Genomic DNA, 134426 nt, shown 5'->3' with positions numbered 1-134426 from the left:
CGCGGCGGTCTCTCTCTCGACCCCATAAACATAATCTATTCCCCCGCCTCTCGCGCCGATTCCAGAGTCGCCCCGCACACGGAGTTTAATATCGCCTGCTCTCAACAGCACAGGGAAGTGATTAAATAAGAAATAAATTTGGCTGTCACTGCATTTAAAATCAAATCAAGGGCCATTTGTTACCCCAAATGAACCGGCTCCCCTTCCTGGCCCGTAAGTAGGCTGCTGTTTGCCGAACCATTTAGAAATGTATATACAGTCTGCTCGGCACATAATGGCTTGTACCATAATATCGTCTTTATGGGGCTGCCGCGCAGAGCTGCCGGGGGATGCCATAAACACGCGTAGCTTTTTAATTTAAAGTTACAGGCGTGAGACTGCACAGCCCTGTCTCAGCTCCATCGGGGTCTTGTTGGCGGAGGCCACAGCAAGATATGGGGGTCACTGTGCTGCTCGCCCTGCGCCCTCCCCACCAGCCCTCGGAGGGAGGCAGGGCTGCACAGGTGTGGAAGGAGCCTGGGACCCTGAGCCTGGTCTGCTGGGCAGGAGAGGCCTGGACGCCAAGGAAGCAGGCTACGGAGGGGGGAGGGCACACCCTCATGTGGGGCGGCAGGCTGACCTCCAGGCTGAAGGGGCAGAGACAGGACAGGCAAAGGCCCACCTAGTCCTGTGTGACTTCCTCACCTTCGGTCAGCGTCTCTAGGCTCTGGTGCCCACCCCAAGCCTGGCGCTGGCTGAGAAGCAGAGGGGCGGCTGGAGGAGACAGACAGAGGGATAGAGGAGCCTGGAGCTCAGGCCTGCCCTGGCCTGTGATGACCGGTCCATAGCTGCGTCCGGGAGGCTCAGGGGGCCCTCCTGAGAAGGCAGGGCATCAAAGTTCCCAACAAAAATGGTTTAACAGGGTCACGTTTTAGGAAAGGCCTAATCCAAACTCTGGCCCTCCAACACAGGGCCGGGCGCGAGAGGGGTCACCAGAGCGTCACTGACCGCTCACATCTGCAGGGGCGCCCCTGTCTCCCAGGCGCAGAGAAGTTGTCCAAAGCCCGACAGGGACAGCCCTGTCCCCTCACCCTCACTGCATGAGCCCTGGGCTGTCCTCTTTGTCCTCGCATCCCTTGGGCCTGTGTCTGACTCCTCAGCTCCTCCAAGCCTGTGTCCCTGTAGGTGGCAGGATCTGAGGTGCCACCAGCATCCGGTGTGTCTGCCTTGTGCCCCCGTGTGGCTGCCCAGAGGCTGCTCTGAAAGCCAGCCAAGAGATGCTCACTCATGCCCCGTCTCCTCCGCCACCCCAGGCCCCAGCTCCCAGAGGGAACTCTGGGGACAGCAAGAGGTGTCCAGGACTGGGGAGGTCTTGCGTGGCCCTACTTCCAGCCTCCAAGGCCCTCTGAGCTGTGGTTGGACCACTGTCTCCTGCCTGAGTGGGTGCCAGAAGCAGGACAGGGCAGGAGGAGACCGGAGAGACACCTGACCCAAGTGGGGAGACTGAGGCTCAGGGGAGGCGGGAGTGTTGGCTTCAGGGTCAGACTGGACCGGAGCAAATGCTGGCCCCTCCCGCCGTGTCCCTGAGCCCAGCCGAGGTCCCGGACTTCCAAGGCCTCCCCTGCAAAGTGGGGCTGCTGGGAGGAAGAACTCAAGCCACTGCCTGGGGCCCATGGGGAGCACACAACAGAAGTTAGCTGAGCAGGGTCCTTGGGTGGAGCTGGGCAAAGGTGCCCCCAGGACAGCCATCAGCCCCGTCACCCAGCACATCTCGTGCCAGCTGCTGGGGTAGCAACACGCCCAGAGCCCCAGTCACCAACCAGGCCTTGACAGAGGCCAGCCCCACCTCTGACCTTCAACCCGGGCCCCAGGCAGCCCTGACCTCTGCCCCACCCCAGACTGACCTCACATTCCACTGGGCTCTCCCCTGCGTTCACTGAGCTGCTGAACACACGGTCACAGGAGGGTCTGTGCAGCCCACACCTCCTCCGTCTCTCCCCAGGGTGACACCGCCCACCGGCCAGAGCTCCGGCACCCGCCTGGACGCCTGGACGCCTGGACGCCAGGGAGCCCCTGTGCTGGCGAGTGTCCATGGCTGCGGCTGTGCTCGCTCACTACATCAAGGTCAATGGTCCCCTCGTTAACGGCTCGCCGTGCTAGCGTGTGCACGTGAACTTGGACATCAATTACCTCACCTTCGGAAGTGTCTCTAACTGCCCCTGAAAGGAAATATGGCTAATAACCGTAATTTTAAAGTCGATTCTTAGTAGAAGATTATGTTTGACCAGACTCCTTTGGTTAGCTCATTATTTCCCATTTCTCCTCCCTCACAAAAACCTCTGCTAGGCACGTTTTAGCCCCAATTTTTTAAATGCTCGAAGGAAAATGGCCTGTCCTCTGCCCAGGGCTCTATCTGTGGGCATGGGATGGGACCTCGGGGACACGACCCACCACCTGGAACAGTTCCCACCCAGCATGGTGCCTGGTGACCTTGGCCCCAGCGGGCCCAGGCCCCTGCCGGACTCAGGCAGCACCATCCTCTGTTCCACCCACCACTGGGCTCTGCTCCCCCCAGGAGACAGGAAAGGGGGCAGGTCATCACCCCCTTTTTGTGGGTGGAGAAACTGAGGCCCCCTGGGTTCCTATCGGAAGAACCAAGACTGAATCGGGCCCAAGACCCCCAGCTAAGTCTCCTCCCCAACCCTGGAGAACGGCTGTGGGGTCTGATGTTCACGTGTGTACTCGTGTGTGGGGGGCATAGCACCTGAGAACCATCCACATTCTCTCACCGAGCCCTGAGCCAGAGGCCAGCCCAGGGTCCAGGCTGCCCCCCACCCTGGCTGGCAGCCCCCAAATGCAGATAGGAAGTTCCAGGGCCACCTCCCAGCCCACAGGGGGTCTGAAAAGAAAGCTAGGATGGAGGGTCTCCCGGCCCCAACAGGGGAGGGTGGAGGGTCTCGCAGCCCCAGCAGGGAGCTGGGCACCTTAGCCCCCAGGCTCAGGCGGAGAGCAGAGGACACTGAGCGGCTCTCAGGCCCCCGCCTGAAGCAGGTTGGTTTTTTATTGCCGGAGAACAAATCATTCTCTGACAATAATCGGGATGAAGAGACACTTAATTATGAGGCCACGAGACGGCACAATTGTTCATTTTAAATTGTGCAACCCAGTCTGGAAAGCCGAGCCTTGGAGTAGCTCGAAGGCTAGAGTTCCAGGTACCAGGACTGGGGGCTCCTGGTGGGGTTTGTGGGCTAAACTTCTTCCTCTGGCCGGCCGAAGGCCCAGGGAGAGTGGGGAGAGAGGGCCTGGCATGGTCCAGGTTGCAGGGGAGCAAATGGAGCTCTGTCTCCCTGGGGCTGCCCTGCCCCATGCCCCAGGGTCAGGTGTGACCGAGCCAGGGCCTCACACCCACAGGGGCCTGTCCAGTGGTGCTGGCACCCTTCCTGAAGGGACTTGTGACCCTGAAGAGCCCCCAGGGCTAGGGCCCGAGGGCTGACCAGGACTGAGTGGACTGTCTCAGGCACTGGCACAGTGCTGACCTCAAGAGGGGACCGGTCCCCAAAGCTCTGTGCACGGCTCCCTCCTAGAGCTCCTCAACGCTCCCAGACGCACCAGCTCCCCCGAGTTCTGTGAGTCCCCCAAAAGTGTCTGCGAGCCGCTGTGGGGTCCCTGGGGGCCTTTGGGGCTGCCAAGGCCACCGAGGGGAGAAGGCTGGGACCTGTTGGGGCTTCGAGACCTGGGGCTCTTGGGGACAGCCCTCCCAGCCGGCTCCGAGGGAGGCCCGGAGGAGCCCTGTGCCAGGCCCGGCAGCTTGTGCGAGGCCTGCGAGCCAAGCTGGTGGCGGCACTTGGCAGGCGGCGGCAGAGCGGGAAGTGATGTTTGCAGACTGCTGGCGACAGCTTCCCAGGGAAGCCCGCCGTTAACAGACACGAGCAGCCAGCCCACGGGGCGCAGCAGCGGAGAGGGGGCGATCTCCCCCCTCCCCTCCCTCCTGGTCTGGGGCACCCTCCTCTCCCATCTCTGGGGATGCTGAGCACCACGGGCCCTGGGACAGATCAAGGGTCATCCTCAGACCCCTCAAGTAGTGGTCCTTGTTCTCCTGTCCTCCCAGGGGGCTGCCGGGCCGGGCCGGGCCAGGCATCCTCACCTGTGAAGGAACTTGGGCAAACCCTTCTTGGCCTTGTGTCTGCCAGGCACTGCTGTCTAAGGAAGCCCCTGCCATGCAGCCAGAGTGGGCTGGCTCTGGGGCGGGGTAGGGGATGGGTTGGGCAAGGGAGGGGAGGGAAAGATAGGGAGGGGGCCTGTCCTGCGCAGGGCCTCCTGGAGCTGAGCGCAGCTCCGCAGAACTTTCAGGGGCTGCGTCTCCCTAGCTGACTCATCCCTGCCCCGGGGCCTTCAGACAGGCCAGGGCTGGGGGGACTGAACCCCCACAGTTCAGAGACTCCGGGGAGCTCTTACCTTAGGGGGAAGTGCAGAGCTTGGGGTGGTGGCCTCTTGGGAGGGCAGAGGATTCTGGGGGTGAGGGCGCCCCTGCAGAGAGGCGCTCTGGGTCCCTGGGAGGCCTTGTGGGTTATGCACCCGCTCCCCTCCGGGCACTGCTGTTGTTAGTGGTCATTACTACTATTATTATTATTGAAGATTTTATCTATTTATTTTAGGGGGGGGAGGGAAGGAGAAAGAGAGGAAGAGAAACATCGATTGGTTGCCTCTCATGCACCCCCTACTGGGGACCTGGCCTGCAACCCAGGCATGTGCCCTGACTGGGAATCGAACCTGCGACCCCTTTGGTTCACAGGCCGGCACTCAGTCCACTGAGCCACACCAGTCAGGGCTATTTTTTTTTGTTTTAATTTAAGAAAAATAGTCAAGTTTTAGTCATGAGGAGTTGCTCTGTGGAGTAGATCAGCCTTGGCCTTGGAAGGCGGCAGAGAAGAGTCCGAAGCGCTCAGTGCTGTGGCCCCTCTGGAGCAGTAGGCAGCTCCCCACGCTGTCCTCCACCCTCCCACCCCACCCCACCCCACCCCACCTTAATGTCAGATCTTCAGGGGCCCCTGCCCTGCGTGATCCTCCCAACAACCCGGAGGTGTGTGCTGACCCCTGCCCTCCTCCCGTTTGGGGGGCCCCCCTATGTGCATCTAGCTGGAGTCAGGACCCCCCACCACTGGAGGCCCCCGAGGCCCTGCCAGCTTTCCCAGGCTCCCTGCACTTGTACTGGGGTGGGGGTAGGGGCTGGGGGGGTGTGGGGTACTCTAGCTGAGCCTGTGCAGGCCCCCTGTTCCCACTGGGCTCTCCTGGGTGCCCCCTCCTGTCTCCCCCATGAGTCTGTGGGTCGCCACTGTCCCCTGAGAAAAGCGGGTGAGGTGGCTTCTGCTGCTGTCACTGAGTAGGCGCTGCCTCCCCGTTACAAACGAGGAAACAGAGGCCAGTCCGTGGCCTGGTCCATGGCCACGGGGGGCAGGGTGCCCTCTGGCCCGGTGCTATGCCCAGCCCAGGGCTGGACAGGGCAGACGAGTTAAGCTCACGGCCAGCAGAAGACATGGACCTTAGCACAAGTTCAGGTGAAACCTGCCGTGAGCCATCAGGAAGGGATGCTGTGGACACCTGGGGATGTGACCACCGCCCTCCCTGTCTGAGGGCTGCCCCAGGGACTGACCCCGAGCCTGGCCTGGGGTCCTGTTTGGTAGACACCCGCCCTCAGGCTCTCTGCCTCCCTCACCCCAGGTCCTTTCCTGGAGGTGACAAACAGGGAGAGAGGCAAGGTCCCATGCAGAGCAGTGACTTGCACAGAGCAAACAGGTGCCAACCCTTGTCCCTGGAGGCCTGGCTCCAGTATCAGGCAGCTAGCCCCTGGCCAGGCTGCTGCCCCCAGTGGACCCAGGGCCCTAGCCCCCCACCCCGCCTTGCTGAGCACCTGCAGGAGGGTGGCTGGGGCGCAGACCCCACCAGGCCAGGCTGCCCACAGAGCCCACTGGGCTCGCGTGAAGCAGGTGACGATGTCCGCTTTTTGGGTCAAACAGACCCATTGTTGACAGCACAGCTGCCAGTTACAGGCACTGAGCAGGGGGCCTAATCTGCTGGGGGAGGTGGGAGCTCGGCTCCTCCAGTCTAGAGACCCAGGGCCCCTCCTTCCGTCTCGGGGGCGACAAGGTGACCAGAGTCACTGTGGCCACAAGAGATCACCCCTCACTGAGCAGCTCCCAGCCCCTGGCTTGAGGGGAAGTGGGGGCGTGGCGCTGGGGCTGAGGTGGGCTGGCTGGCCTGGGTAGGGGGCAGGCCTGCTTCCAGAATCCGGGCGGGTCTGTGGGGGTGGAGGGGCCTGGAAAGGTGGGGCTGAGGCCCAGAAATGCTCCCCGTCTGCCCCCCCCCCCCAACAATTACTCTTGCTGAGCAAATCTGCCATCACTGGACACGAATCTTGTGTCCAGGGGCATCTCCCCCTTCTCCCCGCACCGAGCAGGCTCCCCTCCCAGGCCCGGCCTCCTCCCTGCCTACGTCCCCAACCCTCCCATCAGCCATCTCTCCCTGCCACCACCCAGCTGCAGTGCTGCAGGCCCTTCCCCTCCCTGAGACTCAGTCTCCTTTCCTGCCAAATGGGCAGAGTGGCTCCTGGAGGGCGCTGTGCCATTGGCCAGGGTGGCCCCGGGCCGTGGGGGCTCCACTGGGAGCAGGCCGCCTCCGGGGCTGAGCTGGGGGAGCCAGCTCCCCACTACCCCCAGAGTACTCACACACAATTCTCGAGATTAATGCGGAAAGGGGTGGGACCTTCGCGCTTGAAGAGTAATCGATGGGTCCCTGATTTCCACACAGTAACTGTCTTATTAAATCTAAATTTAATGTGCTTTTGGAATCCTTAATTTGAAGTGCCGCCGCACCCACCATCTGCTCCACTCTCTAAACACCGATGCGGGGAGCACATGCCTCAGAGCAGCGCAGGAAACCGGGGACCTGGGGTGACAGGCCCAGGCCCAGAGCGAGCCGTGGAGTCCCCCAGGAGCAAGGGGCCCGCAGGCAGGCCTGCCCCTGCCCCCGCTCCAGGCACAGGGACTCTCGTCTTGCCAGGCCTGAGCCCCACTCCGGCGGCGCCCAGCGCTGCTGGCCCTGGGTGCCCGGTCTTTGTCCAGGTCGTGCTTCTGTCCGGACACCCGTCAGAGCGCGCTCTGGGCACCTCCAGCAGGAAGTCCTTCCTTGACCCCTGACCATGCCCACAGCGCCCACGGACCACCTGCCACCTCTTACTCGACAGGGTGGGGCATCCCACGAACTCATTGTGGTGCCAGTGGGCCCCACGACACTCCCACCCTGGACCCCCAAGCAGAGCCCTGGGGCAAGGACTTGGGTTCTCCTCCAACTGCCAGACCCCCCAGGGAGCCCCGCCCCCACCCCAGGGCCCGGCCCAAGCTCTGCTGGAGGGAGAGGGCAGCACAGAACCGGGCCAACCTCCCTGTGAGGATGGGAAGGCTGAGGGTCCAGCCTCCCCACATGCCTGTCTCAGCAGAGGAGGGGCCGGAGGGGAGGCTGCTGCTAACCAAGCTGGCTCCCTCTAGGTGCCTGAGGCCTGTGGGATTATCCTTCCTCCCCCCCACGGCTTCCAGGTGTAGAAGAGGAGACCGAGGTTCTCCGTGGCCAGGCCAAGGGACACAGGCTAGATGGAAGCGCAGGGTCCTCGCCTCCGCAGGGCTTGTCTCCACCCGCCCCCCCTTAGCTTTCGGGTAATTGGCTGCAGCTGCAGGACCCAGCCTTCCCTGGATTCTCGGTGCTCTAGAGCCACCTGCTGAGCTTTGCCCCAGCAGAGCCAACCTGGCCCATTCACTGACCGCTGAGCACACACCAGCACAGCTTTGTAAGCACGGCCCCTTCCAGGCCCCAAACCCCATCAGCACCACCCCATCTATGAAGGAGAAAACAGAGGTCAAGAGGAGCTGAGCACGTGCCAAGGCCACACAGGGTCCCCTCCACACCTCCCACCCTCAGGCACTCTGTGGGCGGCCCGGCCCCCTCCCTCCTTGAGCCCCCACCTTCGCAGGGCCCCTTCCCAGCAGGCATTTCGTCAGAAAGTTTCCCGGTGTTTTGCGGAGCTGGCTTCTGCGCGATCCACCCGGTCCTGGCGGTAATTGACTGCTCTCTAATCAAATTGATTTCCATTCCAGAGAGTCCTGCGGCCGCCTCAGTTCCAGGAACCTATTTTGAGCACCAATGGATAATCAAAGGGCCAGGAGCAGAGGGCACTGCGGGCCTCTCCGCCAATCGCATAAAGCTAGGCGGCTGAGCTCTGGTCTGTCACTTCTGTGTCCCGTGGGGCGGGCCTCCAGCAGGGCTGCTTGTGCCTTTGGGCCAGGGACCTGGTGATGTAATCTGCCTGCCCCCTCCACCCCCCAACAGCAGGGCAGCCTGGCAGCCCATTTGCTCTGCTCCGCTCCGGGAGAGGCTCTGGCTTGGAGGCGCCACGGTGGGCCCGGTGCAGGGCAGTCCGCTTCCCTGGGGTGGGAGCTGAAGCCAAGGCATTGAGTCAGCTTCTGGGTCTGCAGAAGCCCTGGCCTGGGGGGCTCTCTGTAGGTTCTCCAGGGGGGATGGGGCCCTGCAGCCGTTTGAGGGCCCAGGGCCTGTACAGGGAGACAGACCCAGCACCTTGGCTCCCTTCCTCTGCAGCCCCCAGGACACTGCAGCCCAGCCCTGAGCCCAGAGGGACACTTCTCAGAACCCCCCCCCACCGTAGTACCTCCTGTTGGGGCATCCGACTTCACGTGCCTCCTTTGCCCTCCACCTCCTGTCTCCCCATCCTGCCGGGCCCCATGGCCCTCAGGGTAGGGAGCCAGGTCGTTTTCTGCTGGGTGGGGCAGGAGGGGGCAGCTGTTAGGAGCCTGCGCTGGAGCCCACCCTGGCAGAGGCCATCCCTCCCGCCCAGCTGCCCACCCTGTGCTCTGGCCTGGTGGGGAGGGTGCCCTCGGTGCTTCAACAGGGACAGGATGGGGGTCAAGGGCTGACGCACCAAGGGAGGGGCCTCTTGGAGCTCAGGACTGACCTCCTGGAGCTGATGGGAGCTCTGAGAGGCTGAGTGGCTGGGGTCTCCGGTCCCTCCTGCTGCGGCCCCTCCAGAGAAAGCTCCCAGGGTCCCCATATTTTTGTACCGGATGCCGTGTGGCCCTCAAAGTGTCACTGCTCGCCGGTCCCCACCGCTGACACTCGGCCGAGGCCCCAGGCCCCTCTCGGGTTCTGGGTTCCGCTCTCACAGCTCAAGCTTTGGTCCCAGAGATGGGGCAGGCCTGGTGCCCCACAGCGTGGGAGGTGGGAGGGGCCTCTGACTCAAGGCCCTCAGCCCCACGCTGCTGGTCTCGCTGGCCCATCCTGGGGTGTGCAGACGGCTCATGCCCCCCTCGGTGACTCAGCCTGTGGTGACACTAACGTGAGTCCCGGAACAGCTGTCCTGCGGCCACAGGTCAGGCCTCAGCCCCGCTTCAGCCCCAGTCATGCTGCTGCCCACGATCAGCACCCCGTGGGGACACTTCCCAAGGAGGGCCCCGGGGGCCTGGCCCTCCTCTCCCCAAAGGGACCCCCAGCTCAGCAGACTGGGGAGGCCAGAGCTGAGTCCATGAGGACACCGCATAGGCCCGGGTCCATCCTCCGGGGCGGGAGGACCACCAGGGAGTGGATGTGAAAACTCAAACTGTGTGGGAGATGCACATGCCGGGCGCCAGCAGGCCTCTACTCAGAGGGGGTCCCTGCCATCAGAGGTCAGAGGTCAGAGAGCGGCAAGGACTTGCCGGACGCTTCACTCACTGAGCAGGAAAGTCAACCAGCGGGAGATTTTATGAGGTGGATCAGAGAGTGGTTTTTGGCCTAATTCGGTGAAAGCGGAGCCATCCCGCACCCCAGGGTTGGTGAGAGGGGCGGACACCCCGTGCCGAGCTCCTGGGAGCCCAGCTAACAGGAGCCTGGCAAAGTGGACAAAACGGTGTGGCCACAGCCAGTCTGAGCAAGCCCCCCCAACCGCGGGGGCTCATTACGCAGGCACGGGAGTGCGGGTGGCCGAGGGGACTGGCCCACAAGGCATGTGGGCTGGTGGACTCGCACAGAGCTGTCCACGCCATGTGGATGTGGCGCATGGCATCTGAGTGCCGTCACCTGCGTGCTCTGTGCGCACAGGTCTGCACCGGGTGGCGAGAGTCCCAGTCCACCCGCGAGATGTGGCCGAGGCCTCAGGTCCTCAGCACGTGGGGCACCAGGCCCACCTGGACCCAGAGCCAGAGGCACTTAAGGACCAGTGGGACTCATAAGAGTCCATCCCCTTGCTGCACATGTGGGGAAACCAAAGCGCAGAAAGGCAGCGTCAGACAGGTGTTCCAGAGTTCAGCTTGGGGTGCCTCCCCCTGCACTGGGTTGTCTCACAGAGGATGCGGGTATTTTAAGGGAGCAGAGCTGCAGTGTGGGGGATGTTAGGGGAGGAGGCACCAGGGAGGCCTGGGGTGGGGGAAGGGGCAGGGCCCCAGAGAGCTGACCAGGCAGGCTGGCCTGTGGGCCCCCCTGGGAAAACGCCAGGGCCTCCAGGGTGTCGGGAAGCCGCTCTGGGTGGGGCCCAGGGGTCCACCCTCTCTCCAAACCCACCCACCAGGGCTGCCTACAAGGGGGCAAGGCCCAGAGGATGACAGAAAGGGAGGGGCTCGGGGCTTCCCTCAGCCACAGTCTACAGCAGGCAAGCTCCTGAGGGCTCGGGCACCTGCCCACCATTCCTGGGTGTGCCAGGCCCGCTCCCCACAAATCTCGGTCTGGCTTCTACAGCCTTGTGCAAGGCTGGCTGACTTGGCTGGTTTGGGCAGATGCCCTCGCTCCCACCCTGTGAGGGCTGAGTCTCTCTGTGGAGCCAGCCTGCCGAGGCCTCTCCACGCAGCCCCTGCACATGGGTGTCCACATGGACTAGTCCAGAACCGCCGTGGGTACCAGGGCGCGAACACCTGCCTCCCCCAGCGGATTCTGGCAAGAAAACTCCACCTGACCCGTGGGAACGGGCTCGTATAGACGAATGACACAGCGCTGGGATGTACTGGCCAGATCCTCCCACCCCCCTGCCCCTGCTCACCCAGGCCCTCACCTCAGCCAGCGTCCTCTCCCTGAGGGGACAGCGGCTAAGGACCCACCCCTACCCCCAGGAGCTCCCACCTTTTGTGCAAAAGGACAGAGGGCTCTGGACAGAGCCTCTGGGCCCTGCTAACTGGGCACCCTCCTCCCACGGTGGGACAAAGGAAGGGGTGGTGGTGGGGCAGCCTGGGTGCCAAGCAAAGTTCTGACGCCTCAGCCAGTTTCCATGGAAGCATTGAGGGTGGGCGGCCATGGGAGGGCACAAAACACAGGCTGGCAGGTGCCCACTCTCCTTCTGGACCCCCACCAGCAGAGGGGGCTGGGCAGCCATCCCAGAGGAACTCCGCAGGATGCCTGGGTCCCTGCCAAGACCGTCCTCACCCCCCTTCGACCTCCACAGACCATGGGCCTCAGAGGTCCCTCAGCTCAGAGGGCTCAGGCCTGCCTGCTGGGGGCCCTTGAAGACTGGTGCAGGGGCTTTGGGGCCTTCCAGATGGAGAGGAGGGGCCATGGCCCAGAGGCTGGGTGTCTCCACCGGCCCAGGTGGGTGACCTGGGAACCCACCCTGCCCAGCGGCTTTGAGGCCTGAGAGGAAGGGGCTTTCAGTGGCTGAGTGGACTCTGAGGAGCTGGGCGAGGGCAGCAGAAGCAAGACCCAGAGCAGGAAGCTGAGGCCAGGTATGTGCCCGCTGCCTGGATCTGGGCTGGGCAGGGGGTGGGGACAGTGTCATGTGGCCCCTGCAGGAGGGGAGGGCTCGGGCGGCCTCAGACCAGCATGCTCACTGCTGCAGGGGTCCCCCGTGCCGAGGGCCCTTTGGAAACCGCGTCCATCCATTCTAGACTTTGCGCCTGCTGTGTGCTGACCATGGCTCCCAGGTCACCCCCCTCTGGGGACCGCTGCCCGGTACACGAGCGAGCAAGGAGATCCTGGCTCGAGCAGAACCAGTGCCATGAACGAAGCCCGAAGAAGGGGAGAGACCAGGGTGCTTTTATAAGGTCAGAGGTGGCTGCTGTGGATGAGACCCTCACAGGACAAAAGTGAGGACCCCACCTGTCGGTGTCCACACATGGGAAGCAAGCTCGAGCGCCAGCAACCCCCCCCCCCCCCCCACTGACGCACAGCCTCGCCTGCCTGGGGGCCCGGGGAAAGCTTGGAAAGGTCCTTGGGGCTCTGGCAGGTGAGGAAGGGCAGAGACGGCTGCCAGGCTGGAATCCAAGAACCCCAAGCTCTGCTGGCCTTGGAGGGACACCTCCAGGGGCAGTTGGGAGATGGGTCTACTGCCTGGCAAGGGGCTGGCAGCAGGCCGGGCAACCTGCTCCACCCACTTGCAATTCCCCCTCCATCCACTGGGGGGGGGGGCGGAAGGCTTCTGCACACCTGGTGGGGGGCAGGCACGTGAGCCAGATGAGGCGGCTTTCCCAGTTTGCAGACAATAATAAAAAAAGGAGAAGGTCTCACCCTGGCCCAGGACCCCCAGGACATCCTACCCAGCAGCCCCCTTCCCTTGTACGAACAGTGTGGGAGAGAGGGTAAGTGGCCCAGGTGTGGACAGTGGGCAGAGAGTCTGCAGGTGGCCCCTTCCCTAGCTGGTCACCTTACCCGTGACAGCCCAACCTGCCCCTGCCCCACCCTGGCTTCTCGGCGTCTGTCCCCCAACCTACTGTTCAAGCAAAGCACAGGCCACTTGAGTTTGAACTGACTTTATTATTCTGTAAATGTAAATTTTACAAAGCGCTATACAATGAACAATCATGTCCTTTTGTCTGTCTGTAACGGATTCCCACCTTACAAAGCAGCTCTGCACACGCCAGGAGCCCTATTCCGCGGTCGCTGGCGGACGTTTTTGTAGGTTGAGTTATTAACACAGCGTCCGCCGTGGCCAAGAAGCAACAGCCTTGGCCATGCTGCGAAGCAGCCCGGAGACTGAGACGCAGCGAGAACAAAGGTTTCCTCTTCCTTAAAAAAAAAAAAGAAGAAGAAGAAGAAAAAAGAAAAGAAAAGCTAGCATCTTCTGTGGCTGAAATCAAACACAGCGGCATGTGAAACCAACCTTTATACAGCACAGGAGCGGTTTATGTATTTTATTTATTTAACAGTCATGAGTTACAGTAGTACCTACCCCTTCATCCAACTTCACAACGACCGTCTCCTTTGAAAAGTCCTTTTCCCAAACACCCCGTCCAGAGGACGGATGGTCTGTTTGCACCCAGTGTCGACCAAATGTTCAAGTCAAAAATATTTATACATTTTTATATTTAGTTCTTTTTTGTGTCTGCTAAAAATAGTATTGCAAGTTTTGGCTTCTGTTGACATAAAAATTACAGTCATGTGCAAAACGCTAACAACGAAGCGATCGATCAGAATTCAAGCAGGTTGTCCAATCTGAAAGCGTTAGATTTCTGCATAATTTTCCTTTTCATTTTTTTTCAAAGAAACACAACAAACAAACAAAACGACCAACATGTTGTTGCCATGTTAGAAACACCTTGCACCAAGCCCTGCCGGTCCCGGGTCTCCGGCAGGGACGCGCATGGAGCCGGCTCTGACACAGCAGTGAAAGCCCAAGGCAGCTCCCGAGAGCCCGGCGTTCCGAGGGTGGGTCACTGCCGGCAGAGGCAAACAGGCTTTCTCGGAGTTTTCAGTTGGTTAATGGCTCACTGGCCTTTTTCTACTGCAGCAAGATGCTTCCACAAAAATAACCCGCCTAGAGGGAGATCTGAGCAGGAACCAGCTGGGGGTGGACGCCCTGGGCCACGCACACCCGAGTCCCCGCATAGTCTCCCGCCTCCCGCTGCTGCCCTCCTCCCGGCTCTGAACACAAACACAGAACGGATGATCCTGGAGGAGAACTAGGCGGGGCGGGGCTCCCACCCACATCGGGAAATGGGGAAGGGGCTGCAGGCTCCCGCCTGTGGCCTCTCCCCCTTGCCTCTTGTCCACAGCTGCATCCGCAGTCAGGGCAAGGTGAGACAATCAAATCCAATGCAAAGTTAAGTGACCACAGAGAACTCTGGGCGAGGCCAGACACAGTGCAGAAAACAAGACAGAATTCAAGTACCCAGGCACACCGGCCAGGCGGGCGGGCGGGCCCCGCCCGAGCTCACAGTATCTGTCACTTCCAGGGTCCCTTCCCTGGGACCCTTTGCCCTCCATTCCAGCCGCCTCCTGCAGGAGGGCGGGGTGGCGGCTGGAGCCCAGGCCAGCGCCACATCAGCTCCTCGCCATCAGTCCCTTCTCTCCACCTCGACAAGGCGCCGCTGTGACTTAGCTCTATATAGACTCTATGTAGTATATGCATATTGCTAATAGTCAAGCTCAGGGATAAAGGTGCACACATCTCATAAATACTGAGTGGCTCGTCTCTCCACCTACAGGGTCTGGGGGTCAGGGTCACACTGACGGGACAGGGATTAGTCATCGTGTAAACAGAGGAGGGGAGGGTCCGGTGTTTGGAATTGGTTTTCCTTGGGAAAAATGATCAAAAAGATGCTAAGGCACTCTGGAAGGCCCCGAGCCCGGCCGCCGCCGCCCGCCCCGCGGAGCGTCGGGGCCTCGGAGGGACGCCCCGGCACATACAATCAGCAGCCATGCCCGTCCGCAAACGCTCCGGACCCACGTCCACCGCGGGACACTTTAGTGCAAAACGCTCGGCCCGGCCCGCCGGGGCCTGGGAGAGCTCAGAACCCATTCACATTTAATGATTAAGGTTTCCCCTAGAGCTTTGCCTTCCTTACCCAGAACAACAGAACAGACGGCGATTATAAACAACTAAGGGGCAGAGGTCACGGGACATTGTGCTGGCCTGCGCCGCGGTCAGGCCTTCTCTGTGCGGCCACCGCCTCCGCCGCCGGGCCAGCGGCACCCCTCCCTGTCCTGGCCCCGGCTGGGTGGCCGTGCCCACTTTGGAGTGGAGGAGAGAGAGGGAGACAGAGCGAGCCCTTGGGTCCACAGCCAGGACAGGTGGGCCCGTCTCCCGAGGGTCCCCAGGGATGGTCAAATTAAAGTGCAAATTTGGGTGGGGGAGCAGATAAAGGAAACTCCAGATGGGAAATGGGTGGGGGTCAACCTCACCCACCATCACCTCCCCTGCCCTGAGGCCACCTGAGGGTGCCAGGGGGTGTGGCCTCCTCCCAGTTCCAGGAGGACTCAGTTCTGGTCCCTAGTGGGCGGTTGGGCTGGGGCCCCAGACAGGGAGGAAAAGGCAGGGGCCCACCTCTGGATCAGGCAGATGGTTCACAGCCCCTGCCCGAGCCCGAGCCTTGGCCTCTGGACCGCCCTGCACTTGGGCAGGGACAAGTGGGAGAGGGGCTGGGATCAGCTCCCATGTGCCCACCCAGGGTCCCCCACCTCTTTCCGGTAAGTTGTCAGGTCTTTCTGGAGGTCAGGCCCACATCTACCCTGGCCGGAGGGGGCCAGGAGGCTGTGTGCAGCCGCCCCCCACAGGAAGGGCAGCTGGCAGCAGGAGTGAGTGGCAAAGAGCTCACCCCCCAACCCCAGGGTGCCCCATGGAGGCCTTCCACATGGCCCTGCCGCTGGCGAGGCTCAGCTTTGTGGGTCCTGAGTGGGGCTGAGCCTCGCCTGCCCAGCCCTGTGTGCACACACAGGCAGAGGGACAGAACCTAGGGGGTGGTGTCTATAGCCACGTCGGGCTGCCTGGGACTGGGGAGGCAGGCCGCCCTGGACAAGGACACGGCACCCAGGGCGAGTGGCTGCGGGAGCACTTCGGATAACCTGGTCCCCCCCCCAAAAAAACCAGCAGCGAAACCTCAAAAGGAACATTCCAACCTCAAACAAACCAACAACTTTTTGGGCCCTTCCTCACTGCCTGCCCCGGCCCCCGTGCCTTCCAGAACCTCTGCACCTCCACCCTGGGCACCCCAGCAACCCTGCCCCAGCTCAGCGTGTGCCCACCGCCCACACACCTGCAGCCTCAGAGTGGGACACACGTCGAGAGTCAAGAGCACAGTATGGGGGTCCCACTCCAGCCCAGCCTGGCCCCCTACGCCCACCTTACCACTCACTCTACACTTCTGGGGACCCCTGCCCCCAACAGGAGGTGAGTAAAACCTGGCCTGGGGCTGGGAGACATGGTATGCAGATGACCTGTCCCCAAGCCATAGTAAGTTGGGGGCAGGGACACCCAGTCCTCCCTAATTTTTTGCTCTTTTGGGTCTGAAAGTTTCCAAACCATGTATGAAACAGATCTGAATTCAAACGAAAACAAATGAACAAACGAACACAATCCCAACAAGGCGGAGGGCGGGATACCCAGGCGGCAGCCCCGTCCGCAGGGCAACAGGCAGGAGCCGGGGGCCCAGGTGCACCGAGGGGTGGTGGGGGCCGGAGGACAGGCACAGCCAGGGCCCTGTTCCCTGCTCACAGGGACAGCAAGACCCATCACTGTCACACTGCTCCCCCCCCACAGTCCCACCACACTCATGCTCGCACACTCACACACCCCACTCGCACACAGACCCGGCAGGCCTGACCCCGGGTCTCAGGAAGAAGGAAAAACAAGGAGTTTGGCCCCTGGGGGCCCAGCCCTGGCCATGGCCCCAGAGGGGCAGGCGGGTTCCTCATAGGTAAGGACACGGGTCCCTACACCACAGGCCCCTGGCTTTGTCCCAGCAGAGGGGTGGGAAGGGGGGAGGCTTGGGCAGGGCCGGGCCCCAGGGCCTGGTGGCCCCTCGTGTCCTCCCCGAGAAGCAGGGGGCGGGGGGAAGCTACACTTGGAGGCTGACCTCGAGCATGAAAAGGGGGCCCTGGGGCCTTTCTCGCAACTCGGCAGCCAGTGGCCTAATTGTTTACAGTGTCACGAATGCAAGTTTCCTTCGTAAGTTTTAAATACAAGCAGAATAAAAATCACATTTTTTTCAGGCAACAGCAGTTCAGTAGGTAAGTGGCTTGATCACATTTGTCTGTTATTAGTAACGCATGCAAGCAGCTAGTACCGGTCCCTGGTGCGCCGGGCCCTCTACAAGGTCCCCGCGTAGGAACCCTCGGGTCTCCGGGCTGCAGGCGTCTGGGGCCGGCTGGAGCTGCCGCTCCCCTGCTCGAAGGGCTGCGGAGGGCTCTGGCTGGCGGGGGGCAGCGGCTCGGGCGCTGCCCCCTCCTGGATCACAGAGCCGGCCCCTTCCGCCTCCTCACCGGCTTCGAAGGCGGGGTTGGCAGGGGCGCCCAGGTCGACGTTCACGGCGTCAGTTCTCAGGGCCACGATGGCAGCCGCGTCCGCCCGCCGCTCGGCGTACAGGCGCTGATCAAACACCTGTGCCGTGGCGGGCGGGAACTCGGGGTCGAGGGGCACGCTGGCGGCCGAGGAGCCCATGACCGTGCGGTACATCTCCACACCCTCGGGCAGCATGGACTTGATCTTGGGCAGCCAGCGCTTCCGGACGCGGCGGGCGTTGGTGCACATGTCTGCGGCGATCACGTTCATCTCGCTCTCCTTGAAGCTGGGCGCGAAGTTCTGGCAGTACACTGGGAGCACAGGTGTGGGGGTGCGTGAGGGTGGCTGTGCCCCCAGGACTCCACGGCTGCCGACCCTCCACCTCCCAAGGAGCCCCCCGGGCTGAGACACCCTGGGCAGGCTTCGGGGCCAGAGTGGCCACTCCTGGGCTGTTGGGGGCAGGAGATGGGTCCTGCTCCCCACTGGCACTGTGGCCATGTGGCCGCCCAGGGCTCCCCGGACCCCAGTGTGAAGACTAGTGGCTGCCCGATTCACCGCTCGGCCCTGCAAGCCATGCCCTGCTCCGGGACAGTCTCTGGTCAGCACGTTCAGGGAGCAGAGACAATAGGAGGGCCAAGGCTGTGGCCCCAGCACCTGACCACTGGCTGGCCGTGTGGCTGTGGGCGGCCCCTTGGCCTCTCTGGGCCTCACTTCCCCTCTACCTTATATTCTGGGCGGCCCGGCCGGCACCCCATGCTTTAATGACTGCAAAGGCCCCTCTTTGCTCTAAAACAAGGTATGTTTTTAAGCATTTGGTGGGCCCTCGGCTATAGGAGGACACGCCCTCGGGCAGTGTGGCCCGTGCTGGGCACCGCTCGCTTCTCCCGAGACGAGGGTGTGGGACGGGGTGGCGTCTGCCACAGCCGTGGCCGGGCTCCACCCCCGCTCGCCCAGGAGTGGGAGGCCGAAGCCGCCGAGCAGATGGCAAAGGCTCAAAATAACTTCCACATGTAAATAAAGGGTTTTGTTCAGAAAGGAAAATTAGATCTATTTCACATATTAAAATAGTTTCACAGCTGAATTCATCATGCTTGGAAACCTACCAAGAACGTTCCCACCTCGAGACCTGGCTCCCGAGAGCTGCTCTTTCTCCTCCCCGACCCACAGCCCCTCCTGGCGCCGGCGACGGCCACCCTCTCCGGGCTGGGTCTCAGGGACTCCTCCCAACCCCCACCCGGGACTTACGTTTCACAGCGTTGAGGACTCGGCTGTCCAGGGGCTTGCGGCTCGGGTCGCTGGTGGACGACCGGATGCCTGTGCCGCAGCTGTTGGCCAGTGTGTTCCTGGCGGAGGGGTGGGAGGGACACAGGGTGAAGACTCAGCCACAGGTGACCGCGGGGGACTGTGGGGATGGGCCCCCCTGCCAGAGTGCTGGACGGAGGAGCCAGAAGCCTGTTGGGGCCAGGGGGCTCATCCCCAGGGTTGGGTGCAGTGGGAGAGCAGGTGCCACGCCCTCTGGTGGACTGGAACGAGGAATGCCTCTCACCTGAATGGCGCGGATGGTGGTTCTTCACCTGGAGGGGGGGTCCCCACGCCCTCCCGGAAATGCATGAGAGCCCTGCCCTCCCCTGGACCCACCCCAGGGCATGATGTCAGAAAGGTGAAGGCCTTGAAGAGCAGATGGTTGGGGCTTAAGGAGGCGCCCGGAGCTCCTGGGCGGCTGAGGGGCCTACCTGTCAAAGAAGGTGGCAAGGAGCCTGCGGAGCAGCACCTTGTGCTTCACCCCGGCGCACAGGTGGCAGTTCATCAGCTGGCCGCGCGTGATGTAGACGCCGGAGCCTGTGGCCCCCAGACACACAGTGAGGCGGGGCCTGGCCCCCCCAGCAGGCCCCCACCCAGGCCTGGGCCCCATAGGGCGGGGAGCGTGGCTCCTGGCTTGCCTTGTGGCGCTGAGGCCACGTCCCTGGGGGAGGCAGTCTTGGAGGCTGGCTCAAAGGCTGACCCCAAACAACCCTTCCAGCCTCAAGGAAACTCCTGGGCTTGGCCGAGGTCTAAGGGTACTTTGTCCTGCCCCGCGGGCCCTTCCCAAACATGGTGATGGGGAGTGGGTCACAGAGGTTGTGCTGGGGCTCCCCCTGCCCCAGCATGGGCCTCCTCTGGGGAAGGGATCTGCCTACCCTGGGCTGAGGTGCAACCAATGGGCCCACATAGAGCTGTCCACCCCGAGAAGGCTGGGAACAAAGGGCTGCGGCCTCCCTGTTGGGAAAGGGGACGGAGCAGGGCCCCCCGCTGGCAGACAGGGCAAAGGACCACACAAGGCCCTGCTCTGCCCCGGCTCAGGGACGCGGGGCACCGTCCCTGGCTTAACAGTGTTTCCCCCACAAGCCAGGTCTCCAGGGGAGCCAGCAGCAGCTGGTCAGAGAGGCCCAAGGCCAGTCCTGCATGGACACCACCTGCAGGTGCCTAGTCAGTGCTCTCTGACAGTCCCCAGCCATGACACGCCAGGCATCCCCAAGGGCCTCACGTCCATCCACCTCCTCAAATTCAACAGCAGAGCGGGTCACCCTCGGTCCGCCTTGTTGTGAGGAGATCTACCCAGGGGGCTGGGCACGGTGGGGCCTGACAACCGGCTGGGGGCTGGCCAGGGAGGGCGGCTAGTCTTCGCCTCTCCCGACCCCGCCCACCAACAGGAAGGAGTCGGCGGGGACCTGGCAGCTGTCAGAGGAAACAGGGGAGCCCCGAGGAGGAAGGAGACGCCCTGCTCCTGGCCAGCCTGTGTTTGGGACCCCTGGGAAGGAGGGGTGAAACCCCTGGAAGGGGGCTCCATGTCCACCAGTGAGGGTGATAGTCCCATCCACATCCACCGTCCCCTGGAATAGCCTCACAATCTCCTAACAGTTTCCACAGAGGAGATCAGTATTTCTGGCAAAGACACCAGCCCTAATGGGCTTCTGACTCAGTCATGTTGTGCCTTTTTCAGACGAGCCCGTCTCCATGAGCTGCCGCTCCGAACCCCTGGTGGTCCCCCTGCAGACCATGCCATGGGGCACCCGGGGAGTCGGGGGTGGGGGCTGGGAAACTGCGTGCAGCTCCGTTTCATCCGAGACCTAAATGGCAGCACAACCGAGGCGGCCGCCCCCGCCAATCAGGCGCGAGAGCAGCCCAGGGGATTCAATTAGAATGCTAAATGAATTCAATCGAGTAACTCCTCTTAATGACACATTCTTCTAAAAGGAAATTAGAGGAAATAGACGTTCTATCTTTTTTTTGACTGATCGGTGATGAGTACATTGTTCACAAATCCGAAGAAAAAATGACCGAGGGGCGTCTCTGCACACCAAGGCCAGCGGAGCAGCTCACCTGCCACCAGCTCCAGCTTCTCGCCGGGGTCCCCCTCCGAGTAGAGCTTGGGGTGGCAGCGGTACCCGATCTGGCTGATGAGGCTGGCGGGCAGAGCCACGAGGTCGCGGCGGATGAGGACGCAGGAGCGGCTCTCCAGCGGCACCGGGTCTGGCTTCTCTTGCACTGTGGGCACAGAACGGGCCAGTCAGGGTCCCCGACAGCAGCCACGGGCAGGAATAGAGTACAGGAACTCCCAGCCTGGCCACCCAGGCCTGGCGGGGCCCTGCCCTCTGCAGGGAGAACCAGCATAAACACGCACGTGGAGGAAAGCAGGTGAGGGATGCCCACCGAGGCCCCAGGGGCTCCTGGGAGGCGTCCACCAGGCAGAGGCCCGCAGGTCAGGGCCGCCCTGTGGGCGCACAGTCCTCTGTGAGGGGGCGCTTCCCCGAGGCCACACCCTCTGCACCTGGCCGCGAGACAGCTCCCTGTTTGCCAGCAGCAGCAGCAGCAGCACGCCAGGCAGATGCAGCATCTGCAAATGTTCCTACCAAACCGCTGCGGGGCAGGGGGCGGGGCGTAGTCAGGGAGCCCTGAGCAAGCCAGCCCTGGTGGAGTGGACCAGCCACACCCAGGTCCAGAGTTGCCCTGCATCCTCACCACCCAGGGACCCCAGGCCACCCCTCCACCCTGTGCCCTTGGCTCAGCCCCTTTGCAGGGAGGTACCCACCAGCCTGCTCCGGTGGAGGGCCACCCGCTGTGCCTTCAGTCTAGCTGTGGCATCATTCCAGGGGGAAGGAGGGGGTTTTCCCCAGTTAGCAGACCCCCAGTTGCACAGATCTGGGAGTCAGAAGGGGCCCCTGTGGGGGCGTGGCATTTCCTACCAGACATGCTGGGGGACCACACAGAGGGGGAGGAGGGTGAGCAGAGAGCAGTGGAGAATCTCCTCATCCCGAATCACCAGGATGAATCAGGGCGGGGGGGGGGGGGGGGGCAGAAAACTGCCCCGATGACACTTTAAAACAGAATCCCTGCCCGGCCCTCCCTGCAGCCCGGCCCCCTGTGACCCCGCGGTGGACGGCAGCCTGGCGCCGGCACTCACAGAGCGCTCTCCCTGCCCATCCTGCACTGTCTCCCTCACGCCCTGCCACCCCCCCGCCCTGCCCCAGCCCGGCTCCCCAAGAGCCAGAGACTGTCAGATCCAGAACAGGAGATGCGCTCGCTATTCCTGCTGGGCACATGCCAGCACCGCGCCAACTAAAAATACCCAAACCCGAGGGGGCGCATCTGGGAAGGTGCCCCGAATTCCTTCCCGTGCCCTGGCGCCTGCCCATGCTCCTCCTTCTGGAGACAGGACAGGGCCCCCAGTTACAACTGGTTCTGGGGACCTGGAAGGCATGGGCCCGGGCACTGGGCCAGGGCCATGGCGTGCCCCTCGTGGCCTTCGGGCGGGTGGGTCACTCCAGCCAGATGACAGGGAAGCCCTGGGTGGGCAGGTGTGCGGATACCTGCAGAGACTCTGCACGTGACACTGAGGTCCCCAGAGCATAGGGACTCACCCAGTGGCCTCTTGTCACCCCGGGTCCGGCTGCTGAGGCAGGACTGTGACCTTCGCCATCAGCGGCCCCACAAGAACCAGCAGCAACCTGGTATCCGGTTGTGGGCTCCAGGCGTGTGGCCAGGGGAACATGGAGAAGCACACGAGAGGAATGTGTGGTGTGCTGGGAGATGAGTCACCGCTGGCAACGCGGGACGGTGGGTCATGGGCAGGCAAACCGGTCCCACCAGCCAAATGAAACACAAGTGTGGTCACAGGACACATGGGTGGGCCCTCCAGGGGCTCCAAAGGGGGACCCAGATGGGTTCCCGGGTGCCTCAGGTCCTGCTGGTCCTGCCTTGGTGACCCTGTGTCCCTGTACGGATCCAGCCAGCAAAGAAGGGCCTGAGGACAGTGCTGTCAGATGGGCCAGACACAGGGGGACAGTCCTGTGAGGCCCACTGACACACAGCTCCTGCAGGAGGCAGACCCACAGAGACAGGGAGCCCACGGCGGGGCCGGGGCTGGGGCTGGGGCAGGGGTGGGAGTGGGGGCTTCAGGGGGGACGGAGCGTCCGTGTGGGAAGATGGGCCATCCTGGAGAGGACGGTGGCAGCAGCAGCACAACAGTGTGACTGTCCGTAATGCCACTGAGCCATGCCCTGAGCCGGGGTGGGGACGGTCGCTGTCATGTGTAGTGGACCACAATAAAGGAAAAGTGTTTAAGGATGAATGGAAGGAGTAACAGGTGACGCAGGTCTGGAGGGTCACGCTGGCCTCAGCCTCTGACCTTTCTCGGCCTCCCATGGGTCCCGACTCGGAGAAAGTCGTGGACCTCCTCTTCCCGCAGCACAGCATGGCCCGGCCGCAGGGCGCTGTCCGGCCAGAGGCCCCAAGAGTACCCTGCTCCTGTTCCCAGATGCACAGTGTGTCCCTGGGGAACCTCCCAGGTGACAGCTCCGAGATGGCACAGGCAGACCCTACTCTCGAGAGCCCCCCAGTGTGAGTGGAGGCCGGGCAGGGACAGAGAAGGTGACGCCCACCCCACAAGAGTCTATGCCTTCTGTTAAAGTGGCAGAATAAGAAATGACCCCGTAGTTTCCAGTGATACAGAAAAGTACAACTTAAAACCAGATGGCGAGGACAGCGCTGACTCACGCTGTCTGATTTTAAGGCTGATCGTAGGTACAGGCAACAGGAGACACCACCCTTTGTGGCCCAGAAAGAGACCCACGCAAATATGCTCGGCTGATCGGTGACAAAGGTGCACATGCCACTCGGCGGGGGCTGACAGCCGGTTTGACAATGGGTGCCGGGTAGCTGGCCACGCACTGGCAGAATGCACTCAAAACCTCCCTCCACCTGAACCACGCACACCTCATACCAAACCCAACAGGAAGGGGCCCTGGCTGGTGTGGCTCGGTGGGTTGAGCGCCGGCCTGCGGACTGGAAAGTGAACAGAAAGGGGTCACAGATCCGATGTAAGACACGAAACGAGCACTTTTACAAGAGAAGAAAATCTTTGTGATTTGTGTTCAGCTAAAAGCTTAGACGGGCCCCCAAAGGCACAACCCATAAAACAACTCACCGGTAAACTGGACTTTCCTCCTGTCTGGGGACAGGTGAAAAGCAGCTGGCTGTGGGCTGCAGGGAAGGTTTGCTGGTCACAGGTCTGGTAAAGGACGTGCGTCGGAAAGACACGGAGAGCTCTCGACACTCAACAGGAAGAAAATGAGCAACCCAGTTTTAAAACTGGGCCAAAGATCTGGACGGACACTTCACAGAGAAGATCCAGATGGCAAACAATCACACGGAAAGCTCTCCACCTCGTTAGCCACCGGAACAAAGCAGCATCAAGCCACAGAGAGATGCCACTTCACACTCACAAGAATGGCTAAGCTTGCAACCTGAGCACAGCAAGTGCAGACAAGGACATGGAGCAACGGGGCTGTCGGCCCAGCTGGTGAAAACGGAAGCACGCAGGCATGCTGGGATATGGCTGGCTGGTTTCTTGGGAAGTTAAACCTACACTTAGCACGTGGCCAGGCAATTCCACTTCCAGGTATTTACCCCGGAGAAACAGGAAATGAAAACTGTCCCCACAGTGTTCTTGTCCCCTGTACAAGAATGTCTGCCTCACTCTTACCACAAGTGCCTCCAAGGGAGAACAGCCCAGTGTCCCGCAGCAGGTGACAAATGGGGGGCCATCCGGAGGAGGGGCTCACAGATCAGTATAAGAAGGGACCCATTACTGACACATAACTTGGACAAATTCTGACTTATTCTGCCGCATGCGAAGAGCCCGCCTCCAATGGTTGAAAGTGGGGTGACTCTTTGGCATGGTGTTCTCCAAAAGACACCACTCCAAGCACTGAAAACAGGTCCATGTCGTCCGTGATGTGGGTGGGTGACCACAGGCCAACACAGAGGAGTCCTGGGGGTGACAGAGGTGTCCCATATCGTGAACACTCAGGCCACGCAACCCTGTGCCTGGGGCGGTCGCCCAGCCCTTCCCTGGCCCCTCTGCTCAGCTGCAGCCGGCCTCTCACGCCATCACCGGCTGCCAGCTCAGCGCCCACCAGATGGCAGCTCAGAAAGGGCCACCCCGTGAAGGATGTCGTCTGTGCTACCTCAACTGTGTCCGCATCCTAGAAGACAGCAGGGGCGGCTCCTGCAGGGTACTCAGGCCCCCACCACAGGGACAGGCAGGGTCACGGCGGGGTCAGAGAACAGAAGCACCACCCGTGTAAAACAGACGCACCGCCGACGTAAGGCTCACCCCGCTTCACGGATTCTAAAACACAGGACCAAATGCACTTAGAGCCAACGAAATGCGGTCTGTCAGGTAGGAAATGACAAGAGTCTGGCAGGGGAGGCCCGGCAGAAAGGAGAATGAGGTGGGAATGGAACACGAGGACTTAGGTGCAAACACCGGCTACCCTGGGCCCCCTGAGCTCGGGAACGTACAGACGCAGCTGCTGGGGACGACGCAGGGCGGATCAGACCCTGGACAGCACCCAGAGGGCCTGCGGCCGGCCCGTCCTGCACTGCAGGCCACAGAGACCGGCTGACTGCCCCTGCCCCTGCCCCCCGGAGACAGCTCTGAGCACCTGAAGCTCCCCCAGGCGTGGCCCCATCCAGCTCAGCCTGTCCCCATCCCAGCTGGTGCCACCAGCGCCCAGCCCACTGCCCTGGCCTCCGCCACCCCCAACCCAGTGAGTTCTGCCGTGTGTATCTCCTGCTCCCTAGTCTGGCCCTGGGGGACCCTGCTAGTCCCCTCACTGGTCTCCCGACCTTCCCCTGGCGACCCCAGCACCTGCTCTTCGTGCCAATCTGGCCACCCATTTCTGTTCCCCGTCCTTCCGTGGGTCCCTCAGGTTCGTCCGGGGCTGTTCTCGAGACATGTGCAGCTCCCCACCCACCTGACCAAGCGACACTGGTCACTAGGAACACCCAGCAGGGCTCCGTGAGCCCGGCGGACACGTTCGTGCAAAAGCACGCACATGCCCACCCTGCCCACAGGAGCAAACCCAGGACGCAGGTGCCTGTGGCACCCCGAGGGGAATGCCCAGCAGAACGACTCCCCACTGTGTGGCTTTAATACTCCACCGGCCATGCACAACCAATGCACTCAGCTCGTGAGGCCCCGGCGCTGCCCACTGCAGGGGCCACCCCCCAAACAGCTCCAGAAGCTGCATGGACGGCCAAGCGTGCGGGGTCACGGCCCCAGGCAGGACTTCCCAACTTTGCACTGAGGCATTAGTCCACCCCTAGGCAGCACATGCAGGAGCTTCAGAAAAAGCCGCCAAGAAACCAAACACAATCACGTCTAGAACCAGACAGACAAACGCTGGGTTTGGGGCCTGCCCAGGCAGAGGTGCTCGGGAGAACTCCATCTGAGACCTGCAAAGGGCTGTGCCTAGGAGCAGGGCCACCCAGGAGGCTGCGGTCCCCAGCTCGCAGAGGAGGAGCCTGCTTGGAGCTTCCAGATGTTTGCACGGGAAGTCCAGCACTCAACACGAGTTACCAGGAGTTCAAGGACACGGAACCCAACGATGACAAGCAACGTAGAGGAGACGTCAGCTGGGCCCTAGGTGACCGTGCCACAACTGCCCCCAGTTTGCGTGAGAGTGAGCACGCCCCCAGACACTAGACTCCATGGAAGTCCTGGAAACAGGGTTCGACAGAGCGGTGGGGAGATTCGGGAGCGGGAAACTAACGAGATAGAGAAAAAAGTGGAAAGTCAGAAAGCAGAATAGAAGTCCCCGCAGCATGGGGGACGGAAGCCCCAGGCAGAGAGGGGAGTGTGAGAGAAATCGACACCGGCGTTTACGAGCGCAGCGGAGGGGCTGGGAGAGCAGAATGTGCACGGGGACAGCAGACGGGGACAGCGGGGCAGGGAGAGTGGACGATGAGAGCTTGACGGTGGCGACTGCAGAGTGGGGAGGAGAGCAGATGGGGGGGAGAGGCTGCATCGCAGAAACACGGCCTGGGGTTGGGGACTCCCACGTAAGGACGATGTGCGTTGGGGTGCGAGCCGAATCGCTGGCCCTCTGGGTGCAGTCCAGACGCTGGTGACAGGAAGGGGACAGCCAGGACAACACGGAGGAGCGACAAGAGCAGAGGGACAAACAGGAGCAATCTGTGGGATGGGAGGTAAAACCCAAAATACCAGTGATGAAAACGGACCGGACCGAACACTCCACCGAAAGATGAGAGCCTGTGACATCTGGGTAAAAAAACCCCCAAAACAACAAAAGTCAACCCAGGAGCCAGCCTTGAACAAAGGACAAGAAAGCAGGGAGGAAACGCCGAAGATGACAGCCAGGAGCACGCCAGGGGGAGGGAGCCACACCCGTGGTGAACACGCAGACTTTGCAGCAAGGAGCCGTCTGCTGTCACCGCAGGTGCCTCACGGGGACCAGGGGCCCGACCCCACAGGAAGACAGAACAGCCAGTGCGAACCTCAGGACAAGTGGCAGACTAAGAGGACAGGCAGACTCTGACTCGGGACTGCGGCACACTGCCCTCGGGCAGCTCGAGGACCAGGAAGACGGCAAGTTTATGAGGCTGAGCGATGCTGTGTCTGAGTCTGCTCTGTGACCAGAGGGGATTTAATTCAGAAATTAGGGCAAAACGATGACCAGAAAGCCCGAAACACATTTGGAAATGAAGCAACACACCCACATGTAACCCAGTTGTCAAAACGGAACGGCCCGTGCACGAGAAGTCCTGTGAGCTGACCGAAAACCAGAGCAGACACACGGACTTGCGTGGACAGGACGGGCCGCACCCCGGGGAAGTGGACAGCCCCCGGCGCAAATGCTGTGAACAGCCGAGAAATCTAGGGTCTAAAGGGCCTCAAAACCTAGGAAAAGAGGAGCACATTAAACTCAGAGGAAGAGGTAAAGCGAAATGAAACACATGTAGAGAAAAACAGCCCTGGCCGGGCGGCTCAGCTGGTTGGAGCAACATCCTGTACACCAGAAGGTTGTGGGTTCGATCCCCAGCCGGGGCGCAACAGGAGGCCACCGAAGGATGTTTCCCTCTCCTTCTCTCTCCTCCCCTTTCCCTCTCTGTCCTAAAAAAACCCCAAACCTATAAACATATCCTCAGGTGAATATTAAAAAAAAAAAAAAGAAAGAAAAACGATCCATGAGTTGGTTTTCTGAAAAGACTACAATGGTGGAAAATCTCAGGCAAGTCTCAGTGAAGAAAAAGGGGGAAAGGGCGCAAGTCCCCCATACTAACAACACCACAGGGTCTGACCAGGGTCAGCACTTCCGCTGCTGGGCTGCTCCAGCCGCACCAGCTTCTGTTGCGTGTCCTTGTCTGGTTTTGCCTTTTTTTTTTTTTTTTTTTTTTTTACCAGCTCTTTACAAACACAAACAGCACGCTGAGCTTGTGGGCTGCCCATAACAGGCCAGGGGACAAAGCTCCCACGTCTCAGTGTCCCGCTCCCTCCAGGGACAGCACCGAGATCTCTCGAGGATGTTGGGAAGAAATTCAGGCCAGTAAATCGGAAAACGAGACGAAGCTGATGCTTCCGCAGCACCGAACCCGACCTGAGAAGGAAGAGGAATCTGTGCCTGCTGAGAAGGGCGGACCTCCCTGGCCTCCCCTGGGCTTATTCAAACATTTAAGAAGGAAACAGCACGATCTTACACGAATTCTTCCAGACCCTTTATTTTTTTATATTGTTAAAATATGTTCATTGGTTTTACAGAGAGAAGAAGGGAGACAGAGAAAGAGAGAAACATCGACGTGAGAGGGAAACGCGGTGGCCTCCCATACGCGTCCCGACCGGGGAGTGAACCCGCAACCTTTCGGCTCACGGGATGACATTCCAGTCAACTGAGCCGCGCAGCTGAGGGCCTCCGCAGACCCTTTAAAGAAAAAGTGAAATAACTGTCCCTTCACCTGATGAGGCCAGAAAGCCCTGACAGCAACCGCGAGACACTTCCTTACAGGGAGACCAGAGGGCACCCACCACTGTTGACATGGAGGCAAAAATCCTAAGGATCTTATTAGCGATGGCTCATCCCACGCAGCCAGGCCCTGGGCCCTGGTCTGAGCTCCTGCAGCCTCTGATGCAGGTTTGGGGTGTCCACCCAGCACCCACACTGCGTGTGCTTCTGTGAGGACATTTCCAGGTCTGCTGGTGCTGAGGCAGGAGCTCGGGGCAACCAGGGTCTGGCTGCTGCTGGACCCTGGGCCTTCCTCCCGCCTTTTCTGCCTGAGGCCCCTCCCAGAGGGCTTCGTACCTCAGGACCTGACGGGCACCGAAAAACGGCAAGAAAACAAACAAAGCAGGAAGTTGAATCCAGAAGTCTCTTAAAAAGGAGATGACATATGTCTAGGCTGAACCCATGCCAGGGACGCAAGGGGTTTTGTTTTGTTTTGTTTTGATTAAAAAAACAACCAGTGTCATTCAGAGCATGAAGAGTAGAAAAGGGTCCTGGCCAGGGTAGCTCAGTTGGTTGGAGCGTCCTCCCGGGCACCATAAGGTCACAGGTTCAAACCCCATCAGGGCATGTACCGGAGGTAACCAATCAACATTTCTCTCTCACATCGATGTTTCTCTCCCTCTCTTTCCCCCTTCCTCTAAAAACCAATACGTGTATATCCTCTGGTGAGGACTTAAAAAAAAAAAACAACAGTAGAAAAGGAAAACTATATGACCATTTCAACATTTGGAGAAAAGGCTTTTGCCAAAATTCAACGTTTACACATACATGTGGAAAAAACTCTTAACCCAGGGGAACAGGGGATGTTCTCGATGTGACAAAGCGTATCACGAAAGCAGCCCTGAGCAGACACCCCCCTGGAAGACGAAACAGGGAACACGTCTCCCGAGTTTGGGCAGGAGACCAGTGGGAGGGGCTCTGCTCCGACAGTCAGCCAAGAAAGGAAGGAAGTTCACAAGAGAAATAAATAAAAATCGTCACCGTCACCAGATGACAAGGTTGTCCACACAGAAAGTCCTCGAGAATACGCAGGTACGCTATTAGAATAAATGAGGGCGTTTATCTAGAGGCCAGGTTTTTCTTTTTTATAATCTAATGTGTTGTTTTAATCATCTAATGAAAACAGAAATGTAAATACTGTGTAGACGAAGAGAAGAGATGAATTTCCAGAAATAAATGTAACAAAAGATGGGCAGAGAACTACCAAATATTCCTGAGAAAAGCTGGGAAAGACCCAAACAAACGGAGGAACACGCCCACTCCTACCGAGACACGGGCCTGCGCAGGCCCACCCGCGCAGCGGCGTCCGACAAGTCAGCTCTGAAAGGCACGCGGAAGGAACGCAGACGGGGCCAAGGCCGGGCAACGGTAAGGAACGGAACCCTGAGGGACGCCCACCCCGCAGCCATCAGGACCCTGTGCCCGGCACGTGGGCAGAGATGGCCGGGCAGAGCAGAGTTCTGCTAGAAGTCACACATGCCACAGACGCCTGGGCCACACAGAGGGGACGTTGCCGCAGAGCAGCGGGGAAGAGAGGTCCACGCTGGCAGATCAATGGGAAAGTTAATGGGAAAAGCAAACCCAGAGCCCCACCTCACACGCAAAGTTGATCCCAGAGGACGACAGAGGACAGCACTGGCCTTGGGCAAACGGGAGCCGGTCTGACCGCCAGAGGAGAAACGCAGACGGGAGGGGACGGGGCACTGAGGCACCCGGGGGTGTTGCATTAGACTCTTGGTCTCAGTGTGAACTTGTGATCAGTAAGATTTTTAAAGACTGTATTTGTTTACTTTGAGAGAGAGGGGAAGGGCGGGAGAAACAGGAGGGAGAGAAACGATTCGTTGCCTCTCCCACGTGCCCCGACAGGGGATGGAACCTGCAAGCCAGGTACGTGCCCTGACCGGGAATCAAACTGGCGACCTTTCGCTTTGCGAGAGGATGCCCAACCCACTGAGCCACGCCAGCCAGGGCACGAACTCATAAGCACTGAACACACAAATTCTTAGCTCTGACTGCTGGACGATGACGCAGCAGCAACAAGCAAACTCCGCGCCGCGATCCCGGCGTCTGAGCACCACTCCCCAGGAGAAGGAAAAGCAGCGGACCCCAGGGCCGGGGGCAGAAGGTATGAGCCTGCACTGTGTTGCCGAACAGGAAACACACGTTAGAATATGAGCCTCTGTACTGACACTAAATGAAAGACAGAGCGCAGGCCTGGGTTGTGGGTTTAGTCCCCAATCAGGGCACATACAAGCAGCAACAATGAGTGTATCAATGAGTGGATCAACAAATGAACGCTTCCCCCCCTCTCTCTACAATCATAAATAAAAAATGTTTAAAAACCCTTCCATTTAAAAATAAAATTAAAATTAAAAAATAATTAAAAAAAACCAAAATAGAATCCATAAAAATGTATCCTCACGTGAGGATGAAAAAAAAAGACTGCCAACTAATCAACATGGAGGGGACGTCGATCGGCGCTAACTGATGGGGGAGGTGGCGATGCAGCCTCTTCTTGCGAAGGGAAAACAGTAACCCTACCTGGCCGAGAGGTCGCCCGCCCCGAAGGATCAAAGGCAGCATCGCCAGCTTCGAGCCAAACGGGTGTCGTGTGCCTCCTGATACGACACACCGAGAGCCCACAGCCTCGCTGCTGTGGGCTCCCGGCCGAAACGCACAGCCTGCGTCCGATCACGAGACAGAAGCGGACAGGCCAAACAGAGGGACATTCTGCAAAATAACTGACCCGTGCTCTGCAGAGAGGACGGCATCACACAGGACGGAGGCCGGGAGGCTGTTCCAGAATAAAGGGACCGAAGAGAATAACCCACAGTGACGCGTGGGACTCTGAATGCAACACGGGGGTCCAAGGCACGCACGGCCACCACGGACATCGCTGAGGCAACGGGAGGGCGTGCGTCACGGCACGGAGCTGAAACCGGGCATCCCGAGTGTTGAGCACTGCACTGCGTCTGCGTAAGAGAGTCCTTGTCCACAAGAAATGCTCGGTACTTGGGGTAAAGGGGCACACTCCTGCTCTGGAACGGCGCAGGGAAAATGTAAGTACACAAAGGGAAAAACAAGATAAAGTAGACGCGGCCGTTCTCGCGGGGAGTGAGTGAACGGCACCGGGATCCTCTGCACTTAGCGTGAAGCTTTTCCATAAATCTCAAATGATTGCAAATCAAAGTGTTTTCTTAATATTTTTTAAACAAACTTTTAAAAAAGATTTTATTTCTTTATTTTTAGAGAGCAGGGAAGGGAGGGAGAAAGTGGGAGAGGAACATCCATGTGTGGTCCGCTTCTTGCGTGCCCCCCACTGGGGACCTGGCCCGCAGCCCAGGCATGTGCCCTGACTGGGAATCGAACCGGCGGTGCTCAATCCACTGAGCCCCACCAGCCAGGGGCTCAAAGTCTTTTTTAAAAAAGAATACATAGAGGAAGTATCACCCCAATAAATTCAATTTAAAGGATAGAGAAATACCACCATGACCTTGAGACGAAGAAAGAGTTCCTCAAACGAAATATAAAAATCGCTATGGATAAAGAGAAAAAAAATCAATAAAGTTGACTACATCAAAGTCACATTAAGAAAACGAGGGCTGCAGAGTGGGGGACGATACTTATGACACGTATCTGACAAGAGGCCTAGTCGGAGTGCGGAGAACTCACGAAAAGTTGTAAGAAAAACCCTGGCTGGTGTGGCTCAGTGGACTGAGTGCCAGCCTGCAAACTGGAAGGTCGCAAGTTCGATTCCCAGTCAGGGCACATGCCTGCGTTGTGAGCCAGGTCCCCGATTGGGGGTGTGAGAGAGGCAACCAAACAATGTGTCTCTTGCACATGGACGTTTTTCTCCCTCCCTTCCCCCCTCTCTAAAAATAAATACATAAAATCTAATTTTTGAAAACAGAGAGAATAGTTGTTGAGACAGACACATCACTAGCAAAAGTGGAACAGACTGAAACAGCCCCTTTGCAAGGAGCTGTCCCAACGCTACCACTGTGAGGAGGCGCTCAACGTCACCACTCATTAAGGACATTCAAGGTCACGCCACCATGAGAGCTCGGGCAGTGTGGGCTGCAGGCACCCAACAACCCGACGGTCACCGCGTCCCGTGTCCAGTGGAGAGCAAGTAGCCACGTGAAGGCCCACAGAGGGCTGAGGGGGTGGAAGGCCACCCAGAAGCAGACCGAGAAGTGACCGAGAGACTGGCGTGAGCAGGCAGAGGCTTTCATCTGGCTAAAAGACATGATCGGAAATGTTTTAAAAAATCTGAAGACGGGACCTCGATGGGGAGAAACAGAAAGGGTAAGCAAGAACACGATGGGATGGTGGGGGAATAATCGGTGAGCAAGGAAGGGCAACAGAAGCTGTTCACTCGAAAGCCCGGGCAGGAGGCAGGCTGCCCAGCAGCAAGTAAACAGAGCCTCGGGGGCCCCGGGGACAGAAACAGGTTTGACTGGAGCTCAGGGTCGTGGCACAAAGACACCCGAGGACCTAACAGCATAGACGCTTGGGTCCAAAAGGCCCCATGACCCCGAAGCAGAGCAAACCCAAGAGAAAGCACACAGTCACGTCACAACCGGAGTTAGAGCAGCCGGAAAGAGAGAAAGACACACACACAGAGGGACAGGGAAGAGTGACCATAATGTCCTGCGGGGAGAAGCACCCCCAGAAGACGAGAGAACGACATGCTCTGGGTTCCAATCCAGCAAAAACGCCCTTTGAGAGTGGGGGCGGCGACCGTGTGGGGAAACGGGTTAATTTTACTGAACGGAAACTCCACTTCCACCAGGCCCATCACCAGGGCAGTTAGAGTCCATACCAGCCATTCTTTCAGCTGAAGGGACGTGATACCTGGTGGAAACTCCAATCTACACAAAGTATGCAGAACAGGCAAGTAAGAGGAGTTTAATAGAAAAGTGTTTTTTTCTCCATATTTTTAATGTCTGAAAAAGAAAATTGGACATCCACATTAAAAAAACAGAACCTTGCCCTAGCTGGTGTCGTTCAGTGGATTGAAGGCCGGCCTGTGAACCAAAGGGTGGCCAGTTCAATTCCCAGTCAGGGCACATGCCTGGGCTGCGGGCCAGGTCGCCAGTAGGGGGCGCGTGAGAGGCAACCACATTGATGTTTCTCTCCCTCTCTTTATCCCTCCCTTCCTTTCTCTCTAAAGATAAATAAAATCTTAAAAAAAAAAAAAATAGATCCCTGACCCACACCTTACAACTTACACAAAAACTAACTCAGAATGAGCCTCAGACTAAGGACGACCTCAGCCATAAAACCTCTAGGTGAGAGCAGGAGAACCTGTTACCGCGTTAGGTGGAGACCTAAATACAACACCAAAGCATGATGCACAAGAGAAATAACCGACCATCTAACTTCATCAACGTTTCTGAAGGCCTATAACAGACACGACTAAGAGAATAAAGACAACTCCAGTCTGGGAGAAAATGTTTACGAATCGCATGATCCGGGATACGTAAAGAATACACGATACTCGACGATACTCCGTACTCAAACTACCCAATAAAAAAGGGCAAAGACTCGAAGAGGCCACCGACCAGAGCAGGTGCACGACAGCAACGAACACACGGAAGATGCCCATCATCGGGCACGACGGGAAGACAGAACCACCTTGAGAATGGCTTAAAACTAAAGAGACAAAACCAAGTGTCGGCAAGAACACGGGATGACTGGAACGCTCGTGTGTGGCTGGTTCTCATGCGGTTAAATATACGCTCACCCCATGGCCCGCAGCCTCACTCCCAGGTTAATTCACCCGGGGGGATGGAAACTGAAGTCCATGCAAAACCTGCACTCAGATGCTGGTAGCAGATTAAAGCGTAATGACGAAAAGCTAGAGATGACCCAAATATCCTTTAACTGGCAAATAAGCAGGGGCACGGCCCTACAGTGGAGTACTACTCAGCGATAAAAAGAATAAGCCACAACTTCTCATACCAACAGGAATGGATCTCAAATGCTTTCCGATGCAAAAGGCCACATACCCTGTGACTCCATTTAAGTGACAGAAACCAGGTCAGTGAAGGGCAGGAGTCAGCCGGAGGGGGAAGGAGTGACCGCAGAAGGGCCGAGGAGGGGCTTTCGGGCTGATGACACCGGTCTGCACCTCGATTGTGGGGTGACCACGTGACTGTGTGTTGCGACTCAGAGGACGGGACGGCCGAAAGAGTCAATGCTGCCGTGCTTCAAATTTAAAAGCAACTGAAAATGGTACAAAGACAACTGGCTATTTCTAGGAAAAATAACGACATAAGCCTTCTGGTAAAATACACAACAGCTGCACAGAGGACCGGAGTGGGGAACGGAGACCCGTGCTGGAAGGGTCTTAAGTTACCCGGTGCGATGGGACTGAGAAAGCCCCTCGGGGTTGGCTCCGGATAGGACTACACTCGGCCAGCCGTGGGGCCGGAGGAACACGGGAAGAAAGTCAATCCAAAACGTGCCAGGAAAGAGAAAACCAACGGAGAGATCACGGCCTTGGGCCTCAGTCTATCGAAAATTATGCCAGGTGTGAACGGACTAATGAGTGCGAATAAAAACAGGCTGTCAGGCTGGCTAAAAATGGAACTCTCCGCCACAGGCTTCGGTGAGAAACGCACTTTCAGTCACAGGCGGTTTAAGGAAAGAGCTGGAAACGGCCAAGGCCACGAAATGCTACATCTATGGAAGCTGAAACGGCGATATTAACACGAAATTAGATCAGAAGCGGGTCAATTCCACAAAAGACACAAATCACATGGCTGGAGCGAAACGAAAGGGTACTCCACCTCGTTCTATTACCTACAGTTTGTCCTTAAAAACTTCCCGTGATGAACTACAGAACTGTGGCCTCACGGCGAATCGATGCCACCAAACACCTAGGAAGGATCTGCAAACCTCCACCACATCTTTCAGAAGGACAGGTGAGCCCTGTTCGGATGCCAAAACCAGATGAAGGCCATCTAAGAAAACTACAGGAATCCACCCTCGTGGGCACAGAGGCAAAGCCCCTTCGGAAAACACTAACAACGCACTGAATCCAGCGATGCAGAGCAGCCACACGCAGCACGTGACCACCGAGCTGGGCGCGCCCGAGGAGGCAAGGGCGGTTCCACAGCTGAGCATCCACGGACACAGTTCGCCACCTGCGTGAAGTTCGGGAGGAGACCCACGAAACCACTGGCACGGATGAACAAGAGACACTTAGTAAAATTCAAGCCTCTTTCATGGTTAAAAAGGAAAGAAAACTAGCGACTTCCTCTGAGGCTGGAGAAGCGGGACACCGCACAGAAGCTCTGCATAGCACCTGTGTCATGTCAGCAGCAGTTGAGGGCTGGGGACCCGGGGAGGCCGCCCCTGCCGGCCCTCGGGGCAGCCTCCTGGGACTGGCACCTCCTTCACCCACCGGTGCTGCCGGGGTGTTGTTCTAAAAGGGCAGTTAGGTCCCCATCCCAGGCCTATCCTGCCAGCCCCCCAACTTGGGTCCCACCCAAGCCAGGTCAGGGACAAACGCCCCTGCTCCAGGGCCTCACCTGAGTAGGGCTGGGCTCTAGCAGTACGACACCCTGGGCCCAGCCAGGAGGCAGTGCAGGGTGGTGGGGGGGGTGTGATCCGAGAACAAAACCTTCCGATCCCTTCTCTGTGGGACCCCAAGTGACAGTCATTTGAGTGCAGAGCCTGGGGTGGCGTGGCCTCAGGCAGGTGGCCCTGCAGGAGGGACCGTAGCTGCGAGCCAGGTCCTGCCCCGGAGGCTCAGCTGAAGTCATCAGATGGGACAGCAGCAGCGCTGACCTGCGAGGCGGCCCATGGGGCCTGGCCCGGGCAGGGCTTGTGCACACCACTGCCAGCTGCCATAGCGCCCAGGAGCACGGGGCACACTGGGGATAGCCGTGCTCTCACTGTGGCCCGAGTCAGGACACTGGGCCAGTTGGGCCGAGACTAAATGTTCCCGAGGGCTCAGCACCCACCACCCAAGTTCCCAGGCCCGTCGCATCGAGCCGGACCTGGGGCTCAGTGATGGACAGACACCCGAGTCCCCCGCTCACAGCGTGGCTCGCAGGGGACAGTGGGAAGACCCAGGGAACTGACTGTCCCCTGTGAGGGAGCAAGACCACACCAGGCCACCAGGTGCATCCTGGCATGCCAGCACAGCACCCCCAGGTGGCCCCGCCGGGAAAGGGTTAACGTGGCAGCCCGTGCTCATGTCTAAAGAGGGAGGCGTGTGTTTGTCTCAGGCTTCCACAGGGGGTGGCATCAGCCTTCTGATCAAATACCTGCCCCAGCCAAGCCGGGAGGGGCCCGCCTGCAGCCCAGGACAGAGGGAATGTTGGCTCAGGGCTCGGGGGGCAAGAAAGAGGGGGCCACATCCACCCTACCATGCCTGTCAAGCTCACCTCCCCACTTGCCGCCTTGCCTCCGAGGGGCCAAGGGGCAGCTCGGGTGACAGGGGCCACCCAGCCATGACTGAGTACTTGTTCAGGGTCTCCCAATGGGAGGGCGGGAGCCACACCCTCCTCAGCCACCATGGCTCAGTCTGTGGGTGCAGACACACCCGGGATCACGGAGACCACAGGGACAGACCCCTTACTGCACCGGGGTGCCTGCCCTCTGTGCCCACCCACCGCAGAACCAGTGCTGCCCCCAGGAGCTGGCGAGCGGCTGCGCTGAGCCCCACCCCGCAGAGGAGGGGGATGCTGTGAGATGGCCTTCCATGCCACGCAGTCAGGGCCATCCTGGTGCCGCCCCTCCTGACATCACGGAATCAGCAACAACCCACTGGCCTTTGATGGGGGCCCCGGACACATCACCATGGCGGCTGCACCGACAGGCGACGATGACATGGGACGCGGGGGTGGGGTGACGGGGTGGAGCAGACTCACAGGCTGGGCCCTGGCCGGAGACACGGAGACACGTCTGGGCTGCTGGGGTCAAAGGCGAGCCGCTTTATCTGTAAATCTGAATTCCTTGACTTCAGAACAACAGGCTGGGCCCTGGCTGCTGTGGCTCAGTGGACTGAGCGCCAGTCTGCGAACCAAAGGGTCGTTGGTTCTGTTCCCAGTCAGGGCACATGCCTGGGTTGCCGGCCAGGTCCCCAATAGGGGGGTGCTCGGAAGGCAATCACACATTGATGTTTCTCTCCCTTTCTCCCCCACTTCCTCTCTCTAAAAATAAATTAATGAATTAGAAAACAAAAAACCCCAACAGGCTGGGCCCAAAGGCACAGCCAACTGCTCCCCACGAGGGGGAGGGTGCAGAAGAGGTCCGGCGTCCACGCTTCCTGCAGCAGCGCTGGTCAAAGATCCCTGAGGGTCACTCAGAACAACCTATCTCTTGGCAGGGAGGGAAACTGAGGCCAGAAAGGAGAAGGCACTCCTGAGTGTCCTCAAAACGTTCTAGATTCCACCAGTCCAAAGACAGGCCCTGCCCAACCCCTGTCAGGGGCCCCAGGCTGGGGGCAGCAGGCTGCCTGGCCACTGGAGTGGGGCGCGAGGATGTCCCGGGCCTGGCCAAGGCACAGAGGGAGCCTGGGATACGGGGCCAGCACCTGAGGGGCAGCCAGCCTTTGGGGACAGGCCCTTCTCTGCCCGCTCGCCCCCACGGCCCCTCCCCCCATTCCCAGCATGCCTGGCGCCCAGTGATGCCAGCAACGTCACTGCCAATAACCTAGATTTTAACCAAGAAATTACACACCCCCTCCCTGCCCCACTTATGGGCTTGCCGAGGAGAAAGCCCAGGCCGGAGCATCCTGGGCCAGCTGGAGGCGGGACCAGCCCCATCCCTTGCCCCCTCTGGTCTCCCGGCCTCCCACCACCCACTGCCCATCCTCCCTCCAACACCCCAGGGAGACGCAGGCTCCCTCCCGCCCCCCAAGACCTGTGCAAGCCCCTGCAGGCATGTAGCCTTGGACCAGGCCTGCGCCCCTGGCCGAGTGGGATTCACACCCTTGCCTGAGCTCCGGGGTGGGGGCTCTGGCGAGAAGGCACCTCAAGGCTGTGGGGCGGCCCGGCCTCCCAACCCCCCACTCTGGCCTTTCTTCTGTGGCCGCTGTCCCACTGGCTCCTCGGGAGCCCCTAGGACACAGGTGGGCCACCACTGCCCAGGCTCCTCCAGCCGGAGGGGCAGGGGTGCCAGATCCCAGCTACCCCCTCACCCAGCATCTCTCACTCCCCTGAACACACCACAGCCCAGGGCCACACTAGCCGGAGGGGGTGCTGTGCAGGGAGGACCCCGGGAGATGTGCACCACCATGGGCCACCTGCGGGCAATCCCCCACCCTGAGCCCTTGACAGATTCTGCCGACCCCCCAACAAAGCCCCATCCCCCGGCCGCACCAGGACAGGGAGTCCTCAGGGACTGGGGGCATCTGCCCTGGGCCTGTGCAGCCTGCCCTCCGAGGGAAGGGGAGCCAGGGGAGCGGCCCAGGCTGGGGCTCCACGTGGCCCTTCCCCACCTCCCCGGTGGCTGTCAGCACACTGCAGGCCCCCAGAGGCTCCGCCAAGCCTGAGCCCCACAGGCCTCAGCAGGGCCAGGCCACTGCTGGCAGGTTTCCTGGCAGTGGACCCACCAGAGCCCTCCTGCCCTCTGCCACCGAAAGGGAGAGCCAGGTCCAGTAGCCGTGGTCAGCCTGCTCGGGCCCTGTGGGGTTCCGCACCTACACGACAATACGCATTTAAACGAAGTAATGCCTTCTAGGGAAAAGTCAGCCCCAGAGCCCCTTAGAGGGAGCCAGGCTGGCCAGACCAGAGGCGAGGCCCCGTTTTCCAGTCCTTGGCGGCTCCTGGGGACCCAGCCATCCCAAGGGCCTGGCTCCCTCTGCCCCTGCCCCCCAGGACTTATGAAGGAGCCCCTGCCGGGAGGGCAAGGAACAGATGAGGGAGAAAGAGCAGAGGTGGCAGTGGCTGCCCCACTGGGGGACAAGCACATGGTGGGGGATGGGGGAGCAAAGAGTCCCCAGCCACCCCTCGGGGCCCCAGCACTGGGACATCATGCCCCGCCGGCACGAGTATCCGGATCCAGTCCACTGGACACGGGCCCTGCGTGCAAATCAGGGCAGGCAGCTGGCCCAGGCACACAGCCAGTTTTCAGGGACCACAGAAGGAGGGGGACACCTGATCTGGGGCCCCAACTACGGGACCCTCTGCCTAACAAACCCTGAGCCGTCTCCAGGGGCTGAGACGCAGTCTGTAGCACCAGGCCTCTTGGATGTGGCACCTCGGGTTTGCAGGTCCTGAGTGAGGGAGTCCCCCTTAACCTGCGGGCAGCTCGTTCGGTTCAGTGGACGCTCTCTGGACTGTCCCTTGGTGCTGGGCGCAGGGAGATGGCAGCCAATAGACGGGCGCAGGGGAATCACTGGACTTATTAGGTGGGTGGACAGGGACGCTGAGGCCTTGAGCAGGTGGGTGACTGGCTCAGGGCGCACAGTATCCTGTGAGCCCTCTGGCAGGTCCCTGGTCCACTGGGGCCCTCAGTCTCTTCATCTGTCCAATGGAAGACAAGGCCCACTCCTCTGTGCTACACTAGCTTCCAGCGGGTTTCACTCAGCTAAACACCTTCCCCCAGCCTCTCCTCTCATCCAGGATCAAGTTTAAAGTCCTTAGCAGAAGCCCCACAGGACTGACCTAGGACCGGTCCTGCCTCAGGTCTTAGCTTCTCCTAGCTCATGGACTTATGGAAGCTCATGGAGCTTCCCCCTGCACACGTCTGGCATTGCAGCCTCCCCAAGGTGCCCTGGACCCCATTCGCCTGAAGCGCCAGCAGGGCCGTGAGCTCCACCGGGAAGGAGTTTGGCGTGCCTCGGTGCCCACATAGGGCCTGGAGGCCGCCCATGCCTGCTGGCGGGAGGGCGGGCGCAGCACGTTACCTGCGTAGCTGCCAGTGGCCTTGACGTACATCTGGCCGTACTGCTCCTCCACCATGGTGTCGTAGGCCTCGTCGTCATCGTCCTCCTCATTGTGGTAGGAGGTGGGGCTGTCGGTGGTGGGCAGGCTGCTGGCCCCGGGGCTGGTCCGCTCCCCCTGGGAGTAGGGCACCTGCTGGATGCTGGGGATGAGGGTGGCCAGGCTGGGCACCCCGTAGTACGAGACCCGGGGCAGCTTGAGAGGGGCTGCGCCGGCCGCCACGGCAGCGCCCGCCGCCACTGCTGCACCATCCCGGGGCCCAGACTCCAGCGGGCGCTTGGTCGCCAGGCCCGGGCCAGTGGCTGGCGGTGGCTCCGTGGCTTCATGCTTCACGCGGGTCAGCAGCGGGATGGGCACGGAAGGGGACACAACGTAGGGGGGCCCGGGCGCGGCCGGCTGCAGCTGGGTGCAGGGGCTCTGGGGCTCGGAGCTGGCGTCCTCCATCACGGCCGTCTGCGAGTCGCAGTGGGGCGAGCTCACCTTGAACATGAGGTCGGTGCCGCGCTCCACGATGTGCTGGATCTGCAGGAAGCCGGCCGTGTACATGACCACGAGCTGCTCGCTGGCCGCCATGGTCAGCCTGCCCGTGTAGCAGAAGGACAGGATCTGCTGGAAGCAGGCGGGCGGCACGGTGCCCGGCAGCTCGAAGGCGCTCTTGCTGTTGCCGCTGAACAGGTCCCGGAAGTAGAGGCTGCTGGCGGCCAGCACAGCCCGGTGGGCCTTGAAGGCCTGGCCCTTGACCACGATGGACACATCGCAGTAGAGGCCCAGCAGCCGCTGCTCGTTGAGGCAGCCGAGCACGGTGTTCCCGAAGTTGGGGATCTCAATGTGCAGCATCTGAGGCATGGCGGGCGGGCTCGCGGGCGCCTGGGGCTCTCAGCGCGGGAGTGGCCCGAGCGGGCACATCTGGGGGAGAGAGCGAGGGGGTACCGCGGTCAGCTTCCTGGACACCCAGCACACACCGGGAAGGGCCAGACCCCACACATCCTCCTGAAACAAGCTCTACCCCAGCACAACCCTTGCCGGTCACCCCCAGGCCCCTCCAGCCAGAACGGTGCTCAGGTCTCGGCACAACCTTGCTCCCATGCAATCCTGGCAAAGCCAACCCTCAGCTGCACAGAAGCCCAGAAGCCCAGGGCTGCATGCTCGGCCAGAACAGGCCCCACACCACCCCTGGGCTGACCCCAGAGCACCCCCCGGGGGGGTGACTGAGCCTCGGGCCGGCCAGAGACACCTATCTTAGAAGACGAGAGAGGCCTGCACCGCAGTGGGGACAGGATGGGAACAGGGCCATCAACCCGAAGCGGCTGGGAGGGGCGAGGGCAGGCACCGGCTGGCTTGCACAACTCTCTTCCCCAGAAAAAGTTCGCAGCAGAGAAGCCCCTCATTGCCTTTCCCCAGGGAGGGGGCTAAAACCCAGAGCGAGGGGTACGGCACCCCTAGGGAGCTGCACGGAGTTCTTTCCCAGGCTCTGGGTTTCTAGTTTGTTTTTCTTCTTTTTTCTCAAAGCAGCAGCGCAGGGCTGGGGGCGGGGGAGGGTAGTGCAGAGGGGGGTGCCTGAGGAGTTAGCAAGCTGGGAGAACTCTGAGGATCAGGCTCTACCACCTCTCCCCCCTCGCTGTCCTGCAGAGGGGACCTCCAGGGCCAGTGGGGCGCTCCGAGCTGCCGCTGTTAGGGACCAGGCTGCAGAGCCAGCTAGGAGCCTGGCGCAGCACCCCCCAACACCAGTTTCCATCACGGGCCAATCCCTCTGGCTCCTTCCAAGCTCAGGTGACTACAGGGGTCATGGGGAGACAGGGAGCAGGGACTGGCCAGGGCTGGCGATGCTGCTGGGCACCCCGGGGCTGGGGACGGGGCTCTGGCACTGTTGATCCCGTGCCTGATTCCAAGAAGGGGGGCCTGGACGGACGGGCCGGAGAGGGCGCCGGCTCAACTCTGCGCAGCCAGAGCCGCACAAAGGGCCGCTGTGTCCCGCAGGAGGAAAGTGCCGGCCGCAGAGGCGCGAGGCGACCCACGGAGGGGGGCAGAGTGAGGGCGGAGCACCGGGGACCAAGACAGAGTTAGGCAGGTGGGCGCCGCCGGGGGAGGGCCCGCAGTGCCCCTGCTGCGGAGAAGTTGCCAGCCAGGCAGGGTGGCACTGGCCAGAGGGGGAGACCTACCTTTGGCGGCTGCCGCCGGTGGCCCCGCACTGCCCGCTCAGCCTGGCAGGGGCAGGCTTGCCTGCTTGCCGGCCGCCCGCAGCCGCCAGCTGCTCCGGGAATGCAGCAAACGGAGCGGGAGCCCTTGGGGTGGGGAGGGCGAGAGGAGCCGGAGAGGAGGAGGAGAAGCGGGAGGGGGAGGGGGGCAGAGAGTCTCGGTGCTGGGCTGGGCGGCCGCGGCTCAGCTGCACCAGCCCGGCTCTCCTGGGCAGCGCACGGCATCTAAATGAAGAGGCCGGATGCAGACGGGCATCCAGGCAGCTCCCGGGAATGAATAGCTGCCTTTGATTTGGGAGCCGAAGTAAATGCCAGCTCCCAGCCCCGGCTTTAAAAACAGCGGAGCGCTGGTGCCAGAGGAATGCGCGGCTCCGGGTGTTGGTACAAGACAGACTTTTGATGACTCACTGCAATGCAAACAAAGATGGCAGAAATACTGTACTGTACGTGGAGAAACGCTTCGTGGTGCCGGGCGACCGAGCCAGCCTGGAAATTTATAGTGCAGTTTTGCATATGAATTGCCCAGTAAACTGCCGCCTGCCATCCAGCACAGCCCGGGTGTCAAAGCATTTAAACTATTCCAAACAGTCTGCAGAGCTGGCAGGGCCGAGGGCGGGCGAGGGGGCCAGGGGTGGGGCGCACAGGGCAGACGCTGAGCAGGGAGGGGGGGAGTGGGGGAGATGAGAGTGAGGCAGGAACTGGAGAGTCAGGGGCCAGGGAAGGGTCCAGGATGGATGCGGAGGCCAAGGCTGGTGCCCCGTGGGGCCCTAGCCCCCTCTTCTGCTTCTCCTTAGGGTCCCCAAGCAGCAGGCCCAGCTAGCCCAGCCCCACACCCACAGCCCACTCGCCCAGGGTAGACAACCTGTGCCCCGACCCCCGCGGGGTCAGAGTTTAAAGAAGAGCAACTTCGCACGTCAACCATGGCCCCCAAAGGAGCAGCCCAGCCCCAGCAGAGATGGCAGCAAAGACCCCATCGCCATGCGGGGGGGGGGGGGGCGGACGGACACAGAGTGGGCGGGGCTGCCCTGAAGGCCCACAGGGCCTGGCCTCCCGGAGCCTTTCCCTGTGGAGAGGGCGCACACAGTGTGTGCATGGCCTGTCCCGCTCGGGAGCAGGAGCGCCTCCTTCTAGGCTCAAGCTACCACTGCTGGAAGGCGCAGCACCTGGGGCAAACCACTGGCCTGCCCAGCCTGTGACCCTGGGAGCAGCATATACAGCCCACAAGAAGGGACAAGGTCGAGGCTGGAGGTGGCCGAGGTCTGGTCCTCCACAGTGCCCTGCCATCACTTGGGCATTCACCTTGGTGGCTGGGGCAGGGAGGAGGCAGGGGGACAGGCAGCAGCACCCCTCCCACCCCCACACTTGGTGCCCCCCATTCACACATTGCAGGCTCGGACACAGGGCAGGTGAATGGGGCGGGGGGAGGGCTTTGTGTCTCCTACACAGGGCTCCTGCCAACTGGTGGGCCACACGAGACCAAGACCAAGGCACTGGCAGAAACGGTCCCCGCTCAGCTGTCCCGAACACCGGGGGGCTGTACCACATGGCCACCCAGCCAGACAGGGCCACACCAGGAAACAGAGGGACACCCAGAGACAGAGGGACAACAAGACCTATGATAGGGAGGGGGGGGACAATCCTGGCCTGGGGGCAGTATTCACAGGGCAGGTGGGGTGGAGGGTAGGCTTCATGGGCACTGCCTGGGGGCTCACCAGGTGCGCCTGGGAGCTAAGCAAGAGTGTCTGTGCAGGGCCTAGCAAGCAGTCAGCCTAATGCCGGGTGGCGCTGGAGAGTGAGTGGACACAGCCGAGCTGCCCACAACTCCCAGCACTGTGGGGAGGGGCCCCCAACGGCCCCTTCAGACCAACAGTGCTCACCGCTGGGGCCTCCCAGGGAACGCGGTGGGGTCGCCTGTGCCAGACTGGGGGTCTTGGGTCATAACAGGGAGGGGGCACCCAGCCTGGCCAGGGTATGCAGAGGCCAGCAAAGGTGCAAAGCCCTGGGCACCTGTTCCTTCCAACAGCGGGTCCTGGGTCCCACTGGGTCCCACCCCTACAAGCCAGGCCTGGCCCCAGCCAGGTCACATCCACACCCTGTGGCCCCAAGCAAATGACACAGTGCCTAGGATGGGCACCTGTCAGCTGGGGGTTGGGTGCAGCCTCGGGCAGAGACGGGGGTCCAGGGAGACGGCGTTAGTAGACATGCTCCACCTGGTGAGCCGTGACCTGCCCCAACCTGGATGGGAGGGCGAGGGTCCAGGCTGGTGTCTCCATCACCCCCCGACACACCAGCCTCGGCCCTGCATTGCAGGGGCCCACGCCCCAGGGCTGGGGCCAGCCCACTCACCCGGAGAAGGGCCATTATTCCCCTGGAAGGCGACGAGGCCGCCTGGGCCCTGGGGATCGAGCACAACGGGCGCCGTTGCCGCTGTGTCCTCATGCCACCTGTGCAGGCAAGGCTGGCGCCCCGTGGCCAGGCCCATGGGAGCCCCATGCGAACTGGTTTTAGGTTGCTTTCTTAGAAGCCCTGGCCGGGGCGGGAACAAAGCTGAACTTTAGGAGGAAAGAATAAAATAAAGGCTTGGTTTACGCGCCCAGGCCCGTGAAAGCTGGACGTGCCAAGGGCCGACCCTTGTGCGGAAGCCAGCGAGGGGAGGGGGCCGGGCCCGAGCAGGCGGGGGCGCCAGGGTTGGCCGCCAGCCAGGAAGGGAGGCACCTCCTCACCTTTCCCCACCTGGCGGGGCCCTGCCTGCCCTGGCCACCTTGTCCCTCTGTGCCTCTGCATCCCCACCCCCCATTTCCCAAGCAACACCTCCTATTCCGTTTCCCTCTGCATGAGCTTCGAAGTGCCTGCGAGAGCCAGGCAAGGACCCTGGACTCGCTCCACTGTGGCCACCCTCACAGCCCCTGCAGCTCGGAGCCCTCCCCACCGTCCCCGAAGGCCTGTCAGAAGGGGACCCCCTGCTGACACCACAAAGCCAGAGTCCAGCACCCACAACTGTGCTCCAAGAATCTCCCCCGCCCTCAAATGAGAAAAAGGGGGTGGCCAGGTGGTCTCTTCTCTGTGGACCTTCCCTCTGGACAGCAGGGACCCAGACACTGGGGTGGTCCGCCAGAGCTCCCCCAGCCCCCGGCAGACAGCACGGCCCCTAGAGGAAGGGGACAGGGCACTGGCCCCAGAGCGGCAGACACACAGGCACACAGGGCCCAGAGGTCAGCCGGGGCCAGAGTCCCAGAAGCCCAGCCAGACAGTCCGATGCTCCCCACCCCCTGCGCCCCCAGATTCTAAAGCACTTCCTGTAGCAAGGGCACGGCGAGGCGCAGGAACGTAGCATTTAACTTCTGTGGGATCGCCACCAGCATGGACGAGGGAGGCGAGATAAATTAAATTAAATTAAATGATTCTGCAGGATTTAATTTGACCAATCTAATAAGAGGTCTGGACCTGGGTGAACGCACCGCCATTAAAATCACCTGCAGCAGGGGAAGGAGGGAGCCAGGTGCACCAGGAAACGGTCTGGCTGGAGAAAACGGAGCCCTCCTCGCCACCCACCACCGCTGCCCCTGTTGGGCGCCCTGGCCCTGGGGCAGCCCCTGCCTGGTGGCCAAAGCCCTGTCACCCCAGCAGAGGCCAGTCTGGCTATGAGGACGCTGCCCCAAAGCCAAGGAGCTCCCGAGTGTGGGGGCAAGGCCCCCCCGCAGGCACATCCCCAGGGCGGCGTCCAGCAGGGAGGAGGCAGGCGACCCTATGAGTCAGCATGAACACACGTGAGTGCACAGGCATCGGACGCAGTGCCGGGCTGCCGCGTGGAGACTGTTGGCGGTGCGGGGGGCAGGGGGGGGGACACCTCACTTTGGACAGCGGCCTGCAGAGAAATTGCCTTGCTTTTCAATCACAGCACAGGCTCCAGTTAACAGCCTGCAGGAGGGAAGCTCGCGAGCATCCTGTCACCTGCCCGCCCGCTAATGCAGAGCGGGGGGGGGGGGGGGGGGGGGGCAGCTGGAAGTGGACGCTTCGGGTGTCATGGTGCCCGTTTGCATGGAGCCTGCCCAGCTCGGGCGTGCCAGACCCCTGGGGACCGGGTGAGGCACCAACTGGTTCAGGCCTCAGGTTCCCATTAAACTTTTCACGCACCGCAAAGCAGAGCTGGGCCACCACCATCCTCACTGCTAACGGAGGGCCAGTGGCCCAGCAAGCGCCGAGTGAACAGAAGCAGGGCTCCAGGGTGGGGGATCAGCTGCCAGGAGCCCCTCCCCACGGACCACAAAAACCATGGACCACACCTGCTCTGTGCTTGCCTCCCAAACCCCACCACCTGCAGGCAGGTGCAGACAAGGAAACTGAGGCACCGAGAGGCAAAGCTTCCTGCCTAGGCCTTGGGGGCAGGGCCTGTACCCATCACACCCTCCCTGGCGGCCAGGACTCTGCTGCAAAGATAAGAATTCTGCCCCAGCCTCTGAACTTGGCTGTTCTGGTGAACCCTGGGCACCAGATGCTGAAACTTCAGGGCCTCCCAGTCCTGGGCCGGGGCCCCACCTCAGAGACCCTGCCCTGGCTCACCATGTCCCAGCCTGAGGGGCAGAGGTGAGAGGCCTCTGGCGTCTTGCCAGGCACCTGGGCAGCCTCCGCCCGGACCACAGCCTGGACGGCCTTTAAGCTAAAAGCCAGCTTTAACCGCACTAACGAATGTTTGCCTGGAAGCTTTCTTCCCCAGCAGAGTCTGCAAATTCAGAAATGTGCTTATCGGTGCTTCCCCCGCAGCCCCAGGGCTGCTCCTCAGAGAGACACCCGTGAGACACAGGGGCCCCACCATCCAACACCCCCAACCCCAGCCCCAAGAGGGCCTGGGGCAGCTGGCAGGCCACCACCAGCCAGGTGCCATCCGACCCACCAGCCACGGAACCACTGGGCTGGGCACACGAGCTGGTGGACGCCCCATCAGATGGGACAGCAGGCCCGTGTCCCACAGCACTCGGCCTCTGCCGCGAACTCTGATGGGCATCCAGTCTGGGGGTTCTTTGTGGCCAGGCCAAGCCCATGTCTGGAGGGAGACGCAGCCTGTGGCTCCTGTGACATGACGCCACCCACTGGGCACAATCACCTGCCACCAAGGTGCCAGCCTCCCACCCTCCACTCTCAAATATTTTGACTTGAGTGTGGGTGGGGCTGGCGTGGTCACTCAGAATAAGGAGCAGGGGCTGAAGGCCCACCCAGAGCCCACCCCCTTCCCTGGGCAGCCCCCAACCCCCCTGCCTCGAGCCCTGAGACCCACCAAGTGCACGCAGAAGCCACGAAAGGGTTCCAGAAGATTTCCCGAGACTGAAGCAGTGTTTTGAACGGAGCCGACAATCCCTCACCCGTATTTGTAATTTAAATAACATAAGCTTGAGGAGTGTCTCCCTGGGGCATAGTTTAATAACTTAAAAAGCCGGCCGGGCTCCTCCTGCAGACGGCCCCTCCTCTTCCCTTATCGCTGAGGCAGGGTCCCCCTCAACCCCATGCTCTGTTGGGGGGTGTGCTGGAGGGGGGGGGGCTAGCAATGACAGCAGAGGCTGCCCAGGCTGAGCTGGCCACAGGGAGCTGACTCCCCCCCGGGGCCCCTCTCCCCTCTGATGGGCCTTCGGGGGCCCAGAGCAGCTGGGGAGAGCAGGGTCCGGGAAGCGCATCCCAGGGCCAGGGCGGAGGGGCAGCAGGGGCAGCAGGGGCAGCGGGGCGTGCCAGGGCCTGGTGGGTCACCCAGCTCGTTCCCAACAGCCACTCCGCACACACTCCCTCGTTAATATTCATCGCTCTCCTCATCTGCATGCCCTGCCATAAATAGTCGAGGTAAGACACAAAGCCCCCTGCATTTCTAATTATGCTTAAAAACCTCATGTAAATCAGGCGACACAAACACTAAATCAGCCTGGGGGGGGGGGCGGCGAAGATGCCAAGACAGGGCTGCAGCACGCGGCCCCCACCCTGGGCTCAGCAAGGTGGCTGTGGCTGGCGGGGGTCCCAGGCCACGCTGTGGTGGCCCTCAGTAAGAGACAAGTGCGGGGCAGGGGGGACACTTCAGCATCTTAGGGACACAGCCACCCCTCCCCCTGGGGCCGGCCAGCCCATCTCGTCTTCTCCCAAGGGGCTCCTTCCCCAGCTGGGACACCCAGCCACCCAACCCACTCCCGGCACCCAGGCTCCCATCCTGCGTGCGGGGCAACCCCAGGCAGGCGCTGTCTCCGACTTCCTGTCCACAGGGACCCCAGGGTAGCACTGACACAGATCGCAGGGCCCCTGTGGACCTAGCTACAGCTGGGACTCCGGGGCACCGAGGCAGAGCACCACCCAGTGAGCCCGGGGCCGGGGGGCAGTTTGACCAACAGCCAGCGACCCGCCCTCCACTCACCCAGCCTCACAGCCTCACCACCCCACCCCTCACACAGACCCCAAACGCGGCACTGACCCTGGGCCCCAGCCCAGGTGTTGGAGCGTGGCTGCAAGCCACAGCCCCCCCTGCGGCGCAGGGGCGGGGCCACCTCGGGGACCGAAGGAGGCACGGGTTACCGCTTTGCCTTAGAGAGATGCAGAGAAGCCTGCCGGCTGCCCGCATCTGCCTGGCATCGTGCCCAGACCTATTTTTAAGCCCATTTACTAGAAATCCCACAAATTAAAGGAAATACGGATAATGCCGTAGGAATCCTGGGGGCCGAGTGAAAGCTACACATAAATGCCCTGGCGCTGTCGCGCGAGACTCCTCACCGCAACTCCGGTCTCCCCACGGCCCCGGCAGCGGAGGTGCCTGTGTTAAGGGAGGGGGGGTGTCCTGTGCTCGCTGGGGACCAGAGGCCATAAAACATAATTACTGATATGAAAAACAAAGACCAGAGACACACACCCCACTTTATGGCCCGGGGTGCCAACCACACGTGGCAGGGTGGTTCCTCCTGGAAGGCAGGTCCACCTGCAGGCGTCCCCTCTCTGCTCCCAGAGGCCACATCTCTGCCTCCCGGGGGCTGGGGGGTGGGGTGGGGCGCCAGGCTAGGACGGGGACCGACTCGGTGTGCAGCCTCACCGCTGCTCCCCTCCCAGCCCAGACGCAGGGGCCGCAGACACAGACTCCAGAAACTGAGGCATGAGAAGGGGATGGGACAGCAGATTCGCCCAGGACTCGCACTAGAGAGGACCAGGACCCCCAGGACCAGCTGGTTGGCCGAGGTGAGGGGGCAAAAGGCCTTCAGTGGGTCCCCAGGGATCTGGCCCAGGTCCATTTGTGCTCACCATGCCTCACAGGTGTAGGCAGGACAGACAGACAGACAACCACAGTGCTCCCACATGAAAGGCACCAGAGACCAGCTGGGTGGGCACCAATCTCTGAAAACCCTCAGGAGCCCCAGCACCATCCTCACCAGCCCTCGGGCCTCTGGGAGCCCAGCCCTCCCCTGCTTGTTCCCACCAGCCAGCTGTCCAGGTGTCCACTACTACCCAGGGACCCAGGGGGCGGGCCGGTCCCTTCACTCACTCTGAGGTCAGCCAAGCAGCAAGGAGACAGCAGGGAGTGGGGAGCAGGGGATGGGGGAGTGGACAAGATGGGTGCCACCGAGGGTCAGGGGCGATTCCAGGCCACGCCAGCCCCCACACTGCCAGGCCAGGAAAGGGCCGGACCAAGGTGCCCTGCCAGGCTCTGAACCCGCAGGCAGCTGGGCAGGGAGCAGGCTCATGAGATACAGGTGGAGGGGGACTGTCAGAGAGTCACCACACACTCGGGACTGAAGCAAACGTGCCCTATTGTCCCTGAAGCACCGCAGGGAAGCACGGCCTGGCTGGTGCCTACAGATCGCTGGGGCCAGCCGCTGCCCGCAGGGCAGTCCCGACTCACGTCCCCGGCTCTGTCCAGCTCCCTGCAAACGCGTTCACTTTGTCCAGGAAAGAGGTGAAGACCTCTCTCTGTAGAAGGGACAGCCCCAAAGACTGCGGGGACTACCCTGTGGGGCAGTGGCCGCTTAGGTCTAGCCTTGGTGTCTATCCTCCCGGGCGCGGCCCCACCTGCCAGCCCCTTCGCCCCGAGTCCAGTCCACCCTGACGCACGCTCACTTTACACTTGTCCAGGGTCTGGCTTTTTAAAACACGTGCACACAGCACCGACAGGTACCCGGACAGACGCCACCCGCCCCCACCGGAGGCAGCTCTGGCCTGCAGAGCCCACCCCCACCCGCCAAGTCTCGTTGCCCAGGAGCCCGAGGGGCACAGCCCTCACCTTGGCAGACCGTCTTTTTTTTCTGTTTTTATGGTTTATTTTCCCTCCAAGACTGATTCTGTTCCTGGTTGTTAGCCATGCCCGTCAGTCCTTCCGTGTCCTGTATAACTCATGGCTGGGCCACGTCTCTTTTCCGTGGGGAGGAACAGGACCACCAGGCTGGGTCCGGAGCCCCGAGACCTGGGAGGATGAGGGGCATCTCGACCCTCCGGCTCGGACATCTGTTTGCTCATCAAGGCAACAGCTCACGTCCCCTGCAAAGGGAGCACCTCTCCGGGACCCGGGCGGTGAGTGCTGCCCCACGCTCACTTCCGACCCGGGGCTGCATGGCAGGATCCAGGCCGGGGAGGAGCCCTCACACCCAGCGAGCAGCATTTTCCGGCCCCTAAGGGTAGCATGACGCACAGAAGCTCTCAAAGAGCCGCGTCCTCAGGGGCTAAGAGAGAATAAGCAATTCTATAAACTGAGCGTTTTCAGAATTCCCAGGACATAAAGAAATGGCACTTCTAATAATTTAAGTGAGCATTTCGGAGGGAACTGCTGGCTCAAATGGCTTTTCTACAGGGCACCCCAAATTCCTGCCATCGAGGGGGGTCTGGACACATCTGGCCGCTTTGGTCCCTGGGTCAAAGACACCCCCTGACGTCTCGCCCTGACTTGTAAGCCTGGCAGGGTTTACTTCCAGCACTGGCGTGTCCTTCTCAGGAAGAGAGGCCGTCCAAATTCCCCACTCTGCCCGGCATGCCGATCAGAGAAGCCAGCTTTGCTCTCACACTACGCTCGAGGTCAGGAAAAAATATAAAATCACATAGTCGGCTATACTGAACAACTCTGACACACTGATATCAAAACTAACCGTTAGTTCCAGCCGGGTAGTTCAGTGGATTGGAGTGTCGTCCTGTATACCAAAGGGTTGTGGGTTCGAAACCTGGTCGGGGAGTGTGTGGGAGGCAACCGATCAATGTTTCCCTCTCACATCTTTGGTTCTCTCTCTCTCCCCGCCTCCCCCCCCCCTCCCTCTAAAATCAATAAACATGTCCTCCGGTGAAGATTAAAAAAAATTAATTTTGTAGGCTTCCACTCTTAAAGCATGCCGTTTTAAATCCCGTCAGATAATTCTAACCAACATCTGTCATCTGCAAATGCATAACACATAAATAACACAGAAACACTCAACAGAAGAAGCACAGAGAGAACTCCCTCCACCTGGTCCGGGCGCCTGGGCGAGACCACAGCTGGCCTCCGCCTCCGAGGGCGCTTCCTGCTAAGGCCGGCGACAAGGCAAGTTCAACCTGCCCCCGAGGTTCCGGCGGGGCAACAGGGCAAGAAAATGAAATGAAAGACATGTAGCCGAAAAGGAAGAAGTGAAACTCTCTCTATTCACAGATGGTATCTTGTATGAAGAAAACTCTACAGAATCAACCAAAACCCCACCGGGGATAAACAAGTTCAGCACAGTTGCAAGATATAAGCCGACAGAGCAAAATCAAACATATTTCCATTCGCTTACGATGGGCAATCTGAATGTGAAATTTAGTAAACAATTCCATTCATAATGACATCAAAAAACGTAAAACACTTAGGAATACATTAAACAAAAGTAGTGTAAAACTTGTACTTTGAAAATGCAAAACTTTGTTGAAAAAAACTAAAGATCTAAATAAATGGAAAGACACACAGGTCGAGATATGAATACCCCCCCAAATTTACCTGCAGATTCAATTCAATCCTAATCAAAATCCAAGCTGACATCTTGGCAGAAACCGACAAGCCCCTAGAATCCCTGTGGAAACGTACAGGACCCACAACAGCCCAAACTCTCCACAAAGGCTGGAGTTGGAGACTCACCCTCCTCCCAATTTCATCGGCTGCGGAAACCAGGACAGCGTGGCCCTGGGACGAGGACAGGCCAGGGCCAGTGGCACAGAGGTGGGGTCCAGAAGTAAACCAGGTGTCTGTGGGCAAGTCATGTCCAACCAGGCGCCGAGACCACCCAATGGGAACAGGGCGCTCTCTTCAAACTGCGGTGCTGCACCGAGTGAACACCCGTGTGCAGAAGGCTGAGGCTGGCCTCTGACCTCACACCAGATGCTAAACTTAAAGTACGTGATGAAAGACTTAAACGCAAGAACTAAAGCTCCGCAACTCAGAAGAAACGGGTCGGGCGGGTCTTGGTGGCCTTGGGTTCCGCGATGGAGTCTTCGCTGTAACAACACAAGACGAAGCACCCAAAGGGGGAGAGATCAGTGAGACCTCGTCCACGTCGAAGCCCTCAGTGCGCAGACGGCCCCTCCGGAAGGTGGAGGACGAGGCACAGAGACGGACAACGGGCTTTAAATGGGCCAAGGAGCCTGAAGGGACATTTTTCCAACGGAGATGCACGGACGGCCCCCAGGGACATGCAAATCAAACCACAAGGAAAGGGCACTTCGCACCCCCCCCCCCCAGAATAAAAGCGACGGATGGAGAAGGCATTGGTGCAGGTGCGGTGCTTTTAGAAAACAGCCTGGCGGTTCCTCAAAAGGTTAAACACAGACCTTCCACGGCGGGACCCAGCAACTCCACTCCCGGGTGTGTACCCAAGACCCAGTGCAGACATTCGTCCGCACAAAAGCTCGCGCGTGAAACGTTCACAGCAGCACTATTCCCAGGGGCCAGGAAGTGGAAACCACCAAACGTCCACCACGTCCACCGACGGACGACGGACAAACAGAACACCGTCTACCCACACTACGCCCGTCGTTCAGACTCCACAAAGAATGAGGAACTGAATCACGCCACTCGGGGACGAGCCTCAAACACCCGTCGTGCCAAGTGAAAAAGCCAGACGCTAAACGCCACGTTATGTGATTCCATTCATGTGAACTGTCCAGAGCGGCCCATTTATAGACTCAAGATAGGCCCGGGGCCGCCGGGAGCGGGGGCGGAGGGGGTGAGCGGGGCGGAGAGAAATGGGATGAAGCCGGATCGGGGCGGCTGGTGGCTGCACAACTCTGAATGGGCTGAAAACCACTCCCTTGCAAACGGTAAGGTGAACTGCGCAGTGTCTGAGTTACAGCTCAAAAAAGCAGTTACTTAAAAAGGTACAGCTACTTCAAAATGGAATTTTGAAAAATGTTCAAATGACCCATAAGAAGGCAGGAAAAGAAAACAGAAATAAATAAAGACCAAAAAACCCACAAACAGATAAAAAAATTAATAAAATGGCAAACTTAAGTCCCGACAGAGCAATAATCCCATTAAAGGTAAATGGCCTAAATTCGCTCTCAAGATTACAGTCTTTTATCGGGGCTCCATTGAGATAAAATTCAGATACCATAAAATGCACCACTCCTTTTTATGGTCAAATAATACTCCCTTGTAGGGACTGACCACTTTATTCATTCTCTCTGTACTATGCACGACTCATGTGGATCTAGAATCATTTTAAAAGAGGACGTTTTAATAGAACCCATAAAGCACTCACCTCCAGTCAAGATGGCGGCAGACAGACACGGCTCTCCTCTGCTCAACCACAACAAAGTTCCAATAAAGTATAAAACAACTGGTGTTTTTTTTGTTTCTAAAGAGTGTGGGATTTAATGGCAGAACTCTGCCATTATTCTAAACCTGTAAAGCTTTTCAATAAATAGCTCCTTTCCTTAGAAAATAAAAATAAAAGTAAAATAAAATATAGAACCACCACCGCTCAGGTCTGCCAGAACGGAGCTGAACGGAGGTCTGACCATCACGGAATTAGAGAAACCACGCCCGTCCGGACTGGCAGGAGGGGAGCAGAAGCGGAACAGCCTGGCCCCACACCCACGTGTGGTGGATAACAATTCGGGAGGGCTATCTAGGGAGAGAGGAGTCCCAGCCCCACAGCAGGCCCCCAGTCCAGGTTCCAGTGCCAGGAAGATAAGTCCCCACAACTTCTGGATGCAAAACCAGCAGGGACTGAATCAGTGGAAGAAACTGCTGGAGCCCCAAGCATCCTCTTAAAGAACCCACACACGGACTCACCTACTCAGACTCACTCCTCTGGGCTCCAGCACCAGGATGGCAGCTTGAGGGGCACCAGTGGCATGCAGGGGGAGGCTGAGGTGTCTGGCATCAAGGTCAGCAGAGGCCGTTGTCCCTTTTCTGGGCCCTCCCCACACAGAGCTGGCAGACTGGTGCCGTATCTAAGACTCCAACAACCTGGCTGACACTGTTTGACCTGCCTTGGAAATCCCCAGAGACTGGCCCCACCCAATTCACGGACCCACCCAAGCGGCTTTTCCATATGAATGGCTGGTCTTGGCTCCTGCTGCACAACTTCCTAAATCCTCTCAAACAAGCACAGCTGGACTCACTGAGCCCCAGGCCCAGCACAGGAATAGCCAGCCTAGATTCACAGCTTGGCTTCCCCTGGGAATCTCCAAGCCCAGCACAAGGAGCAGCCATCTCAGATTGCCTTACAGCTCAGGCAGGATGGCCCCAGGCAAACACAGGCAGGGTCTGACCTTGGCCTGCACCACCAGGAAACCCCAGGCCCTGAACACCCAGTGGACAGCGACAGACCACAGCGGAGCACCACCACCCTGCCCCTGCACAGCTAATCCTCAGCGGAGGGTGGTGGTCAGTGGTCACAGCCAGTTCTTGCAGCTGACTGGCCCGGGCAAATCCCTCCCATTAGTCTGCCCACAGCAACCAAGGCTCAACTACAAGAGGAGGGTGTACTCAGCCCACATGAAGGGCAAATCTCGAGTACCCAGCTTGGATGATGGGGAGGCTGTGCCACTGGACCCCACAGGACACCTACTACTACATTAGGTCACACTACCAACACACGGAGTCACAGCAGCTCTACCTAATACACAGAAACAAACACGGGGAGGCTGCCAAAACCAGCAGACAAAGAAACACGGCCCGAATGAAAAAACAAATCAGAACTCCAGAAAAAGAGCTAAACAAACTGGAGATAAGCAACCTATCAGACGCACAGTTCACAACACTGGTGATCAGGCAGCTCAGGGAACTAGTGAGGAGCTCAGCAGCATAAAAAAGACCCCGTCAGGAACAAAGGGCACACTAACCAAAATAAAGAACAATTTACAGGGAAACAACAGTAGAGTGGATGAAACCGAGAATCAAAGCAATGATTTGGAACGTAAGGAAGCAAAAAACAACCATGCAGAAGAAGAAGAAAAAAGAATCCAAAAAAACGAGGAGAGTGTAAGCAGCCTGTAGGACAACTTTAAGTGTTCCAACATTCGCTCATAGGGGCGCCAGAAGGAGAAGAGAAAGAGCAAGAAATTGGAAATCTATTTGAAAAAATAGTGAAAGAAAACTTCCCTAACTTGGTAAAGGAAATAGACATGCAAGTCCAGGAAGCACAGAGTCCCAAACAAGAGGGATGCAAAGAGGCCCACCCCAAGACACGTCATGATTAAAATGCCACAGGTTAAAGATACAGAGATGGGAGGGGTTGTGGGGTGATGGGTGAGAGGTGAGGGGTGAAGAAGTACAAACAGGTAGTTACAGAACAGCCCCGGGGCTGTAAAGCACACGGAGCAGCCAAAGAACTTGTACCGCGGCCCATGGACACGGACAGGGGTGGGGGGACGGCCTGAGGGAGTGGGGGTGCTGGTGGAAGGGGGCAAAGGGGGGAAACCAGTACAGCTGTAGTAACATAATCAAAAGAGATATAATTTTTAAGAAGTAAAAAAAATAAAAATAAGAAACCACAGAGCAACCGTGTGGCTCTACGGCGTGTCAACTCGAAACCCCCAAAACCCTTGTTCACTGTCACACCCCTCACTAACACTAACACTGCATTTTGTTACTGTGTTGAGGACGTTTAGGTAACTAGACTTGTAAGTATAGGCATCAAAACAACCGATGGATGAGCAGAGCTTTAAATCGAATTCTTCGGCTTTGGGCGGCGCCCATCACAGGCCATGTGACCACCCTCCTGCAGCTTTGCTGAGGTGCCAGAGGCCCGTGGGTGCGTCTGGGCGAGAATCCCAGGACGGAGGGACCCTGTCGGCTGTGCTGGGTCTGCCCGATGGGCTGAGCCGCCTGTGTGGGCCAAGCAGGTTCCTGCAGCCCCTCGTCGGACAGAAGCCAGCCACAGAAGTTAAAGAGGCGTGACTGACCAGTGGGGGCAGCACAAGGCCCCGCAGTGGCCAAGCAGTGTGACCGCAGATCCAAGTGCCGTGACCCTGGAGCGGCAGGGGAGTGGACGGTGCACGGCCACCGACCCGCAGACTTTTTAAACAAACACGTGCAGGTACAGTGCTGTGTTTCCTCGCGACGGTCTTTCTTTCTTTAAATATTTACTTGCTTTTAGAGAGAGGATGGGAGGGAGACGGACAGGGAGAGAAACACTGATGTGGGAGAGGATACAGCCATCGGTTGCCTCGCCCCCCACCCCCCGGGACCTGGCCTGCAACCCAGGCATGTGCCCCGACCAGGAACTGAACTGGCGACCCTCTGGTCCACCGGCCGGTGCTCACTCCACGGAGCCACGCCAGCCAGGGCATGATTTTCTTAACACTCTTTTCTGTAGCTCACTTTATGGTAAGAACATAGGATGCACTGCATACAAGGTACAAAACACGGGTTAATTGGTAGTTGATGCCATTGGTAAGGTTTCCGGTCAACAGCGGGCTGTTGGTAGTGAAGTCTGGGGAAACCACACGTTGTACGTGGATTTTCGACAGCACGGGGGCCGGCACCCCAACCCCCCGTGTTGTTCAAGGGCCAACCGCGTGTAAAGAAATGTTTCTATGATCACGGAAGAGGAGGCGTTTTGTTTCAAAGGGTGAAGGGGCTGTTCCAGGCGAAAGGGGACAGAAAACCCTGGAGCAGCAGCATTGGAAACCGGGGGGCTGGCGGGGAGGGGCTGCAGAAAGAGACCTCTTTTCCCTCGGCTTGTAATGCCTGAACAGAAGCCCCCAAATGTTAGAGTTCGGGCAAAATTTGATTTTTAAACAATTTTTATTGCTTGATTTTGGCAACAGCACGGGAGAGAGAGAAACGGCGATTTGTCTCCCCGCCGGTCTACACATTCATAGCTGGTTCTCGTGTGTTCCCTGACCGGGGACTGAACCTGTATCGGGCGACACTCCATCCCAGTGAGGCCAGGGCCTAAAATCTGCTGGGTGTTAATGGCTTTATTCATATGGTAATTTTAAAGGTAGTTCTCTTGTAACTGGAGCCTAGTGTCTGTCCTGCCCAGCCAGCCCTGGAGGCCAGCCCTGGGGTCCGCAGACACACGGGGTCCTAAAGGCTCCCTGAGCCCTCACCGCTGGCCCCAAGTCTCCCAGAGTGACTGTCCCCACTCTGCACTGACTGTCACCTCCTAGATCTTTTCTTTTCCTTAAAGCTCCTCTCACCTGAAGCAGCTAAGCTTCCCTACAGGGGCATTACTGATTTCTAAGATTACGTAAAATACCCTGTCATCCCTCTGAGTAGCAGACGGCCAGGCTCACACCATTCACTGTCCTGCTCATCGACCCCACATCTCCTCCGATCCCAACACTGAGGAAGGCCACGGAGGCTGGACTCCCCCCACCCGCCACCCGGGTTTCCCGGAGGGACACCCCCCCCCCCAGACGCTCCTTCCCAGACTGTGATTTCCAGCTGCGTTCATTTGCTGCGTCCGTGGTTTCCCGACTCCACGGTGGGCCGTGCCCAGGAGGCAGCATTGAGCACGGAGCCAGCCTTCAGGAGTTGAGCCTGGGCCCGGTGTGACTCAGGGGACCTCAGTTCTCACACGGTCCTGTGCAGGCACTCCAGACCAGTGTTGGTCCTCACTCTGGGGACACAGCGATCATGTCCTCACGCAGCGGTTCTGTGACACCCATGCAGCCCTCCAGGCTGGCTCTGTCAGCTTCTGTGTGAAATAACCAAGTCCATCTGGTCATCAGCGGGGGGCTGCTGCTCCCTGGGGGCAGAGAGGGGGCCGTCCACACTGAGGGACACGTGTCCCAGCCCTCAGACGACTCACCCCACAGAGAAGGGGCCAGGTCTCCAGACGCTGTGAGGTCCATGAAGTCATGGGCTGCCAGCCAAGGTCCACACTGCCCACGGTGAGGGAGAGCACCGGTGAGCGAGATCTGACTGTGGGGGTAGGTCCTGGAATCCTGGGGGAGCCTCCCGCTTCCTTCTCAGTTCATCTCCAGTCGCCCACGTAGAATGGCTTGGGCAAGCCACGTGGAACCTTCCGCCAGGCCTCGGGATGCAGCAGCACAGACTGGTGGCGTCCTGGCCTTTCGTGGTGAAGCGGTGAACATACAGCTGTCCCCAGGAAGCTGGCCTCTTCTACGCTGACGCCGACTGTGCAGCCGAGAACCTGGCGCACCGCGTGGCAGCCCACGGACGTGACCTCTGGAGCCGTGGAGGCTGCTGACAACCCCCTGTACTTCCTGCACGAGGGGCCCAGAGGGGAGCAGACTAGCCCCCCAGCTCCCGTGGCCACAGCCCTCAGTCCTTCCTGCTGGGACAGGGAATCAGACAGAATACAACGAAAACTGCTTCTTAAAACTCTTTTTGGAGATTATTTATGATCACAGAGGGATCCTACTAAGAACGATGATCAAAAACTCCCCAAGCCCTGGCTGGTGGGGTCAGTGGGTTGGAGCGTCATCCTATAACTGAAGGGTTGCGGGTTCGACCCCCGGTCTGGGTGTGTACTACAGGCAGCCAATCGATGCTGCTTTCTTGCATCAATGTTTCTCTCTCCCTCTAAAAGCAATGAAAGAATGTCCTCGGGTGAGGATTAAAAACCACCAATACAGCGAGGGCTGACTGTGTGTTCCCTGCATCCCCTTGGGGCCGTGGCCTAGCAGGCCACCAGGGTTGTCTCATCCCTGCTCGCTTTGCTATCTGCAGTGAATCTGTCTCAGACCTGTGTCCCAGAGATGCTAATGACTGCTGCCCACCAGCTAAGGCAGCCCCCCGGGCAGGGCTTCCGGTCCTGTGGGGAGTTGGGCAACACCGCAGCTAACGGACAGCCCAGCCGACTCCCGCATTCGTTCCTCAAGGACCAAAACCCTCCACTCAGTTCCTGAAATGCTCTGGGCCAGCTTTCCCTCCACACTCCGCGGAGTGTCAGTTAAAAAGGAAGGAAGCCTGACACCTGGTACAACCTGGACAGACCCAGAGGACGCTGTGCTGAGTGAAACGACAGAGAAGGACGAATCCCGTGAGGTCCCACTCACACGCAGCCCCTGCAGGAGGCAGACCCGCAGAGACAGCCTCCCATGGCGGGGCCGGGGCTGGGGGAGGGGCGGGAGTGGGGGTTTCACGGGGATGGAGCGTCCCTGTGGGAAGACGGACCGTCCTGGAGAAGACAGTGGCACCGGCTGCACAGCAGTGTGACTGTCCCTGATGCCACTGAGCCGTGCCCCGAGCAGGGGTGGAGATGGTCACTGTTCCTTGGTGTGTTTTACCACACTTTAAACTTCAAGTCACACTTTATCAGACCTACAAGCGAAAGGCACAAGAGTCCAGCTTCGAGAACAGAAGAGAAATGTGACCTTTGGCAGGGAACTCTACAACGGCACAGATGCGGCACCAAAGCCACGAAGGAAACCGCTGCTAGGGTGCGCTCCGTTCACACCGAGAATCGGAGAATCCGGAACCACTCACAGGGAGGGGCGCCGGAGGGCGGGAGCTCCCAACCCCTGGAAAGCAAGGATGGACGTGTGGTCGGCAGAGCCGGAGAATTCTGCAAGTCAGTCAGGAAACCAAACACTCAGAAGGGACCGTCCAAAGGCACAAACCCAAGGAAAGGCGGGCGGGACACTGGTCACCAGTGGGATGCAAATGACACCCAGGATGCCCTGCAGGCGGCCAGTGGCACTCAGTTCCTCTGCAGCTGAGCACCCGGCACCCACGCCCAGTCCTTCCTGGTGTGGGTGCTCCGGAGAGTCCTGAAGCGACAGCCCAAGGGCCCAGCAGAACAGATTAGACACTGAGAACATGGGCGAGTCCCCATGGAACCCCTGCCAGGGACCGTCTACAACATCTGCCCCTGGATACACCTGCGCACCTGCCAGCCACAGCACCCAACAAAGGAGGCCCCACTCCACCCATTTACACGAGATTCAAAACCACGAACCCGTCCAGGAACTAGAACTTACACTGCGGAGCGGGGAGCTCTGGGGGCGGGGTCACACCTTGACCTTGACCTGGCCTTCACCCTGGTTTCCTAGCTGTGTTGGTTGCATCAGAGTAGATGAAGCCCTGCACTCGGGACTGTGCCCTTCTCTGTAGGCTGCCTGGCTGAGAGTGCTTGAAATAAATGCCCACTTACGCGGTAATGAAGGCGGGAGGAAGCAGCTGGAGAACCGAGCGGCAGAGTCAAACCCGGGGCCGCACTTCGTCACACAGGGGTGCTTTTTAAAGGAGCTCATCGAGTAAATAATATTCCTCCATGACTAGCTCTTTATCACGAAGTGTTCAGGACTGTATCTCAGCAATCCATTCACCCGTTTTCACAAATAGTGCCGGGGGCGGGGGCGGTCAGCCTGCAGACAGGCGGCGTCTGCAGGCCCCGGGCCTCTCACTGCCCTCAGCCCAGCGCCCCCCAAACCTCAGTCCCTTCGGCCCCAGAACCGTTTCCCGAGAAGAGCAGGCACACGTCGCGGGGTCCCCAGAGAGTCCCGGGTCTTATTTCCGTGGCCCGAAGCCCCGCGTTCTCCAGAGCCGTTTCTGTCTCTCCGAGTCTAACCAAGCCCGGGGGAAACGCCACCCACTCAAGAAACAGGCGCTGGGTGGGGCTTGGGGTGGGAGAGGCTGGCCCACCGGCCCTCGGCCCGGCCCCTGGGTGGTGACAGTAGACACGAGGCCCTCTTGTCCACAGGCAGGACTCAGGGCAAAGTGCTCCCGGGCCACGCACTGACCTGGGCACACTGGCCACAGAGAGGGCGGGAGACCACCAGTCCTGGGCCTGGGGCCAGAGTGCCACCCCTGCCTGCCCCCCCCCCCCGCCCCCCCGCTCTCTGCAAAGGCCCTAGAGGCAGCTAGGGGCCAACCTTCCTGAGGACCACCTGTCTGTGCAGCCCAGAGAGCCGGGTGCCACTGTCGACATCACAGCACGCCACCGCCACTGCGGCACCTCTCCGACTGCCTGGCAGTTCCTGTGGAAGCATGGAAGGTAAATAAGGTAATTTGACTTCAATCACAGCTTTTTAAAACAGTGCACAGGTACAGCACCTGGAAAGGACGCACGCATGGCTAAGTGTCCGTCCTGGGCCAGGGGCGCAAGGGGTGCAGCGAGGGGGCCCCACGGGGGAATGACGACGGGGAAGCTGGCTCCCCAAACCACGGTTGCTAGTCGGCCGGAACCTCAGGAGGCCGGGCCCCACAGAACATGTCCAGGTGCCACCCCTGGCTTCTAGGCAGGGGACGCTCCCTCAGCCCAGGCTCGACCTCAGGGGCGGCACGTGGAGGGGCCTGCACCCTAGGTTACCCTCAGCTCCCCCAGGGCCCGCCCTCTTCACCTCGGTAGGACTGGAAGGATGGGTGAGTGTGGGAAGGGGCTGTGGACACCCCCCACTCCATCGCCCTGTGGGGCTCGTGGCTGGGGACCCGAACGGCCGGCACCCCCTGCGTGTCAGCCACTGCATTGGGGTCTTAAAAACTCCACATCAGCCCATAAACCACCCCCAGACCAGACAGCACAGAATTTAGCCCGGACAGGGCTCTGCGAGGGGCCCTTGCGTATCTTATTGGAGGGACCTCTCCAGACACAGGGCATGGGAGGGATACCAGCCAGACCCCCAATCCGGGCAGCCCCTGTGGCAGGCAGCACCCCGGCCTCCCACACGGCGCACTTCGGGGGGACAGGGCCAAAGTCAGCGAGCAGAGTGGTCCGCAGACCTAGTTTGCAGATGCACGGGAGGCTGACTTGTTAACTTCGGAAGAAGTGGCCACACAGCCGCTGCTCTTCTCAGGGTGGGGAGGGGGAGGGGGACAGCACTCCTGGCCCCAGGCCTCACTGGGACTCTCACAGGGCGCTCTGTCTCACACAGCAGAGACCTGGCCCAGAAAGGCCCTGTGTCCACACCGGTCTGGCTGGGCGGGAGCCGGTGTGAGCGGTGGACAGGCCTGGGGGCAGCCTAGGATGGCCAGCTCCCCCCCATGTTCCCTCCAAGAAGCATGGGGACAGCTAACCCTTTGAGGGCTGCTTGGGTGAATGGAGGTGGCAGAGGCGTTGAGCTAGGACGCTACAGCCCCTGGTCAAGGATCTCAGATAATCTCAGGGCAAAGAAACAGCATGTTCCCCCGGGGTCATAAATACTGGAACTGACCAGGCACACGAGAAAGAGTTCCCAGGGAGGAGGGCAAACAAACCTCGGAACCAAGACGGTCGCCGGGGCGCCGCGGGACCCGCCAGGGCCTCAGCTGCTGGAACCCCAGAGGGAAAGGGCAGTGGGGCGGGCGGGGACACAGGCCACCACTCTCCAGGGCTCTGGGCAGAAGAGGAGGGGAGGGACAGGGGTCACTGTGTGAACTTGACCTAGTTAACCAACCACCTGCATGTCTCACTCCCCCGGCTGAGGCCAGCTCGGGTGCCAGCGGTGGCACCTCCACCCACCAGCACCGGGTGCTCGGGTGCCACTCTCCCTGCCCGGTGTCCTGAAGGCGGCCCTGGGCGAACGTCCCCGGGCTTCCGCCTCCACTGCAGGCTCCAACGAACTCTCTCGTGAGGTTTCTTGGAAATCAGTGACTGTAATGTAATCACAGCTGCCGGGGCTCCGAACAAGCCTGCTCGGTGTCTCCGTTCCGTTGTAATTATTACGAAAGCGTGGTCAGGACACAGCGAGGAGGAACCGAAACCCTGAGGAATGCCCGGGGGCCCTGGGAGGGGCGGCCACACGGGCTGCTGTGCCCATCCCGGCCTCCCCACCCCCTCTCCGGCTCTACCTGGATGCACCTGGCCCAGGTAAGCAGGCAGTACCAGGTGAGGGGGGAGCTGGTGACCACAGCTGCCCTGGGTACCTGCTGTCTTTGCCCACCCAGGCCAGCACCGTGGACCCCCAACAAAGCCACCTGTTCTGCGACCCAAACACTCTGGGCTGTCTCCCTTCCATGAAGTGAGGGTACCAGCCACTCCCCAGAGACCCTGGGTCCCGGCTCGCCATGAAGCCAGACTGTGATCGCCCAGCAGCCAAGGCAGGGGTGGGGGGACTTCCCTTCAAAGGGCCGCAGGGGTCGATGACAGAGGGCAGCCCGAGATGCCCTCCCAAGCCTCTGCCTTGTGGCCTCCAGTCAGTGGTGAGACGTCCTGGACATGGGTGCCCCTGAGGCCACCTGGCTCCCCGGGGAATCCCAGCCCAGTGCCAACTCTGCCTTGGGGCGCCCTTACCAGTAAGGCACCAGGCACAGCCCTCAGAGTCACCAACAAAACAGAAACCAGAGCCAAGGCGAGCACCTTCCAGAACCACCTGGCAGCACCTTCCTTGCCAGTACCCCAACCCCACACCCGGCCACTTGGGCCCCGCAGCCAGGCCGGCGGGTGGAGCTGCCCGCAGCACCCCTGGTCCAGCGGCGGCTCCTGCAGGGCCCTGGCTCTGTTCCGTGCACCCCGAGCACCCCCGCAGGGGTAGGGGGTGGGCTGGCTGGCAGCCACAACAGTCCCCCTGGGCAACCCTGACCCGGGGTGTTTGCTTCCTTCCTTCTCCAAGAGGACCTTTCCCCCAAGCAGCCGAGGTTATTGAGCTAATTGCAACCCCATGCAGGGCCTCCTCCCGACTGATGTCCAAGCGACAGGAGGGACGAGTGCTTTGCGGCACTACGACTTCTGTTCCACCAGACCCGCGTGGTGACAGCAATCTGCCGTGACCAGACTGACACGCCCTGCCCCCGACGGAGAACCCCACATGGGCAGCAGCCCCTCCAGCACCCAGCTGGATGCTTCACACCCTCCCCCAGCCCCCAAAGGAGCCCAACCAGCAGGTCAGGGGACATGGGACATCTCACCATTTGGGGAGACAGCGCTGCTGTTCCTTCCAAGCCTGGGAGCATGAGACGGAGGAGGGGACAGTGAGAGGAGGGGACAGGGCAGGTGAGCAATCTGTCCTCCACTCCTGGATCGACTAGGTCTCCCACAAATTCACGTCCACCTGGCCCCTCAGGATGTGACCTTACGTGAAACCAGGGTCTCTGCAGATGAAGTTAGTCAAGTTAAGATGAGCTCATACTCGATTCAGGGTGGCCTCTAAATCCAACAACTGATGTCCTTCTCAGAGGCCCCGTCCCAGGCGCTATGTGGCCACTAGCCAAGCAATGCCCGCGACCGGGACCGGGGGGGCCAGCATGGACCGGGCCCCAGCCACCCCAAATGGGGACTGGGGGCCTCAGGACCAGGAGGGCGTGGACTTCTGCTTTGACACCTCCCAGGCTGTGGTTTCCCCATCCCAGGACACATAGCCCCTGCCTCACCGGCACACGCTGGGACCTCGACCCGGGCTCTGTGGGAACAGGACCTGCTGGCTTCAGACGGATCTGCTCAGACCCGACAACGTCCGCCAAGAACCAGGACGGCCCCGAGTGGCCCCAGGTCCAGGGAGGAGCCACTCGGGGAGGCCACCTCTCTACTGACCCCGCCTCTTCTCCAACTCGTCACCAGCAGGAGGGGACACCAGGCTGGGGGACACGTCCTCACCTCCTACTTCATCCTTGGCACACAGCCCCAGAGCCCACAGGAAGAGGGGTAAGGGGCAGCGCAGCCCAGCACCCAGCTCAGAGCTTCTGGGCTCAGGGGCACTGAGGGGCACAGCCGCTGACCTGCCAGTACAAGACCCGCCTTTCCCGGAGCTGTGGTTCTGAGCAACCCAACTTCGCTCATTCAGGTCCCTCGTCACTCAGCACTCAGCGCTCCCAGGCCTGAGACCAAACCCTTCCACACAAGCCAGGCCCTGGGTGGCCCGCCGGCAGGGGGTCGTTTAGGAAACACGGGCATCAGACGAAAATTCTTGTGGAGTGACTGCACACAAAACCTGAGCAGGACAGTCAGAAGCCAGACTGGGGACCTTCCACAAAGCTTTCCTGGACTCCAGGATCAAGGTCACGAGAACCAAGGAAAGCCCCACAGAACGTTCCAGACTGAAGCTGCATAAGAGACACAAGACTTGAACCCGATTGGCTGTTGGGCACAACACCAGAGACACTAACAGCTGGGCCTGCCCGTCCAGGAGGCCACCTTCGGGGACCTGCAGTTGAAGGAAACTGTCACAGTGACCCCCCCCAAGGAGGGGTACCTTGTCCTGAGGAACACTGCCCCTGGGGTCCATCCTAATCCGGGGCCAGACGTCTAAACACCTTCAGAAGCTGGTCCGGGAACGTGGCTAGGACCCTCCATGGCCGCTGGGCTTGGGCAGCAGAAACTGGCCCTGTTTCCCCTCAGGAGAAGTCCCACCCCCACCTGGCATCCTGACACCCAGAGGCCCCCCCAGCAGAGCCAGGGGCCAACTCTGGGGTGCTGGTGGGGGGGCTTTCCATTCTCCTGGGTTGTCGGGGATCTGAGGAGCCGCCCCGTGGCCAGCACCCCGTCCCATCAGGCCTGGCCCCCGCTGACCTGCCCAGTCCCCAGCCCGCTGTGGCCACCTGCTCCTCATGGTCCCAGGTGAATGGCACCCCTGCTCCCAGGTCTGGGCTTGTCTGAACCCCAAGAATTGCACCTCCACCACTACCTGGACGCTGTGGCCTGTTCTGGAGACCCACCTCCTCCTGCTGGACGGAGCTCTTTTCCCTTTGCCCAACTTGTTATTTCCCCCCAATTTCACGACATCACTTTTTGCAAGAAGAGGCGCGAGGGCCATGGGGCCTCAGTCTGCGGTGCCGTCTGGGGCCAGCGTGCAGCCAGGCCTGGCCCCAGGGGCTACACGGCGACCACACAGCGCTCCTCTCCAGAAGCCCTCCCGTGACACTGACGGCCGACCAAACTGGGTTACCACGATTAACACAAATTCTGTCCCCAAACTTACATAACCACAGACACCATCTCAGAAAGAGCCTCCTCCATCACTGGCCCCGTTTCCTGCCCTGCACCCCGGCTCTGCTCCTGAAAGCGGAGCTCCCCCTAGACCTCCCAGCCACACGGGCCCTTCCAGCCCTGCCCGGCGCTGTCTGGCAGCCCACCCTCGACGCCAAGTGCGGGGCCGAGCACATGGCTGTCTCAGCAAGGCCCACCCTCACTTCCCAGACAGCCCCCGTCCAGGCATGAAAGGGATTCCACGTGTCCCCCAACCACACTGGGTAGAACAGGGCCCCTAGCACTCAAGTCCGCCTGGAACTCTGAATGTGACCTTGTCTGGAAATAGCATCTTTCTGGTGTGATTATTTACGGGTTCCACAATGAGACCCCCCTGGAGGGAAGGTGGGCCCCACCTCCGGTGACGGCTGTTCTTACAGGAAGAAGGGAACCTGGACAGGACACAGAGAGGGAGGATGGCCCTGTGACGTTGGACGTAGAGATGGGAGTGACGTGTCTACCGGCCGGGGGGCACCAAGACGGCTGGCACCGCAAGGAGCAGGGGGAGGCAGGGGTGCCTCCCAGAGCCCCAGCACGAACCAGCCCGGCCCACGCCTTGACTGCAGACCTGTGGCCTCCAACACCGAGAGGGCAGTGTCTGTGTCCGAGGCCCCAGGCTCACACTCCTCTCCAGCCCTGGACCCCAATTCTTTGGTGTAGCGTGCTCAGTAGCTCCATGCCCTCCCACAGCGAGGGGCATATCGCTGCCCTCCTGGGTCTGGCAGAACCCACAGCAGCCCCGGGACTAGGGGTCACAAAGCGGGGGGCACACGGAAGGGGATTTGCTTGTCAGGAAAGGGAGAAGTGGGCTGGGTCACAGTGGAAAAGCAGGTGGGGCCCCTCCTGGCCCTCCAGCCGGGATGCTCACACAGAACCCACGAGGTGACCTCTTTGGAGGGCCCCCTGGCGGCAATCCCGGGATGCTCCCCATTTCTGCTTTTGCATCAGAGCTCCCAGTCGGCTCCCCCATTGCACACCCAGGGAAACTGAGGCCCATGGAGACTGTAGTGTTCGCCCGGCGTCCCCCAGCAGCTCAGTGAGGGAGGGACTCAAACCCCGGGACAGCACTCGCTCCACGCCCTGGCTCTGCAGGCCGTGGCCGCCTGGTGGAGGGCGGTGTGGTCAGCCCCGACAGGATCCTGCGAACGGTCAAGGCCCCATCCAGGCCCAGCAGCCCCCAGAGCCCAGCCTTCTCCTGTCCGCAATGCCTCAGGAGGCAGAGCCCGTCCCTCCGCCCAGGATGGGGGCAGCACCTGGAACCTACTCACCAACCTCACCAATCACGGTGACTTCAAGGGGAAGTGTGCACGTGCGGCAAGGAGGGTGCCGGCGGCAGGCACTGGGGTGCGAGCCTGAAGACACACTCAGCTCCTATGGCTGCCAGACGGACGCACCTGAGAGCCATGAACCTGGGCTGTGGGGCCAGGGACACTGTACCCCACACTCGCTCTGTCTGACGTCTTTGGGACAGTGGGACTGGGAGCGAGAGGAAGGAGTCTCAAAGCTGCCAGACTGCAGCCCCCAGTCAGAACCAGTGGGGGGGGGGTGCAGGGGGTACGGCTCTGGGTAACAGTAAAAGGACACCAATCCACCCCCAGCCCCCACTCCACCCCCACCCCCCTGCCTGTGCTGCCCCAGCCCCAGGAAGCTGCAAAGCCAGGTGTGAAGTCACGTGGAGGCCTGTCTGCGACCTCAGTCTCTTCCTCAGGGGCTGAGAAGCAAGCACTGGGAGCTCCCGAGTCTCCGGAGTTACCGCCAGAGCGGCCAGTGAAGGCCCACACGCACCTGCCGGTCCCCGCAGACAAGCAACGTCACCCCGTGGCAGGCCCAGAGGACACGCGGAGGACGCGCACGTGGGGCACCCGGCTCTCCCCCTGCTCCGGAGCCTCCTCTCAGTCCTCATGTCCTCCTGTCCCTCCTAAGCGCCTCAGGCAAGGGGACACAGCCCAGGGACAGCCAGCTGGGCGGCCGCCCTGCGCCCCCCTCGCATCCTGGGAGAGGGTTTCCAGCAGGCAATTTGCATAATATTCTGTGCAAGTTAATATCAGCCCCTGATAATGATCTCAGCATAGCGTGGAGCTGAGGCGGCTGTTACAACACTAAGTAATCATATTTTAAATTATGTTTCCCTTTATAGAAAGGTGTTGCAAAAACACACAGCCGTGAAATCTGTTGCGGCCCACTGCCAACCACCTGACCAGGTCCCCAGCACCACACACGGCTGTGACTGCAGCTCCGGGGCCCGAGGCCCCTGCCCGCCCCAGCCTCACCCGGCCGAGGCCAGGGGACCCTTCCCAGCAGGGCCGCTGCTCAGATCCGACCCACCCCAGCTCCGGCTGCAGTCAGGGGCAAGTCTGTGCAGAGAAGTTCACGGGGCACCTGCTGCCTTGGCAGTGGGTGAGTGGGGCTCCCCCTTCCCCCAGCCCAGCCTCATGCAGGAGACCAAAGGACCCACAAAGCCAGACGTCCATGAGACACGTGGGCGACACCCCGTCCCGAGAACTCATCTTCAGGCAGGGCTCTGCCGGGATGGCCGTGATACATGGGGGCCTGGCCAGGGGCTCCCGTCACCCCTCGCCCGGCTCAGCACCCTCTCCCAAGGACAGGCCACTCATCCCGACTGTGGCACCTCCAGCAGCCTGTAAGATGTCCCTGGCAGGTGACCCCAGGGGCCACGGGGTGGGGTGGCAGGGCCCACGTGGACAGAGCAGCGGGTACCACTGGGAAAGGCAAGGAGGCGACAGGTCCACAACTTGGGGCCACCTGTCCCCCAGCGGAGCTGGGACAGAAAAAGCCACGGGCTCCCCTCTCATTTCACTACATTTAGGAGCCCGGCCACCACTCAACCTCTATTTTCTTAAAAGCTTTTTTTTTCTTTTTTATTAAAAAAAAATCCAATTATAGCACAAATCTCTCAGCAGGGGTCAGTGTGGAATAAGAATAGCCGAAGTTAATGGACATGACACAAGCAAGATTAATGCCTAAAGGGTTTCAAAAGTTGTATGATGCAGATTTCATTAACATTTTAATTGTAATGTATCTTTTTAATCTTCTCTCACCCTAATGGCTTTATATCCAAAAAAAAGGAAGAAGAAACTGCTGACAACAACAAAAAGTATCAACTTACAGAATGTAACAAAGGCCTTCCCAGTGCAATGGAAGCTGAATTAAATGAGCAAAACCTTGTTAACATCGCGATTTTCTAACAGCACCGAAGTCCGGTGCAGCAACGGCAGTCTCTTCTCCCTTCCTGGCACAGGCACAGGCACAGACACAGCCTGGCGCAGACGCGGCCCAGGGCCAGGGTGGAAGAATGACCCAGGACCACTTCTTTCTGCTCTTGAGGGGGGGCTTCCTCCAAACACCCAGCAGCCCCCACTTCCTCCCCACTGGCAGATTCCAGAAAATACCAGCCATGGGGCGGAATCCCCCTCATAACTGCAGGGGTGGGCCAGGGACATCTAGGGGTGCCACCATAATAAGGGAGGCATTTTGTGGGGCGAGGGCTGGGCCTGTAGATAGGCAGGCATCCTCAAGGAGGGACCCAGAGGGCTCTGGACAGTATTACTGCTTCCAATTTCCAAAGGCATTGTCTCCAGATGTACACTCAGCCTTGACTACCAAAGGCCTAGACTTTTATTTTCAATCAACAAACACTCTAGGAACACCAAGCCCATGCCTGCTGCTGTCTGACCTTTCGCCCCAGATCCAGCTCCCCTCAGTGGCACCCCTTCAGGTCCAGGCTGCCCTGAGGGACCCAGTGGCTGGGCGCGGACATAGCCAGACTCACTGCTCACCCCAGTGACTATATATGGACACTTTCAGGCCCCTTCGGTCCCCGCCCCCAGCCCTGCCTGCTTTCCAGGCACTGGGCAGGCCTGGGCGGAGCCCAGGAGCTCCCGGCCCATCCATGGCCATGTGCCCTCCTGGATGCCAGGGCCCAGGGCTGCAGGGGAGGGGCAGGATTCCTTCACAGAGACCCATGGGGCCAGAGAAGCCGTCTCAGAGAAAAGTATGCTTCCATCCTCCCTGGAGACAGAGAAGCGGCTGCCCCTTAAAGGGGCCTGCGCCCCTCATTGGCTCCTGCCCCCTTCCTGGTAGGGGGCATCTGGAGAGTGCCCGCAGGACAAGCCCACCCTGCACAGAGGCCCCAGCCTAGGCCTGCTCACCATCACCCTCTACCAAGTAGCATTAAAGCGCACAGGGCAGGGCTCAGAGAGGGCGAGTTACCCACCTAAGCTCACACAGCCTTGAGTCAGATGTGACCTGGGAGAGACAGCAGAGTTCCCCATCTCAGCTGCCTCCTTGCTCCTTGCTGGACACTGGCCCAGTCAGAAGCAGCTGGGGGCGGGGCGGTGCCCAGCTGCCCTCTCGGTTGCTTCTGCTCAGCATGCTCCCAGTCCTGGGGAGTGACGGGTGCCCACTGTTCTTGTCCTCATGGGTACTGCCCCCACTCTGAGGATGGCAACCATAGGCCACCAAGGAGCCGTGCTCCGAAGTTCATGTCCAGACACTTCCAGATTCCTGTGCGTCCACCCCGTTCCACCCTGCAGAGACCCTCACCCACAGGGCTCCCACTGGGCTCCCAAACCTGAACTTTCAAGACAAAGGCTAGGCCTCCAAGGAGGAAGCTCAGCTCCCAGCAAGCCAGCAACTGCAGGTGACAATGAGGGAACCTGGGGCAGGCCCCGAGCATATATTTTCGAGTGACCTCATCCAGGGCCAGGCTGGGGAGAGCGAGGACTGGCTAACAGAGAACAGAGGCCACCTGGACAGGCACTCCTTGCCTGAAGGTGAGCAGTGCCTGGGACATCCCCCAGGGGGAGCGGCACGGCCTCCTCGCACCCCCTCGATGGCTCTCCAGGGCTCGGGAACACAGAAAGGGAGAAAAAACCACGTAGGGTGGAAGAGGCACAAGTCTCACCCTGGGGGGGGGGGGGGGGGACGCTGCACAGGTGCTCAGGGCCAGACTGCTCACCTCAGGGAAGACGGAGGGGGTGCCTGGAAAGCGTGCCACACTGCAACGAGGCGCTCAGAGACAGCGCCGGGGGAGGGCCCTGCTCCCAGACAGCTGCCCAGGCTGGGGCGTGAGAGGCCCAAGCGGGCCAGCCCTGACCGGGTCCTGCCGCCCCTCACCAGCCCCCATCAGGCCCCAGGCCCGCCAGACTTCACAAGCCTGGGTTCAGCAGGAGTAGCTCTGGGTTAGCCGGCTGGGGGCCATTCCCTGGGACACGCCCCCCTCCCCCCACGTACATACCCAATGGCATCACGGGGTTTTGCTCCCCCTCAAAGACCAGGCCTGGAAACCAGCCCCTGGGGACATTGGCCACAGGAATGAGCCAGGCCAGGCCAGCTAACACTGCCACCTCTGCACCTCTGCCCATCACGGCTGCAAAGTCCCTGGTTCTCATGAGAAATGCGTCAGAGTGCGGGCAAGGGGGCGCGGGCAACCCCCCCCATTTGAGGGGTTTGGGGAGCTGCACTGATCCTCCCCAGACTGCCCCCCCTCTACGGCTGCTCTTCTGACCCCTACAGCCCAAGGGGGCAGTATCCAGGGAGCAGGGCAGCTACCAGAAGGCTGTACAGAACTTTCTGGCAGGGGTGGCAGAGGTCTGACCCGCGGGAGGCCAGGGCTGCGGGGACCGAGTCCTGGATGCCAGATCCCCGCTCTGCACTCCAGGGAGCACGGGCCTCAGGGGAAGAGGTGCAGAGTGGGTCCCTGGACATCCTTTGAAGGGTTGACACCACAGTGCTTAACTCTGCCCCCAGGAGGGGCCCTGGGCCCACCCCAGCCCATGACACAGCCCCGGTGAGCAGGACCCTAGAGGTACAGGTCCCAGAGGAGCAGGCTGTGGAGGCCATTGTCTTCGTCCTCTTATATGAACAACACACACTCACATGTTGGTAGAAAAACAAGGAAAGGTTTGAAGGATTCTGTACGAAGTCACCCTGAGCCATCACCCACAGAGGGCCCCTCTGAGTGAGCGCACCTCTGTGACCAAGAACCCGGGGGTCCCCGGTGCAGACAAGCGTCAGCCTAGCGTTTCAACACCGGCCACCACTCGGTACTGCCCCCTCTTCACACATCCTGCAGGAGACTCTGAATGGCTCCCAGGGCGAGGGTGGCCGGGCCGTGAGGTCAGCTCGGTATCAGACACCACGCCCAGCGCCATGCCCTCCCTGGGTGTGACCACTGACAACAGATCTCTGGCCACTGAACTGTGACAGTGATATCTTGCTCTACTTCTGTGGTCCTTCCAGCCAACTCACCGAGACAGCAAGGGGCCAACCCCTCGGGTCTCATCTTCTATTTCCTTGGCTCAGGCTCCAGCCAAGGCGCCAACCAACAATGGAATGCGCCCCCCCCCCCGGGAAATGCCAGCAGGCCAGGGGGGTACCAGAGAGCGGCTCAGTGGGCCACGGGAAGGGGGGAAGGTGGTTTGCTGGAAGATGGGAGGGGTATGGGCTGCCCGAGCCATCACCGAACCCCTGCTGCCAAGCCTCATTTCCTCATCTGCGAAATGGAGTCGACATGGGAAACTGCCTCTCCCCAGTCCTGGTGACTCTTACTGACCAGGACAAGCAGGCCCTGCAGTCCCTCTGCGATCCTCTGGGCAAACGAAGGGGGTGGGGAGGGAGACCTGGGGAGAGACCACTGCAGACCAGACAGGCGGGTGCAGGAAGCAGGAGGGGTGAGCTGAGGGGGTGGGGTGCAGGGTGTGCTCCCTGGTGCTCAGGAGGGGGGGGGCAGGAAGCGTGCTGCCCGGTGCCTCCCCCCCCACCCCCCACCCCGCAGCCCCAGCCCGCCCCCTTCCCAGCCACACACAGGATAAACTCAGCTACAGTGTGCCTGAGGAGGCACTGCTGGGTCCCAGTGAGTCCCAAGAAATACCACTAGAAAAGAGGCGCCAAATGCCCATGTGGGCAAAAACATTTCAGATCCCACGCCCAAAGATGCAGATGGTAAGGGGGTGGGGTGGGGGGGAGGACATGGTGGTTGTGGGAATGGCCAGCTCCAGGGGGCTGACCCACTGCAAAGCTACAGGTTTACAGGGCACCAGAAGAGAGCGGGTCAGCACCAACCCGAGACAAAACTTCTGACGAGCTCAGAACAGAACCTGGGGGTGACCTCTGACCTCTCAAGCCCCACACCAGTGGACCCACTTAGGGCCCCTGCCCTGGCCTCAAGGTGTGAGCAGCAAGCTCTGAGCTCACCTCAGAGCTTCCTGGAGAGGGGGCCTGGGCCGCAAAACCTCCTCGCGCACAGACACAGCTGCGGATGGCAGGTGGGAGCCCCTCCTGGTGCAGTTCAGCCCGCGCCCAGGTTCTCCCCAGGTTGGGGGGAGCCTGATATCTTCCCTGCCCAGACTGGGGTCCGCACGACGAGTGAACCGGAGCGGCGATACCCATGAAGCAGCCCACAGGACCCGGAAGGAGAGGTGCAAGACCCGACTGATGCATAGCCCCGCGGTCGGCCTCGGACCCCTGCCGGGGGTGGGGGAGGGGTGCGTCCCCCCAGCACTAGCCCGGGGCCAAACGCCTCCGGGCCTCCGGACCCCCGAGGGGATGGGCTCAGTCTACCCAGTCGCAGGGGGGGAGGGGAGGGAGCAAAGGGGAACGAGTGTCTCGAGAAGCCCAGCGAGAGGGAGACGCCCACGGTTGGGGTCTGCCCGAAGCGCGCTGCCCGTGATCCTCGATCGGTGGGACAGGGGTGCGGCTCGGCTAGGGGCGCCTCCCCGGGCCCCGCGGCCACCTCGGCCGGGCAGGCGCGCTGCGCGAACTTGGGTTGCGGGCCGGCGGCGGGCACTGCGGCACCGCGCGCGGCCGGCGCCGCGGAGTTTGGGGAAGTGCGGCGGCGACCCTGGCGGCTGCACCAAGTTGGGCGTACCTGCGGGCGCCCGGCCCGGTCCGGCCTGCGGCAGCAGCGGCCGGCGGCAGGAAGTGTTCCGGCGTCCGCGCGCTCCGCTCACATGGACTTTCTCCGGCCTCGCCCAGCACCGGCCGCACCGCGGGGCGGGGCGCGCGGGGGAGGCGCGGCGGGCCGGTTAAAGGGACAGCGCGCCGGCCGCGCGCGCACGCGCGCGCACTCACCACCAGGTGGGCTCCTCCTGGGAGGGGTGTCCCGAGGAGGGAGGCGGAAATGCTGGAGAGGGGGCGGGAAGGCTGAGCCCGGGGATTCCGGACGCGGGGGTCCCAGACTCAGTGAGAAGCGGCAGCTCCCCGCCACCCCCGCCTTCTGCGCACAGCCTTCTCGAGCTCCGGGCGTCCGACCCTGCGCCGGGCACTGGGCCGTGGCCGGATGCGGAAGGGCAGAGAGCCGGGCAGCGGGGCAGATTAGGACAGCGGCGCCTACTCACACTCTCTGACCATCCGACCCCCGCACGGAACCGGGAAGCCCCAGAGCCACTCCCCCTGCCCCCCTTACTCCGGCCCCGGAGCGCCCCTCCCTGCGGCGGCCGCGTTTACACCGAGCAGCCTTCAGGATGCGCCGCCAAGTGGGGCGGCCGGCCGGAAGGGGTGCGCGGCCTCCGCCGAGGCTGACACAAGGGCGGCCAGGAAAACGGGAATGCGGGAGCGCCCTCGGACGAACCGCGGGGCGCCGGCGTCTCCTGCGCAGGGCGGAGAACTGCCAGCTGCGGGGACGCAGCGGGGGCCAGCGGGGGCTGCCCTCAGGCCCGATGTGCTCCGGACGCACTGGCTCATTACTGAACAGACGTGCCATTTTGAAACAAGTGCGCAGAAACAAAACCGTCCGCACACCCGAAGGGACGCACAAACGCCACCCCTTTCAACCCTCCTTCCCGCTCAGTCGCCTCCACTCTACCCTGGGGCCTGGGGTCAGGACTGGCGCAGTGGTCCTCCCAGGGTTGAGGCAGCCAGGCTCCCTCACCCCCACACTTGCAGGAAAATGGGGCTGGCGCCGGGACAGTGATCCCCAGCATGGAGTCGCTGAGAAGGAGGGGTTAAGTGAAGAGACGGAGGCCCGCCCACCCTCCCAGGCCACATTCTGTGCCTCGTGGGGGTCAGAGGGTAAAGCTCTGCAGGACAGTTAGCCAAGGTCATTCCTAAGACAACTGTCAGAAGCTTGGTCCAAGTATTCCTGCCCCCTGGCTCATCCTAGGGCCTTGACCTTGGTCATAGACGGATCCCCACCCCTTCAAGCACTCACGGGTATGCTCCCAGAACCCCACTTCCACTTAAACATGGCCCCAGTCTTCACTGCCCCTTCCAAGCCCTGGGGCAGTCTCTCTGCTGGAGACACCATCAGGTAGCTAGGTGTGTGCTCCTGGCTAAGGAGGTGCAAGGTGAGACAGACAGGAAGCCCCCCCCCCCCCAGCCTGCTCTGCAGGGAGGCCAGCAGAGGCCCTGGGCCCTGGCAGCTCAGAAGGCTCTTCTGTTCAGTTTGTCATCTCAGTAGCGCACTTGGCGCTCCTGGGAAATCGACTTCTACAGAGGGCACCTATGAGCAAGGACAGGTGTCGCTCCCTGCTTCCAGCCCGGGGGTCAGGCCACAAGAAGCCGTCCACTCCCTGAGGCCCTCCTGCAGCCAGGGCCAGGCCATTGTGCAGCGGACCCATGCAGGGCAGGCAATGACAGGGCGGGATGGAGGCGGGGGGAGCCCAGGCGCCTGGGGAGCTGGCCCACGTATTCGTACACAGTGGTGGTTGTCCTTTTATTTTCTGAAGAGTAATGACATTCCCTCTTCCCTAATGAAGGACGTTTGCAGAATAGTTAAGTGTTTAGAAGACAACTGGTAACCAGAAACCTGTTCCCCAAAGGATGATGGGTTGGGTGCAGCTTCTGTGGGGCCGTGTGCGCATGCGCCACCCCTGCGCATGATAAAGGCTGATGCGCACCTCCCAGCCTCTCCAGTGTGTTCCGTGCGCGTTCTCTAACGCGGTTTTCACGGGCATCTCTTTATTCCTGTTATACAGCCGAGACGGACGGACTGACGGACGGACACAGCTGGGGCGGGATGTGCACTGAGCTTGGGCTCACTCGCTCAGGGCTCCTGGACAGGCGTGGGGTGGGGGAAGACTTGAACCCAGGAAGTATGGGGCCAGGAACCTCCTTCCCTTCCTTTGACCTGTGACCGTTAGTCGTTGTGACCGTCTGCCTGCTGCTGGCTGATATGCAGGTCGTTGGCCACAGCCCCCTCAGGAGGGGACTGATAGCACCGCAGCCCCAGCTGCTGACAAGGGTCCTGCGCTCTCGTGGCCTGAGACTTGATTTTCCCTCTTTATTCAGAGAGCATTTGGCTGGGGGGCCAGGGATGTCACAAGGGATAAATGTGACATTTATCCCTCATATTGATGAGCCACCAAGGCAAGCGTCAGGGCTGGGCCTCCGTGCACTGGGAGCCCCGCTTTGGCCTGGTCACCTGTCTGTCCTCCCCTGGATGGCAGAAGCCTTTGGTACCTTGCTGGGGGCCGCTGCTGTGGTCCTGCAGGTGCCCGCGTGCTCAGTGGGGACCCATCCTGTCTGAGAAAGGCTTCCATGGAGGAGGGAGCTGGAGGAAGCCCGTCCTCCAGGGCTCCTGAGTCCACACCAGTCCACTGAGACCCTCCCAAGCACCTAAACTCTGCTCGCTCCACTCTCGTTCTCCTGGGTGCCCTGTGGCTCAGAGGTTCCCGCCCTGTGGCTGTGTCACCAGGGCTCTGTGTGTGGACCTCAGGGGTGCACGGACCCCCGCCCTGAATGCAGCTGGTCAGGCCTGTGTGCGGCCGGCATCCGTTCTGGGAAGAGGCTCACTCCCCCATCCGAGGCTCATCTTGGAGAAGGGGCCTGTCAAGGCTCACTTAGCCAGCTGCTGCCTCAACCTGTCCACCTGGGTGGTTGATGGTCGTCTCAAACTCGACATGGCCACACAGAGCCCCTCCCTGCACCCACGCCCCGTCCTCCCACTTCCTCTGCAGCAGATGGCAGCTGGTCCTGGATGCTCCATGCCTCCAGCAGCCGGCCAACCACCTTGGGATTCTCCTCGCCTTTCTCACACTCCACACCCGATCTGTGCCCAGCCTGACAGCTCCACCTCCACGCTGTGTCTGAACCGACAGCTTCGGGCTGCTCCCGGCCCAGCCCACTTCTTGGACCACTGCAGCAGGGATCCTGGCTGCTGGGTGGAGAAGAAAGTTCTATTAGACCCGCTGGGGGTCCAGGGAGGGGATTGAGGGGCTTGGACTGGATATGGAGGTGGGGTGCTGAGGGCCCAGGGCCACCTGTGCTGATGGGGGAGCCTGCCTCCTCCCCCAACATCCCCCAGCCTGCCAGGCTGCTCCTGCCCAGGAAGTGCACCTGGCTCCCGAGGGTGTGGCCACTCTGGACACTGGGGTGGGGCCTCTGTTTACCACCCGCAGAGCTGCCCCTCTTTTGGTCCCACAGCGAGGGCTCCCACGGCCTTTGACTCACCACTGAAGGATGAACAGGCAGCTGGGTGTCTGACTGTTCACCTGACTGTTCACCTCCAGAGCCCTGGGAGAGCTCGTTCCCTTCTCCTTACTGCACCCTACAGGCCAGGGCAGGACACCGTCCTGGTGCACTCCGCCTCGGCCCCTCTGCACAGGTCTGCAACTGAGGCACAGGTGGGCTCGGAGAGCAGAGACCCCCCTCAACTCCCCAGAGAGGTCAGCGCCAGGTCGCCTGCAGTGTGCCGCTGAAACAGGGACTCAGCTCTTCCAGCACTGGGCCCACCTCCACTGCAGGGGAGCCTGCAGCGCAGGGCTGGCTCCGGGTGTGGAGGAGCCCCCACCACCCTGGCTCACAGACCAGCCCTGCCCAGCAGCTGCACAGAGGGTAGAGCCCTGACCCAGTGGGTTCGAGTTGCTGAAGGCTGCCCTGGAGACGAAGATTTGCTCACCTGGTCCTGGACCCCCCCAAACCCTCCTCCAGTGCATCCGCCTGGCAGGCTGGGGTCTGGCTCCGCCTCCCAGGCCCCGCATGGTACCCACCACACAGGTGTTTCACGTTCCCACCCCTCCCAGCTTCAGCCTGGCCTGCAGCTCAGTGAACTGGTGAGTGGGGCCCGAGGGGTCTGCCGTGTGCTGAGCTAGCTGGGGGCGGCCTTGGGGGGCCGGGGGACCGCTGTGTGCTCTTGTCAGGCGAGTGTGGACCCCGAGCACAGAAGGAAACTGGGTGAGTATTTTGGTCCGTGTGTGAGAACCAGGGCAGCGTGCTCGCCTCTTCCGTGTGAGTTGGAGCTGCCAGTCCTCTCCCCTTTCTGCCCTAAATTCCCCCTCACGCTCTGTGCAGCTGTGTGAGCAGCAGCTGCCGCCGCCTCTCGCGAAGATGCAGGGTCGGTGGCTGCAGCGGTTCTCCGCCCCTGGGCCATGTCCGGGCGGTCACGCAGCTCAGGGGCAGTTGGTGCCTCTGTGGGACACGGGTGACAGCTTGGCACGTGCTCCCGGAGACGAGGCCGGACAGGGCGCAGCACCAGCAGCTGGAGACACCCAGGCGAGACAAGTGGAGGGACTTTGGTGGCCCAGGTTCCAAACGGTGGGGCCACCTTTCCAGGGTAACTCGCACCTTGGCCCCTTCTGGAGGGAGATGTCCTGCCCGTGAGACCCAGCTCACAAGGCCGTTCAGAAAGTGAGCACGGAGGGAGGGCCAACTGAGTGGCAGGCCCCGGGGACACCAGTGACATGCTACTCTCTGAGTGTGCGTCCCCCAAATTCATATGCTAAATCCTGGCCCCCAAGGTGAACGGTGAGGAGGTGGGGCCTTTGGGAGGTGATTCGGTTGTGAGGGTAGTCTCCCCATGAATGGGATTAGTGCCCTTATAATGAGGCTCCAGAGAACCCTTGGCCCCTTCCACCACCCACTGAGGACACAGAGAGAGGACGGCCTCACCAGACACCGGATCTGCCGGCACCAGGACCTTAGACTTGAAGCCTCTGGACTGGGAAGTCCATGTCTGCTGTTCCTAAGCCCCTAGGCTGTGGTTCTGTCACAGCCAGGACGATGGAGACAAGGCAACCGCATTCACTCACCTGTTCATCCATTCGTTCTACCACTGCACGCCCTCCCGGTGCTCCGAGAGAAAGGCTGGCCCCGAGGGACATGTCCCTGAGGTCAAAACCAGGGAATGGGTTTGGGCCTCTGAGCGCCTTTCTGCCCCAGCCACCCACCCCCGCCTAGGGGACCACTGGGCAGTGGGCTGAGCTCCCTGGAGCCCTGCCCACTGCGGGCAGCGAGTCCAACAGGCCCTCGACTTCCTCTCCCTCATCTCACAGGAGGTCTGGGCACAGAGAGCGGCAGACCCCCACGCAGCCGGGCGCCTGGAACAAGGCCCTTCCTGGGAAGCCACTGGGAGGCTGGCCACCTGACCCAGGGGTGGGCCAGGAAAAGGGGGCAGTGCCCTTGCCTCTCTGCTTTGACTAGAGGCTGTTTGGGGCTGGGGGAGTGCAATCCGGCCCCTTTGCTCTGTCCAAGAGCACCCAGAGGGAGCGCTGAGCACCAAGGGTGGGGAGCCAGGACCCACCACGCTGCTCTGCCCGACTCCGGGTGCTCAGGGCCGGGACTGGAACGTGAGGACCGTGGAAAACATACGTGCACACACAGGTGCACATGCATGTGCACACGGGTGCGCACCCCAGCCTCGAGGGGAGGGCGCGGGTCCCATGGAACCACCCCCAGTGGGACTGCGCCTCTGGGGCACCTGTGCAGGATGCAGGTGGGCGGCCAGCTTGGGCTGAGTCAGCTCCAGATTCGACATCACGGAGGAAGAGCGTTCCTTTTACATGTGGAGGGAGCCGGGAAAACGGGTTATCACAGGACAATGTGAAAACATACAAATAACGCATGTCATTGTTATGTCTGCCACAGGGCTGTTATAAAGGATGAAGTTCACACTCGACACCCAGCTTTATGCTGTCGGAGGGCTGCCCTCGCCCTGGTGGCTGCAGCGGACCTCGAGTGTCTTTTTTGTTTTAATTAGTCTTGGGGGGAGAGAGAGAAAGAGAGAGAAACATTGATTTATTTGTTGCTCCACTCATTCATGCATTCATCGGTTGATTCTTACAGGTGCCCTGACCTGGGATTGAACCCACAACCTCTGTGAATCCTGGAGGGTGCTCTAACCAACTGAGCTACTTGGCCAGGGTCCCCCTTCAGTTCTGAAAAGCATACCACTCAGGTGGACAGTGTGTAGCAGCCCAGGAATGAGAGGAGCCCCCAACCCTGGGTCTTGTGGGAGGCATGGGAACAGGGTGCCGCAGGGTCCCAGGGCCAGGGTGGGGGCGTCAGTGCAGGAAGCCAAGGCCGCCACATGTTAAGGGGCAAGGGCACCCACGGGTGCCACTGGAAGTAGCTGGAGGTCCACGTGCTCTGTCACCTGGACCCTCCTCTGAAGCATCAGGTGGTTGGAATGGCAAAAACGTTCCGACTCCTGGTTGGTGTGGCTCAGTGGATTGAGCACCAGCCTGCGAACCAAAGGGTTGCCACTTTGATTCCCAGTCAGGGCACATGCCTGGGTTGCAGGCCAGGTCCCCAGTAGGGGGCGCATGAGAGGCAACCGCACACTGATGTTTCTCTCCTTCTCTCCTCTCCTTTCCCCTTTCTCTAAAAATAAATAAATAAAATCTTAAAAAAATAAAAGTTCCTACCAATGGGGGCGTGGGAGCAAGGGTTGGGCAGCGACTGAACCCCAAGCTGTATGTGGGGGCTCCCCAGGAGGACGGGCCATGCCACCCCGCACCCCTGGCTGTCCATCTCCTCCCTGCCGGTGTGAGCAGATGGCCCCCTCTGGAGAGCCTACTTCTTCTGGGTCCTCTGGAAGGAGGGGCGTGCAGCCTGCCCCCTACTTTGGGCTCCCAGGTATCATCACCTGCTCCACCCAGTGCAGAGCCCAGCCCCCATGGCACAGGGGACACTCCTCCAAAGGCCACCTGGCCTCTCCTGACCCCATGACATCACTGCCAAGCTGGACTGATTTCTGTATAAACATTCATTCGGCATCTCAGCCGGGACTAGTTAATATTCCCAGAAGGCAAAGCAGGGTGCTGCCCACGGGAATGGGTGTGGCCAGCATGCAGCTGGGGGGAACGTGGCTGTGGACGTGGTGGACTTGCCCGTGGCTTCAGGGCTCCTGTCCGAGGCAGTCTCCAGGCGACCACGGACACACTGTCGGGTGGGGTGCCCGTCGCCCCTCCTTACCCCATCCTCCTGGGCTCCAGGCCTGCACTGCTCTCCCCTTCTCCAGGTGCCTGTCCCGTGCCCACCACCCCATCTGTACGGGGGCCGCTGGGGAAGGGCTCCGGCCCCTTCCTGCCCTGTGTCCACTGGGCTGCCTCGCATGGCAAGCTTCCCACTGCAGCGAGGAGCAAACCCAACCCATCCTGGGCCCTAGGGCTTCTGGCTCACGCCCTGCCCCCTCCACTCACATCAGCTGGCTGGTCCCTGCCCCTTTCAGCCTGTCCCTGCTGGGTAGCAAATGACCAGGGTTGGGTGGGCCTGGGTGGAGGAACTCTGCCGGGGACCTGGGCTTCTAGGAGACTGCCTGGGGGCGGGGGGGGGGGGGGCTCAGCGGTGAGGGGAGGGGGTGTAGGACACACTTTCTTCCCAGGGACACACTCGCCCTCCTGTGGGGCCGCTCTGCAGCAGGCCTTGCAGCCCGGCCCAGCATCAGCCTGCCACCCCCAGGCTCAGTGTGGGCCACACACCGAGAGCCACAGCAACCTGCCAGAGGCCCCGTGTGACAGGGCTGCCAGCCTGCCCGGGCATGCTGCCCAGCGGGGCTGGGGGAGGGGCATGGCTGGGAGCTGCTGAATCAGCGGCACCGTATGTCCCTGCATGTCCCTGTCCCCTCCCAGGCAAGGATGCTGGCGAGGCAGGCTCGCCCTTGGGGAGCTGTCTGGACAGCGGCTCCTGCCCGAGCCCGGTGCACAGCCGGCTCCTAGGGCAGCAGGGAAGTGCCTTCCTGGAGGGTCAGAGGGGGGAGCCTGAATGGGGGGCCTTCCAAAACACTCCCCGAATGGAGAAACGGAGAGGAGGCCTCTGCGGATGGAAAGCAGCACAGGCCCTCCCCAGAAAGTGCCGAGTCAGCACCAGCGCCCTGCCATCCACTCCCCCTTGTCCAATCCCAGGCTGGAAGTGACAGGGACCTCTCAAGGTCAGGGAACATCAATACCCGTAGGCGGGCCCAGTGGGCGGCCCTGTCCTCCGCAGGAACACCGGGGTCACACTCTGGTCTGGACCATCCTGGGGAGGGGGACAGTGTCCTGCCCTCAAGCTATTCAGCCAGCTGCCACCACCCAGGGGGGCAGGGAGGTGGGGGGACGCAGGGACTGCCAGGAGCCTGGACAGCACCCAGACTTTCTCACATAAGCCTGTGGTTTCTAGAGACTCCAAACCCTTGTCCCCACCTCCCCCACCCGCTCATTTCCATCACCTGGCCTGGGGTTTTCTGCCAAATGCACCCCCGGCAACTGTCTGCAGGGAGCCCCCACTCAGCACCTCTGACCTTTGTTAAGGGAGTGCCAGCTCCCCCTTCTCTGCCCTTGGCCCTGACCACTGACCTCCCCTCTTTTTTTTTTTTTTTTTAAGATTTTCCTTATCTTTCAGAGAGAGGGGAAGAAAAAGAGGGAGAGAAACAACGATGTTAAAGAGAAACATCAATCGGCAGTGGCTCGCGTGCCCCCCACTGGAGACCTGGGCTGCAACCCAGGCAGGTGCCCCGACTGAGAACCGAACCTGTGGCCCTTTGGTTTGCAGGCCGGCACCCAACCCACTGAGACGCACCAGCCAAGACCTGACCTCCCATCTTGGAGACCGCTGCCCTCCTGGCACTCTCCCCCTGCCCAGCGATGGCCCTCCCCCAAACATGACGGTCTTCTTCCCAGGCCTCTGGGCCTCAGGTGCCTTCCGAGCCCCACGCTAGCAGCTGACTCCCACGGCCACCCCGCCCACCCTCCCCTGGGAGCTGCTCCTGGCCCGTGGCCGGCGTCCTCCTCTGAGGTCCCTGTGCAGAGTTTGGTCCACGCCTGCCCACCCCCCACCCTCCAGGTCCTGACCCCAAATCCACAACAGCACACTGCCACCATCGTCCAGGGGCTGTCACCGCCAGGCGGCACTGCCAGCTGCAGGACCTCGGGGCACTCCCTCCTCCCTCTTCCAATTGCACTCCCCTGGCTTCCAGTCCCATCTTCACCCACCTGCGTGTCCTGCTGTGCGCCGGGCGGGGTGGCCCTCCTCACCCTACCCGAGTCACTGGGGTTGGACCTGCTAGCTCTCCTGATTACCTCTCTACCTCAGTGGCAGCCTGGGCCCCCTGGGGGGCGAGGAGGGGCAGCCGCTGAGGGCTGGAGACCTTGCAGGGACGAACCCTGTCTCCTAGACCAGCCCGAGCCCCTAGCACTTGCTGAGTGTCTCACACTCTTCAGGCTGGTTTTGGTTTGTCCTGGCTTGGCTCCCGGTCCCAGGAAGCCTCCAGAAGCCTCTGATCATGCCAGTCATTTCCACGGTGAGAAGTAGATCTGCTCGAGGGCATTTCGGCTGATGCTCGTGTCCCAGGGGGCAGGCCTGGGACTCCCCCTCTGGGCAGAGGCCCGGCTCCACCCCAGCTGCTGCTGCTGCTGCTGGGGTGGCCCCCCCAAGGGCCCCCGCCCTCCCTCCCGGGGCGGACCCCTGACTGGTAACTAGAGCACCGTCAGGGGGTGGGTGGGGACAGTCTCTGCGCAGGACCTGCCTTCCCCGATTGGCCACTCTGCATGTCGTCTTTAAAAATGGTGACTGTCGCACAGGGGACCTCAGGTTAAGTCAGCCAAGAGGACAGAGTGGCTTGCCGCACACAAAACACAGTTATAATCCAGCTGCCAGGTCCCATCCAGTGCGGTGACCTTGGGCCACATGTGGCCACGTCCTCAGACCTTAGCTGCTCAGCCACAACAGCCTGGTCCCTGAGCTCAGGGGCCCTGCAGGACCGGTGACTCCCACACTGGCCAGCACTGACTGGCCTAGCTGACCACCCAGGTAACCACTCCAAGCCCCTGAAAACAAGGCAAAGCTGGGTAGGGGGCAGCGGCGTGGCCAGAGGACCAGCCCAGGATGGCAGGGCAGCACCCCTGTCACCCCCAGGGGGAGCAAGCACAGTGAGGGCCCTCCCACGGGTGGGCGTGCACCCACCTAGGTCACGGGTGAGGCCGGCCCAGGAAGCAGCACCCCTTGGAGCTCCGTTACCCGCCTCTGCTGCCTCAGGTGCCAAGGACTCTGTGAGGACGTTACCAACTCTGCCATCCGACGCTGGGCCCCAAACCAGTCAGGGTTTTCTTCCAAAACGTCCGGCTTCCCGTAAGTCCAGAAAGAGCAGCCAGGCTGCTGGGAACAGCCCTGTCTCTCCCCCCGGGGATACTCTCTGGCCATCGGGCTGCTTTGAAGGCCGTCACCCGTCACTGCGGTGTCCCCCGCCCAGGAGCCAGGGGAACCTTTGTGTGTCCCCCCGTTTCATCAGTTCTCTCTTCCCGTACACGCACGTTGTCCCTAGAGGTGGCCGCCCGCCCTAGGTCCAGGTCCAGCCTTCCCACTCCCCAGTCTGGGAGGCCGCCCCCTCCTTACCTAGGGGCTGCACACACCCATCTGTTGGTGAACTCAGCCCTCACGGCCCCCCAAAACGCACAGGGCGGGCCCCACCGTGGAGCCCCCTGCAGCCTGCCACCCTTGCCCCGTCCCAGCGTCACGACGACTGCTTCAAGACCTGCCCGATTTTACTTGGTTTTGGTTGTCGATATTCTTAGGGGAAAAAAGGGATAAACGGTTGAGCTCCAAGAAATCACTCCATCAATGCGTTAAAAAAATAAGTTTAATGCAGGTGGCTCATTTCCTAAAGAATTCACAGGCACTCGAGCCCCCGAGCAGCTGCACGCTGAGCGTGCCAGCTCCCGGTACTGCCACGCAGACATTCGAGGAGGTGCACGGCCAGACCCCTCCACCATCCCACGGCGTGGACACTGGCCCGCCTGGGCCAGGGGGCTGGTGGGATCTGAACGAATGAGCTAATGAACACAAACAAAGCTTTTGGGGCCCAGCCGACCTAGTGCAAAAGACTCTCTGCGGCGCAGAGAAGTGGGGTCCCCGCGGGCCAGCCCCTCACCGTCGCCCGGGTCTCGGACACACAGCTCCTTCCGCCCCCAGTGAGCCCCCCCACCGTCGTCCAATGAGCTGCTGACAGACTGGGGCGCGGACACAGCCAAGGGTTTCTGCTTTCTCTCGCTCCCTGATTTGGGTTTTCTTCCAGTGGCACATAACAGTCCCCAAAGTCCCCCGGGGGCCGCTGGCCTGCCTGGCCAGGCAGGGTCAAAGGCACCACCACCCACACCTAGTGGGTGTCGGGTAACTTGGGGTGAAGCAGCCTCACCCCACATCCGGGTCCAGTGTCTGTCCGCTGTTGCAGCACAATTATTCAGAGCGCCCTCTCCCTTGCCAAGGAAGCCCACGGTGCCACCAAAACACACGGCCACCCTGTGACCCTGAGGCAGAAGGCCAGAGTGAGGGGGCTGGACAAGATGCTGGGCCTCTGCAGTGCGTTCCCTGCGACCAAAGGCACCCCCGGGACCACCGGCCCTTTGCTCTTCCCTGGCCATGTTCATTTTCGCTTTCCACGCCAACAGATGCAAAGGCGGGAGCAAAGGGGCAGCTGAGCCCCTGGCTTAGAGAGCCAGCCCTGGGACCCAGCCTCGGCTCTGGGAGGCGCTTTGCAAAGCAGGGTCGGCCCAAGTTATGTGCAGCATTCTCAGAGCGCCTCCCGCCACCTTGGACCTCTGTTCCAGACTCCTGGGCCTCAACGCTGGGTGTTCCCTCACAGGAAGAGACCAAAAGCACCCCCAAAAGCCAGGAAGGAACTGCGTGGCCTTCCCAGAAACCGCCACCTAGACCTGCCCAGGAAGAATATGGGCCTGCCCTGGGCTGGACCCCGCCGAGGCCGTGATGCCTGGCTGGACTGCGTCTGCACATACCAAGGTGACCCTGAGGACCAGCCTGGGACTCATGACCCCTGATGTCTCAGGGTGCCAGGTGGATGAGGGCCTGAGGGCTGTGCCAGGATGGGGACGGCCGAGGGCAGAGCAAACAGCTTGGTGGCAGTATGGCGAATGGAGCCTGACGCTCCCCTAGGGCAGGGCCTGGGGTGCACAGCCAGGAGGACCCTCTCCAGGTCTACTCCTGGGTCGCACACTTTGCCAGTGTCCTGGAGAACAGCCAGGGACACAGCATGGCTGGAAGCACAGGGAGGTGGCCAAGGTGACACCGCACCTGAGCACACACGGGAGACGCAGGGGAGAAACCGGGTGGGCAGGAGGGCGCAGCGCCCCCCTCACAGAAGTCTCAGCCTGTTCCTCACCGGGGCAGAGATCCACCTGCGGGATGGAGCGTGGCAGACAAGGGCCCTGACCTACCCCCCTCAAGAAGAGATCCCGGCTGCAGGCGTCCACCCCACAGGTACCGGGAAGCAAGCCCAGAGCAGGCCACAGGGCGCTCACATGTCCACGAAGACCATGAAGCACCAGCCCAGGCCCCCGACCAGCAGCATGGTCACGTGGATGCCATAGACCAGCAGCTCGTTGAGCAGGCGGAAGTCCACACGCCGGCGGCCCAGCAGCAGCAGCAGCACGGACAGCTTGAGCTGGAAGCGCAGGAGGACGCGCACACCTACGTACTGCAGGCAGAAGAGAGCGGCCAGCGCGCCCCACAGCGCGGCCGTGAAGAGGCTGCAGCTGAAGTAGAGCAGGAAGCGGATGAAACCGTACAGCCAGCGCGCCCGCACATACACGTCGAAGTTGTTGTACTTGGTGCGCGCCAGGCGGGAGGTGCGTGCGGGCCCGCAGGCCGCATGCAGGCAGGTGGTGTGCGGGCCATGGAAGGAGCGCACCCGCCGCGGAATGGGCATGACCGGCATTGGGGCCTGGGCGGCGGCGCTAGCTCGCAGCAGAGGCGGCGTCCGGGTGGCAGTCAGCGTCATGGGCACCTAGGCCCGGGAGCCCGCAGCTGAGCCCCGGGGGAGGCGTGGGCCTGCAGGAGAGCGACAGAGAAGCCGAGTCAGCCCAAGGGGCAGTGAAACCAAGCCTAGGATACCGGTTCTGCCACAAACTCCAAAGGGACCCACAATCACATGGAAACCAAAAGACCTAATCCACCCCAGACAGGGAGGAAAGGCCAGGACGGCGGTTGGGGGTCTCCCTGGAGGCAGTCAGTGCTGAAACCGAGGCAGACCACCAGGAGCCCTGGCTAACTCACCCTTCCACAGGCTTCGCGTTGATCTGGGTGCCCCAGCCCTGCCTGGCCGCCTGAGGCCCCTTTTTCCAGGGTGAGTAAAAGTTCCTCAGTGGCATCCCACCGCGGGACCAGGATGGGAAGGGCACGGGGTACACGCGGAGCGGTTCACTTCAGCAACCAGACACCCAAGTGCCGGGGACTAGGCAGCTCGGAAAAACGGGGATGCCCACAGCGCTGCTCTCAGGGGTGCGGTGGGAGGCAGGCGCCGCAGACTAAGGAGCCACCGTGCCTGGCAGGCTGGGGTATCTCTTGTGTCCCAGAAGAGCACCGGTTGTACAGACTGGGCTGCAGGGGGAGGAGCAGCAAGGGGCCCTCTAGCTTTACGGAGTAACTACCACGGAAAGCTTGCCTAGATCTGTGGAAGGAAACCCAGAGCTGTGAGAACAGAAGGTGTCTAGTCGAAGCAGCAAAGTTGGCTACGGGTTACCGGGAAACACTGCTGGGGGTCTGCCTCCTATCAGAAGGGGGGACTTCTCCAAGCTCCCTCTCCGGCCTCTGGTGAGAGCAAATGGCCTCCCAAGCACTGGTACAGCCGGAGGCGGGGGAGTGGGAGGCCGAGCGTCCACCCCTCCTCTGCCCTGCAGGCCCAGCCCTTCCCGCAGGGTTTGGCCAGGACTTGGCCTGAAGGCAGCTGCGGGGGCCTCAGAGCTGCTCCATCCAGGCTTCATCTCGGTCTCAGCCAATGGCATTCAGGCAGTCGGTGCCCTAGCACAGAGGGTCGCTTGACAGCCGCCCCTCACTCCCTGCACACTTTGGGGACCCAGCCAACCTTACATCGTCACCTGGCCCGGAGGCAAGCACCTCCTGGTTCGCCAGGCATCCGCACCGCGAGCGTGGAGGTCGGGGCAGGTGGACGAGGCCAAGACGCGGGTCCCGACCCAGAGAAGCTCCATCTCGCCACCTGCCCCAGGCCCCAGATCGCCAGGGCGCTCGGCCGCGCAGGTAGCACCGAGTCGTGGATCAATGCGTCCCTGGCACGAGGCGGCTCTGCCCGCTTGCCTCTGGGGGAACCTGGCGACCACGAGGGCAGAACCGACCCGCCGGGATCCCCGGGGAGCCCCCCGCCCGCGGTGCTGGAGACGCCCGGGGCAACCCCCGCCCGCCAGCTCACCGGGTGCCTTCTCGGCGCCGGCGTCCCGGCTTGCGGGCCCCCCTGTCCCTCGGTGCTCCAGGAGTAGGGTAGTCGCATGGTGCCGACGGCGCGGTGGCTGCGGAGCTCGGTGCCTCACGCGTCCCCACCTGCCCCGAAGGGCCAGGGGCTCCGGCGGCCGGCGGCCGGCGGCGTTTGGCCCAGTGTGGGAGCCGTAGCGCCGTCCCTCTGCGGCCACCGTAGGACTTTCCTCACGCCCCCCCCCCCGCCCACTCTGACACCGAGAGCACCTCCCTTCCCCCAGTTCGGGGTCGACTATGAACGCCCGGAACTCGACGTTTCCCCTCGGCGTACGTGCGTGCGTGGCGCTCGGCCTATGACGTTTATCTACGTCACCGTTCTCAGTACACCCCAGGCGCTTTGGCCAGTTCTGCGCGGGCGCAGATAGTGGGTCTGCGCGTGCGGATTCCGGGCAGCCCCGCCGCGCACGCGCCGCGGCGGTCGTAGCGGTTGGCAGTACGCAGGCGCGCGCTCCGGTGGGCACTGCGGGGAGTGTCGCTGCTTTCGGGACGCCTGGAGAGGGCGGGCCCAGATCACCGTCAGGGTCTGCCACTCCAAGCGCTGCCTCTGGGCATTGGGGTGGGGCAGATGGCCGGACCCTGGGGTGGCCTGGAGGGGCGGCTGGCGGACACCCACAAGCTCTAGGGTTGCCCTTTCCCGAGAGAAAGAGGATTTTTATGCAGAGGGCTTTAAATATTTTAATCCCACAGAGGTGTCAGGATAGAGAGACGCTTCCCCTTGTATGTAGTTAGTAAGTTCCATCCGCCTAAATTCTATTAAGTTCGAGATAGTGCAGGTTCCACCCACGTGCAAGCGGCTATCTGTCCCCAACCGCTTGGCCTAAGGGCCTGCAGGTCACCTGGATGAGCCCTGACCCCAGCCCGCTCACACCCAGTCCCTGCCCTGCGGGAAGGACCGTGTGGAACTGGCCCTTCAGCTCCCGCCCTGCTGGTGAGGAGCATCTGGTGGGGCCAGTCGGAGAGGGAAGGGGCGAAAGCCTGAAGCCGGAGGCGTTTTTAAAGTGTCCACAGCAGCTGTGACGCAGCAATGGGAGAGGATGTGAGAGAAGGGGGAAGAGGGATCTTTTAAAAATTGTTTCCTAAAAGGCATCTTCTCTGCAGGCTGGGTCTCTGCACTGGCCCCCTGCTGCGCGCCCACCTGGCAGTGGTGACTTTCCTGTCCAGCCCCTGGCCCAGCCCTCTCCCCTTGGGACGTCATCGCAGGCAGGCTCCCCGCTCAGCTCTGTGAAGAAGCCCCCTTCCTCTAGCCCAGGGATTTTCAACCGGTGCACCGCAAGGATTTTTAAAACGTGCAATACCTGACAAATTTAGTCAGGGGCACTGACCTCTTTTCCCTTAGATTGTAAAAAAATAAAAATAAAAGTAAATGATGACAGCCAACACAGCAATAGCAGTGCGGTGTGAATGCATCAAAATTGCACCTATTTTTGGTCAGATCTGCAAAAAATACACTTTCTTTGGTGTGCCGCAGAATTCCAGTGATTGGTTTGTGTGTGCCATGAGATGGAAACAGTTGAAAATCGCTGTTCCAGTCCATGACTTGCCCCTGCATCCTCTTCTGTACTGCTCCTCAGCCGCTCCTCCACCTGCTGAGCTCCTACTTAACCTTCAAAACCTGGGTCAAATACCCTTCTCTGGGAGGCAGCCTCCAGCCGGGTGCCACCCCTTCCCTGGTTCCCGATACCCCTGCTGGGAGGGCTCTAACTCCATGGTACCCTCCCTCCATCCCCAAAGCTGCACGCACTCCTTTACGGGCCTGTCTCTCCCACCAGCTCAGTTTTCTTCCCATGCAAAGATGCATTTCTACCTTGTCATCCAGTCCACACGTGCACGTTTTAAATAGCTCTGGAGGCTTCACAAAACCATACTTCTGACCACACTGTCCAAGTGCTGGATGACACCCACCTGCGGCTGATCACCGTCCATCAGACCTGAGGACAGGGCTGTCTCCTCTGGCCAGCTCTGTGGCAGCCCCCGACACATGCTGTGTGTGGTCACAGGTTGCCCTGGTGCGGGGGGGGGGGGGGGGGGCGGGGGGGAGGAGGGAGTCCCATCTGCTCTCATCCTCCTGGGGGTCCCCTCCTCCAGGTCAGTCCCAGGTCAACCCAGGCCTGTAGAGCTTCAGAACAGCTGGTAGCAGCTTGGCGCCACCTGCTGGGACCGTGCGAGCAGAGCGGGCTGCGGGGTACCCCAGGAGGTTGGAGTGGGGCTCGGAGTCCAGAGTAAACTAGGGTGCCTGGGCCAAATCCCAGCACTCCCCAGTTGTCTGTGGCTGTTTTTGAGCTGCCATGGCCAAGCTGAGATGCCCCCCAGACACACAATGGCCTGCAGTTCCAGAAACCTTGACTCTCTGGCCTTTCCTGGAAGTTTGTTGACTAGCCTTAAAGAGGCATTTATCCTCACTGAGCCTGGTGCCCCCCACCATCCATCCCTCTGCTTGCTGGTGCAGAGCCACCACCTCATAAATGGCCCTGCAGTGACCTTGCAGTCCAGAAACATTTCTCCCCACCCCTCTCCAGTGGGGGGCGCAGTCCTCCACTCCCTGGGCCAGCTGCGCCTGTGAGGTGGTTGGGGGAGGGGAGGGTGGCCTCCCATCCCACCTGCCTCTCCCCTCCTCCCTCTCTCCCCAGCCATTGGCTCTCCCCCATCTTACCAAGTCCAAGGCCAGCTGGAGCTTGTCGCTCTCTCCCGGCAGGGTTGCTCGGGGCAGGGAGGATGCCCCACTACCCACCCCCACCCCACCCTTAGGAGCGGAAGCTCCTGAGAACAAACAACCCCTGGCCCCTGGCCCTGGTCCACAGCGGGGCGCAGTGCTACTGGACGGGTGGGTTGACCGAAGGGCCTGACTGGCGCTGGGCTTTGAAAAAGGGAGGCCGGCCGCTGGAGACCAGCAGGCATCAGCCTGGCATCACCAGTGACACCCGTGGCATGACCCCAGCGAGGCCCAGCCTGTACCCCACACAGGCGGCCTGGGCTCAGGGCAGGATGCGGGCATGGGGGAAGCGGACCCACGCCTGCGGGCTTTGTGAGTGGTGCTGGGGACTGTGTGGTGAGGCCGGGGCACCGCTCATAGTTTACAGATTTGCCCTTGTTTGGGACGCGTGTCCCTGCGCTGCCCCCAAGCTGCAGTGGACCGCTCTGGGCTCCGGTAAGCTGCTTCACCCCTGAAGCTCGCAGCCTTTCTGTGAGCTGGACAATAGCTGGGTCCCAGCCCTGCGCGGTGACAAGAAGAGGCCACACCGCCCAGCTTCTTGGTCGCTCTGGCCTCCTCCTGGGCAGCAGGCCCTGCTGTTTAATGGACATGGCCTCTCCTAAAGCCCAGGCCCGGGCTGTGACGGGGCCACAAAAGGCTTGAGTTCAGGGTTGGCGCTCACCTGAGTTCGGCCCCTTCCACAGCCCACGTCTGTGTCCCCCAGTGCGACTTCCACAGAAGACACAGCTCGTCCTCTGCTGGCTGAGTCGAGCTGTGGTGACAGAAGGGAGGGTCTGTGGCTGAGCTGTCATCGCGTGGCATGGGCGATCTGTCTGCCTCCCAGGAGCCCGGCCAGCCGGGTGCACTTCACCACTTGCTGGAAGACAGAAACGCTGCTTGTAACAATAAAAACTTTTAATGAATTGTATACATTGCAGAAGATTTAAGGGGTAAATGCAACACAACGTTCACAATGTTACTTTAACATATGTATTTGTCACTTCGACAACAGCACCAAAAACCTCCTGGAAGACATTGCACTCAGAAATACATTATAAATAGATGCAACTTAAAAAAGGTTTATTTTGGTCGTTAATGGTTGATGGGCCCCCCAGCGCAGGATTTAGGGTTAAATTATGCAAAATCAAAAACCAACCGTATAATACTTAATCAAACATGCATAAAACTGTCAGGCCCAAATAAATTCTCTCAATTAACTTGCTTCAGATCGTGATTGCATCCGCTAATTTAATCATCCCAGAATGATCTGCAGGCGGGGAATGATGGATGGCCACAAGGGCGCACCCCACAGGCAGCAGGGGTACCCTGCCCCCGGCCCGCCTCCGGCAAGCATGGGGCAGGACCTTGGAGGTCACAGGTCGGGGACCACGTCTTTCCCGTGGGCACGGTTTCCCTCCCCTCTCACGGAGGCAGCGCCTGTCAGCCACGACCTCAGCTCAGATCCCCGTGGGCTGCTGGCTTGGGAACACAGTGGCCTTCGGGTGTGTCGCCTAGATGAGCCAGGCCTGAAAATCACCATCTAGAACAAATCCCACTCTGGTTGGCTGTGCTCCAGAGGCCCTGGTGCCCACATCAGCTCCAGCTCCCTCCATCTTTTCCAGAACAATGAGAACCAAAATGTGCCTGGGAGCTTCCGTTGGCACCGACATCTCCCCTCTGAGCCAGCCAGTTCCTACCTTGGATTCTTTTCTTTTTTTAAAAAAAGATTTTATTATATTCACTTTTAGAGAGAGGGAAAAGGCAGGATAAAGAGAGGGAGAGAAACATCAGGGTATGGTCACCTCTCTTGTGCCCCATCCCCACACTGGGGACCCAGTCCACAACCCAGGCATGCACCCTGACTGGGAATTGAACCTGCGGCCCTTTGTTTCACAGGCTGACACTCAATCCACTGAGCCACACCAGCCAGGTCACCTGCTTTGGATTCTTGATTAATAGTGTTTTGAGTCAGGCTGCATTTTGTCCTTTTTGTGGGGTGGAGGGTGATAGGCTGACAGGTCAGGGATGAACCCCCGCCCAGCACCTGGGCCTGTGGGAGAGGAGGTCCCCACAGTGGGGACCTGGGCGCTGTGCTTCCTGTCTGACCTGGGCCACACACCAGCTGAAGACAGCCCCCCCAAAAGGGACCACCCAGACCCAGGCAGATCACCCATGGCCCGAGATGCGCACAAGGGTCTGTGCTTTAGGGGCCCTGCTTTCCCACGTCCCCACATTCTGGCAGCCGTCAGCATTCTTGGTCTGGGTCTGCCTCTCTGCAGGAGGACAGGCCGTGCAGCCCTGGGACCCTGGATGGCAAGGCAGTGGCGGGGGGAGGTACTTTGTTTTGCGTGTCAGAACAGGCGCGGCGCACTGGGTCCGCACTGACTCACGTGATGCGAGTTTCCCCACCAGCAAGCACTCTCTGCACCTCTGCTGCTGAAGGGTCACGCGCATCTGGTGTCCAGCACTCCGTCACCTCGTCCTCCCTCTCTGACTGGACATGTGCGTTGGTGCCAGTTTTCGTTCTTTTTTTTTTTTTAAAGACTTTATTTATTTAATTTTAGAGAGAGGGGAAGGGAGGGAGGAAGAGGAGAGAAACATGGATGTGACAGAGAAAATTGATGGGTTGTGTTTCACACACACCTCGACCAGGGACCAAACCTGCAACCCAAGCATGTGCCATAACTGTACATCGAACCGGTACCCCTTCACTTTGCGGAAGGACGCCCAACCGCCTGAGCCACACTGGCTGGGGCAGCTTTCGTTCTCACAGATCACGCCGTGTGCACACACAGGTCGCGTCCCCCCAGAAGCATGGGTGACATGGGCTCACTTTTTCGGCCTCCTGAGTCTGCATGTGGCCAGACCCCGGCTGCTCTGTGTGGCAGGCTTCGGGCTCCCTGCCTGAGCTCCTGCCGCTGTGACGCTCACCCACGTGCCCTGGGACCGACACCGTCTCCTGAGAACCGGCCAACAGAATCGTGCCTCCTGTCATTTCCAAAACAAGCCACACAAAGCACCCAGGCCTTGCCCCGCATCGCCAGCGAGGGGTGGGCTCCACAGACACCCACCGAGGTCTGCGGTGGAGTCACGCTCCTTCTTGGGGCTCAGGAGGTCTCTGGAAGGGAAGGCCTGAGATGGCCTGGGCAGACGCTGAGCGCAGAGGGTGATGGTCCGTGACAGCCCGAGGGGGTGACTTCCTAGAACTTCCTGTCCTGGGGCAGCACATCCCCAGGCAGCAAATGTACCACCACCCAGTCAGCGGAAGCACAGCCAGGAGTGTTAGCCCAGAAGCGACGGGTCAATGACACAGAATAAAGTGCGTGGGCCTGAAAAGCATCGTGCGGGACAGGATGGGCCCTGTAGGGTCCCACTCGTGGGGGGTCCCCGGCGGGGTCAGGTTCGCAGGCCCAGAAGGAGGGATGGTGTTAGCCAGCACTGGGGGAGCGGGGGGGTGGGGCGTGAAGTTTATAAGGACGGTCCCAGTGCGGGAAGATGGAAAGTCCTGCAGAGGATGTTGGCGGCCGCACAACAGCGTGGACGTCCCTAACGCCGCGGAGCTGTGCACTTAGAAACCGCCTGAGGGGACCTCCAAAAGTGGCTGTTTACTCAGTCCAGACCCCCTCCCCAAATCATGCAAATCAACAGGTTCAAATCTTTGTGTTCACTTTAAGATCACTCATGAAATGGCCCAGGCCATCAAGGGTATGCATATCAAAAAAGCCACCAAATATCTGAAGGATGTCACTTTACAAGGGTGGAGCCGGTAGGTGTACCCAGGGTTGGTGGCCCAAAAAGAATGCTGCACTTTTGCTGCACGTGCTGAAAAGCGCAGAGTCATGCTGACCTTACGGGTGCAGATGGACACCTCTGGTCACTGAGTGCGGCCTGGTGAACGAGCTCTCGGAATGTGCTAGGATGACATCCGGGCGGATGGACGGACTCCTCCCCCTGTCCGTGGGTCCTGAGAGGCCCGGCTGCGCGCTCCTGGGAGCGCTGGGGGTCTGCAGGTCCAGGCCTCAGGCGCTGGGTGGAGCCTGCCCTGGAGGCCGCATCCTCAGGCAGGGTCTCCTACAATCACAGCCCTCGGGCTCAGTCCGGGCGCTCACTCCATAGACCAAAGGCCGCGTGGGCCTCATGCCCTCATCCATTTACATGCGGCGGAGGACAAAAAATATTGCCTAACATCGTCCCGCTCGCCCCAGCGTGGACGGTGGGAGGCATCAGCACCAACAGGTGTGCATTTTACGAGAGCAGGTGCCTGTATCAGCACCTGCGGGTTGTGGCGGAAGCGCTCCCTGGCGCCAACCGAACAACACTGCTGTGGGTGACAGCGCCACAACACAGGAGGACCCCGCCGAGGGCCGTGGTGGCCGCCGAGACCCACGCTCCACGCGGGGACCAGCGGGGTCCTGCGCGGCGCCTCGGCTGCGCGCCCCCGCCAGGCCTGGCTGTGCGCGCGGCGGCCGACAGGTGGCGCCCCGGGCCAGGATGCGCGCTGCAGCTGGGGTCCCCCTGACGCCGGGCCCGCAACGTTTCCCTGAGACCGCGTGGAGGGGGGCGGCTCAGCACCCCGGGCACCTGGGCCCCCCCCCTCTCTCCCGGGCACCCGGGCAGGTCGCTTCCTCTCTCTGTGCCTCGGTTTCCCCCTGGAGCCAGCTAAGCTGAAATGGGCCCAGGCCCAGGGACGTCGGCAAGACTGGGGGGTGCGCTGCTGCGAGTCGCGACGCAGCTGCTCCCGGAGCAAATCAACAGGTTCAAATGCTTCCTCGGAGCACCTGGGGTGCTCCATTATTAGCGGTGAGCAAAGCGTTGAGCCCAGAAGGGACCTGCATTCCCTTGTACATGGGGACCCCTGGAGCAGAGAAGTCGGGGGGCACAGATATTGGGGGGCGTGGTCAACACCACGGGGATGGCTGCGCATCCTCACCGGCCCACGCCCGGGCACCCGCAGCAGCTCACCGTGCAAGCTCTGTCCCTGGAGGCCCGTGTCCGCCTGCCCCTGTGGGCTCGGACACCCTGGCGTGTGTGCGCGGGGCGTGGGGGAGGTGTCATGGGGCGGGGGGCGGAGCCTCGAGCTGCTCTGTCCGCTGGCGCCAGGGGGCGGCCGCGCCCTTTCCCGCAGGCTCTTCTGGCCCCCGCAGAGCGCTCCTCTCCGGGAGGTGTGGGGTGGACTCGGTGGGGTGGGGCTGCGGTGGGGGAGGCAGGACCTTCTCTGCAGCTAAGAGCCTACCCCACCCCTCGCGGGCGGCCTGCAGGGGGTGCCTGCTTCCTGTCTCCTGTAGCAGGGTATCATCAGGTGGGCGTGCAGGGGCGGCAGGTTTTCTTGTAGGAATTGGTGGGGGAGATGTGACACCCCCCCCCCCCCGCCACAGGCAGCATAAGGTTTATCCTCCAATCAGCAGCAGAGGGACAGAGATGGAGAATCAGAGACAGAGAGACACAGGGAGAGACAGAGACGGACAGCGGGAGAGAGGTAGGAGGCCCCACTTCACAGGTAAGAGGGTGGGGGCTGTGGAGTTGTGAGAAGCCCACTTGTGGACAAGGACCTAGGCTGGGTAAGGCGGGCAACAGACAGCTACTGAGGACACAGGGTGGGGTCAGGGATCCAGCAGGACACTGATGGAGGCCCCTCCATACCAGGGTGGGCACATCGGGGAGCCAGCGCCGACACCCTGTAAGAGGAGGTGGGCACGGCCGGCCTGCAGGCCGTTGGGTGCTGATGGAGCCCTCGGCCCGGCCGTGCTGCCAAGAGAGCCAGCAGCCCTAAGGACCCGCCGGCAGCTTTCCAGGGGTGCCCCCACTCCATTCTCAAAACTCCAGGCCACTGGTCCCTGCTGACCCCAGGGCCTCCCCATGGGTGGTCTGGGCAGGTTCGGACAGGAGTCTGCACCCTGTTGAGTGGCTCACACTGTCCTCTCCCCAGGGGTTTTGGGGTCTGTCCCCACCCTAGGCAGCCCCAATTCTGCCCACCATGTTCCCAGCCACCCCACCCAGCTCCTTGGGTTTGACACAAATGTGGCAAAGGACTCTTCCAGGCATGAGAGGCCTCACTGCAGACCAGCGACACCTGGGAAAGACCATCCCGTTAGGGCTGGGGCGGGCCCCCCGGGGGCTCGGAGAGGCCTCTTATGAGGGACAGTCTGAGGAAAGCGTTTGCAGGGACGGCAGAAGGTTTCGCCTTAAACACGTACACACGCTTCTTTAGAGCAGCTTTGGTTCACAGGTAACTGAGAGGGACAGAGCATTCCTGTTTAGCCCCGCCCCACCACGGGCATAACCTCCCCCATTATCAACGTCCCCCACCAGCGGGGCCCATTCATCACAATTGATGCAGCAATGCTGATGGGTCCACAGCTGACATTAGGGTCACTCTTGGTGCTGTGCGTTCTGTGGGTTTGCACACATGTCTGACGTCCCGCGTCCACCAGCACAGCGTCCTGCAGAGCAGTGTCGCTGCCCTCAAGTCTCCTGCACTCCCCCTGTCCACCCCGCCCTCCCCCAGCCCTGGGTGGCACCCTTTCGTTGGATTTGCTCTGGGGAATCTGGCCAGACAGGGCCGGGCTCACACTCTTTAGAGGAGGGGATGCAGGCTCTGGGGGCCACGGGACCCACACCCCCAGGACCGCAGCCAGGCGGAGCTCTGACCGCCGCCTCTGCACACAGCCCCCATGGCTGACTCCATGCAGGGCACACACCTGGGCGGCCCTCAGTGGGCTGCTCGGGCCCCTGGACACAGTAAGGCCCCAGTGGGTTGTTTCAGTGCTAAGCTGAAGGGCCAGGGCGGCAAACACAGTAGGCCCTGGGGGATGGGGGCGTCTGGCCGGCTCTCCCTTGGGAGCTCAGGGGGAGTCTACGGGGCGCCTTCAGTCACTGCTGAGTGAGTGTGGCAGGGTCACCTGCTTGTGGGTCCAGAGGCTCCCCTGGCCCCCCTACCTGGCTGCCTTACTTGCTGCTGTACCCCCATGTCTTGGTGGCCAGTGGACATCGGGGGGATGAAGGAACGATTGCGCAAATGAAGAAATTTCTCCTTCCATGAATAGTGTCTGCCCTGGAAGGTGGGACCAGAGCCCCTTCGCCCCCCACCCCGCCCGCCTCTGGCTGTCAGAGCTGGAGGGAGACAGTGTGGCTCCCCTCTGTCAACCCCTCCTACCCCAGGGTCGTTCATCTGCAGACACTGTTCCCACGGGGACTGAGCTCTGCAAGGGCTCCATTCGACCAGCCAGAGCACTCGCCCGCCTCACGCTAGGTCCAGGTAACAGCTGGGCCCTGTCACTCCTGGAGGGCATGCCACAGTGGCCCTGGCTTGGAGCCGGTGCGGGTAGCCCTGCATTGGCGATGCGGCAGGGGCCCGCGACTGTTGATACGAACACTTCAGGGTTATTTATGAATTCATCTATTTGCCGGGACAAGCCTGTCTGCATTTGGTTGTCATGGTTCCCTTAAAGCCGGTGTCTTATTAATTCTGCAGTTATGAAATAAATATAGATCAGACAATCGCTGCGAAGGTTTTTTTATTATGCGGTTTGGTTCTGAGAGCCCAGGTAGGATGCTTCCAGCACATGGCGTCACGTGGACATGCATTCATTATTCTGGGGGCCTAGGCGGGGTGCAAGGGCTGCTCATAAGCCTGAGAACAGGGAGGGGGACAGTGAGACCCAGCTGTAAGAGTCGGCTGAGGCTCGCAGGACCCAAGGGCAGTTCCTGAAGGGGTCCCCACAGCTGGACGGATGATGCTGGCAGGGAGGGAGGTGGGTCCTTCAGGCACTGGGTCCAACCTGCTGGGTGGTCTTGCCCAGCCCAGGGTGCAGGGGTGAGGGGCAGCTTGCTGCCCTGGGGCCACCTGAGGCCACCGTCCCTGCTGGGTCTGCCTGAGCTGGGAAAGAGCACAAGCGTCCTGCTGTCCTCGGGTTTCAGCCCGGATCAGGAGCCGGGGCAGGAGGGTCTGGGAGGGTCCTGCCGGCTGTGTTCGCTGATTCTAGCTGCTGTTCTTTCTGCCGTTGTGGGCCCTTGCAAAGGGCCTGCCATGCCCAGGCTGGCCCTGGGTCCTACCGTGTCCACCTGGGCTTTGCAGAAGCTCTCATGTGTGAAGTCCTTTGGACTTGCACGAAGGTCCATCCATTGCCCATGCCAGGCCCCACTGGCGCCTCCCCAGGTTCCAATGCAAAGCCTTCCTCATGCACCCCTGAGCTCTTGGCCCCCAAAAGCCACCCCAGGCCTGTCTGCTGACACACGGCAGGCCAGGCAGCCACCCATCCTGCCTGGCTAGTGGGTCACCCCTTCACACACCCTTCCCCTGCCCTGAGCGCCCAGGGCCGAGCAGCTGGCAAGTGAAGACCCGTCCATCACAGACGGCCTCTGGAAACACAGCCGCTCGGACCAGGCCAGGCCCATGCACCCACCGACCACTAAGACCAGGGGTTCAGGGCAGGGGAGCTTGAGGAACCCAGGCAGCACGGGGGGTGAGCAGGTGGAGGGGGTCCATCCATCTCCAGCCAGGACTCTGCAGGGAGCTCCGGGAAGAGGCCGGGCTAGATGAAAAGCCGAGCTGAGTGCCCAGAGGCCGCCACTGTGGCTCAGGTGCCCATGACACCCCTGGAGGCAGGACCCCGGCTGCCTCAGGTGAAGAAGTGGGGAGGTCTGGTCCCCAGCCTGCTGTGTCACTGGCCCTGGGCCCTCAGCCACTCTGTCAGGTGGCTGGGCTGTCTGCAGGGCCTGTCCAGGTGGGCTGGAGGTTGTTGGCCCTCTGCAGGGCCGGGGACTTTGGGGCAGGAACATGGGTGAGGTGCCCAGCTGCCCAGTGACACCCCCAACACCTGCCGCCAGCCCTCAAGTGTGGGACCCATCGATCCCCTCCTGCCAGAGCCAACTCGGTCCCCTTGGACACCCCCCACCCCCCCAGGGCCTGATCAGGGCATCGACAGAGCCACGCTCACCCTTTAATTAAGCCTAGTTTAATTAAAACCTGCGGTTCTTCATTAGACTCTGTAATTGATTTAATTTTCTGTGGAATTGAAGGGCCAAACACCTCTGTTGCCTCAACTCCCAAATTCTGGGGGATGGAATTGGACACTCAAAACTCACAAGCTGCTGGGAGTGGGGGTTTTCACCCTGGTGGCTGGGACACCATGGCTGCACCTCCCCGACCTCTGCCTACTCCCCCCACTTCTCCCACCCTCCTCCGCCTTGCCCCCATACACTGAGGTTTTGTCCGTTGAAGGTTCCCACTGAGCTGGGGGCTGCCCTCCACCCAGCGGTCTCCCTGGGGAAAGTGGGCCAGGCCTGGCCCTGCAGTGGGGTTTCTAGAAGCCCTGCAGGCTGCTGCAGGAGCTCAGGCCTCTGTGGATGCCCCCCAGCCACGGCAGTGACAGGTGTTCTGGGTGGTGGGCCTCTGGATGGGGGCCAGGGAGGGGCATAGGGAACCCTCTTTCTTCCTGCCCATCTGCCCAGAGCCGGGGGGAGGGGCAGCATGGACAGTCCTGTAACACTTTGAACATCCCCTGCTGGAACCCTCCCTCCCCCCGAGAGTGCCTGGAGGGGCCACCCTGGGGGAGGTGTTTGCCTGAGGAAACCCTTCACTCACCGGCTGGAGAATGGCACCCGTCAGCAGGAGCCACGGCCTGGGGTCGCCCGTGAGACTGACCGTCCAGGACGGTGGTGGGGCAGGACGAAGAGCTTCATGGCCTGCAGGCCCGTCCGGGTGGCAGCCTGTCAGGGTCCCCAGGGCTCCTTTGGAGGTGGTGAAACGTGCCTAAATGGCCTTGGTGACGGCTGCACCCACTGTGCACACCCTAAAGCCCTGACCCGAGCCCTCTGAGGGGGTGCCCGGCGCCTGCCTGCCTGCCCGCCCCCGCCCCGTCCCCTGAGGGGCTGAGCTTAGAAACCAGAGGTGCGGGGTTGCAGCCAGTTCATGTTGGCTGAGCCACACACGCAGCTCCTGGTGACAAAAAGCTTCTAGAAAGTTTTTGTGCAATGACCAAGCCAGCTCTCCTCCCTGCTGGGACCTGCCCCACCCTAGCACAGCTCCTTGCTGTCGTCTCTGTCCCCACACCACCTGGAGTTCAAGAACTCTCATCCCCCGCCCAGCTTCGGCCGCCCCAGCAGCATGGGAATATTTCTGGAGCTTTCTGGGCGCAGCGACCCCATAGTCACAGTGCTCTCTGAAGCTTAATCCTCCCCTCACCTGTCCCAGTCAAGCACCCCACAGCCCTGCTCAGGGCCCACCTCACTGGGCTCAGAGCCCATCAGCAGGGGTCCTCGTGGGTGGGAGGGCAGGTGACCGAGTGGGTCGAAGCCCTGGCACATGGCTGGCACCCAGAGGAAGGCCTGGCGTCCACCGTGGGCTCTCCACCCGCACGCAGAGGCAGACCCGGGCTAGTGCTTTTGGCACCTTCTGCGAAGCCCACCAAGCTCTAAGGTGCTGAGAGTCACCCGGCCCCCCAGCCCTGTTTCTCTGAGTTCGCTATGCCCCGTGTTGCGGTTGAAGAGGCTCCAACGGACCGTGCAGAGGGCTGCAGGGCACAGGGAGGCCTGAGGGCAGCGGGCTCTGAGGCTCTCCCCATCCGCGGGCCCGGGGCTCCCCTAGAGGTCGGAACACCCTCCTAGACACCCACTGTGCCCCCGGTGCCCCGCCCCCCAGGCCGAATCCCGGCTGCAATTTACTCCGTCGTACCCTGGACTGGCTGCGCTGCGTCCTGTGGGTATTGATTTTGCTCTATTTTACTGGTTTTAACCTAATGACTAGAAACCCCAAACAAATAAAATTTCCTTTAAAAACTCAGGGAGATCAATGACTTAGGGCCAGAATCACTATTCCAGAAGCTGAAGGGACCGTCCCCTGGGCTGCCCAGCATCATCGGTCATGGCCAGAGGCTCTCCGGGGGTGGGAGGGTGTCCCTCATAAAGCAAGACCCCACCACTCACCTCGGCCTCGGCCGTTTAAAAGCCCGTCTCCAGGCTGTAAAAGCGGGAAACCTCAAACATGATTCATCTCCCCGCACGTCCCGGGTGGCCTCTGCCCCCAGTGACCTTGGAGGCTGACCAGGGCACCGAGGGTGGACATGCCAGAGAGGAGGGGGCTCCTGCTGGGTTCAGCCACTGGACAGGGCTGGGGGACGGGGCTGTTGCACCCAGGACGAAGGGCCCAGGGGTGCTGCCCTCGGGCAGGCAGGGGAATGAGCAGGCAGTGGGCACCTCTGCTGGACCGCAGCACCCAGCTGCCCGGGCCCCGCATGTGGATGTGGACACAGGAGGCCTCCTGGAACACTCAGGCACCCGTGCCCTCTGCCCAAGTCACCAGGAGGGTCCCGCCTTCCCTCACCGATGGGCTGGGGGCCCTGCCCTTGCTCCCCAAGCTGGTCCGGAGGACTCCCGTATCCCTGGGGTCTCCCGGGGTCCTGGGGGCAGCAGGACCACCAGTCCAGGTTGGGAAGGGGAAGCTGAGGCAGGGCCCTAGACAGGGAGTCCAGCTCTGCTCTCCCTGTGAAACCCGGAAAGGCTCCACCTCTCAGGGCTCCAGGCTGTGGGCATTCGAATGTCACCTTAGGCACTCGCCTATGCAGCTCTGTGGCCTCAGATTGATGGCAGGGGACCAGCCAGTGGATGGACACAGGTGGGTGCAGGAGAGGAGGATGGGGGACAGAGAGTGGCCTCACCTTTCCTCTGCCTCGCACATCTGCCCCCAACCTCACGTGCAGGGGAGGGGCAGGCAGGACCGCCCTCTGCACCGAAGTCACCAAGCCAGGCCTGTCCCTCCCAACCCTGAGGTCCAGGAAGGGGCCCCTTCTTGTCCCTCCCCAGGGCTCAGTCCAGGGGGTGGGTCCAGGCCAGGTGGGCCTTGTTCAGGGCTTGCTCCCACCGGTACCACTTACTCACACTTACTCACATTGCTCGGGATGGTCCGGGCCCAGCCTGGACCAGTCACAGAGAAATCGGAACCTCTGAGCCAGGGGAACCCACCTGCCCCCAGCAGAGCAGCGGCAGGGCCCCTTCCAGGACAGCGCCGCATGTGGCCGGCGAGGGGCTTTCTGCATCCTGCCCACAGCCTCCGACCATTCTCTGGGTTGCCCCGGGACCGGTGAGCTCAGACCAGACGTCCGTGTCCATCGGGGACTGGGCCATTTCTGAGCAGAGGTTCTTTCCCAGGCCCTTCTGTGGGGGATGCCTGCCCCCTTCCGCCAGGAGTCCCTGCTGCACAGCGGTCTGAACATTTATAAAGCTCCCCCACCTCTGCCCCCACAGCTGGCCAGGCAGTTCCCCAATGCCCCTGGTCACCCAGGGGTGTTTGGGACCACCTGTCCCTCCACCACCTCGCCCTCTAGGGACCCTTGCGTTGAGGGGGTCGGGGAGGCTGGCAGGGCTGTGTGGGCACAGAAGCTCACTGGGAGATGCCTGGAAGCTTAACCTGCCCACCCCAACCTCCAAAATGCCTGTGTGGCTGCCACAAGCACTTTGGTGGGGTCCCGTGAGCGGGAGGGTGTCTCTGGGTGGACCTGTGCTCACTGTGTCCCATGCACGGAGGCTGTGTCCCCCTGAGACTCCACCAGGGACAGAGGGAGATTAGAGGCACCGGCCTCAGTTCCTCCTTGGTGCAGTGGGCCCGCGCCTCTGGGCTGACTGAAGCTAGATGCTGGACAGTTTGTCCCTGGGGAGGTCTGTCCCCCAGTGCATCCTGGTCAGGCTCAGGGCGGTCAGCTGGTCACAGAAGGGGACTGGCCCGCTTGCTCTCCCTGTCCCCTGCTGCAGACCGCAGAGTGGCCCAGAGAAGCTGTGTGTGTGTGGGGGGGAGACGCACGCGGCACACACTCCCCCCGCCACCACCGCACCCAGAGCCGCAGGGAGCGCCCGCTCAGGGCTCTGTGTGTCTGGCCCGCAGCCCAGCCACTTACGAGTGGAGTGGGGCAGGCGGGTGGCCCCAGCTGTCACACCTGGATCCTGGGGTGACGGTGAGGTCTCGACTGGGCAATGCCCCAGAGCCTCGGCCAGGCAGCACTGGCCCTGGGGACGTTGTCGCAAGTCAGGGACAACAGCGCGGAAGCTAGGAACGGTGTGCGGGGTGGCTTCTACTGGGGGTGGGGTCGGAGGAAAAGAGCCCCACCGGACAGACAGGGACGCTGAGGCCGCGGAGCCGAGAGGCGAGGCTCTGTCACCAGCTGGGCAGTGGAGGCAGCTCCCAGGGGGCCAGTTTCCTTAGGGCTGCTCGGGGTGCAGGCTGGCTCCCCTGCTCCAGGGTCAAGGTCAGCATAAATGTCGACCAGCAGACATCCGCTAACTTAGGCACAATTAAGGGACATGTCCAAGGCATGTCTGTAATGAGGAAATCATGCACTGGGTGTGGGTGGGAAGGTGGGATGCACACTGGGAAGGGCGCCCTTCACAGGAGCTGGGGGGCCCTCAATGGGGCCCTCAGTGGGGCCCAGAGTGTGAGAGGCCCCCAGGGGCTGGGCTGGGGGGCGGCAGGGAAGACAGGAGTGCCGGTCTGGGCAGAACTCCAGTGTCCTGAGGTCGAGACCCCTGAGGCTCCCGCTTGGCTGGCTCGTCTACTCCCTGGCCACCCAGTCAGGGCGCCCCGGGCTAGCGGAGCAGGCCCTCTCCCACTTCCATCTCAAAGCAGAGTGCTGCCTTGTGCTGGGGGACTCTTCCATTACCTCTCCACGGATGGCACTCCTAGACCTGGTGCTGAGCCCCAGAAGGTTCCAGAACCAGGGATGCCCCTCCCTGTCAGCCCACACCATCACCTGGTTGGAAGCCAGGCAGAGCTGGCGAGAATCCCCTGGAGGGGCCAGGTGGCAGGGTGAGCGTGGAGACTGCAGTACTGCCCAGGACCCAGGCACCCACGTGGCCTGAGCAGGTGGGGATGGTGGAGGGTAAGAATGGGAAGGTGGGGTGCAGCTGGAGGGCCCTGGGGTGCAACTGGGGGGGCCCTGGGCAGGCTCCTCTCCTCCCAGCCTCTGTCTCCTCAGCTATAAAGAGGGGATGAGGCCCAGCTGTGAGGAATGAGCAGAGTGAAATGGGAGGAGGGGCTCAGGTTCCAGCTCATTCTGTCCCAAGAGCACCCTCCTGGGGCTGAAGGGACTCCCTGTGTGCCACTGAAGGACGGGGTCCCCATGTTGAGTTCTGACGGCTGAGTGGAGTCCTCCCAAAGCCCCCAGGGGTCTGGCTGCCTCCCCTCACCCCGACACTGCCCCAAGGCACCACGACACCCTGCAGTCACCAGGCCCACTCTCGGAGTGTGTGCCCACTCGGCATCGTCACTAGATGTGCCAGCTGCTGCTCCAGCACGAGGTGCAGCCCCTGACACACCTGCGGTCCCCTTCCCCACCTCCAGGGTGGGACAAAGAAGGGCTGGAAGAGGTCCCTGAGGTCCTACAGTCAGGGTGGTGGTGGCAGGTCCCTCAAAGAAGGAAGTGTGTGGGGTGTGTGCATGCGTGTGTGGTGTGGGGGTGCCCGTGCAGGTGCGCACACGTGTGGGAGCGCGCACGTGGACCGGTGAGTCTGCAGGGGTGTGTGTGCCCGTCTGAGCTGCTCGGAGCCATCCCGGCCGTCCCACCTGCAGCGGGGCCTGGGCATCCGGCACAGCTTGGGCCCCTCCCACCACCCGCGCCTCGCCTTCTGCAGAGTCGGTTTAACCTGATGCTGCTGCCTGCCCGGCAGGGTGAGAGCCCGCCACCTGCCAGATGTTCTCTAGGCTCACTGTTCATGCCTGCCATCAATTATTTAAGGGACAGATCCCCCCTTTCTTAAAAAAGCCGTAGAGGAGTGGCTCAGGTTACCGGCTCTGCAGGTGTCCACTTGACAGGACAGGTGCCTGGAGGGTTGGGCCCCTGCTGGCCACAGAAGGACAAGGTCAATGTCCCAGGGGCCTGGAAGGGTCCCTGGGCCCTTGGTGAGCTCCTCCCTGCCCCCAGACTCTTGTGTTTTCTGATCCCTACACAGCCTGGACTCCCAGGACCCCCAGGCTCTGGGACACGGGCCTGGGCTGCAGGCCCTTGCTGGAGGGGCTGTGTGGCCACATGGGGTGGTCATGGTTTCTGGGTGCTGAGCTGGGGCCTGAGACTTCGTCCCAGCATCAGACATGAGAGGCAGAGCCGCCTCTCCAGCTTCCCACATGAGAGGGCACAGCTCGGGGGAGGGGTGAGTGCAGCCGAGGGGCCAGCCCAGGCCTCCCGGACTCCAGCCTCCCGCTGATCACCAGGCTGCTGGACCCCAGGGCCCTGGCTGGCGGGCGGCCTTGGGACAACCCTCACTCGGGTCCTCCTCACGACCCTCCAACCTTGGGCAGCAGGTGCTGCCCTGGGTCCTTTGCACAGAAGAGGAAAGAGGCCTGAGGCCTGAGGGTGTAGTGATGGGATCAAGGCCGCATGGCCAGCGGGGGGCTGGGGTCCGAGCCCACTGCCACCCACCCTGCAAGCAGCCTGACCACATGGCTGTGACTTGGGCCAACAGGACCCCAGCCGGAGAGGAAACCACACATGCTGCTCCCTGCCCGGCCGGTCACCTCAGCCCAGGCGGGGCAAAAGGACATGTGTCCTATTCATCATGTGTCCGATGTCGCAACACCCGATCGGGCCAGGAGAGCTCATCAATACCGCACGCTGGAGCCTCTCCAAGGCACCTGAATTATGCAGGAGGCCCAGCCCTGCGGGTGGCAGATGGTTGCGCCCACGGTAACCAGAGCCCCGGGGCGGGCAGGCGGTCAAGGGGGAGGCCATGCAGGGGCCCCTCCTGCCCCAGGGTCCCCCTGGAGGGGGGCCAAGGCTGCAACACTGGGGTCTGGGGACCGCTGGCTTCCACCCCTGGCTGTGCTCTCTGTCACTGACACTGTGCAGGGTTTGGCGGCCACCTTGTCCTCATGGAGCTCAGAGGGGACACGGGCACCCAAAAGATGTGGAGGGCAGGGTGTGCCGGCCGGAGCCCGGCGTGTCCTGGGAGAGACAGCTGCCTTGCTGCGCCGCCAGGGCTGGGCTGCCGCAGGGTGCTCGGAGCCCAGATGAGACTGGGACAAGGGACCTCACACCCAGCTGCCCCCGGAGCTGGTGCTGTCTGCCCCTGGTGCCCCTTTGCCCCCAGCCCCAGGAAAGCCTGGCAATACCTGCCTTTCGCTGAGACACCACAGTTCACGAATGTCCCTCTGGCTGTCACCGGGGTGGAGGGCCTGTGCCAGGGGAATGACCTCGAGGCCACCAAGGAGAACAGGCTCAGCCCCTGTGACACAAGATGGGAAGGTGAGGCTGCTGAGGGATGACACTATGCCTTTTGGTCCTTCCAGGGCCACAGCCAGCACCTGGTCCCCAGGGCCCAGGGCCAGAGCCCATGGTGGGGGGAGCGGGCACAATGCGAGGAGACTCCTGCCTCCAGCATCACCCCCCAACCCCGCCCCAAGAAGGAGGTGCTCCCGGGAAGAGCCGACCACTGCAGCCAGGCGCCCTGATGCCTGGCCCACCCCCAGCGCCCCTGCTCCCCTGGGTGAAGGGGGGGTGAGTGCGTGTCTTTCCAAACAATGATTTATTTCAGAATTAAGTGTATTACACCGAGAACTTGCCAGTTCCGTCCCGCCAACATGCACGGGAAATCTGGCTAATTAAATGCATTATGCAGTGTAGGCTTGGTTGTTGGGAATGAATCTGTTTAATTACTGTGAGGATCACGCATCATAATTAACGTCATAGCTCTAAACCCCACGCTGGCGTGGGGACACAGCGGCTCCCACGAGACCCAGGACGCAGGGCCAATGAGAGCAGGTCTCTAGGACAGCCACTAGTTTCCTTCCGGGGGTGGCTGCCTCAATGTGTCCCCAGAGCAGCGAGCAGGGCAGGGTCCAGTTCTGTCCGTAACACAGGGCCATTGCAGAACCAAGTCCTCGGGGCTGCTGGGAGGGTCAGGGGCTGCCCACACGGAGGTTGGCGGCTGCCCAGGGTGAAGCCAGGGAGCCAGCCCTGCTCACTATGGAGACCCTGGCCCCACAGAGTTGGCATTGGGGGTGGCGGAGGCAGATGGCAAAGTCAACACCCAGCCAGGAAAGGCACGAGCCACTGCGGATCCAGTTGGCCACCAGGCAGGTTGTGACCTGGGAGCTGGTTCCTGAGTGGCAAAGAGGAGCTGGCCCTGGAGGTGCAGGGGAGGAGTGGCAGGTGCAAAGCTGGGGTGCACGTGGGTGGTGAGGAGGCCTGGCCACCAGGGCCCTGTCTGTCATCCTGCCTCCCTCCCAGCAGGCACCTCCTCACCCGCCTCTCGGCTCCGACCCTTGTCACACGGGTGGCTCTGGGAGTGACCTATGGAAGCCCTGGGCACCCTGAGGGAGGACAGGGCACCAAGGGGCTCTGGAAAGGTTGACCTCATCTTCAGAGGCCCTCGGCATCGTCTCAGGCCACCGTCCTCCCAGGGGTGCCCTGACATTCTCATATCACCGCCACCCACCCACAGACACAGCCGCCTCCTGGATGGGGGGCCCAGCGGGGAAAGGCAGGGCCGTGACCTCACGGGACACATGGCCACCGGTCCCAACATTTCTCTGCCACCAGGCCTGAGGCCCATGTAGCTTTGCTGGCAAGTGCCCCACCCCCCAGCCTGAAATTCCACCAGCTCTGAACCAGCCACCCGAGTGGGTCCTGAAGATCCCTCCCTCTCCCAGGGGCTCTTCTTGGGAAGTGGTCATCCGATCAGCTTTGGGGGTAGGGGGGTAGTGTCTCCTATGTCTTCGGGGTCCAGCGCCAGGCCTGGGTCAGGGCAGTGCCCTGGCCGTCTCTGGAATGAGTGAGTGGGCACGTGGGTGGGTAACCCTGAGAGAGGGGAGGGTGGGCCCCCAGCAATTCCTACCCCATTCCCAGTCTTCTAGGGGTCCTGGGACCTGAATTCTTCTTGTGCTCTATGACCAGCCGGATCCAGGGGTCCACGGCCCACACTTTAGCGGCCCTTTTCCCGCCAGGGACCATGGTGGGACCTGACCCATCTGGGGGTTCTGCGGCAGGTGTCCCCCACCCATGCGCACTCCGGAAGTTCTCAAGGTCAGGGCCATCTGCTGACTGGCTCCACAACCCTCCGCCCTCCTCCACTGCCCACAGGTCAGCAGCAGGGTCAGGAGCCGGGCGGGGCCTCGGAGTGCTGTGTCCGAACAATCCCCAAGCAGCCGAAGGGCAAATTGAGAGGGGCAGCTCCGCAGCCGGGGCTCCATTTTCATTTCATCTCCCTGATGAAACGGCAGAATCAATCGGCTGACCGGTTGGCTAGGTGTCCCCATTTGCATGCTTAAAAGATGCCGCCGGTGGGAGGGGCGGCTGGAGACGGAGGATGGAGGACGCACTTCAGACTGATTGGAAGCAGGCTCTCTTTGGCTAAGGGGAATTGAATTTCCAAGTCGCACTCAGGAGAGATTGCAGGCCGCCCCTCGTGTGAGGAGCCTCGGAAAGTGTCCCTAAAGGGGTGACAAGCCTTTGCTCTGTGTCACTTCCCTTCAGTGTCTCTGTCCAGCCGCTGGCTTGAGCCAGAGTTCGTATCGATTTTTAAATGCTAGAGGTTTCCCAGCCTTCTGGAGAAAGGGGAATTTGGTCCCCGTGAAGGTGACAGGTGGGATGTCCAGTGGCCTCCCGTTTTCCCAAGACCCCAGTGCAAAGGTCCCCAAATCTACATTCAGCCCGAGCCCCACGGCACGTGGCCTCGCACGGAGCCGGGATGGGGGGGCCTGGTCCCTGAGGGGTCCGGAAGGACGGGACCTGGCCCCTGCACGTAGCGAGGCCACAGGAGAGCCCACTGCTTGGGCTCGGAAACTGGGTAAGGGGAGGCGGGGCTAGTGGCCCCCCGGGCCCCCACACCACAGCTGCCCTGAGCGGAGCCCTCTGATGGGGCTGTACAGGGGCCTGTCCCCGAGGTGCCTCAGCACAGCGGCCGTGATCACACACAGACCTGAGGGAAGGCCGCCGGGGCCGACCCCGGGGGGCCCCTGGGCACATGCTCTGATCGCTCTGTGTCTCACCCGGCCCTGCTGACACACACCTGCCATCCTTCCATCCCAGGGTGGCCTTGCTCCGCCCTCTGGTCAGGACGGGAGCCCGCTTGGTGCCTTCCTCCCACAGGGTCAGGGCTCCACCCGGGGCTGGGGTCTGTGATGGGGGCCAGGGCCCAGTCTGGGGGGTACCAAGGCTCAGGGTGTGGCAGGACTTGGGCCACTGCTGCTGCCACCCCCTCTCTGAAGGGCCCTCGGCAGCTGGTACAGGGATGGCCGTGTGACACCGCAGGGAAGGGGGCCCCAGGCCGGTACCAGCTCTGTCACCTGCCAACTTTGAGACTGAGCAGGTCACTTAGCTGCTCACCTGCAGTTTGCTCATCTGGGAAGGGGGCGGAATAGGGAGCCAGGGAAGGGCTGTGTTTAACTGTGGCTCAGGCTGTGATGCGTCCCCGCGCCCCACACGCACTGGGGCAGGAGCCCGATCTTCGTGGGACACAGTAGTGGCTGCTCTGGGGTCGGTTTGAGAAGCTGGACCACAGAGTCCCCAGGAAATAACCTGGGGACAGGGAGGGGCGCTGCGGTGGCCCCTCCCTCCCACCCCTCCCCCGGGGCCTGGGTTGGGGGTTGTTTGGGGGCTCAATGGTGGCAGGTCTGAGTCACATTTCGGGCCCTGAGGGCCTGCCTTGGTCTCCACTACTGGGCTTCTGAGTCACCCAGTGCCAAGGTGGGACCCTAGCCCCTAGAAGGGACTGTCAGGCAGATGTCAGGAGTGGACAGCGCCTCCTGGGGAGCCTTGGATCACATGCCCAGCAAGGCATTCCCTGTGTCTCAGGAGCTCGGGGTCGGGGGCCTCCAGCCCTGGAATGTCAGCTGGCCGTCTGAAATGACATGCAGGGGGGTTCCGACGTCTCGGGGCCCCTTATGCTAAGTGTGAAGCCCGTGAGAAAGGCAGGCGCCCCGCTGAGCAAGCAGAGCGTCCTAGCAGGCAGAGCGTCCGGGCATGCGAGGAACACGGCCCGGGAAAAGGGCAGGTGACGCGCCAGCCTGTGGGTCCGCGTGTCCCCCAGGGTGCCGGGCGGGGGTGTTTGTGCTGCTTCTGGACACGGTTCTGCACTTTACGGATATGGGACAACGAGTGCGTTGGGGACAGTTAAATTGCCACCTCCAACAACCAGGCAGTTCCCACGCAATCACACTCGGACCCGCCACGTGGCCCAGACCTCCATTCCTGAGTGTCCCTGGGAAGGAATAACATAACCCCTGTGGGAGGAATAACATAACACAGAAACGTGCATGACGCAAGTGACAGCATCGTTCGAGACCCCGAAAGGTGGGCGTGCCCACATGTCTGTCAACGGAGGATGGACGAACCAGACAGTCCGTCTGCGGCCACCACAGGAGCGGAGCGGGGACACCTGCCACAGCACGGCCGGCCTGGAAGCGTCCTGTTGTGGAAGAAGCCACACAAAAAAGGCTGCACAGCGGCTGATTCCACCGATGCGCACCGTCCGGAACAGGCCAAGCCAGAGACGGAAAGCAGGTCAGCGGCGGCCAGGGATGGAAACAGCCCAATTGTCACAGCCCATGTCCCGGTCACCCAGCGTCCACACTCAACATCAGCGTCGCTCTTGGTATGTCCCATGGGTTTGGACACATGCCTGCTGTCCCGTGTCCACTGTGGCAGCGTCCTACCGAGTGGTTTTGCTGCCCTGAAGACCCCTGAGCCCCACCTGTTCATCCCCTGCCCCCTGCCCCCAACCCCTGGCAGCCCGTGACCCCTTACTGTCCCCGCAGTCGGCCTTGTCCGGAACACCCCGTTGTTGGGACCCTACAGCATGTGGCCTCGCCCCCGATTTATGGAGGCACAACCGACACCTCGCGTCGTCCCAGCCCACGATGAGAGGAGGTATGCGCGTGTCGTGAACTCGCCACAGGAAGTCCTGCGAAGTCCCTCGCCTCTCCTCGTTACCACTTCCCTTCTTCCCGGAAGGCCGTTTCAGACCTACTCTCTTAGCAACTCCCAAACACGTCCTGAACTGCAGTCGCCGCGCACACGCACCCTCTCCAGAGCCTGTCCGTCCTGGAACGGAGGTCTGTACCCTTGAACTTTCAAACACAGACCCAGGCTCCTGCGCCCACTCACCTGCTGCTGGACGCTTGTGCCGTCTCCCGGGCTGGACGACCGTGGAAGACGCTGCGGTGAACACGGGGCGTGGGCTTCTCTTCAGGGTCCTGATCTCATTTCCTCCAAATGAGTACCCGGGGTTGCTGGGCCCGAGGTAACCCTCTCCTGGGTTTTCTGAGGGCCCCCCATACTGGCTTCCAGGCGGCCGCGCCGGTTTACACGAGGGCTCCCTTCTCGCTCTGCCCGGGCCGGCCCTTGTTATTCCTGTCTTTCGACAGTTGCCATTCTCAGGGTGTGAGGTGAGGGGCTCCCTCATGTGGTTTCCATCTGCACGTACGTGGCCTTTCCCCACGGACTTCTTTCAGGTACTAACCACATGTAAGCTTCCTCCAGGTCTGTCTGTGGTTGAACAGCTCAGGTCTTTTTAGCCTGAATCACAGTCCACCGTCTGGTGGGCCACGGCTCGTTCCTCCATCACCTGCTGTAGGTGCTTCCAAGTGTGGGCGATGAGGAGCGAGCTGCTGCACACCTGTGTGCAGGTGTGTGCATGGAAGTGAGTTTTCAGTGCCTTTGGGTCAGTATTCGGGGCCCAATGGCTGGGCGTCAGGGAAGAGCGTGCTCAGTTTGCAGGAAACCACAGACGGTCCCAGGGTCTCCATGGGGTGGTGGACGTCGTAGGCCCCACTGTGTGCCTGTGACCCCACTGACCACCGCACCGTGCACGCACAGTGGGTGAGTTCTATGGTGTGTAGATTGTATCTCAATAAAGTTGTTTTCTTTCCAAAAGCAGCAGCCCTGGCTGACAGCAAGTCAGGTGGCGGAGGATGGAGCCCTCTCATCACCTTCGGGGAAGGGACACCCCCGGGGAACTGGGCCAGATGCTGCCGCGGCCCCCACGCCTTCATCCCCGGGGGCCCCGGCGCGAGGTCCGGCGGTAATCAGCGCGGGTGACAGGCTGAGAGGCCAGATTAAAAGCGCTGAAGGGACCTCCTCAGGCCGAGGTCAATAAATCTTGCTGGCCGCCACGGCCCCCCCGGTGTGTTCAGCAATCTGTCCGGCTGCCTTTTGCGGGCCTGGCTGCCCCCCATTACCTCGGGGGAAGAACCACAAATCACAGTGACAGACCAATCAACAGGCCGGGAAATTTTTATACACGCTGCTTCTTGAAGGATGACCCTCCCTCAGCAGCACATCAGAATAAATCTCTTCAAAACTTTCCCCGAGCCGCCTCCCCCGCACCCAGGGGCGGGCGGGTCCCAGCAGCTCCCCACCGGCCGGCCAGGCCCACGCCCACCTTGGGTCTCTGACAGATGCCGGCCGCATGGATCAGGGGCTGACTGGGACGTTCGAGGAAGACCAGGACCCCCTGACCAGGACATGCAGCCCGCACCCCGTCCTTGGGGTCCTGCGGGCGGACACTGCCAGCCCTCGGCCTACGGCCTGACGACGTTGTCAGCTGGCCCTCCTGCAGGAAGAGAGAAAGCTTTGTAAAATAATTCATACGAAACTTAAAACACTCAGACACCGAGAAATTGCAAATGGGGAAATATGATGGATTGTGGGTTGAAAGAAGGCGACTTCTACAGGCAAAATTGATCCCTTGGAAAATGCTTTTGTCTGCTATGAAAAATGGGCACTATCTTGCCAGGGCTCTAGAGCTATAATCCCGAAAATAATTTGCTTTTGGTTTCCTCTCCGTCTCTGCTGTACCGCCCCCCACACCCACTGCTCTGGAGACCTGGGGCCGGCGGGGACCGGGAAGGCCCCCCGATCCTGGGCCGAGGGGTGCCACCCAGGTGCCCTGTTTGCAGGGAGCTCGCTCACTCTGTGTCTGGTAGCCCACCCAGAGAGGGCCAGCGCCTAGCCCGCCACCCGCTGCGGCCCCTCCAGCCCCCCTCTTCATATTTCCCTATCAGCTTGTCCTGTGCTGGGGGCTTTCAAAACCAAAGCCAAATCCGGGTAAACACCCCAACTTTATCTCCAGGGAGAGCCAGCAGAAACCAAGCACACTTCCCCTCCCAGGATACACTGCCTGTCCACTGATCTCAGCACGCTAGAGCCGAGGGGGCCGCCCCAACCCCTCCGCTGCAGATGGGGAAACTGAGGCCTGAGGGGAGGGTCATCAGAAAGTCAGACATGGAGCTGCACCTGGGGGAAGCTCAGCATTGTGGAAGGTGGGGACTCACGCCTGGGGCTCCAGCGCCGGTGGATGGGGCCAGTCTGTAGCCGGTGAAGCCAGCTGCCCACCACACGGGCCTCTTTTTCAGATAGTTGGTGAATCCCCAGCGACTTCTCCGCCGTACATCACCTTGCTGCTGCCCCTGTGACTCTGTCCCTCCTCCCGCCTTAACACTCCTCACCTTGCGGGTGGGACCGGGAGCCGCTCTCCAGACTAATTCTCAGCCTCTCAGAAGCCATCCATCACAGCGCTCCCCGGGGTGCCGAAGGCAGGCCGTCCCCGGGGAACTGGGGCCGGGGCACCAGGGACTCCAGTCGGTGCCTGGATGGCCCCACATCCCTCCGATCTTTCCAGGAGACTCCAGGGTCTTGCGTGTTGTTCCTCGGGTCTCCACATGGGGCAAGAAGCTGCCACCCCCCGAAGCGCAGCGGGTTTGGGCTCTGGCATCCTTTGCCAGACTGAGCTGACATCTCGTGTGGCCTGGCCATGAGGGAGAGGAGAGGGGCAGTCGATGCCTGGGGCCCCCAAGAATGTCGTCGGGTCTGCTTGGTAGAGACAGAAGCCCCATCCTGTGCCCCCACCCACAGAACAGGGCCCCTCACCTGCTCCCCCGGGGGTCTTCCCAGTGTGGTCAGTCTCCAGCGTGCCAACGTGGGAAGATCTCCTGGTGAGCCAACTGCGTGCAGTGGGCTGAGACCCCTGCCAGCCCCTGGGTCCTTCATTACGAGGGAACTGCCTCCAGGAGCCAGGCACCGAGCAGTGGGTCTGCCCAAGAGGCTCATGTCAGAGACCCCCAGACACAGGTCACAGAGGCCCTGGGCCGCGGCTGGGGGTGGGAGGCAGTTACTCAGAGCCAGCAGGGGCCAGGGGCTCCCAGGATGGGCTAGGCTGGCCAGGGGCAGGTCAGGAAACACTGCAGCCCACATGGCAAGTGGCCTTAGCTTCAGCCAGGTGGAGCGGGGTCGGGGGAGCCGTGTGCTCCAGGCCGGCTGGGAGCCGGGAGCCAGGAGGAGGGCGGGAGCTGGGAGAGAGCAGCCACACTAAGGTCCACGGGTGGACTGGCTGCCTCCTGGGTGGGGCAGGTCCTGGGACCTGGGCCCAGCCGGCACCTGGATGGGGGGGCAGGCGGGTGGGCCGGGAGGCTGGCGGCCCGCGCTGATTGTATTAGACAGACCATTATCGATCCAGCGCGGGCTTGTCCCTGGTGCCTCATTTCAATAAACAGCAGTTGGAAAGAATTAGCAAGGGACCCCGCTCCCTCCCCTCCCCCTGTCCCCTCGTCTCCCTTTGGTTTGTCAGGAGTGGAAGATTTATGCGGAATCCAGGAAGATGCTCATTTGTTCTGGGGACACAGGGTTGGCGTATGGAGGGCGGCAGAGCCCTGTTTACATGCCCTTACACGGGGCCGTGGCAGGGGGCAGCGGGCCAGGGGGAGAAGTCACCCAGCTGGGGTTGGGTTCAGCTTGGGAGAAGCCGCGGCGGGCAGCCAGGGTCAGGACGGGATAACCCCAACGGCTGCCCCAGCTGGGCCAGGCCTGGGCCTGTGCCAGTCACATCTCCCAGGCCTTAATTCTTCATTGAACGGGGCCGGGGGCAGGTGCGCAGCGTGTAAATACGTGTGCATTGGTGTGAGAGAGAACCATCGACTGGTTGCCTCTCATACACGCCCTGACTAAGGGCCGAACCCGAAACCCAGGCACCTGCCCTGACTGGGAATCAAACCGGCGACCTTTCACTTTGCAGGATGATGCCCAGCCCACCCAGCCACCCTGGCCAGGGCTCTTAATAGGTATTTCTATGTGAATAAACGGATAAGCAAATGAGTCACACTGCTATGTGCCTTTTCGTAGATGCTTCTGCTCAGGCCGGGCTATGGCCTCAGCTCCAAGGGGCCTGGGGGCCTGCCCTGCCCACCTCTGGGTCACAGCTCCTGGAGCACAGTAGGTGGGCAGGGCTGCCCCGCTATGTGACCTGATCCCCAGCAGTACCACTTGCAGGTCAATGGATATCGACATTGGCAAGTCCCTCCACCCATTGGCCTGATGTGTCCAAAGTCCTCATAGAATGTCCCCCGAGTGCAGCTACAAGCCCTGTGCTGGACAGGGAGGCGAGGAGGGGGGGGGTCTGGGCGGGGCCAGCTTCTGCCAGTTTCCACCCTGAAGCCCAGGATGAGGGGCTGGGGGCTCTCCCCCTCATGTGCTCAAATGTCCAATGGGGACAATTCGGTGCGCAGAGGGGCCCCTCCACCAGGGGCACCACTGGCTTGTAGCTCAGGGTGCACAGCCCCAGGTGCGGATGGCAGGCACCTGCCTGCTCCCCCCACCCCTGCCCTCCCGCCCCAGGTCCTGTTGGGAGAGTCCGGAAGACAGGGTGGTGCGGCTCCCTTGGCGGCCTGGGGACAGGCTGTTTGCAGACGGGATGGAGAAGGTGTACTTCCTCCTAACATAAAAATGACGACCTGGCCCTGACCCATGCAGCTCAGTGGTTGCAAGAAGCAAAAGGCCGCCGGTTCGATTCCCAGTCAGGGCACATGCCTGGGGTGCTGGCCAGGTCCCCAGTGGGGGGTGTGCAAGAGGCAGCTGATCGATGTTTTTCTCCCTCTCCCTCTAAAAATAAATAAATAAAAATCTTTAAAACATAATTTAAAAACGACGACCTAACGCTGTGTTACAAGGGAATTCCAGAAAGCCAGGCGTCCCTGGGGCCTGCCATTTTCCCTGGTGAGCACAGGGAGCCATGGAGGAGTCGGGGGGTCTCTGTGTCCTGAGGGAGCAGCCCCAGCCTGCTGTGGGGGCCTCACCAGACTTTGCCCCTACCCTGCAGCCGGGGGTGGGGGGTGGCTGGAGCTCAGCTGAGTGCGCTTGAGGTGCTGGGTCCCCGCCCCATGCTGAGGGCGGGGCAACGGTCAGGGTGCCCAGTCGGGGAAGGGTAGTCCAAGAGGGAGGCTGAGGGTGGGCTGGGGCTGGGAAGGGTGACAGCGAAGGGGTGGGAGGGGTGGGGTGAGCGGTGGGGGCTGCTGGGGGCGGGGCGCCTCTAGGGGTGGGCAGAGGGCCCTGTGCCACCCCCACGCCCTCCGGGCAGCTCGACCCCGTGGGTGCCGCGGCCGTGGGGATGATGGATCGCTGAGGCCGCCCAGATGCGGTAGCTGCAGGGCTGTACTTGGCCTCAATCACTCCCCAGGGCCCGATCGATGGAGGCCCAGGCGGCCCAGCAGCCCGTGATGAACGACTCCGCATTGATTTTCACTTAATTGATAATTTGGTGAACCTGTTTGCAAAGTCCCCGGGTGGGGCCCCAGATGGAGCCTGAATGGCACGTGATGGGGCTGGTGCCACCTGGCCAGGGTGGCAGCCAGGGGGCAGCAGAGGCTGGCCCACCCTGAGGGGGCACTGCTGTTCCCAGGCTGGGCCCCCTCTGTGCCCCAGGGAACTCACTGCCTCTGGAAGGGGTGTGTAGGACACTGGGGGCCCAGCTGTGATGGGGATGCCTGCTCAGGTCAGGGACCCCCTCCCCAGCCTCCACTACCCCTGCTCTGCCGAGAGTGGGGGGCGGGGCTCACCGTGGTCAGGAAAGCAGGTTGAAACCCCCAGGCCAGGATGTGATCATGTCGGTCCCTCACCAGGGCCTGGCTCTTCGGTGGGGCGGAGTCCACTCAGGCCTGCCGTCCCCCTGAGGAGCCCATCTTGTAGCCACCGTCTCTGATCTCCTCCTAGGCTCTCAGCTTCCTCAGGGTCCCCCATGTGGGTGACTCCCCCCTTCTCCTGAGACACAGACAGCTCTCCCGCCTCAGGCCCTTAGTGATCACCGTCCTCTACCTGGGACGCCCACCTTCCCCCGCACCACACGCAGGTGGCTCTGTCGGGTCACGGCCTGCGCCCCACCCAGCCCATCCCCAGAGGCCTTTCTTCCCACATTGAAACTGCAGTGGGGAACTCCTTTCCCTACTTGGTTCTGTTTAAAGCACCTATCACATCTTCCTGGTGTGTGGCTTTCCTGGACTGTCTCTCCCCTCCTGTCCTCCCCTCCCCTCCACTGGACTGTCCTCTCCGCCTGTGCCCGCAGGCACAGGGACGCGTGGCCTGTCTGTGGCCTGCCCTGCTCAGGGCACCAGGAGGCTCTTGGAGCCTGGGAGCAGCCACGTGGGCACGGGTTGTTACCACGACGATGTGAGAACCGGCCCCTCATTCACCTCGCCACCGGCCCCTGAACTCATTAGCAGGCCGAGCCTTGGGAATTGTAACAGTACCCCCGGGTAATCCCCTCTCGGGGCCACCCAGACAAAAGCCAAATTAAGTTGACAGAATTGCGGTGCCCAGGCCCAGGCTGGAATTTACCCCCCGAGAGCAAACAAAGAGTGTGCCCTTCTCAGATGGAGGCCTCCAGGAGTCAGATTTCTGTCCTGTGCAATTTAATGCCACTCAGGAGCCGGAAGACGGCCCTTCCATCCCTGGCCAACGAGGCCCCCGGGCTCCTTAGGGCCAGCAGCAGAGGTCCCTGGCAGAGCCACCCCACAGCTGGGACATGGCCCTTCTGTCCCCATCCAGCACCCGCACCTGCCCCTACAGTGCTAGCTGGTCAGGCATGGGCCAGGGTGCCTGGGGCAGCTGGGTCACTGAGGGGTGAGCTCTGGCTGTGGGAGGGCTCCCTGTTTTTGCACGTGGTGCCCGGGGGACTCTGGAATCTGGTCCCCTGGCCAAGCCCTGGAGACTGATCCCCACCCCAGCTTGAGCCTATTCTGGGGAGGTTGGCGGAGGTGTCTGGGAGGGGCTGGCAATGCCAGGGGCTCTGCTCTGAGGGTGGGTGTGGGAGATGAGCCTTGAGGCCGGCTGGACAGAGCCTTGGGCCAGCCTGTCCCCAGCCCCTGCCCCTGGAGCTGCCTGTGGACCTGGGTGGGCGGCCTTGCTGCCTGGAGGCTCCGTTCCCTCCTTGTAAATAGTGCTGATGCCCCCACTGCACAGATCCTCCGTGGTGTCCATGGTCGCGGGCTTCGGGTGGTGCCTGGCGGAGCTGGGCTGCATGGCCAGAAGCTGCAACTGGTGGTGCTGATGGGGTCAGGAGCAGGAAGCCAGTGGGCACAGTGAGGCTTCCTGGGGTGCAGATGGGACCCCTCCTCCACAGGCATGGTTAGAAGCTCTGCAGGGAAGACCCTGATACCTACTTGGACACCTACTCTAGGGACACCATGCGGCCCTGCTCCATGGTGACCGGGTGGCCCGAGGGCCTTGGCTCCTGAACTCACAGTGTGGGAGCCTGGCCGGGCCTAGGTCAGAAGTGGCCTTGCCTGGGCTTGTGGTGTGCCTCCCAAGGTGGTGGGTTGAGCTGCCGCTTCCTCCGCCAGAAGCCTGCATGGGATTTCCCGGTGGGTGGCCAGAGCTGGGGCCCCTGGGCTGCTGCCGTAGACGGGGCTGCCTGTGATCCCTGCAGCGGCCCAGGTAGGAGGCGCGCGCTGGCTGGGTTCATTACTGATGGGGTAAAACTGCCCGTTCCCCACTGCCGATGCCTTGAGAGTGTGAAAATAGCCGGGAGTTCGCCTCGACCACTGGCTCCCCAGCCCCAGGGCGCGGGCACCCCGTGGACATTTGAGGACGTCTCACTGAGACTGAAATGCTTCCCTTGGTAGAACAGGGAGACGCTGCTGTCAGCTTGGTGAGTCAGGTTGGCGAGGCCCCCGAGTCGTGGGCCCCTGGCTGTTGGGGGGCATCGTTCTGAGTCAGCCCTGAGCTGGCCACCCCTGAGACCTGCCCGCCTCCCTTCACAGTCCTCTGAGACTGGTCCGTCTCACAGAGGGGCACCCAGGGGCCGGGGAGGCAGGGCGACTGGTCGAGGCATGCTGCCAGCCAGCAACCTCGGGTCTTTGCAGAGGTAGTGAGTTGAAGGTCTCCAGATGAGACCATCCCGGACTAGGGTGGCCCCCAATCCAGTGACTGATGTCCTTGTAAAAGAAGGCAGAGGGAGATTTGAGATGGACACAGAGGAGAAGCCATGTGAAGATGGAGCAGAGGCTGGAGGGGTGTGGCTGCCAGCCAAGGACACTATGAACTGTGCTCCAGCAATTCCGAGGGGCTGAGCCACATGCAGGGGTCCAGAGAGCTCGGTGTGGGCAGCTGCGCTGGTGTCCCATAGGGCAGGTGGAGGACACAGCAGGTGCAAAGGCCCTGAGGCAGGAGATTCAGAAAGGAGCCAAATCAAAGGTGGATGGGTGTGGATGGAGGGGGGTGGGGCGGGTATGGAGTGGCAGGCCTCTGGGCCCCAGGGAGAGAGGTAACAGGTATCAGCAGAGGCTGAGGGAAGCCAGGGAGAGCTTTTGGTCACCTAGACTCTGGGAACCTGCCCCCGGGCAGGCGGGCACCTGCAGTCCAGCCTGCCTGCCCTTGTTGGGCTCACCCAGTCTCTCCAGTGTGGCAGCCATGCTCGGGGGCCTGGGGTCCAGGGGCCTGAGGACGGACTCTCCCTCTCTGGGGCAGCCCTGGGAGGTGGTCCCTGAGTCCCCAGGACTCGGGACCTAATGGGTCTCCTGACCCTTGCCCAGGCCGTTTCCGGCCCCTGTTTCCTCTGTGAGCTCAGCACAGACAGGGACAAAGGCAGCTTTTGTTTAGACCACGCGAGAATTTCGGGCTTTCAAATCAGCCTCAGTTACGAAAGGCCACGGCCTCCCCCTCGCCAGCCCCCGTGAGCAGGGACGGCTCCCCACCTCCCCGCAGTGGAAAACTAAATAAAATAAATAAATGGGACTTCCGAGGGGCCGAGGGGTGAGGGGAGCGCTCTCCAAACGCAATCAGCCAAAAAGGTCTGAGTGCGTCCCCCCAACAACGGGATTCATCAGCATAATGGCTGGGCCGCCAGTCCAAGGAGCCCAGGGTTAGTGCTTTTGTCTTGGGTCCCCGCGCCTAAGCCCCTGCCGGGCAGGAATGTGGCCCCACCCAGCCTGGGGACACCAGACACCGAGCTGGCTGCTCTGTTGACATTGGCCGGGGCTCTGTGGGCTTGGCGAGGGCTCCAGCGGCTGAGCACTCTCTCCAGCGCCTTCGCTGGGATCCACTCTCAGCGGAGGCCGCAGAATGCAGGCCTCGCTCCTTCCGGTCGGTGCCGGGGGTCTGCGGTTCACTGTGCGAGGGCCTGGAGCACGGTTGCAAGGCCTGGACGGCTTTGTGGCTCACTCACGTGGCAACGTCGTCCCGCTCAATGGCACAGGGCTGCAAGGTGCCACCACGGACCGCCCTGGGGCCGGAGGCTGGTCTCTGCCTTCTTGAGGGAGAGGACGCCACCCAGGGCCGGGCTGTGCTTGGTGCCACCTCCCACACTGCCCCTGGCTGGCAGGGGCGGCCCTCCTCACTCCCTGACAACCGCCACACAGTCCGGTCTTTTCTCTTCTGAGAAGGCCCGGGGAGTTGAAGTCCCAGTGGTGCAGCGGGCTCACTGCTGAGCGCTCACAGCATGCGTGGCACGCTGCCTGCCCGCCAGGTGGCCGTGCCTTCACTCCAGGGTCGGATCCGAGGCTCAGGGCGGCTGGGGCAGCCTTGGGAGAGGACCCGGCCCGGAGCCCCGAAGCCTCTGCTTCCTCCACTCCGCCAGCTGCCTCCTAGTGAAAGGCCACCCAGAACGTCACTTCCCACCACAATCCCAGGGCCACCATCAGCGCCTGGCCACACACATAGGGGCTCGGCCCTGCCATCCAGCTTCGTTCTTTATTACTGTAGAAAATTCTAGACATTTTAGACCAAGAGCCAAAACATCCGCTGGTGGTGGAAACAGGTGGGTTGGGGAGACGAGCCGTCTGGCTGGGAGCAAGTCACTCCAAAATGCAGACCTCTTTCCCCTGACACAGAGATGCAGTTTATTAAATAAGTGGGCCTGACACTGTGCTTACAGTTCTACAAGCTGCCCTGGCTGGCATAGCTCAATGGATTGAGCACGGGCTGCGAACCAAAGGGTCGCAGGTTCGATCCCCAGTCAGGGCACATGCCTGGGTTGTGGGCCAGGTCCCCAGGCAGGGGCTCAAGAGAGGCAACCACTCATTGATATTTCTCTCCCTTTCTTCCTCCTTCCCTTCCCCTCTCTCTAAAAATTAAATAAAGTTCTAGAAGAACTGGAGCCAGTGTCAACATGGGCCGAGCTCGGCCACAGGCCACGTGGCCCCTCGGCCAGGCCACCCCAGCCTGGGAAGGCGGTGGGGAGCCCAGCCCACGCCTTCTTCTCAGCTACTCACTTGGGACAAATGGAGTGAGGAGCACCAACCTTTTCATCAGGAAAGATTTAATTGATTGGCAGTGCGGAGTCACAAATCATGGGCCTACAGATTTATCGCCTCCGGGAGCGGAATCGACCACAGAGAGAAGGCAGCATTCCCACGCTCGACTCCCTCCTTTAATAAAGTTGAAAATGTAACACATGCCCCTCCCGCACCGGCTGCGGGAGTGGGCGACAGGACTGCCGGCCCTCCAGCCCAGGGAGGCCTCGCAGGCCAGCCTGGCGGTCAGGATTTGGGTGGTCGCAGCCTGTGAGCCTCAGCAGGAAGGGAGGCAGTCCTGGATGGGGGCTGGACACGGGCCAGGGTTCCCCAGGCCTCATCCATGTGGGCCGCCCCCTGGTTCACCCCTGACAATAATCTCCCCCGCTCAGTGAGGAACCTCAGACTTGGCGGGTCCCCCCGGGGCCTCCTGTCTGGGGAAGATGATATCCCCTCGGAGAAAAGCTAATCCTGCCCCGTCGGGCCTTAATCCCCCCTTAGGAAATGCAGGCTCCCCAAGGCCAAGCCTCCCAGAGGGCCTGCACCCGCCCTTGGGCCAGCCTTGGCCTTGCTCGCTCGGGGTGTGTCTCCCCACAGGGGCTGCGTGAGGTCATACCTGGATTGTGAGGCCTCACGAGGCCTCCAGACACAGAGACCAGGGCCTGGAATCGAGGAGTCTCCTGCAATCGGGCATGGACACTCTCCAGCCACAGCTGGGGAAACTGAGGCCCAAGGGGAAGGAGTCTACTCCGCCTTAGGGGCAGCACCAGCCCCTTCCAACAGACATGCAGACCCGTGGAGATGACTTGCCGGCGTCCCCCAGAGACCCTCTGAGGCCCTGAGCCTGGCCTCCTGGTCCCCCGCCCCCAACCCTGGGGCCCACCTGTGCCCGGGAGCCTGGCTCCTGTCTGCCGTCCGGGAGGCGTGCTCACCTTGCCATGGACTTGGACCCCGTGACGCGCCTGTTTCTACCCAACAGCGGATCACTCCGCCACCCCCACTGACCCGGCAGCGTTTCCTTGTGAGTTCACATATTCTAACAACGCTCAGGGGGTCCCTTCGCCCTTCGCCCTCCAGCCACCTGAGGATGGGGGCTCAGGGCCAAGAACCTTCCTCAGCAGGGAGATGAGAGAAGTCACCTCGAAGCAAGAAGTCAAGGAGAGACAGCTGTGGAGCAGGGTGTGCTGTTCGCGTGCACACGGGGGCACGTGCCGCGTGCTAGTGAGTGTGTGGGCACGCTTGCACAAGCCTGGCCTAGCCTGGCCGTGTCTGCACACCTGCACCATGAGGCTCACCTCCTGAGGGTGTCCCTTCCTTACCCCAGGGTGGAGACAGCTGGGGACCCCTGCCCTGGCTTGCCGACCGGCTGCTGGCCCTGATGAATGCTGTCGTGCCGGCTGCCTCCCCAGGGCCCAGCTGCTCGGGCCCTGCAGACCGGCCCCCTGGGCTCCGCGCCCTCCTCCCCAGGCTCCCCCCACCCTGCCCCCGCCCGCTACCAGGAGCCTCTCTCCTTCCCGCTCAGGACCACCCACTTGTCCGGCCCCTGCCTCGCCTCCCCGAGCACTCTACTCAATGTCTTTCTCATAAGGAGTTTTAAATTATAAGCCTAAATGAGGTCTATAAATTTGACTTCATAAAATCCCACGCACATCATTTCCAGCTGAAAAGGCTCTCTGAGAAATATTTCCCGGGACCCCCTGCGTCCCCTCGGCAATATACCATCTATTCTGATATTAAAATGGCAGGTGTTCTATAAATCGTGCGTCGTTAGCACGCTGCATCGATCCTCCCGCAGCCTCCGGCCCGGGAGGAGCCGTGTGCGAATATCAGTCTATTCGATTGAGATTCATGCCCTATTTGAGGGTCAAAGAGCGGGACCCCGTGAGCTTGAACTTCTATCAGCCTAAAGCTGATCAATACTTGGAGATATATCGGGGCTGGCCGCACACAGATTAAGTGGCCATAAATACGAGGTGAGGGAGGCAGGGAACTGGGGGCCACGCTGCCTGGCCAGCCAGGGTCTGGAGCTCTCCCCGGGGCCCCAACAGCAGGGAGGTTGCATGAGGTGCTGGACCTGGTGTGAGAATAAGTGGGTTGGGGCGCCGAGATGCGGGACGGGGAAGCTCCTGCACTGTGCCCCTCCCTGACCCCTCGGGAAGTGGGGGGCGCTGGGGAGGCTAGAAAACAGCCGAGATCATGGTCCTGGCCCAGAGACACTGTCCCCAGAGCCAGCGGGGCCGGGGACCAGCCCACAGGCAGGGGGAGGGGCATGCCTGTGTTTATAACAGTGTCAAACAAAGGACACAGCCTCTCACCTTGTCCTGGTCGGGGACCTCCGAGGCTGTCCTGCGGTCGGTCTGGCTGCTTCCTGCCCGGGGCTGCTCCAGAGTCGGGGGGTCCACCTCCGCCAGCTTGCCCACCAGGGACCTGCCCCATCCTGACCAGGATTCCAGCTCATTCTGCCTGGACCCTGGTACCCCTGAGGCAGCCCAGGACCACCCTCTGTGTCCCCTCGAGGCCACTAGTTGGGCAATATGGTACACCCAACGTTTCTAAGTGCCCACTGCATCCCAGGCCACGGAAAAGTCTGCAAAAGCCAGCCCTGGGCCCTGGTTGGGGCAGACGGGACAACGCCCCTGGGGACATGCCTGTGTTTTGTGAAGGGCGTATGGGGTCAGCTCACTGCACCCAAGGGGTCGTGTAACCCCACCCCTCCCTGGAGCGGGGTGGGCCCCCAGCTCTGCGGACATTTCTAAGGCGAGGAGTCCTGGCTCGGCCCTTGTGGTGGGGTCACCACCGTGAAGACCCCACGCCTCCCCGCCCATCCCCTCATATGTCACTGCCCACCCCAGCATGACTCCTCGACCACTAATGCATACGTGTCTGTTAGGTTATTAGGGAGATAAATAATTTGAACTCCGGCCTTTTACCTTTTCCCCCCGGTGGGCGGGCCGCCCCCACCCACGGACAGCCCCCTGGAGGAGCAATCTCCTCAGGGGCGTCCTGGCAGCTGGCAGGGCCGTGCTCAGAAGCCTGTAAATAGAATTTCTCCGTGGAGATGAGAGGTAGGAATATGAACATTTAAGCCCGAGCGGATGTCATTTAACTTTGCATTATTTATCGGGGACACAAATCCGTTCTAATATTGGCAGCTTTGGGAGAGCCAGGGACAGGTCGCCGTGGCCTTTGGGGACAGAAGGGGGTGGCTGGAGGCTTGTTCCTACCCCTCGGCCAACAGAACCGGAGGCAGAATTGGGGACAGGCTGGGTAGAGCGCTCAGGGCGTCAGGGGGTCGAAGCTGCAGAAGCTACCCAGGACAGCCTGGCGACAAGGCCAGGCTGGTGGGTGTGGGCCGAGGTGGGCATTTCAGCCAGGGCAGGGCAAGGACGCAACAGGCCCCTGGGCCTGCGGGCTGACTCGCTCAGGACTGATGGGTGCTGCTCCCCCTGTGCCCGACACGAAGCAGAGACCTGAATGCCCAAGCCCAGGGCCTGGGTGGGCCTGCTGGAGGGCTGGCCTGGGGAGGAAGCCAGGAGACCTGAATGCCCGCCCGGGGTGGGGGGTGGGGGAAGGGGGATTAGTGCCGAGGCCCAGCCCCGTGCAGTCTGCTGCTTCTGGAGGCCACAGCCCTGAGTCAGGATTTTGGTAGTACTGGTGTTAGGGGAGACACGTTCCAGGCCACCGGCTCTGGCGCCGGCCCGGCTCAGCCTCCGTTGCCCCGTGGTGTCACACTGGACTCTGGGTCCAAACTTCCTTCTCCCCATAAGGACAGCATCCCGGGGCCGGCCCACCCCGGCCTAGTCTGGCCTCATCTTAACTGACTACGCCTGCAAAGACCCTGTTTCCAATCAGGGCCCCAGTCACGGGTCTGGGGGTTAGGGCCTGAACATCTTTTGGGGGACACAATTCCACTGGCAACAGGAAGGGAGGGTTCTGTCATCTCACGTCCACGGGACACTCAGAGGATGTGGAGCCCAAGTGCAAGATTGGACAACAAGCCCCAGCTGGTGTGGCTCAGTGGACTGAGTGCCAGCCTACAAACCATAAAGGTCGCCGGTTCGATTCCCAGTCAGGGCACATGTCTGGGTTGCAGGCCAGGTCCCAGTGGAGGCGCGTGAGAGGCAACCACACATTGATGTTTCTCTACCTCTCTTTCTTCCTCCCTTCCCTTCTGTCTAAAAATAAATAAATAAAATCTTTAAAAAAAAGATTGGACAATGCAAATTTAATTTGATGAATATCAATATTCTGTACTCATGAATTTTTTTTTTTCAGAGAAAAGATTATTCAGCATAATTACTTTGGTTTCTCAACTACTGGATTAATTCAAAACTCTACTTGTTGTTTTTTTTTTTTAATCCTCACCCCAGGACATTTTTTTCATTGTGTTTAGAGAGAGAGGGAGGGAGAGAGAGAAAGGAAGAGGGACAAAAATGTGAGAGAGAAACACTGCTTGGTTGGCTCCCGTACACACCCCGACAGGGGACCGGACCTACACCATTCGGGTTGGACAGCACTCCAACCCAACAAGCCGCGCTGGCCAGGGCCTGTCTGCTCAGTTTTAAGTTCAGTTTACCAGTGCGATTCTACTATGGAGCTCAGAAAATTCTACAAAGAATGTTAGTGAACGTTTACAGCTTAATTAAGTTTCGTTAAGCATGTAACCCCCACTAACAACCCTAACGTTTTGTTTCCCTGCAGATCACTCCTGAGAACGGCAAGCCCCGCAAGCAGGCGTGTGTCATTCTCTGCCGTACAAAGCACAGGAGACGCCCGTGGGCGGACACAAAAGCCCCCTTGTCTCCCAGGGCGTTCCTTCTCCAAGTGGTCCGTTGGTTTCTAATTAAACATTACAGTTGGAATCCCACGCTGGCTGAGCACCGAGGCAGGATGCCCCCCCCAACGCAGCGAGTGCCCCAAACCTTAGAGCCCCAGCGCAGACCCATTCCCATCCTTCCTTCCATGGGTCCCCAGTCAGAGTGTGCCTGGGAGGGGCGATGCAGGGGCCGCTTTTCCAAAACCGTCATGAGCAGGGGGCTTCTCACAGCTCTGCGCTCAGCCCTGCCCTCTGTCGCCGCCGTCCCCCTGCTCCTACCCTCTGACCCCCTGGCCGCTGGGCGGACCTCAGAGTGGCCACGACACCAGGTCCAGGCACGTGGAGGACTCAGTCAGGGTGGCTGCCAGGGTGCTGGGGACATGCTGTCCCCTTGGGAACAGGAAGGAGGGTACAGCAGGGTCCCCTCTGGCTGGCTCAGCTCCTGCGCCCCCCTCCCCGCCCTGAACCTGGGCCCATTAACCCCTCTCATGGCTGGTGATTGCGGAAAGTCAGAAGGAGACAGTTTTGTTGACAAATTCCTCAGAGGTTTTGTTAAAAGAAGTGACAGGAGGCGGGTCTGGCCAGGCCTCTTGGGAATGGGGGGCTCTGCCCTCCTGGACCCTCATGGAGTGCCCCCCACCCGCTCCTTTGGCCCATGCACAAAGGACCAGATGGACTCCCCGAAAGGCCAGATGCAGGGGTGGGGATGCACCCCCCGCCACTGGGCCAGAGGAGCGACCGGGACCAACAGTGGAAAAGGCCTCCACGGGGCCCCCAGGATGAGGATGGTGCAGAGGTGAGGACCCGGCCTGAGGGCCCCAGGGCCTGGAGGTGTATCTCGCACAGCAGAGGAAAGCTGGGTTCTTCCCCGGCTCTGCCGGTCTTCACAGCCAGGAGTCTGCGCCCAGCACAGAGCCCCCGCTGTGTGTCCCTGTCTTCCTTGCGGTCACATGCGACTGTGCTCATTGATTTCAGGGAGAGGAAGGGAGAGAGAGACACTGACCAGCTGCCTCCCCTACGCACCGTGTCCCGGGATCACACACGAAACCCAGGGGGGTGCCCTGGCCAGGGATGGAATCCACAACATTTTGATTTACTGGCCAACGCTCCAATTAACTGGGCCACCCGGCCTGGGCAGCCACCTCCTAAGTCCCCTCAGCAGCCTTGGGAACCCCAGCGCACGGGCCTCGGACCCACAGGTCTCGGTCCCACAGGTCTCGGTGGGGCCCCAGCCACAACACTGACGTCATTGTTTTCCAGCTCTCCGGGTGGTCCCCCCTGAAAACACCCAATTCTAAAGATGAGTGCTGAGAGCCCAGGCGCCTCCCAGGACGGGAGCCCTATGGCGGAAGTTTGAGAGACCCCAGAGCTGGAGAGCGCTAGGGGTAGAGGGGGAGCCACAAAAGTGACCTCAGGTTCCCCCACACTGGGCTCAGACCCCACAGAGACAGAGGGGATGGAGATGGGGACGAAAGTGGTCTTGGTGTAGGACAGTCTAAAAGGAGCAGGCAGGCTGCCCCCTGCCGTTTCCTTGAGCGTGTGGGGAGGGGCAGGGAGCAAGGGCAGGCGATGCCCAGGTGGCCCTGACAGCCTGATGAGCAGCCCCTCCCGACGCTGGGAGCAGGCGCAAGCACCCCCGGGAGCCCACAGAATCGATAGGAGGGGCCCACCGTCCAGCTAGACCCCAGCAAAGGCCAGCAATAGAAGGCACCTCGGGAGGGACATGTAGTGACCCAGGAAACGGTCACAGTGGGACACTGAAGTGAAGGACAGGGTCCCAGAGCAGCTGGGTGTAAGATGCCCCCGCACCCCGGTCAGAGGCCCTAGACAACGGGCACCCAGCTGGCTTCCCGTGGAGGCGATGCGGAGTGTGTGGGTGGTAGAGGGGGTTCCACGTTTTCCAAATTCCCCACAAGGAGCACATCTTGCTTTCGTAACAATAAGTAAGCCACGCCCATTAGCTGAGGAAATGGACGGGACTGGGGGGGCTGGTGCTCAGGGCAGGAGGCCCCAGGGCCTGGGCACAGATGGAGGCAGCGCCCACCAGCCACTGGCCCGGTGGGTGACATCATCTCCCTGCCTGGTGTGTCCCTCGCCTGCATATTTCAGTCCCTGACAGCCACCGGGCCACCGGCCGGCTCCTCCCCCCTCTGATGCCTAGTGTCACCTGAAGGCCTGGGAGACAGCTCCGCCCCCTAAGTTATGGCCCAACTTGCAGAGCCAAGGCCGCCATAAAACTTCCTGTGGGATCCGTGTCTGGGCCCTCCAGCCGCCTTCTGCCTCCCACCCACCCCCACTTCATTGTAACTAATGGGACACTTAGTTTAATGAGCAGACTTTGCATAAAAGGGCCTTGCTAATTAAATTTTAAACCTTGTCATTCTAAAGATTAGCCAGAGGTCTGAACAAAGCGTTTGTCAGGGACCTGGAGCCGCCCCCCAACCTGCCCCCCCCCCCACCCAGTTGGGTCTCTATAGTGAGCTATAAAGAGGCCTCTGGCAGCCAAAAAGGAATCTTCCAGAAGGGCTCAGGCCCTCAGCCCTAGGTCCCTAGGTAGCCCTGGAACTACAGGGGCACTGCCCTGAGGAGACAGCATGATAAGGGACGCCCCCCACCCCACCCCTGGGTGCCAGGACCTCCTCCCTAGCCGACCACACTGGCCTCCTGTTTGGGGAAGAAAAGTCACCACGGGCCACAGGCAGGCCACCTCCTGCCGCACTCTTGCCTCACCCTGCCTGCTGTCCCAGGAGGGGCCAAGCCCAGCAGCTCCAAGCCCTCCCCGCCCACCCCCTCAACCCCCCACCCCCACCGGGGCCCTCCAGGAAGGCCCCGCCCCTCCTCAGCAGCGCAGTCTCTGTGTGGATGTCCCCAGCACTGGCTGGCAGCCCTGTCTGCCTCCAGCCTGGTTCCCCAAGCAAAGAAAGGAAGTGGGAGGGGCATGTGAGAGGGTGAGGGTCACTGTGTCAGCCGGGAACCCCCTGGGCCTGGACCTCTGACCTTTCTGGAGGTCAAACAAGGTGGGTGGTAAGGGTGGGCTGGCCTGGGGACAATGGCCAGGGGATCCTGTAGAGCTTTTGCCTGGGAGCCAGGACAGAGTGTCACTGTGTAAATGAGCATCCTGCGGGGGACCAGCGGGTCCTGGGGACTGGAAATGCAGCGCCCTGCTGTACGGGTGGGCGGGGCCTCCCAAGCCCAAACTTCCTGTCCAGAAACAGGCCCTTTCTGGTTACATCCATTTGTCACTGGCTCACAGCGGACAATCCCAGGCGAGCTGTTCTCAGCTGGGGAGGGCCCCTCTGCTGCCAGCCCCCACCCCTGGCAGGTCAGGGCCACAGTCGCTGGGTCCTGTCCCTCCGGCCCAGGGCCAGCTGCTGGGCAGACCCCGTGTGCCCCACGCAGAGCAGACCCCAGGGACCTCTGGGGAGAGGGCAGCATTCGGAGTGGGTGGGAGTCGCTCCTCCTCCCCCGCCCCTGCCCCCAAAGCTGTGGTTCATCTCACAACTTCCTGTTTGACCTGCCTGGGAGGGGTGAGCCGTGCCCCCCCCTTTCCAAAATGGAGGTGAAATGCACCTCCTGGGCAACGAACCGTTTTCAAGCGGACAAGGCGCCAGGGTCCCCCGTCTCCGGTCCCAAAGCATCTTCTCCACCTCAGACGGACACCCCGAGCCCTCCGGCCGCCCCTCCCCACCCACTTCTGCGGATCGGCCGAGTCTGGACAGTTCACATAAATAAGTGAAGCATTTTCCGTGGCTTCTGCGGCTGGCTTCTCTCTCCTAGTGGCCTGCTCTTGAGGCCCCTCAGGCCCCGGTGTGGCCACGCTGTCGGTGCGTCGGTGCGTGACTTCGTCCGTGGCTGAGACATCCGCAGTGTGGACGGACCTCATTTTCAATTTGTGTATTAATTCATGGGCTTGGGGGCCGTTTCCACTTTGGCTCTTGTTGGCATCAGTATGAGTCCATCAGAGTTCCCGTGGGCGCATGTCTGGGGGTGGAACTGCTGTGGCCCAGGGGTTCCAGCTTCTCCACCCCGGGGTGTGTTGACCAGGGAGAGGAAAAGCTGGCTGCTGCAGAGCTGAGTGACTGCCAGGTCCCTCCCCTGGGGACTTTGGGTGTGGGGACAGGACGATGGCTTCCTTCCCTGCCCTCAGGACGGGTGCCAGCCAGCAGAGGATGCCCGTTGGGACGGCACCCTGCCACTGGGCCCCACTGGGCCTCTGCCGACCCACCCACCGTGGGGCACCGAGCAGAGGGAGAGCAGCCAGCTCTGATGTGGGCTGGGTTCCCCGTCCCTGGCACCTGAGTCAGAGGTCCCTGTAGAGCCACGGAGGACAGCAGGTCCCTGGGATCTCAGCACAAAAGCAGGGTTCCCTACAAGTTAGGAAGGGTGTCCCAGCTCAGCCTGCCCTCCCTGCCTCAGGACAAGGCATGGCTGACCCTACCCAGAGCAGGAGGCCAAGGGGTGTTCTGGCCTCTGTTACGATGGACAGGAGGCCCCCAACGAGCACCCTCCCCTACCACCACGGTTCATGCGCCCTTGCCCTGGGAGAGCATGGGAAGGGTGTGTTTACGAGAGCTGGCATGCGCCCGTGACGGGGATGGCGGTGAGTGTGCACACGCGTGAGTGTGTCGGCATGCGCTCGCGTGCTGGCCCGCGCCCAGGCATCTGAGTCTCAAGGGTACACAGGCCTGGTGGGTCCTGCTTGCTCTGGGTCAGTGGGCTCGGCCCGCAGAACCCAAGGAAGGTGGTTCAGATGCCGCAGGTTGGCCAAGCCCCTGACCTTGCCTGTCCGGGCTCTCCCCACAGGAGCCCTGGGAAGGAGGTTGTGCCCCCTGCCCTTTGCCAGCTGGAGAGGTGGAGCGACTTGCCTAAGGTCACACAGCTGTGGGGAGCCACAGCGGAGTCCACACCCCTGAGCCTGCGCTCCTGGGTCCTCCTGGGTGCCTGGCTCAGAGGCTCCTTCGTGACACCAGGCAGGGCTCGGCAGGGAGCACTGGGTGTCCCCAGAGTTGAGTCTGTGCCTAGCGTGGGACCCTCCTCCCGACTCACCTGTCACATCCAGCAACCTGTCTGAGCCCGCTTACCTGGACCTCTCTCAGGAACAGGAGGCAAGAAGGGGTGGAAGGCCGTGTGTGAGTGCACCTGGGGGCCGGCCAGCCTCCAGGGACACCCCCACCCCAGCTCGCACCCGCTCCCACGCCGGGCACAGGTGTGCTGCTGACTCCGGCTGCGGCTTCCGGTTTTTCTCCCAGGTTTGGCCTTGGGCGCCTGCTGCCCGACGCCCCCTGACAGCTGCTTTGGAATGCCGTGAGGGGCTCGGTGGTCCGGAGGGGACATTTTTATAGTAAAAAATGAACCTCGCGGCCTCGGCTCCAGCAGTCGGACGAGCAGACTGATGGCGGTTCTGCTTATGAAGTCGCTGAGTCCCCATTAATTAGGGGGGAGGGGGCGCTCCCACCCCGCGCACCTCGCCCACGGCCAAAAGCTTGTCAACATCTCCCACGAAGAAGGAAAATGTAAATAACTTTCAGATTTTTCAATGTCACCAAGGTGTGGAAAAGGTCGTGCTGCCGGGTGCTATTTATCTCGTCGTGGATTTAAAGAGCTTTTTTTCTATTAAATTTCTCAAAATTAATGTTTTATGTTGCTCAGAGTAATTTGAACAATTATGGGCTTAAAGAATTGATCGTTACAGCCCCTGGGATGTGGCTTCCAGGCTGACTCCTCGGAAACCCAGTGATTTATCGTCTTGCTACTCAACCAGGCGAGTCCCAGGGGTTTGGACCCCACCCCCTCCTGTCCCGGTCTGGGGGGACAGTCCCCAGGCGAACGCGGCGGTTCTGTGTCAGATGGTGAGAGGGAAGTGCGGCGGAGGGGAGGGAGTGTCCCCCGGTCCCAGGGAGAGAGAGGCACTGTCTCCGATGTGGGAGGGTCCTTTGTGTGAAACCTCACATAAAAGACAAGAGCTCCTTTTCTGTTTAAAGGGAAAGCCGGAGAAGCCTTGTTTGTGTTGATCAGCGTTGCTGTTTGGTGATGCCATGCAACCGCCGGGTTTTAAAGTTAACAAGCCCTGAGGTCCCGGACAAACCAAAAGAGGCTAGTGAGACCGCAGTGGGTCCCGTGCC

At 61.3% G+C, this 134426-nt stretch overlaps 2 protein-coding genes across 7 annotated transcripts; both read right to left on the bottom strand.

Moving 5' to 3' along the window:
• Positions 1-12730: 12730 nt before the first annotated feature.
• NACC2 (NACC family member 2) lies at positions 12731-75757 on the bottom strand. 5 transcript variants are annotated; one of them, XM_053919383.2, is made up of 6 exons: positions 75722-75757; positions 40424-41366; positions 20573-20737; positions 18946-19051; positions 18458-18555; positions 12731-17523 (listed from the first exon to the last, which is right to left on the bottom strand). In XM_053919383.2, the coding sequence occupies exons 2-6, from the start codon at positions 41304-41306 to the stop codon at positions 17021-17023; spliced, it is 1755 nt and encodes a 584-aa protein (XP_053775358.1). In that variant the 5' UTR covers positions 41307-41366; positions 75722-75757; the 3' UTR covers positions 12731-17020. The 5 variants fall into 5 exon arrangements, with proteins under 5 accessions (XP_053775358.1, XP_053775353.1, XP_053775351.1 ...); XM_053919378.1 differs by lacking the exon at positions 75722-75757 and adding an exon at positions 75255-75288; XM_053919376.1 differs by lacking the exon at positions 75722-75757 and adding an exon at positions 74786-75244.
• Positions 75758-85669: 9912 nt separating this feature from the next.
• Positions 85670-89505, bottom strand: TMEM250 (transmembrane protein 250). Of its 2 annotated transcripts, XM_053919374.2 has the most exons (3): positions 89267-89505; positions 88117-88510; positions 85670-87891 (listed from the first exon to the last, which is right to left on the bottom strand). In XM_053919374.2, exon 3 carries the CDS (start codon positions 87839-87841, stop codon positions 87359-87361), a length of 483 nt encoding a protein of 160 aa, XP_053775349.1. In that variant the 5' UTR covers positions 87842-87891; positions 88117-88510; positions 89267-89505; the 3' UTR covers positions 85670-87358. The 2 variants fall into 2 exon arrangements, with proteins under 2 accessions (XP_053775349.1, XP_053775346.1); XM_053919371.2 differs by lacking the exon at positions 88117-88510 and having other exon boundaries at positions 89267-89503.
• Positions 89506-134426: the final 44921 nt, after the last annotated feature.

The sequence above is a fragment of the Desmodus rotundus genome, chromosome 1 (genome assembly GCF_022682495.2).
Source record: "Desmodus rotundus isolate HL8 chromosome 1, HLdesRot8A.1, whole genome shotgun sequence".
In the NCBI taxonomy this organism is placed as follows: Eukaryota; Metazoa; Chordata; class Mammalia; order Chiroptera; family Phyllostomidae; genus Desmodus; species Desmodus rotundus.
Note: the sequence above shows the minus strand (reverse complement) of the source record. Positions and strands in the feature narration are given on the sequence as shown.

Excerpts from the sequence above, each read along its gene's own strand:
- TMEM250 (XM_053919374.2), bottom strand. The coding sequence starts at position 87,841 with ATGACGCTGACTGCCACCCGGACGCCGCCTCTGCTGCGAGCTAGCGCC.
- NACC2 (XM_053919383.2), bottom strand. The coding sequence starts at position 41,306 with ATGCCTCAGATGCTGCACATTGAGATCCCCAACTTCGGGAACACCGTG. Across the intron at positions 20,738-40,423 it reads GGCCACTGGCAGCTACGCAG|TGCAAGAGAAGCCAGACCCG; the intron begins GTAACGTGCTGC and ends CTGTGCCCACAG. Across the intron at positions 18,556-18,945 it reads CTTGCCACCTTCTTTGACAG|GAACACACTGGCCAACAGCT; the intron begins GTAGGCCCCTCA and ends CCCCTCCGCCAG.